This window comes from Neomonachus schauinslandi, chromosome 3 (genome assembly GCF_002201575.2).
Source record: "Neomonachus schauinslandi chromosome 3, ASM220157v2, whole genome shotgun sequence".
NCBI classification, from domain to species: Eukaryota; Metazoa; Chordata; class Mammalia; order Carnivora; family Phocidae; genus Neomonachus; species Neomonachus schauinslandi.
Window position 1 is genome coordinate 160504897 of NC_058405.1, and position 105492 is coordinate 160610388.

Consider the following 105492-nt stretch of genomic DNA (forward strand, 5'->3'; position numbering starts at 1 on the left):
TTTCTTTCTTTCTTTCTTTCTTTCTTTCTTTCTTTCTTTCTTTCTTTTCTTTTCTTTTCTTTCTTTTTGCATGTAGCTGTCCAGTTTTCCCAACACCATTTGTTGAAGAGGTTGTCTTTTTCCCATTTTATATTCTTGTCTCCTTTGTCACAGATTAATTGATCATATAACTGTGGGTTTTTTTCTGGGTTTTTTATTCTGTTCCATTGATCTGTGTGTTTTTGAGTCAGTACCATACTGTTTTGATCACTATAGCTTTGTAATATAACTTGAAGTCTGGAACTGTGATGTCTCCAGCTTTGCTTTTCTTCTTTAAGATTGCTTTGGCTATTCAGTCTTTGTGGTTCCATACAAATTTTAGGATTGTTTGTTCTAAGTTTTGTGGAAAATGCTGTTGATATTTTGATAGGGATTCCATTAAATAAGTTGCTTTGGGTAGTATAGACATTTAACAATAATTGTTCTCCCAATCCATGAGCATGGAATATCTTTCCATTTGTTTGTGTCATTTTCAATTTCTTTCATCAGTGTTTTATAGTTTTCAGAATACAGGTCTTTCACTTCTTTGGTTAAGTTTATTCCTAGGTATTTTATTATTTTTTGTGCAATTGTAAATGGGATTGTTTTCTTAATTTCTCTTTCTGCTATTTCATTATTAGTCCATAGAAATGCAACAGATTTCTGTATATCAATGTTATATCCTGCAACTTTACTGAATTCATTTATCAGTTCTAGTAGGTTTTTGGTGGAGTCTTTAGGGTTTTCTATATATAGTATCACATCATCTGCAAATAGCGGAAGTTTGACCTCTCCTTTACTAATTAGGGCACTTTTTATTTCTTTTTGTTGTCTGATTGCTCTGGCTAGGGCTTCCAGTGCTATGTTGAATAAAAGTGGTGAGAGTGGGCGTACTTGTCTTGTTCCTGACCTTAGGGGAAGAGCTCTTAGTTTTCACCATTGAGTATGACGTTAGCTGTGGAATTTTCATTTGTGGCCTTTATTATGTTGAGGTATGTTCTCTCTAGACCTACTTTGTTGAGGGTTTTTATCATCAATGGATATTGTACTTTGTCAAACACTTTTTCTACATCTATTGAAATGATCATATGGTTTATCCTTTCTCTTATTGATGTGATATATTTCATTGATTGATTTGCAAACATTGAACCACTTTTGCATCCCAGAAATAAATCCCACTTGATCATGGTGAATGATTTTTTAAATGTATTTATGGATTTGGTTTGCTAATATTTTGTTGAGGATTTTTGCATGTATGTTTATCAGAGATATTGGCCTGTAGTTCTCTTTTTTGTGGTATCTTTATCTGGTTTTGGTATCAGGATGATGCTGTCCTCATAGAATGAATTTGGAAGTTTTCTTCCCTCTTCCATTGTTTTGAATAGTTTTAGAAGAATAGGAATTAACTCTTCTTTAAATGTTTGGTAGAATGCACCTGTGAAGCCATCTTTTCCTGGACTTCTGTTTGTTGGGAGTTTTTAAATTACTGATTCAATTTTATTGCTGGTAATCAGTCTGTTCAAATTTTCTATTTCTTCCTGATTCAGTTTTGGGAGTTTATATGTTGCTAGGAATTTATCCATTTCTTTTAGGTTGTCCAATTTTTTTGGCATGTAATTTTTCATAATATCCTCTTATAATCTTTTGTATTTCTGTGGTATTGGTTATTGTTTTCCCTCTTTCGTTTCTGATTTTATTTATTTGAGTCCCCTCTCTCTCTCTCTTTTTTTATGAGTCTGGCTAAAGGTTTATCAATCTTGTTGATCTTTTCAAAGAACCAGCTCCTGGGTTGATTGATCTGTTCTATTGGGTTTTTTTGTTTGGTTGTTTTTAGTTTCTATGTCATTTATTTCTGCTAGTCTTTATTATTTCCTACCTTCCACTTGTTTTGGGTTCTGTTTGTTCTTTCTCTGGCTCTTTTAGGTTTAAAGTTAAATTATTTATTTGAGATTTTTCTTGCTTCTTGAGGTAGGCCTAAATTGCTATAAACTTCCCTCATAGAACAAGTTTTGCTGCATCCCAAAGATTTTGGACCATTGTGTTTTCATTTTCATTTATTTCCATGTATTTTTTCCTTTCCTCTTTGATTTCTTGTTTGAGCCACTCATGGTTTAGTAGTAGGTTATTTAACCTTTATGTATTTGTGTTCTTTCCAGATTTTTCCTTGTGTTTTTTTTTCTAGTTTCATAATGTTGTGATCAGGAAAGATGCATGGTATGACCTCAGTCTTGTTGAATTTGTTAAGACTTGTTTTGTGGCCTAACATGTAATCTATTATGGAGAATGTTCCATGTATACTTGAAAAGGATGTATATTCTGTTGTTTTAGGATGGAATATTCTGAATAGAGAATCTGGTAGATCCATCTAGTCCAGTGTGTTATTCAAAGCCACTGTTTCCTTGTTGATTTTCTGTTTGGATGATCTGTCCATTGATGTAAGTGGAGTGTTAACGTCCCCTACTATTAGCTGTATTACTATTGTTTACTTCTTTTTATGTTTGTTATAAGTTCCTTTATGTATTTGGGTGCTCTCATTTTGAGTACATGAATATTTACAATTGTTATATCTTCTTGTTGGATTGTTCCCCTTGATGACTATTTAGTATCCTTCTTTGTCTCCTTTTACAGTCTTGCTTTAAAGTCTACTTTGTCTGGGGTGCCTGGGTGGCTCAGTTGGTTAAGTGTCTGCCTTCAGCTCAGGTCATGATCCCAGGGTCCTGGGATCGAGTCCTGCATCCGGCTCCCTGCTCAGTGGGGAGTCTGCTTCTCCCTCTGCCCTTCCCACTGCTCATGCTCTCTCTCTCACAAAAATAAGTAAATAAAATCTTAAAGTCTATTTTGTCTGAATAAGTATTGCTACTCTAGCTTTCTTTTGACATCCATTTGCTTGATAAATGTTTTTCCATTCCATTACTTTCAATCTGTATGTGTCTTTAAGTCTGAAATGAGTCTCTTGTAGGCAGCAGATAGATGGGTCTTGCTTTTTTATTCATTCAGTCACTGTATGTCTTTTGGCTGGGGGGTTTAGTCCATTTACATTCGAAGTAATTATTGATACAAATGTACTTATTGCCATTGTGTTACTTGTTTTCTGGTTGGTTGTTTTTATGGTTTTGTAGTTTTTCTGTTTCTTTCTTCTCTTGCTCTCTCAGTTTGCTGGCTCTCTTTAGTGATATACTTCAATTTCTTTTTATTTTTTTGCATGTCTATTGCCAGTTTTTGATTTGTGGTCACCATTATGTTTATATATAATATCTTATGCATATGCAGTCTATATTAAGTTGATGATTGCTTAAGTTGAATCCATTCTTTACCCCTCTCTCTCCCATGATTTAGGTATATGGTGTCATACTTTACATCCTTTTATTTTGTGAATCCCTTAACTGATTTTTATAGATATATTTAATTTTACTGCTTGTGTGCTTCTTACTTTTTTTACTCCTACTTATGGTCGTTCCTTTCCACTCAGTGTCCTTTTGAACATTTCTTGTAGGGTTGGTTTAGTGGTGATGAATTCTTTTAACTTTTGTTTTTCTGGGAAACTCTTTATCCCTCCTTCTCTTCTGAAGGATAGCATTGCTGGATAGAATATTCTTGGTTGCAGGTTTTTTTTTTCTTTCAGCACTTTGAATATACTAGGTCATTCTGTTCTAGCCTTCAAAGTTTCTTCTTTTTTTTTTTAAGATTTTATTTATTTATTTGAGAGCAAGAGTGAGCAAGCGAGAGAGAACACTAGCAGGGTGAGGAGCAGAGGAAGAAGCAACTCCCTGCTGAGCAGGGAGTCCAGTGTGGGGCTTGATCCTGGGACTCTGGGATCATGACCTGACCCAAAGGCAGACACTTAACCGACTGAGCCACCCAGGCACCCACTATTTGCCATTTTAATTACTATGTGTCTTGGTGTGGACCTCTTTGGGTTGATTTTGTTGGGGGCTCTCTGTGTCTCCTGGATCTAGATTTTTGTTTCCTTCCACAGATTTAGGAAGTTTTCAGCTGTTACTGGTTTAAATAAATTTTCTGCCCCCTTTTCTCTTTCTTCTCCTTCTGGGATCCCTATAATGAGAATATTATTATGCTTGATGGTGCTGCTGAGTTCCCTTAGTCTATTTTCATTTTTTATTCTTTCTCGCTCCTATTCAGCTTGATTTCTTTCCATTACTTTGTCTTCCAGATCGCTGATCCCTTCTTCTTCTTCCTCTAGTCTATTATGTATTCCTGTCTAGTATATATTTAATTTCAGCTATTGAGTTCTTCATCTCTGATTGGTTCTTTTTATGTTTTCTGTCTCTTTGTTGAAGATCTCACTGAAATCCAACACTCTTTCCTCAAGTCCAGTGAGTATGTTTATGACGATTACTTTAAATTCTCTATCAGGCATATTGTTTATCTCTGTTTTGTTTAGCTCTCTTGCTGTGATTTTGCCCTTTTCTTTCATTTGGGACATATTCCTCTGTCTCATTTTGTCTAACTCTCTGTAACTGTGTCTACATGCTAGGAAAATCAGCAACGTCTCCTGCTCTTGAAAGTAGTGGCCTTCTGAAGAAGTTCTGTAGTGCCCTGCAGTGCAGTATCCCATGTTCAATAGAACCTGGGCTTTAGGGGTGTCTGCTACGTGTGTTGCATGTGCCCTACTGTTATGGCTGAGCTGCATTTGCCTTCAGTCCAGTCATCTCCATTGGCTCCCTCTGCCTGTTGTGGACAGGGTTTGGTCCCTGTGTTGCAGTCTGGGTCTGCCTTTGGCTTGAGTTCCATCAGACCAGGCATTTTCCAGAGATGCAATAGCACTGAACTGCAGGGTGCTTTCCCTCTATCTTCCCCTGAGAAGCTTTTGTTGGTGGGTAGGACCTGCAGTCAGACCCAATGTCTGCCCCCAGCCCACTGCTAGGGCCACAGCTGGACTGGTGTGTGTGGTTATTTTCCTTTCTCTCCAGGACAGGAATCACTTTGGAGTGGTTCTGTCCCTGTTGGGGCTACTTGCATACCCCCAGGCTTGTGGCACTGCATTGGATGAGCTCTGGCCAAGGGCCTATTGGAGTGGGGAGATCTACAGGAGAATGTGGGGGTGGGATGTGAGGTGCCAGAGAAATCCATGTTGGTCCACTGCAGGGGGGGACCTGCAGCCTCTTAGGAAAATTCCTGTCAAGGCCAGCCAGGTTGGAGGTGGCAGATCTGCAGAAGGGTGGGGCTGAGTACTGTTAGCAAGGTAGGTGGAGAGTACGCTGCTGTGCTGGTTCCAGCAGTTATCTGCATATCTAGGTAGGGGGCAGGGCAGGGAAATGGCACTTGCCAGCTCTTTTTTCTTGGAGAAGTTTCCCAATGATACCTGCCCCTCCAGCTCTGAGATTAGTCAATGAGTCTACCCATAGACCCCAGGCATTTTTCAAACTGCTGGGCCTATGCTGTATCTCAGTGGGGCTGTTTGTTGTGCTCTTTTTTTTTTTTTTAAGATTTTATTTATTTATTTGACAGAGAGAGACACAGTGAGAGAGGGAACACAAGCAGGGGGGCATGGGAGTGGAGAAGCAGGCTCCCCGCTGAGCCGGGAGCCCGATGCAGGGCTTGATCCCAGGGTCCTGGGATCATGACCTGAGCCGAAGGCAGACGCCCAATGACTGAGCCACCCAGGTGCCCCTGTTGTGCTGTCTCTTTAAGGGCAGGGACTCAGTTTCCTATTGCCATCTGGCTCTCTCAGGTGTTAAGCCCCACTGATTGTAAGAACCCCAAGGGTTAAGCCCCTCTGATTTTCAAAGCCCAATATTATGGGGATTTGTCTTTCTAGTGCAGGTCCCCCATGCCTAGGGTGCCTGGGTGGGGGGCTCATCTCCTCTCCCCACTCCACACCCATCATGTCCCTCCCTCCTGTGGACAGTCCAATGGGCCGTTTTGGCTCCTGATTGGGTGTCCACCCTTACAATGCTCTTCAGTGTGGCCTCTTCTCTACATTTAGTTCTGGAGAGTCAGTTCTGCCAGTCTTCAGGTCATTTTCTGTGTTATTTATACAGATTTGGGTGTTATCTAGTTTCATCTGTGGAAGGAGGTGAGCTTAGTGTCTTCCTACTCTACTATGTTCCCCAGAAGTCCCTTAGGTAACAGTTCTTTATCAGATATGTCATTTGCAAATATTTCTTCCCTGTCTGGCCTGTCTTCTCATGCTCTTGATTAATTTTCAGTTGTATTTCTTCAAACCACTGTTTCTTGCTTCATTTTAATTCAATCAAATGTGGAAATCTTTTATATTGTATAAGGCTTTCTTTTCTCTTTTTAAAAATGAATATATATGAGTGCCTGGGTGGCTCAATTGATTAAATGTCTGCCTTTGGCTCAGGTCATGATCCCAGGGTCCTGGGATCGAGTTCCGCATCGGGCTTCCTGCTGAGCAGGGAGTCTGCTTCTCCCTCTCCCTCTGCCCCTGCCCCCGACTTGTGCTTTGTCTCTCTCATGCTCGCTCTCTCTCAAGTAAAAAAAAAATTCTTAAAAAATGAATATATATATATAAAGATATTTATTTATTTATTTATTTGAGAGAGAGCACAAGCAGGGGGAAGGGGCAGAAGGAGAGGAAGAAGCAGACTCCCCACTGAGCAGGGAGCCTAATGCAGGACTCGATCCCAGAACCAAGGACCCCAAGATCATGACCTGATCTGAAGCAGATGTTCAACTGACTGAGCCACCCAGGCACCTCAAAAATGAATATATTTTATTATTACAAAAGGAATATGTATTCCTAATGGAAAATTTGAAAAACACATAATTAGGAAAGAGAGGAAAATCCTGTGAAAAACTCTGGCACCTAGAAGACTAGTGGCTTTGGGAGTATCTGGAAACCACACCCTTGACCTGGGCAATTTGACAATACATGTCAGAAGCTAAAAAAGATACCCAGCCTTTGACCCAACAATCCTTGTTTAGAAATGTATTCCAAGAAAATAACTGGATGTGTGCCCAGAGAGTTAAATACAAGGATGTTCCTAATCGGAAAAAATTAGAAACCACCTATATTAGTTTGCTAGGGCTGCCATACAAAGCACCACAGACTGGGTGGCTTACACAACAGAAATTTATTTCTTACAATTCTGGGGACTAGACTCCAAGATCAATGTAGCAGCAAGGTTGGTTTCCTCTGAGGCTTCTCTCCTTGGCTTCTAGATGGCCATCTTGTCCCTGTGTCTTCATATAGTCTTCCCTCTGCATGTGTCTGTGTCCAAACTTCCTTCTCTTATATGGGGGCTAATCCTAGTGGATTAGGGCCCACCCTAATGACCTCATTCTAACTTACTTACCTCTTTAAAATCCAATCTCTAAATAAAATCACATTCTGAGATACGGGGCGTTAGGACTTCAACATATAAATTTTAGGGGGACATGATTCATCCTATAACACAACCTATTCCAAGAATTCGGAATTAGTTAAATTATGATGTAGTCACACATCCATACATTTTAGTTCATGTATGAATTTTTAATATTGCCATTAAAAATAGCCCTAGAAATTTATATGGCACAGAAAAGAATTTCATGATATATGCTGCTCAGTGAAAAGAATGGGCTACAAAATAATATGGATAGTTCCTTTCTTCCTTCCTTTCTTTCTTTCTTTGTGGGCTCCATATCCAGCATGGAGCCCAATGTAGGACTTGAACTCACAACCCTGAGATCATTGACCTGAGCAGAGACCAAGAGTCTCAACCAACTGAATCACCCAGGCCCCTGATTCTTGTTCTTTCTGTGTATGAAATAAATACACAAGTGCATGGAAAAATAGCTGAAAAAGCTTAATAGCAATTACATTTGGGAGATGATATGGATGATTTTAGTTTGTTTTATTTCTATTTACTTATTCGTTGCTTAACTGTGCATTTACATTTTTTTCCACAATAAGTTAGTGCACTATTTTAAAAGAAACTTCTCAGACACAAACTCCTCCCCCCAAAAAAGAGGGGAAAATCTACCCTATGCCTAAGTATTTTTTAAAAAAGATTTTATTTATTTATTTGAGAGAGGGAGCTGGGGAGAGAGGCAGAGGGAGAGGGAAAAGCAGACTCCTTACTGAGCAGGGAGCTCGATGTGGGGTTCGATCCCAGGACCCTGGGATCATGACCCGAGCCGAAGGCAGCTGCCCAACTGACTGAGCCACCCAGGCACCCTAGTATTATAGAGAATTGTTATTCTCTGCCATGTTATTTTCCTTTAGCCATCCTCCTTTCCTCCTCCTAAGCTGAGTTCTAGTGGAATATTAAAGCTCACTGTTTCTTTTTGTCCCTATATAGTAATAGCTTGCTCATTTAATATGCAGTGAAGTGCTCAATGTACTTAATTCTTTTTTGGAGATTATTTGGAAAGGTTTTTGTTTAATCATAAGGCATTGCTGAAGCCAGTGACATTATGACAAAATGATTCATCTTGGTGTAGGGCTTATGATGAGAGAGGCTCTGAACTCTATTTTTAAATTTATAGAGAAATTTTTAAAAAATAGAGTGGGTTCCCTAAAAGAGAGGAGGGTGAATACGTTCAGAGTCCTGATTCTATGATTTCTAGCTTAGGAGGCAGAGGGTGCCTATTCACACCTCATTCATGGGAGAGTAAACTGTAGTCATTTTTCTTCTGAAGTCTGTTATTTCTTCAGAGACTGAGAAATTACTCTCTTCTAGGCCTGCTCCTCATTCCCCCACCCCCACCCCGCTTCTGTAGCTTGGGTAATTTATGCACAAAATAAGTAATGTTTGAATAAAAAGACAACACCTAAGTTAAGACATGATGAAGTAATTTAAGGTTACTTGTATACAGGATTCCACGTGTTAGGTTTTCACTTTGCATTATATACTTACCTGGCCACTGAAATTTTTAGTGAACTGAAATGTAGCTGCTCCCCAGGTTGTTACACGGAGTAGTGATGGATTTAGTATCACTGAACCTGTGTGAGTAGTGGTCTACAACAAGAGCAGAACTTGGAAATTCAGTCTTGTAATAAAGAGGGTATCTTGTCTTGAGCACCTTGTTTACACCTCTGGCAAGTCTTAACAACACCTCTAAAATTAAGAAGCCTCTCAAGAGGCACATATTTCATAGACCACTTCTTGCCCTCAACTTATCAAACAAATAGAGCTGCTTATGCTGATTTGTCCATTTGCAGAGTAATTATCATGCACTCCAGATTCCTAGCATTTTGCTTTAATCCAGAATAAAATTTAATTAAATAACTATTTACATCTATTATTTACACTACTCTCAGTGAGCAGCTTTGATTTCAGTGTCTGACCTCCATGCTCCTGGCCAGTAAGTATGAATTAGGGATGCTCTTCAGGTCGGTTCTTGCAGTGACCAGTCAGCCCTTACTACCTTGTAATACTTGGGAGGTGGTGAAAATGTTAAGAGGGGAAATAAACCAGAAAATTGCCTACCAAAGTGTCTCTGGCAAAACTCTCCTGAATAGTTGTTTGATCTTTGGTCAGACCTGGATAGTACTTAGATAAGAGATTATCTGTGAATATAGAGTCTTATAGGTCTTGCCTCTAGGCTGACAGCTCTTCAAGAGCATGGGCCATGTCTTTGTCTTGAGAATTGTAGGCCTGGCATAGAACGGGCACATAATATATATCTGTTTGATTTAATTTGCAATCAACCACCTACTTCCTTATCACCCTCATTTTATATATATTTTTCTGTTACTAACCTGGGATATGATAAAATTCTATTAGGGTCATGAGACTTGAATATTATTCTAATATTACTTGAAAGTTTGGAGATGAATGACACACCTGAAACTAACATAATATTATGTGTCAACTATACTTCAATTAAAAAAATAAACAAACACATACTTTTTTTTTAAAGTAGGCTCTCTGCCCAACGTGGGGCTTGAATTCATGACTCCAAGAACAAGAGTCACACGCTCTACTGACTGAGCCAGCCAGGTGCCCCAAATAAGTAAATATTTTTAAAAAACATTAGAGATGAAAGAGACCTTAGAGATAACTACTACAGAATGCCTTCATTTCACAAATGGGAAACTGAAGTCCAGAGAGATTAAATGACTTTTCAAAGCTGGTTAGTGACAGAGATAAAGCCAGGAAAATTCAGGTCCTCCTGGCTCCCAGTTTGTTACTAAATACTCCTAAGCCACTAAGAAGACTGCTTCTGCTTTAGGTTATACTGTTTTGTTTTGTTTCTTTCCTTTTTTCCTACCTCTCTTCACTTTGTGAGTGTGTATGTGTGTGTGTGTGTGTGTTTTGTTTTGTTTTGTTTTCCCGCCTCCCACTTGGACATGAGATCAGTATGCAAATCAGAGAACTTGGAAGTTTTTAGAAAAACTGGGCTCTATTGTGTTGTGGACCAGCATGGTGGAGGTGGAGCTTTATCTTCCTGGAAAGGTATTATATTTACTCATGTTCTCTGGGCCATGGTTGAATGTGAGAACTTACCCAAGTGCAGATATCTTTACTGCTCAGTGGATGTACCTTGCCCTGGAATGTCAGGAGACCGATCTCTCATCTTGGCTCTGTCACCATTCCTGTGGCCTTCGGAAACTTAATTTTCCTCCCTGGGCCTCAGTTCCTCATTGGTAAAATATAGAACTTGGACCAAATGAGCTCTAAAATCTTATGATTCTACCTGTTTCCACTTCTGATTTATAAACATTTAAAAAACTTTTTTTCTACCTTTAAAGTAAGAGCCACACCCAAGCCCAGTGGAATTTGGTCACCCTTCCATTTTTATGTGAATGTTGACAGGCCTTCCCTGCTCTCTTTGGTATAACTGGAATGATTTAATTTTTTAATTTCAATGGCTTCAATTACTATCTTCCATTTATCATTCTACCAAAGAAGTAATTGGCACAAGTGTTAAAGTTGACCTATGACTCAGTACCTTTGAGTCTTAGTTCCAGCGTTATTTTGAAAATCTCTAAATCTTCTCTTCTAGTTATCACTCATCTGGAGTTACATGGCCTCTATGGATCCTGTCTTCTCTCACTTCTTGTGGAATTGGGAGACAGGGCATAGTGTCTCCTCAGGACCAGGAGACCCACGAGGTGCCCGGAAGGGGGAACATTAAGTAGAGGAAGGGAGAGCTGCCAGGTTGCTGACTCTGCTAGAGGAGGTGACAAGGAGTTAGTTGCAACCTGACTCCTCTCCCCACTGTGGGATTATGGGCTTTGTGTTGTCTCAGCAAAGCCCCCTAGACATGTCATGGCAGCCTATCCCTTGCCTTCTTCTGCTTACATGCCTCCACGCCCTGGAATGGAGAATCAAGAGATCAGCTTTTCTGGCTGCAGTTGAAAGGATGCCCTGTTTGTCAGAGGCGAGTGGCCTGACTTACCCTGAAAATTACCCTGATGTGCAAAGCTGCAGAATGCACAGCTCTTTGTTACCTGTACCTAAAGGAACATAAGGCCCAATGTTGCATTACTTGGTTTGCCTCTAACAGACCTTTCTCTTTTGCATCAACTCTTTCACACCATCAATCACTCAACAGCATTTATGAAGCCCTTGCCTTAAGCATAAAGGAAGGTTGAGAAGGAAGAGAAACAATGATTTCTGGCCTCGAGGACTAAAAAATTGCTGAGAGAAGACTTGAGAATGCATAAAAACACTAAGTACTACATAAACAAGTATAAATGAACATAATGGAGAGTATTTCCCGACATGGTTAGGAGTTAACTAGCATGATCAAGCTAGAGTGAAGTTAGTCAGAGAAGACTTCTAGCTTCTTAGAACAGTCACAGCAAATTTAATTGAATATATTAACATACTCACCTAGAGAACCCAGGGACAATTTTACGAAGGACTTAAATGATTACAGAAAGCCCCACCTAGTCATATTCTAGAGAACACCAAAGACACAAATCAAAAAAGTCACATGGCAAATACGTGAGAAGGGCTTGAGTAGAGAGTGACTGAGGAAGCTAAACAGGTGATTTGTATAAATATACCTGAATGCCAAGCTGAGGAATTGGATCTGATCAAATTTGCAACAGGGAGCCACTGGAGGTTCGTAAAAATGGAAATGGCGTATGAAATCTTCTAAGGAAGATTAATTTTCCTGCTGTGTATAAACTAATACAGAAATGTTAGTGGCAGGACCCGGGTCAGGGCTGTGGCTGTGGCTGTGGAAATACAGTGAAGATAAGCTGGTGGGATGAGATGGAACCAATCAGCAGGGCTTGACCTAGGTTTGGACAATAATAGCCAACATTCACTGGTTGCGTTGTGTGTGCTGGTCACAGGGCTGAGGGCTTGTCACATGACTTAGACCTGTATGAGAAGAAATTAAATAACTTGCTCCAGATCATACTACATGAGTGAGGAACTGGAATCTGAACTGACACTCTGGCTCTAAAGCAACTTAACTACTATGCTAGACTGCATCTCTGAAGTCAAACAGGAAGGGAGAAAATTACCCTAGTGCAGTGGTTGAGTGGTTTGCCCTTCAGATTCAGACTCTCTGGGATTTCATCCTGTCTTATGACACTAGCTATCCACTCCTGGATAGTCCACTGAAAATTCTACCCCTCCTTTTCCTTGTCTATAAAAATGGAGATAAATAGGGGCGCCTGGATGGCTCAGTCGGTTAAGCGTCTGCCTTCAGGTAGGTCATGATCTCAGGGTCCTGGGATCGAGCCCCGCATCGGGCTCCCTGCTCAGCGGGGAGCCTGCTTCTCCCTCTGCCTCTGCTCCTCCCCCTGCTCGTGCTCCCTCCCTCTCTCCCTCTCTCTTGCTCAGTCTCTTAAATAAATAAAATCTTTTAAAAATTGGGGATAAATAGTACCCGTGTATAGGACTGCTATAAAGCATAAACGTGTTGCAGTATGTACTCTACTCATCCCAGTGCCTGACACATAGTGTGTGTTCAATAAATGTTAACCACCAATAAAATTGTTGTTATCATCCTATGTCTGGGATCCTGGCAAAATAGAGCTGTAATTGCCAGAAGAAGAAAAAGGGGAAATTTGGTTTAAGGTTATTTTCCTCTCACAAGTCCTTTGCTCTTGAGTTATAGAAGATTTAGGGATCAGTAGAATCACACTGAGGGAAGTGATGAGAAATGTGGTGATGTTCCTAAGAGAAGAAATGCCAGTCTTACAGATCATTGAAGAAAAATCATGCTAGAAGTGAGGGAAAAGGAGGGAGGCTAAGACGTTGGTTAGTGTAGAGTCTCTTGGGTTGGAGGCAGGGAGGAATGGGATTGCCATTTTATTAACTTATAGATGAGCATGAATTTAACTTCCCTTTTGGTTTCCTCTTTTTCATCGTCACTATTAATAGTCTTTGCATTTATTGAGAAGTAATCTATGCTGCCATTCCTCCTCAGAACTGTATGTACTGAAAATGCAGTTAGTAAGGGAGATTTTAAAAGGACATTGCTTAAAGAAAAATACAAAAAGCAATAACATGATAGGTGACTGTCGTTCATAGATCAGAGTGCTGCCAGCCCTCTGAAGTCCTTTTCTTCTTAGAGAGATCTCCAAGAAGTCTTTGTGCCCCACACATAATGACTACTTAGGAGCTGAGTCAAACAAGGAGTCTTATTTTAGTTTTCTACACTTGATCTTAGCCAACTTTTCTAAATACCAAGTCTGGGGGCGCCTGGGTGGCTCAGTCGTTAAGCGTCTGCCTTCAGCTCAGGTCATGATCCCAGGGTCCTGGGATCGAGCCCCGCATCGGGCTCCCTGTTCCGTGGGAAGCCTGCTTCTCCCTCTTCCACTCCCCCTGCTTGTGTTCCCTCTCTCGCTGTGTCTCTCTCTGTCAAATAAATAAAATCTTAAAAATAAATAAATAAATAAATAAATAAATACATACATACATACATACATACCAAGTCTGGGCAGGCCTGTGTTTTCACTGCATGGGTGGGGTACGTGGTTAAGCTAATTCACATGTTAGCTGCCTAAGTCACCTCACAGGGTACCATGGTTCAGTTTATTCTCTCAACTGAGCAGAGACAGCATAAATGGAGGGCTAAGCTACTTCCCACTGAGCGTAACAGGAAGTAGTGATTTGACACTCTACCCTTTGAATTCATTCTGTATTATGGCGTGGCTAAGTGATATTGAGAAAATATAGAGTAATCATTGGTGATATTAGTGCTCTCAAAGTCATTCATTTGTAAATATTTATTGACAATGATGAGTATTTGTATAGAATACAATATCTGGTACATAGTAGGTTATATGGTGTTGACTATGAGCTGGTGCTTGGACTGCACATTTGCCAATATACAGCATTTAATTGCATTTCTTTTTTTTTTTTTTAAGATTTTATTTTTAAGCAATCTTGGGCTCGAACTCACAACCCTGAGATCAAGAATTGCATGCTCTATCGACTGAGCCAGTCAGGCGCCCCTTAATGCATTTCTTTAAGCAAAATTCAACTCTATCTACAGGTAGGAAAGATTAGGTACAATGTAGATTGGATATATTTTCTCACTTTTGTTTCCCTCTGTGAAGAAATCCCAGCTCCAGTCCAGCCGTGGTAAAGTGATGGCGATTACACAGCCGTGATTGGTGTCTGTGAGCTCCTGTTGAGTGGTTGTTACAGAATTTGAAAGGGCAAGGCATATTTCATGTACTAGTCCTCAACTATCTCCATCAAGCTGTCACCATAGAGACAGAAAACTTAAAGACTTCTTTACAATCATTTTGGAAGGGAAATGTCTATTTCTGGCTGAGATTTGGCCTCTCTAAAGTAGAGTTTATGAAGAGTTTCTTATTGTCTACTATGTAGTGAGAAATTGAGCACAAAATAAGGAGGAACCTTGTGGGGGAAATGATTAGCAATTATAAAAAGGAAAAAACCCACTTTGATGAGCATAGAGCTAGGTCCTACAGGTCAGTTATGACCTGAATACAATTTAGGTACTAGAAGTAACTTATCTTCATGTTTTGTGACGTGCCTCTCTCTACTAGAGTGTAGTTGAATAGTTTCTTGCCCCAATTATTCTCATAACCTACAGAGCAATCACCACCCTGAGATTAGATCTCCTTTAAACACTCAAGTCATAAACTCAATACGAGTTGCCAAAGATCATCTGGTTTAAGCAATTTTTTTTTTACCTGCTACATCCTTATACATAAATAAGACCTAGCACCTCTTGATAGGTTTCCATTTTTGTCTCTACAGCTATGCCAATTAAATGGCTTTTTTTGAGAATCTAATTTTATTTTCAAGAAAGATGAAGAATTTACTTTTTCAAACAGCCTATGTTAATACTAATTCTGAAGCAAAATAGAACCCATGGAAAAGAAGAATTTATTTCAGTCTATTTTACCACTTGGAACATTAATTCCATAAGGAAAACACTTTATTAAATTCTGCTGGCATTTAAAGCTTATAAAATGCATTTGCTTGGTTCTTTTAAACCACATTGAACTTTTTTCTTTGGATGTTTCCAAAATCGCATTGGAATTTATCAAATTTTAAAATGCATATCCTTGGATACTACAATTTCCCTTCAAGGAATTTCTTCCAGAAAAATATTCCCATTAAATGAAAGTCCATTCTGAACTTGAAGCTGCTCAGCCTAATTTCTGCCCTTGGCTCAAAGAATGCCAGACAAGTTTGGCAGATTCTCTTCTGAAAAAATTTAACAGCACAAGAGAAATGATTTTTGGAGGCCCTACAATAAAGTGGGTGGATTCCTGCTTGATGACCCCAAAGTAAAACCCACCAAGGACAAGCCCCATTTGAGCACACAGAACTAACAATCACCTATTATGTGAAAGTCACTTGACATTTGAGGAATGTCTCTATCATGAAACGCAGACACCAAAACAAAGGAATTTTTGGAAAGCAGAGACAATGCAGGAAGATAAATAAATTATATCCATGAAACATGAATAAACAACAATGGAATGCTATATTAAAAAGGAGTGATCAGAGAATAAACGGAGCTCTTGGAAATGAAAAATATGATTGCTGAAATAAGAAATTCATACAAGCGTTGGAAGATGAAGACAAGGAAATTTCCCAGAAGGTAGATCTAAGAGATGACAGAAATGGAAAATAAAAGAGAAAGTAACAGGGTTAGTCCAGGAAGCTCAAGATTTCTTGGAAAATGGAGAGACAGAGATACAGAGAAAGAGACAGACTATATCAAAGTCCCCATAGCAAACCCACTTTACCCCATATGGTGCAGATAAAGAGATTTTTACCAAGTGACTACTTAAAGAAACGGTGAGCAGGAAGGATTAGGGAACACACAAGGGTGGTAGAGTGTCCAGAGACTAGCCTCAGTGAGAAACTTAGAGACCCAGGGCAGAAGGGACTGGGTCAGAGCAGGTGGTATAAATGGATCACCGTGACGACCTGAGCCCAGCAGGAAGGGCCTCCGGGGGGAGATACAGCTACTGCCCAAGAGGTGTGGTTCTACATAAAAGATACAGCAGAGAAGAAATTCTCTCTCTTCCTGTGATCTGATCTCACGTTGGCCAAACCTAACCAGAAACCAGCTGATAGAATTATAATGCACAGGAATCATTCTCTCAGGGCAGGGCAGGGCTAGTGAGCGAAGAGAAATACATTATTAAAGAATAATACAACAACATTTTCCCATCTGAAAAACATCTGGTGTCTATCCCAGGGTATTTAAAAAAACACAACACAACAAAACAAAACAAAACAGCGCCCTACATAAGGGACAGCACAATGAAATTTCAGAATACCATTAACAAAGAGGAGATCCTAAAAGCTTCCAGAGAGAAAAAAACAGATCATATATAAAGGCAATGGCATTGGATAAATGAACAGCAACACTGAATGCTATACGACAATGGAGCAATGTCTTCACATTTCTGAGGCAACATCCTTTCCAAGCCAAATCGTCAATCAAGTGCAAGGGTGGAGAAAAGGCATTTGTAAACATGCAACGTCTCAAAAAGTTTACCTTCTATACACGATTTCTTAGGAAGCTATTACAAAATAACGGAGTAAACAAACACAAATGGAAGACTCTGGGGTGAGGGAACATGATGTATGCATAGCCAAGAAGTGAATGTAAATCCTGGGCTGACAGCTGTGCAGAAATCCTAGAACATATCTAGTTAAAACAGAGCAGGAGAAAAGAAGCCTCCATTAAGATGTCTTCAAGGGAAAAAAGAAATCACTAATCATTTTCAGAGAGGTTTAACAATTCTTTGGAGGGTTTGGGAAGGCCAATGAAAATGAAGCAAATTACTGCTTAAGAAAATCAGCCTTCTAAAGCTATTTGATTTCTTAATTTGTGTATACATATTGCTTTCATACAACATTAACTTTAAACTACTCTCACAAGAATGCAAAGTGTAAGTGCAAAGATATCATTATATCACTGTATGTTGTATCACAAAATTGAAAATAACCTAAACGTCCATCAGCAGAATGATTGAATTATGCTATTGCCAAATGATAGAATACTATGTATCCTTTAAAAAGGAGAGGGGTGCCTGGGTGGTGCAGTTGGTTGAGCATCCAACTCTTGGTTTCAGCTCAGGTTGTGATCTCAGAGTTGTGAGATCGAGCCCCACATCCAGCTCTGCACTCAGCTCCGAGTCTGCTTGAGATTCTTTCTCTCCCTCTGCCCCTTCCCCCAGCCCTGCTCTCATGCTCTCTCTCTCCCTCTCTCTAAAATAAAATAAATCTTTAAAAAAAAAGGAGTACCTCTGAAACAAATAATACATTATATGTTAAGAAAAAAAAGAAGAAGAAGAAGATAGCAGGAGGGGAAGAATGAAGGGGGGGAAATCGGAGGGGGAGACGAACCATGAGAGACGATGGACTCTGAAAAACAAACTGAGGGTTCTAGAGGGGAGGGGGATGGAGGGATGGGTTAGCCTGGTGACGGGTATTGAGGAGGGCACGTTCTGCATGGAGCGCTGGGTGTTATGCACAAACAATGAATCATGGAACACTACATCAAAAACTAATGATGTAATGTATGGTGATTAACTTAACAATAAAAAAATTAAAAAATTAAATTAAATTAAAAAAGGAGATAGAATCTAGATGTATACTGAGTGAGTTTTAGATATATATTTAAGCGGAAACAAAACAGGTTTCAAAACTTGTACCCATAATGTTATCCTACTTTTTAAGGTAAAAAAATTCTTACAAGTATATATTACCTTATACATAGAAAAACAAAAGATTGGGCAAGTGTGGATTTTTACTTCCTAATTAAATTTTTTTTTGTATTGAATTGTTTTAATGAGGATGGACTTTGAGTACTCAAAAAAAAATCAACACAGAAGAATTTTTAATAAGACTATTTTGGGGCTTAGAAATCAATTTTTCCATACCTTCATTTAACAATATTCATTCATCAAACTATTGTGTTTGGTATTGCAGAGACAGAGATAAATAAAATACATCTTCTGCCTTCAATTTTATCACAGTCTGGTGGTTTTTAAACTGCCCTGTGCTTCAGGGGTAGAATAAATATTTGATCTGAGTTTCATTTTCAAAATATATTTTATTTTATTTTTTTTAAAGATTTTATTTATTTATTCATGAGACACAGAGAGACAGAGAGAGAGAGAAAGAGAGAGAGAGAGAGGCAGGCTCCCTACGGAGCAGGGAGCCCGATGTGGGACTCGATCCCAGGACCCTGGGATCATGACCTGAGCCGAAGGCAGATACTTAACTGACTGAGCCACCCAGGCACCCTCAAAATATATTTTAAATATTAAAACATCTGTAACAAAATAAATTCATATAGTAAATTTTAATACATTGAGACCACCACTTGTTTTTTTTTCTTAAAGATTTATTTGTTATTTTCTTTTAGAGAGAGAGAGAGAGGGTGTGTGCATGTGAGCTGGGCAGGGAAAGACAGAGAGAAACTCAAGCAGACTCCTTACTGAGTATCAGGAGCCCAACATGGGGCTCAATCCCATGACCCTGAGATGATGACCTGAGTTGAAATCAACAGTTGGATGCTTAACCCACTGAGCCACCCAGGTGCCCCAAGGGACCACCCCTTGTTAATGTCTACTGTCAGGTAAACTGTTGTTTTTGTCAGACATAAATTTTTCCTGTCATTTTAAAGCATATATTTGAATTTATTATAAACATGTCATTACATAGAAAGGTTGTAGCTTTACATTGGTCTTTTTTTTTGTTTTTAAAGATTATTTATTTATTTATTTGACAGAGAGAGAGACAGCGAAAGAGGGAACACAAGCAGGGGGAGTGGGAGAGGGAGAAGCAGGCTTCCTGCGGTGCAGGGAGCCCGATGCGGGGCTCGATCCCAGGACCCTGGGATCATGACCTGAGCCGAAGGCAGACGCTTAATGACTGAGCCACCCAGGCACCCCTTACCTTGGTCTTTTTAAAATCCAATGTGCATATGTCTGCTTCTAGAAAAATCTACAGGTGACTGCGACCATAGCATAAGTGCTGAGCACAATTAAATATACAGCAGAGTTCATCTGCCTGAAATACATTCTTTTTTTTTTAAAGTAAACTCTACATCCAATGTGGGATTTGAACTCACACCCCGAGATCAAGAATTGCATGCTTTCCCAACTGAGCCAGACAGGCGCCCCCTGATGTACATTCTTATGTGCAATAACAAATAAATGGATAACGTGTCAGGTAGCTTAGGTAGAGTTATGCAGATTCTTAAATTTAGAGCTTTATAAGTTTCCAGTATTTGACTTTTATAATAAAAGATATGAACAGTTGCTTATTCTTGTGAACTGAGTTTTAAAAGATTTTATTATGGACACTTTGAAATAGACACAAAGTAAACAACAGAATAATGAACAACTTTATACTTCTCACCCAGCTTCAACAATTATGAATATTCTTTTTTTTTAAAGATTTTATTTATTTATTTGAGAGAGAGAGAATGAGAGAGAGAGAGCACATGAGAGGGGGGAGGGTCAGAGGGAGAAGGAGACTCCCTGCCGAGCAGGGAGCCTGATGTGGGACTTGATCTCAGGACTCCAGGATCATGATCTGAGCCTAAGGCAGTCACTTAACCAACTGAGCCGCCCAGGCGCCCCAATTACGAATATTCTATCATTCTCATGTCATCCAAATCTCCATCTGTTTCCCCACTGGATTATTTTTTCCAATAAACATTTTCTATTACTCCCATTTCAGATTTCTGAGTCTGCCTAGTTGTTAAAAGAACTATTGCCATTTGCAATCACTTAGCTTTGTTGATCAGCTTTGTTTCTCAATATTATCCAATCTAAACAAAATACAGAAATATTTTGGAAACTGAAGCTTATACAAATCTGCAATTATCATTTACAAGTCCTAATTTCAAACTTTAGTGTTCACCAAAATAACCTGATTTTCTGAGATTTTTTTTTTACATTAAAATTTTTTTGGCTAAAACTAATAAATAAATATGCTTTAAAGACTTCAAAAATCAGGGGCACCTGGGTGACTCAGTCGGTTAAGCATCTGACTCTCAGGTCAGGATCTCAGGGTTGTGGGATCAGAGCCCCGTGTTGGGGTCCGCACACAGTGTGGAATCCGCTTGAGATTCTCTCTCTCCCTCTCCCTTTGCCCCTCTCTCTGCTCATGCTCTCTAAATAAATAAATAAATAAAACCTTAAAAAAAAAAACCCTTCAAAAATTGTACAAAGAATGTGCATTAAAAAAGAACATCTTCCTTTCCCTCCCCACCCAGTTCCTCTTTTCAGCGACCAATTTCTTGAGACAATTTCCAGAAATACTCTCTGCATGCACATACAAGCACGTACATAACTATAATCCTTAAAAGAAAAGCCCTGCTGGCAGTGCCCACTGTTTTCTACCCTGCCTTTGTTCATTACTGTATCTTTTAATACACAGATCAGATCGAAGAGTTTCTGAAAAGGCACAGAAACTGCTGGTATAGGGCAACTATATCTCTAACAGCACATCAGTGAGCACAGGGAAGAGGGAGCCAATATCTTGCTTTTGGGAAGTATAAAAGCCATGTGATATTTGAGCTGAATCTTCATGGAAACGCGTACATGGCAGAAAAGTAGAAGATTGTTTTAAGTGGTGACACTTACCAATTCCAGACCTAATTTATTTGGGTTTTCCTTTTTTCTTTCTTCATGGCAGTTGGCAGGTACAAAAATCTAGAGCAGCTGCTAGTCTGTTGAAAGTCATCTCTACTAGGGTGAAAGAATATTAGAGTATGAATCCAAGACCTGGGTTGTAGTTTTAGGCAAGTCATGTGACCTCTTTAGTTTCCTCATTTATATAATGGGGATACCATGTGCTTGTGTTTCTCACCAGGTTTTTGAGACTATCTGCTGAACTCAAGTACTGTCCTACGGTGAAAGCAAATTCTCTGGAGTCTAAGGGACATAGGTTTGAAATCACTGTTCAGCTGCTATGAATGGTGCAGTTGCTAAATCATTCAATCCATTCACAGGAAATTATTGAGTATCTGCAATATTGCAGACACTGTCCTAGGCATGAGGATATGAGGGTGAACGAGACAGATAGGAGCTTAAATTGTTTTTGAGCAGTGTGCGCTAGCACTGTGCTAAAACCAAGAAGTAGTGTTAAATCCTTAGGCAGTCTCATTTGCTCACATAGCTACAAATTACATCTATCTGCTGAAAATTCCCAAATTTATACCTCCTGGCCTGACCTCTCTGAACTTGAGTCTTACATATACAACTGCCTTTTCAATGACTCCTTTTAAATAATTCATAAGAAACTCAAACATAATACTTCCAAACCTAGACTGATTTTGATCCCAAGGCTATCCCTCCCTCCTCTCTTCCCCATCTTTATAAACAGACCACCAACCACCAAGATTTCAAGCCAGAGATCTGGAGGACATCCCTGACAGCTCCTCTCTCTTACCTCCCACCACCTGGAAGACAAATTAGTTCTACCCAGAAGGTAGATCTTGAATCCATCCACTGTTTTTTCTCTCTTAAATCCCCCTTGCTTCCTTCTTTCTTTTCTTTTTTTTTTTTAAAGATTTTACTTATTTATTTGAGAGAGAGGGAGAGAGAGAGAGCATGAGCGGGGGCAGGGGGAGCAGAGGGAGAGGGAGAAGCAGACTCCCAACTCAGCAGGGAGCCCCATGAGGGGCTCAATCCCAGGACCATGAGATCATGACCTGAGCGGAAGGTAGATACTTAGCCAAATGAGCCACCCAAGTGCCCCATCCCCCTTGCTTCTTTGCAATAGACTCCTCACCATTTTCCTTGCTACTTCCTGCTTCCCCAACAAGCCATTGGCCATGGTGGCCAGAGTAGGTTCTCAGCATGAAAGCAACAGCAATGGTAGTGATAACAGACACAAACAAAACAAATAAAACAAAACTGAAAATATAAGAATTCTTTCATTCCCACATCTTTCTGGGAAGAATTCTACCCTCCCAATCCCCCCCCCCCCACCCCACACTTTCCCTGCCCCAAGTCTGGGGCTTCAGTTGTGCTGATCAAGATAAATTGGTGAAGGTGCAGATTTAGATCAGAAAGGATTGATTGACTTACATTAACAAGGGCAGGGAATGGAATCTTGAAGATGAGAGAATGAAGCCAAACAAAGAAGAGCCAAGTCCAGATCTGGCCTACTTTTTGGGGTTAATATTTAGAGAGAAGAGAGATTGGAGAGTGTTGCTGTGCTGTGCTGAGTAGAACTTAGATAGATCAAGATTTTTTTATCATGCTTACTGAGACTTATACACAGAAATTTCCATTTTGTGCTTATTTCATACACTTCAGTAAATATTAGACTGCTTTTCATTTTTATATTCAGTATCTGTTGTTTCCTGTGAATGAGATCTTATGCTGATATGGGCAATGAGTGGGCTCAGCTTTATTCAAAATACACCATTGCACTTAGGATAAAATCTAAATCCCTTACCAGGGACTAAAAATCTCTAAATCATCTAGTCTCTATTTACCTCTCCAATCTTCTATCTGAACTCGTCTCCCCTTTGCTGACACTGGTCTTCCTTTGGTTCCTCAAGCACACAGAATCTTTTCCTTTCTTAGTCTCTACTTAGCTATTCCATTTGGAATGTTCTTTCCGTGGATGACCCATTCTTATCTTTTAGGTCTCATCTAAAATGTCACCTTTTCAGAAAGTGCTTTCCACTTAGCTTAGCTAGATCTCCATTGTTGTTGTTGTTCATGGCACTCCATGGTTTCCTTTATAGAACTTTGCAGGTGGTAATTTATTTACATGTGTGGTTATGTGTGCGTGCACACATGCCTGTTTTGCTCATTGTCTATCTCCTGCAGATGTAAATCCAAGAAGACAATGAGCTTGTGGGTTTGTTCAGGGCTACAGAGCCAATGCCTCAGTGCTCTGCACAGAGAAGGCTGCCAATGACTATTTGTTGAGTGAACAAACAAACTCTTGTAGAGCTTAACATTGACAAGAAAATACAGATACTGAAGATAATGTGTTATGATGACTACAACAGGGAAGTATGGTGTTACTGTAAACCTGAGGAAGCTAATTTAAGGGGCGCCTGGGTGGCTTAGTCGGTTAAGTGTCTGCCTTTGGCTCAGGTCAAGATGCTAGGGTCCTGGGATCAAGCCCCGCATCCGGGTCCCTGCTCAGTGGGGAGTCTCCTTCTCCCTCTGCCCCTCTCCCCTGCTCGTGCTCTCTCTCTCCCTCAAAAATAAATAAATTTTAAAAATCTTTTTTAAGGGCGCCTGGGTGGCTCAGTTGGTTAAGCGACTGCCTTCAGCTCAGGTCATGATCCTGGAGTCCTGGGATCGAGTCCCACATTGGGCTCCCTGCTCGGCAGGGAGTCTGCTTCTCCCTCTGACCCTCCTCCCTCTCATGCTCTCTCTCATTCTCTCTCTCGCAAATAAATAAAAAATCTTAAAAAAAAATCTTTTTTAAAAAAAGGAAACTAATTTAAGTGGGGAGCAAGACAACCCAGGCCTCCCTGATCTAAGAACGGATCAGGAATTGGCCTAGTGATGAGAGTGAGGAGTGTTCACGCAGAGGAAACAACAAGTGTAAAGGCCTCAGGATGAGAGTATGAAGTATTTGGGGGAAACCAAAGAAGATAGTATGTCTGGAGCGTAGAGAGGAAGAGGTGGGCCCATGGAATGTGTGATAAGCCTTAGGACTGGGAGCTTTATCCTAAGAGAAATGGAAAGCTTCAGACAGTAGAGCAAGGTGATTAAGTTTGTGGTTTTAAAAGACTACTCTAGGATGTGTGGGGAATGGATTACAGGTGAGGAATGGAGAGCTTGGAGAAGTAGGCTGGGGCAAAGATGATCTAGGGTGACTGCCTAGGTAAGTGTAAGAATACAGACCAGAGAAGATAGAGGCATGGCTGGAAGAGGTGGTGAATTTGGAGAAGAGCGGTAGATTCACAAAGTATTTAAAAGCTCAGGTAGTTAAGATATGGTGAGTCATTGGTCTTGCCCTAATGGAGTGTGAGAGCCACGATGACTTCCAGGGTTTTGTTTTAGACTGTTGAGTAGATAGTGGCACTGGTTATTTAGATGAGGGAAAACTGGAAGAGGAGCCAGTTGTTGTATGTGGGTGAGTGGAGGGAAGATGACGAATTCGGCTGTGGACAAGGTTTGAGGCCCCTGAGAGGTATACAAGGCGAGATGCCAAGCAGGCAGCTAAATAGATGGCAGTGTGTTGGTCAGTGGAATTCTGCATACAAATGGAGCCATCTGTCTGGGGAGTGAGTGGAGTCCAAGGCTTGGGAGAGAGTCCTGAGGTACTCTCACCATTTAAGGGTCAGACTGAGAAGAAGCCAGGAAATGACCAAGGAGTAGAGAGGTAAGAGTAACACCGGAACGTGTGATGCTATGGAAAGCCTTCATGAAATGATCCTAGATAGGGGCGCCTGGGTGGCTCAGTCGGTTAAGCGTCTGCCTTCGGCTCAGGTCATGTTCCCAGGGTCCTGGGATCGAGTCCTGCAAAGGGCTCCTTGCTCAGCGGGGAGCCTGTTTTCCCTCTGCCTGCCACTGCCCCTGCTGTGCTCTCTCTCTGACAAATAAATAAAATATATATATATTTTTTAAGATTTTATTTATTTATCTGAGAGAGAATGGGAGACAGAGAGCCTGAGAAGGGGAGGATCAGAGGGAGAAGCAGACTCCCCGCCGAGCAAGGAGCCCGATGTGGGACTCGATCCCGGGACTCCAGGATCATGACCTGAGCCGAAGGCAGTTGCTTAACCAACTGAGCCACCCAGGCGCCCTAAATAAATAAAATCTTAAAAAAAAAAAAAAGAAATGGTCTTAGACAAAAGTCTCAGTGAAGTAGCTGTCAGATTTTGAGTACAGAACATCACTCAGCAATTTAAGTTCTGATAATTCTCCTCCTTCATTAGGAAATTGTATACAGTAGTCTCCTCTTCTCCAAGGGGGATACACTCCAAGACCCCCAGTGGATGACTAAAACTGCAGATAGTATCAAACCTTATGTACACTATGTTTTTTCCCCATACATACATACTTATGATAAAGTTTAATTTATAAATTAGGCAAAGTAAGAGATTAACAACAGTAACTTGTAATAAAATAGAACAATATACTACAGTAAAAGTTATGTGAATGTGGTCTCTCAAAATAGACTGTACTCACACTTCTTGTGATGATGTGAAATGAAATGCCTACAAGATGAGATGAAGTGACATGGATGTCGTAGGCATTGTGACATAGAGTAAGGCTAATACTGACCTCTATTTGTCAGAAGTGGGATCATCTGCTTTCAGACTGAGGTTGACTGTTGGTAACTGAAACCATGGAAAGCAAAACCATAGATAAGCGGGGCTATTGTATCAGTATTTCTTAGGGAAAGAAACACCTCCTCAAATTCCACCTTAAAAATGACTATTTTATTTTCATATTAGTATTTTATCCTTCAATATTTGTTTATAATGCATAAACATTTTTGTATTGTTGCAGTTATAATGGATGCATTTTAGTTTTTCCATTTTAAAAGTGAAAGGAATTTATGACTTCATAATTACCATTTTAGTGGCTGTATTATGTTCCAATAGATGACATTGTAGAGATTTATAAAAGGATATGGCTGACTCTGTTAAAACTATAAGAAGAAAAAAAACTACAGGAAGATAAACTTTTTCTCAGAATCCACCCTCCTTTACTATAACAAGATCACTTATTTTTTATTTTTTTAAAGTAGGCCCCACACCCCGCATGGAGCCCAACATACATGGGGCCCAACAGGTCATGGGGCCTAATGTGGGGCTCAAACTCCTGACCCTGAGATCAGGAGTTGGGCACTTAGCCCACTGTGCTACACAGGCACCCCAATAAGATCACTTTAAGGGTTAAGAAAACACAGAAGCAAATGAGCCTATCAGTAATGTTGTCTTCTGGAGTTTAAATACAGATAAATCAATTTCAATATGATGCTTTTTCAACTTCATACCTAACTTGAATGACATCCTAAGAACATTTTCTGAAAAAGTAGAGTTTTTTCTATAAGAAACACGACTAGAAGCAGAAGGTGAACTCATGATTGAGCCAAGGACACTTTAACTCTTTGATCTAATGAAATTATGTGCTGAAATCAGCACAGTAGCTCAGAAAAGCTAAAAGTCTCTTGCCCCTACAAATAGCTCTCTAGTTTGGTGACATCAAAAGTAATTGATCAGGGGTGCCTGGGTGGCTCAGTTGGTTAAGCGACTGCCTTCGGCTCAGGTCATGATCCTGGAGTCCCGGGATCGAGTCCCGCATCTGGCTCCCTGCTCGGCAGGGAGTCTGCTTCTCCCTCTGACCCTCCTCCCTCTCACGCTCTCTGTCTCTCATTCTCTCTGTCTCAAATAAAAATAAATAAAAAATCTTTAAAAAAAAAAAGTAATTGATCAGGCACACCTGAAATAATATAACATTGTGTATTAACTATACTCAAATATTTCTTAATTAAAAAAAGAAAAATAAACACACTGAGGATGGAGGGATGAATTAAAAGGGTAGGCAAAAATATAATAATCTCGAACTCATCAGGAAAAGAAAATTGATCAGGAAGGCCCAAACGTGAGGGCTGCTGAACTCCCTCAGTTTAATTCACTTAAGTATGTACTGAGCTCCTGCTTTGTGCAGGACAGAAGTGTCATATACAGCGTCCATGACATCTTTATTTAAAGGTTTATTTTCTCTCTTACTCATTGTTTTAAGATGGGACTTCACTATCTGCGTGGATCTTGTTGGCAGTTTCCTGTGTGTCCTGTCTCATGAGCACTGTTTTTGTCTTACCACAGGTTGTTGGGATGGGTAGTGATGTCAGATCAATCCAGAGCACCAGCCAACTTAAGGCAGGTTCATGGGTCAAGGGCTTGGGGTCCTTTTAGTGGTGGGGGAGAGAGGAGGAATGGGTGATAAGGAGAGATGTGGGCCTCTGAATCTCATGGAGACTCTGGAATTACTGAGTATCTTCTACACACTGTATTCTCCTTTAACCCTTGGTTAACAATCATAATTGTATGAAGGAGATGGTTCTGCATTTTACAGATAAGGAAACTGGCTAGTGATCTATTTAAGGTTACAGAGTAAATGGTGGGTCTGGGGTCTTCGAAGGCTTTCCTCCACAGTGCACAGGGTCCCAGTAGAATTTCAGGTCCAAAGCAAATCATACTGTGCCCTCCACGCTCACATTTTTACAAGACGAAGTCTGTCTAGAATGTACATCTAATAACCTAGTAAAAAGAGGTCATGGACAGGCAATTTGTAGCCGGAGAAGTCAATATGTGGTCTATGGGTCTACCTTTCTTTTGGTCTTGATAAGGAGCTCCTAAGATTTTAGACTAGTGTTACTGCCTGTCTTCCTAAGTTCTTGCCCATACTACAAAGACCTGTTTCCTTCATTAGACAAAAATATGAATGGCTGGTCCAGTTCTGTCTCAAATAACGATGTATCAAATAAATCCCTTTGCAAACTATGGCACTTTACAAACTTGTAAGGTAGCACACATCTTTCCAAAGTATCAAGGAACTGTGAAGTAGCTGATTAAAATAAATTCTTGATGACTCGAAATACTGGAAGGTGGCGAAATCACTTGGTAACTGGACTTCATAGATACCATCTAAAACCACATTCTAAGAAGCAATTTTAATCTTTCTGAGATTTGGCTCTTTGTAGAGATTTAAACCCCCAAAAAAGGAGACGAGGAGTAAAATGCCAATAAGATTAATTAAATTTCTTCTTTGAGCTCTGTCCAAACGTTGACGGAATTAGGACAGAACAAAAAGAGATGAACTTACACATCCTCTGCGCGTTAAAACTGAGGTAAGGAAGTGAGTTATGGGGAAAAGACTTGAGACATCCTTGGGGACCGCTCTCGTTCAGGACATTTCCTTTCGCAACATTCCAGAGTCTGAGTCCCCAGGGCTCCCCACAGTGGGAAGGGAAAGACGCACGTACGCGTACATTCACGTGTACACACACAGACACACGCGCGCGCGCACACATTACACATACACACGGCCTGTTTCCTCCGCTCCCCCTTCCCCGGGGGGCGGGGTCTCTTTCTCTTTAAAGAGCAGACGGTCTCCGCGCAAACCCAGGCTCTCTAAGGCCCCGGGGGCCCGGGACCCGAGCTGCTAGCAGCCAATGGACGCGGTGGAGCGGCTCGAGCGCGGCTGACGCTACACCAATGGGCGTTCGCGGGGGGGCGGGGGCAGCGGAGGAGACACTATTGTTGATGAGGAGGAGCGGCGGCGGCGGCGGCGGCGGCGGCTGCACCACCTCGTTGCTGCCGGCCGCGGCCCGGGCGCCCCTTGCTCCCCGGATTCCGGCTTCGTCACCCCGTCGCAGGGACCTTCCCTTCGGCCTCGAGAATCCAACCCCTGCAACCCAACAACAACAACCCCCCCCCGTCTCGCCCAGTCACCGGGGAGGGGGGGACCATGTCCCAGCGGGTGAGGCGCAATGGGTCCCCCACGCCGGCCGGCTCCCTCGGGGGCGGTGCGGTCGCCACGGCCGGGGGAGCCGGGAGCCGCCTGCAACCCATGAGGGCGACGGTTCCGTTCCAGCTGAAGCAGCAGCAGCAACATGGCAGCCCCACGCGGAGCAACGGCGGCGGCGGCGGCAACAACGGCGGCTGCTGTGGTGGCGCCTCAGGCCCCTCAGGCGGCGGCGGCGGCGGCGGCGGCGGCGGGGGCCCGCGCACCGCCTCGCGCAGCACGAGCCCCACGCGCGGCGGCGGGAGTGCGGCCGCGCGCACCAGCCCCACTGTGGCCACGCAGACGGGCGCGTCCGCGACGTCCACGCGAGGCACCAGCCCCACGCGCGGCGCCGCGCCCGGGGCTCGCGGGAGCCCCCCGCGGCCACAGCCCCCGCCGCCGCTGCTGGGCACCGTGTCGTCGCCTTGCTCGTCGCCCACCCACCTGTGGACTGGCGAGGTGAGCGCGGCCCCACCCCCAGCCCGCGTCCGGCACCGGAGAAGGTCCCCGGAGCAGAGCCGTAGTTCCCCGGAGAGGAGGAGCCCAAGCGCCCCGGTTTGCAAAGCAGGTACGTGCTGGGGACTGCGCAGCGAGGGGAAGGCGGCGGGAAGGGGTCCCGGGCGCGCGCTGCTTTCGCGCGGGGACTGCGGCGCTACCGCGGAGCGGGGCGGCCGGGGGCGGGGCTGGGGCGGGGCCGGGGCGGGGCTCGGGTGGTGCGGAGCCGCCTTCCCGGGGCGAGCCCCGCGCCTTCTCCACCGCTCCGTTTGTCTCGTTCATTGCTCTGCCGACCTTGCGCGGGTCCCGTGTAGTGCAGGTGCAGCCGCTAACCTTGTAGTTGGGCTGAGACTTGTTAATGATAAACCTGGGATTCTGGCCGCCGACCGGTTACTGCTTACCCTCCCTTGGGGGTGAGGCTAGGCGTGGTTTGTCACTTTAAGTGACATGGTTAATGTTAATATAGCACATGTCTGCTGCTAAGTATTTCTCTTTCGCAAAACAGTTTCACATTGTAAAGATCGAATTCATTAGCATACAGATTTGGATCCCTGAAGAGACGTGAGGCTGGGAGCGTGTTAGCATTTCCTAAGACTTGATAAGTGGGTAGCAAGAAAGAAGTTAAGGAAGATGCCTTTGGAAGGTTTATGGGCTTTATCTTAGAGTCTGGGTGTCTCTCTGAAATACTGATAGTGAGGGCGCCTGGGTGGCTCAGTCATTAAGCGTCTGCCTTCCGCTCAGGTTGGGATAGAGCCCCGCATCGGGCTCCCTGATCGACGGGAGACCTGCTTCTCCCTCTCCCAATTCCCCCTACTTGTGTTCCCTCTCTCGCTGTGTCGCTTTCTGTCAAAAAAATAAATAAAATCTTTTTAAAAAATGAAATACTGATATTGTATAGATGTAAAACGATTTGTTTTATTAAAAAAACAAATCCACCGATTGTCTCCTTGTTATTATTTTAGGGACCAAAAAAACCCTGTTGTTTTTCTATGTACTTGGGAGCTTTCTTGGTTCTGAATGGAGCTGTTGGGTTCCACTGGAGTCATTCATAAAGTAACTCAAAAAGACATTCAAATTGTGAAAGTGGAGAGAGAAGATTTGTCATCTGATTGCCTTCGTTTTAGAATCTACTGAAAAAAAAAAAAAAGAAATGGGTGGTTTTTAGTTTATGCAGTAATACTACAGACATATACCTTTGTTTTTCCCTTGTCTAGAGAATTTCTTTAGAGTCTTTCAGTCAGAATTACTGGAAATTTCAGGAAACTTAGTACAGTACTTCTCAACCAAATAAAAGAGATTGTTAAGTGATTTCAAGGGTCCCTTCAGAAACGCAGGGAGCAGGATGAATCTTTCTTACTATTTATTTTATCAAAGATTTTAGACAATGGATACGTTTTTTACAGAGATTGCCCTGGAAAATGATCAATAGTGTTTTCTAATCAGAAAAAGAATACTGTTTTAAACCCTTTGAAAATGCAATGTTTTTTTAACTTCTATTGTTAAAAGTACTAGAATCCTCCTCCCCCTCAAATAATAGTTATCACTTTACTGAGTTCCTGCTGTATGTTTGGTGATTTACCTACAAGATCTCATTTTAACTCTCATGGTAGGTTTTAGAGAGGTTAAGTAACAAGTGGTAAAATTGATATTTGAATTCTCCTGGGTGGTACTCCAAAACCATGTCTTTTATATTAAGAAGGTAGCTTCATGGTATGTAAGATAGAACCTGGATATATATAACATAGCAAAATTACACGTGCTTAGGTTTTGAAGCGACTCTTAGATGTATGTGGTGAACATAATTACTTCAACTTGCCTTCAGCCTTCGGGAGCCCGCATAGTGTGGAAGGGGGAGGAGGAGGTGGTGACCCCAGTCTGATAACAGAATGTGGCTACCCTCTCAACTGTGTGCCCCTTAAAGCAGAGCAGCAACCTGAGGAGAGCATGGTTAAATTAAGTATTGGCAAAGAGTGGAGGAAGGTGTTGTTTTCTTCTGCTCTTTAGGACTCTATTTTCTGGGATCTCCGTCTCCTCATGTGCCCACTCTTCATGTTTCCCAAAGCTCCCCTCTCTCAGATCTGTCATTCCATTCATGCTGTAAAATTAACCCTTCTTAAAAGCTTCCCCCGTGTCTCCCCACCAAAAACAAAAAACAAAAACCCAGAAAATAAAAACTTTCCTCTAGTGCAGCACGCTCAACTAGATGTGAAAGGAATAGTGCCCGTCATTAAGTTACACTGAAGTGGATGTCTGATAGCTTCCTTCCTAAGAATGTCTTGTTTCACTCTAGTAGCAGAGTAGGAGTTTCAGATTTCAGATTTCAAGTCTTCATAACACAAACAAGATAATTTGCTGTTTTCTTCAGACTAAATCTGGAAGGAGAGAAGAGGGGGAAAAGGAGAATCTTTTTAATCACTGGTACTCCCATTTTGATTAAAGGAAAATTATCACCAGTTTCCAGCCTCAGTGAAATGTAGAAATCTTTACTGGTAGAGAGGAAGGGTCTGTAGTTCTGTAAACCTCATATGACTCAAATTCCAGGGACTATCTAGATAAGGCTGCCAACTTCAGGGTGTCTGTTAATTGAACTGGATGCCCTAACCTTTGTTAGGCCTGAATGCCTCTGAGTTTGAGGTCTCAGAATCTTTAGAGGGGCATCCCTATTCTGCCGCATCCCTATCCAGTTGCTTTATTCCCCCAGGGTTAAAGATAACCATTTGTTAATCCAGAACTTCCTTCTCTTGACTACTATAAAGTCATCCAAGCACCTATCCCTGACATATTTTAAACTTCTCACCTTCAGTGCCTGCCATCTCCATGGCAAACTGGTTTGCCATTAGGAACTGCGAAATGCTTAGAGAAGGTAACTAGGCAACAGTGTTAACTGTAGATAAAATGGGGAAGAAGGTGAAGTTTGTTTTGTGCTTTCCCTCCTTTTGTCTTAATAAAATGTCAAATAGGCATATTACAAATGGAGAGGTGGCATATTAGCATATAGGCTTTGGATAGACAGTCTGGGTTTAATATCTGTTTTCCACCACCTAGGAGCCATGTGCTTTGGGAATGTGAATAACTTTCTAACCCTTAACTTTCTTATCTGTAAAATAGGTGATGATGATGATGATGATATCTGCTTCATATGGTGGTAAGGATTAAATGAAAGGAAATTTAAAAATACTCAGCACAGTACCTCAGTATAAAAGTTACATATTGTGTATCATATTAGTTTTGCTTCTAGTTTTAGTGGATGTAACATAAATTGCCAGTGTAGGCTTAGTTTTCATGGTTGTATGAAATTTCAAGTTGGAGAGAACATTGTTTTTGAGCATCCAGAACTGTAGCTCAAGTGTGGTCTGTGGTTCATCAGAATTACTTAGGGTCCTTGCTAAAAATGTAGACTTTGAAAGTCCCCCACCACACCCCCCTGTGATTTTGCTGTGCTCCAGTTTGAAAAGCAGGCACTAGAAACACCAAAGAAAAATAGTTTGAAAACTCATTACGGGGGCGCCTGGGTGGCTCATTTGGTTAAGCGTCCCACTCTTGGTTTCAGCTCAGGTCATGATCTCAGGGTTGTGAGATTGAGCCCCATGTTGGGCTCTGCACTGGGCGTGGAGCTTGCTTAAGATTCTCTCTCTCCCTTTCCCTCTGCTCTTCTCCCCCCACTCTAAAAAAAAGGGAGAGGATACTAGTAGTGTTTACAGTAGAGGATTATTAGAAGGATAAAATCCTTTTAATCTCTGTGTAGCTATAGAAATCTCCCAGTATTAGCTATTTTCATATCTTTATCATCCTCATCATCCAAGGGTTTAGACATTTGGGGTAATTTGTAGTGGTAGTAGTACTTACATTCTTAAGATGTGTAGCATTTATAGTTACTTAGGAGGAGTAGAACATGAATTTGAGATGGGAGAGACTAAGGCATCGAGCATGTGAGTTTAGGTGCTATGGAAGTGGAAATGGCAAGGATAAAAGAGAGTGAGGAGAGTGTGGTAACCTTTTGGACATAGGGATTGAGAAAGAGGCAGTTCAGGATAATTGGTTGGTTGGTGGTACTAATTTTGAAAAGTAACACACGAGGGAATGCAAGCTTGTGAAAAGAAAGTGAATGAAGTTTTAGACATGTTTAGTTTGTGCTCTCAGGAAATCCAGGCAATTTCTTAGACTGTGGCAAATACAGTTTTTAGAACTCAGGGGTGCAGTTTGAATTATGGGGAAAAAAATTGGGACTCATTGATTTCAGTTCAGTAAACATTCACTTAACATGTACTTCATGCTAGGCATTTGCATGTGGACAATGCTTGAAATGATCAGAATGGATAAGATGATGGGGAGAATCCTGAGGATAGAACTCCGGGAGAAAACAAGCATTTTAAGGGTTGAAAGTTAAAAGCCAGTGAAGGAGCCTGACAAAGGAAGGAGAAATGGTAGAATAGTGTTGAGAAAGCCAGAAGAAAGGTTAGATTTCAAGGAGGGGATGATAAAGATTTTCAAATTCTGTGAAGAGAATAAGTAGGGTGACCCTGGAAAATAGGCTTTTGAATTTGGCATTTCCGCCAGTTGATGATTGTTGAGAGAGAGTAGTTTGTGGGGGACAGAAATTGGATTAAAGTGGTAGGTGAGGGTTATTAAGTAAGGGTAATGATTAGAAATTACTCTCAAGGAGTACAAATTACTCTTATGTCACTGAAAGGAAGGAAAGTGATGAAACAGGATGAAAAGTTGAGCTAAGGTTCATTTGTTTGTGTATAGGATAGGGAAAACTTAAGCATGTTTTTAAGGTCTGGGGAAAGGATTCAGAGGAGAATGAGACTGCAAGTGTAAGAGAAGATGAAAATAGTAGATGGAGCAAGGTCATGGAAAATGTGAGCGGCAGTGGGATCCAGCACGTGGAGAGTCTGGAAATCTCAGAAATGACTAAGGACACTTCTTTCTCTGAGGATGAGAAGGTGGTAAGGGTGGGTTAAAATGTCAGATAACTTAGCCAGAGAAGGGAAGGAAGTTGAGAAAGTCAGCTACTCCCATGTCCAAATTCCTTGAAGAAAAAAAGAGCATATTTGTCCTAATACTATATTTTTAAATTTAAATTTTATTTTTATCAAAATACATTTATGTAATTAAAAATACCAAATAGCACGGGGGCGCCTGGCTGGCTCAGTCGGTAGAGCATGTGACTTTTGATCTTGGGGTTATAAGTTCAAGCCCCGTGTAGGGTGTAGAGATTACTTAAAAAATATATATAAAAAAAATCAAATAACACTGAACTTATAATCAAATAAAATGTTTTCCCGAAACATCTCTCTCTACTCCTACTTCCTGCCCCTAGACACGGTCCCTTTCAACTCTTAGTACTCTTTGTTTCTGGGGAAATTTTTTCTGTCATTTCTCCTTTCTGTTGTCATGTCTTTTTGGAACCCCTGCTATGTGGGACCTCTTGAATTGAACTAATACTTTTCTTATTTCTGTCCTAGTTTATCTTTTTGTTCTTCTTTCTAGCGGCTTTATTTTATCTTCTGTCCTTTCAGTTGATTTTTAAATCTTGGTCATATTTTCGTTTTTCAAGAGAACTTACGTTGCTGTCTGATTGTCAGGGTCTTCTGAAAATATTTATAAAAGGTGTAAATACCCTCAAAGTTGTTTTTTTGCCCTTTGCATTATCTTCAGAGCTCTTTTTGTCTTGAGCTTTGTCATGTTGAAAAGTGTCATTAGTTTTCTATTACTATTCAAATAAGACCTGGAAATGCTGACTAGATGTTCTGTCTGGCTAGGTCAGGATGGTGGACTGGAGGATCTTAGAATGATGACGAAAGGACTCTCTAATGTAGGGTTTTTTTTTTCCTGCCAGGTTTCCCAGGGAAGAGTTCTACAGTATCATGCCGGAGGATATGTCTGGTGTCTTTAAGTCCAGAGCCTGCCAAGTTAATCTCTCCAAAGCAGTTTTTCCCAGTCTTTTTGCTCTGGAGATAATTTTTGTTTCTCAAGGAACTCCTGCTTTCATGATCACTAAGCTGAGATATAAATGGTAAATGCTCTTCTGAGTACAGACTGATTTCTCTGTGGATCTATTTGACCCATGTATTATAATTTTATTCATTCTGTGTAATTTTCCCTCTTCCTCTTCTTGGGGAAAAACAGTTTCGTTCACATTTCTTGAAATCAATCTTCCTTCCTCTTTCTTTTTCTCTTTCTTCATTCCTTCCTTTCTTTACTCCCCTCTCCCCTCCTCTTTCCTCCCCTTCCTCTCTTTTTTTTTTTTAAGATTTTTATTTATTTATTTATTTATTTATTTATTTATTTATTTATTTATTTTTAAGATTTTATTTATTTATTCATGAGAGACAGAGAGAGAGGCAGAGGGAGAAGTAGGCTCCAAGGAGCAGGGAGCCCGATGCGGGACTCGATCCCAGGACCCTGAGATCATGACCTGAGCAGAAGGCAGACGCTTAACCATCTGAGCCACCCAGGCGCCCTTATTTATTTATTTGACAGAGACACAGCGAGAGAGGGAACACAAGCAGGGGGAGTGGGAGAGGGGAGAAGCAGGCTCCCCACAGAGCAGGGAGCCCGATCCGGGGCTCGATCCCAGGACCCTGGGATCATGACCCTGAGCCGAAGGCAGACGCTTAATGACTATGCCACCCAGGCGCACCTCCCCCCCCCTTTCCACTTCATGGCCAACATGGGGCTCAAACTCATGACCCAAAAATCAAGAGTTGCATGATTCACTGACTGAGCCAGCCAAGCGCCCCAATCTCTTTCCCTTTCATAGATTTTTAAAATTCCTAAGACAACCACAGTACATTTTGCTTAGATAATGCCTAAGACAACCACAGTACATTTTGCTTAGATAATTGGCCTAAACCAAATGAGATTTAATTTTTCTAAAGGTAGACTCAGTAGATTTAATTTAAATAAAGTTAGTAAAGTTAGTTTTTACAATATGAAAATTTATTGACAAAATTGTATAATAAAGCTATGGAAACCATAAGCTAAGATAATATGAAAAAAATTTAGCCTGAGACACAATTTGTATAAGAGTTTGAAAGAATTCTTTCTGAGTAACATGATCTGTCTCAAATATAAGTTATGCAGAATCGTACACATCTGTTGGTTCCTTGATCTCTTTTATAGACTTACACATAAAAAGTGATGTTTCAAAAATAAAAAAATTTATCTCCTTAAGGCAATACATGTACAGTTTTGCTATCCAAATACTCAATTCTGGGTTGAACTTGAAATGAGCACACCCACATTTCATTTTCAAATGAAATGAAACATTTCTTTCCCTGCTCTTGATGCTTGTTAAACAAGAAAAAGTTTGTTTATTCATATAAGAAGTTGAAAATGCAGCAAATTATTCATTGCTTTCCTGTGAATGGCAAGACACTTCTTTGCACAGAAATCTAGAACTTCTATTGGACAGTACAGAAAATCTTGGGTTGAGTTTATAATCAGATTGCAGCTAATTTATCACTTAATATATTTGCTTTCAAAACTTGGTTGAAACATCTTTTCTGCTGTTGTCTTTTTTCCTGTCTGTTGTCCTTGTGGGTTATACCTTTCTATTTCTTCAGTCTTATAGTAATAGAACAGCTTTCTGTTAAAGGCTTGCATACAGTGGAGGTGAAATTACCTATAGTTTATTCCAGAAAGACTACATGAAATTTTTAGTTGACCATTCTTCTTTATGAGTTAGTGTTAAATTCTTTTGGAAGTAAACTTAAATCTTTTTTTGGAGTTCTTGCTCTTAAAGGGCTGATTTTGTAGTTGTATGTTCTAGTCTACCTACCAGCATGTATTCCTCCCCTCTCCTTTCCTTTCTTTCTCTGTAGATAATATATACACGTGATAAAAAAAAAATTATAAATGGTAAAAGAAAATACAGTAAGTCTTCTCCATACTTGTCTTTAAGTTCATTATTCTCAGAGAAAATTCATTTAGCTGTTTCCCTTCTATTATTCCAGAGTTATTCTATGGCATATACAAATATGTATATATGTGACTATGCTTACAAGTTTATTTACCACTCATTTCATCAGGCTTTTTTTGAACATTTTGATCATTTCCAATCTTTTGCTGTTCAGTGGTATATTATGTTGAATATTCTTGTTTATACTTCTTTGTGTACTTATGAGTTTATCTGTAGGATGAGTTCTTAGAAATGAAATTTCTTGGACAGAGATACACATTTTTCTTTCTGTTGTCAAATATATTTCAGGACTTGGTATCAGTTCATACTTGAGTTCCAGGAGCCTATGTTTTTTTCCGCTATCTTCCTTTGGATTGCTATTTTTTATAATGATTCCATTTTATCTCCACCATTAGTTATTAGTTATATCTCGTTTTAATATGCTTAGTGGTTGCTTGAGCAGCGCTGTCCAAGAGAACTTCCTGCAGTGATGGCTATGTTCTGTATCTGTGTTGTCTAATAATTCATGTTATAATCTTCTATTAATATACTTCCATTTCCTGCCTCCCATCCTTTGTGCTTTCATTGTCAAATATTTTGCTTCTCTGTTATAAATCCTACAATACATTGTTACTGTTTTTACTTTAGATGATTATCTTTGTAAGAAATTAAAAATAAGAAAAAATCTTTTTACTCAATTTTTACTGTCTTCAGCACTCTCAAGTTGTGTGAAATAGAGTGGTTGTAGTGTGAATGAAAAAGGACTTATTTGAGAAGCAAATAATTGATAGGACTTGTTAACTGATTACATTTGAGGGATGAAGGAAATGAGAGAGCATAGTGATGGCTGAATATTTTTGACCTAGTCGGGTGATTAAGTTAACAATGTTGTTAATGACAACTGGTTTCATAAATGCTACTATATTCTGTATGCATACAGAGTAGACCATACACTTTTGGAGCATGGTGCACTAACATTTTTAATAATAACATGGACATTTTGGAAGATAAAGAAAAAAAAGTTTTTTTACACTTACCCTTCTAATTTAGCATTCCTAAAAATTGTTATTTTACTTGGTGTTATACTGGGATTTACTGAGCTCTAGTAGTTTCTGGAAAACCATTTCACATCATTTATGTTTTCCTATTGTGCATGTACTGATATTTCTAAAGATAAGGATGAGTGATGTCTCTTTATATTATTTTAGAACTTAAGTTCACCTTGCAGAGCAGCTTATAAGGTATTAAGATGACATCCCTGGCCTTAATGGACTTTAGAATTAAAGAGAGAGGCAATATTGAATGTTGCAATATTCAAGGGTTAATAATAAAAACAAGAAAATATATAACGTTACTAAGAAGAGTAGTATTTAATGGCAAAAGTCTGATAATGGCCATATGGGACTCTCTCGTGAGTCAGTGCTTTATGTGTAGACATGGATTGCTAGGTGATTTCTAGGTAGACATTCTTCACTTCTCTAGAAAGCAGTTGCATTAATGATATCCCTAAGAATTCTTGGAATGTCTGCTTCTGGAAATTGATTTAGTGTCAGAATGCACCTGATCTACTTCAGAAATGTTATGTTTCTTGTATAGGAAAGGCTTAGAACCCATATCTTTGGACAGTCTCCCTGCCAATTAATTTTTTTTTAAATATCGTGTGGCCTACCCATTGCTTCTGTTACAATTAATCTGTTCCTTTCTCGAAACCTTCAACTGGGGGGAATTGGGGTAGGGAGAACTTGCCAGATTTAAATGAGACCCAGTAAAAAGTTTGTTCAAATGAGTGAATGGATGGATTCCTATCTTTAAAAAATATTTGTAAAGACCCATGCCCCATCCTCTATTTGTTTTTTGTCTATTTTTTCCTATTTGGAAGCCTTGGTACACCAGATTTTGCCTGGGTTGAGTACTATTTTTTTGTCTTATAAATGAACTTCTTGTATGAAGATTACATTGCTAGCTCACTATTGAGTATAGTATCTTCAAAAATCCTTGGAGTCCTCCTGTTGGAAATTCCTTTAATACTGGAAAGTTGCATATTTCTAGTAACAGATCATTAGATTATTCTGGTCCATCTACACTTAACTGATATTTTTTAAATTGATAGTATACTTTTAATTGCTAACTGGATTTAAAGCTAAGTATAGTAAGAGATTGTGGAACAGTTTCCCCCTTTGTAAAGCTTTTAAAAATGTAATTTTTTTATTATGTTAATCACCATACATTACATCATTAGTTTTTGAGGTAGCGTTCCATGATTCATTGTTTGCGCATAACACCCAGTGCTCCATGCAGAACATGCCCTCTTTAATACCCATCACCAGGCTAACCCATCCTCCCACCCCCCTCCCCTCCAGAACCCTCAGTTTGTTTTTCAGAGTCCATCGTCTCTCATGGTTCATCTCCCCCTCCGATTCCCCCCCTTCATTCTTCTCCTCCTGCTATTTTCTTCTTCTTCTTCTTTTTTTTTAACATATAATGTATTATTTGTTTCAGAGGTACAGATCTGTGATTCAACAGTCTTGCACACTTCACAGCGCTCACCATAGCACATACCCTCCCCACTGTCTATCATCCAGCCACCCCTTCTCTCCCACCCCCCACCACTCTAGCAACCCTCAGTTTGTTTCCTGAGATTGAGAATTCCTCCTATCAGTGAGGACATAAAAAATATGGAATGCTTCACATAAGAATGTAATGTTAAGCTTTTTCTTTTCTTTCTTTCTTTTTTTTTTTAAGAGAGAGTGCGTGGGGTGTGAAGGGCGGAGGGAGAGGGAAAGAGAATCCTAAGTAGGCTCCATGTCCAGCACAGAGCCTGATGCAGGGCTTGATCTCACAACACTGAGTTCATGACCTGACCCGAAGTCAGGAGTTGTACACTTAACTGACTGAGCCACCCAGGCACCCCATGTAATGTTAAGCTTTTATTTATTTTATTTTTTTAAAGATTTTATTTATTTATCTGACAGAGAGAGACACAGCGAGAGAGGGAACACAAGCAGGGGGAGTGGGAGAGGGAGAAGCAGGCTTTCCGCTGAGCAGAGAGCCCGATGTGGGGCTCGATCCCAGGACCCAGGGATCATGACCTGAGCCGAAGGCAGACGCTTAATGACTGAGCCACCCAGGAGCCCCCAGTGTTAAGCTTTTAAAGTAAAGCTAAAAACCTCTAAAGATGTCAGACTTGTACCATTTAAAAAAATATGTGTGAGGCGACATTTATTTTAATGAGTCTGAACCTTCAAATAAGAGGTAAGAAAGTATAATATGATATGCTATTTGTATATAAGGTATTGTATATAAGATTGAAATCTCTACCAAGTTTATAAATTTTGGCTTTGTAGTGGACATTTGTTTCTGTTTTCCTCCTTATAAATTACTTTAATAAAAATCTTTGTAAATTTATGTATTTGGGGGCTAGTATGAGTATACATTTATATGTATCCTCTTTAGAAGAAAGTCCCAGGATTGAGATTATTGAGTGAAGTTTTAAATAATGTGATGTTTTTTAGCATTGTTTTCCAAAAAAGGATTGAATCACTTTACCCTGTCAACAGAAAGGACTGTATCTTCCTGTTGCTGTGAAGCCTTGTCAGAATTAGACTTCATGCCTTTTCTTTAGTTTACCAATTCATTGTGTAAAATAGCATACATCATAGTTTTCATTTGTATTTCCTTACATATTTCCTGTGGTCATAGTGAGTATTTGAATATTTTAATCATCCTCATATAGTAGCTACTTAATACCATTTAATAAGAAATAATACTGTTACTAATAACAGGGTTGAATATTCTTTTAAAATGCTTATTCAGTGTTTGTGTGGAGTCTTTTAACTCTATTGACTGACCCTTTATTCATTGAAGATGTAACTAACATTTTTAGCTACTCCTGTTTTTATTTTAATTTTTTTAAAAAGGTTTTATTTGCAAGAGCAAGAGAGAGAGAGAGATTGAGAGAATGAGTGGGGGCAGAGGCAGAGGGAGAAGCAGACTCCCCATGGAGCAGGGAGCCTGACAGGGACTTGATCCCAGGACTCTGGGATCGTGACGTGAGCCGAAGGCAGACGCTTAACCGACTGAGCCACCCAGGTGCCTGCTATTCCTGTTTTTAAAAGGCTTGCCTCATTGGCAGGTGTGTGGGTTATCAGGTTTATTGAGGTATAATTTACATACACTAAAATTCATCTTTTTAAATATACTGCTGTGTGAATTTTGATAAATAACACAGTTGTGTAACCACAACTGTGATCAATGTATAGAATATGTTTTTTTAAATTTTTTATTGTTATGTTAATCACCAAACATTACATCATTAGTTTTTGATGTAGTGTTCCATGATTCATTGTTTGTGCACAATACCCAGTGCTCCATGCAGAATGTGCCCTCCTCAATACCCATCACCAAGCTAACCCATCCTCCCACCCCCCTCCCTTCTAGAACCCTCAGTTTGTTTTTCAGAGTCCATCGTCTCTCATGGTTCGTGTCCCCCTCTGATTTCCCCCCCCTTCATTCTTCCCCTCCTGCTATCTTTTTTTTTTTCTTAACATATATTGCATTATTTGTTTCAGAGGTACAGATCTGTGATTCAACAGTCTTACACAATTCACAGCACTCACCATAGCACATACCGTCCCCAATGTCTGTCACTCAGCCACCCCATCGCATGTATAGAATATTTCTTTTTTTTTTTTTTTTAAAGATTTTATTTATTTATTTGACAGAGAGAGACACAGCGAGAGCAGGAACACAAGCAGGGGGAGTGGGAGAGGGAGAAGCAGGCTCTCCGCTGAGCAGGGAGCCCGATGCGGGGCTCGACCCCAGGACCCCGAGATCATGACCTGAGCTGAAGGCAGACGCTTAACGACTGAGCCACCCAGGTGCCCCTAAAATATTTCTATTGCCCATAAATGTTTCTCATGCCTGTTTAAGCCAAAAGCCCCTCCTTTTACCTCTAGGCCACAGCAACCACTGATTTGTTTTTGGTTGCTGTAGTGTTACGTTTTTCAGAACATCATATAAATGAGTTACACACTTTGTTTCTTGAGTCTGGCTTCATTTACTTAGCATAATGCATTTGAGATTCATTAATGTGGGGCGCCTGAGTGGCTCAGTTGGTTGAGGGTCTGACTCTTGATTTCGGCTCAGGTCATGATCCTCAGGGTTGTGAGATCAGGCCCTGCATTGGGCCCCGCTTTGGGCTCTGCACTTAGCAGAGTCTGCTTCTCTCCCTCTCCCTCTGTCCCTCCCTGCGCTGTCTCTCTCTCTCTCTCAAATAAATCTTAAAAAAAAAAAAATTCATTTATGTTACTGCATGTATCAGTAGTTCATTCCTTTTTATATCTGAGTAGTATTCCATTATATAAATGTACCCCAGTTTGTTTATTCGTTCACCAGTTGAAGGATATTTGGGGGTTTTCATTCCTGATATTAGAAATTTGTGCCTTCTCGCTCTTTTTTTTTTTTTTTTTTATAGTCAGTCTTAGGTTTATCATTTTTGTAGATCTTGTCAAAGAACCAGGTTTTGGGGGGTGCCTGGGTGGCTCAGTTGGTTGAGCGACTGCCTTCGGCTCAGGTCATGATCCTGGAGTCCCGGGATCGAGTCCTGCATCGGGCTCCCTGCTTCTCCCTCTGACCCTCCTCCCTCTCATGCTCTCTGTCTCTCATTCTCTCTGTCTCAAATAAATAAATAAAATCTTTAAAAAAAAAAAAAACACCAGGTTTTGGTTTCATTTACATTGTTATTATTTCTGTTCATTGATTTCTGTTCCTGTCTTTATTATTTTCTTTGTTCTACTTGCTTTGGGTTGAATTTGCTCTTTTTCTAGTTGCTTCTCTGATGGAAGCTTAAATTACTGATATTTGACCTTCTTTTCTAATAGGAGCATTTAATGCTGTACATTTTTCTCTGAGCAGTTTAGCTGCATCCCACAAAATTTGATTTTAAAAAAATTTATTTTTATTTTTTTTTAGTACTTTGTGAAACAACACTGTTGTAGAAAGCATCTATCAACTAACATCGTCTTTCATGAAGATAGAAGTGTTATCAAATGTATGTGTGGAAGCATAAGGAAAGTGCTATATTCTTAACTCTGCACCAACACTGTGTAGAAAGCATCTTTTTAAAAAAATTTTTAATTTTATTTAATTTTTAAATTAAATTTTAAAGTATAACATACTGTGAAAGTTTGATGTTTTGTATTTTCATTTTAATTAAGTTCAAAACATTTTCTAGTTTCCCTGAGACTTCTTTTTTGGCTCATGAGTTTATTTATAAAAATTTTGTTTGAGGGTTTTCTAGATTGCTTTCTTTTGTTGATTTTTAGTTTGATTCTATGTCAGAGAACATACTTTCTATAATTTCATTTCTTCTGAATATTTTAAGGTTTGTATTTATGTCCCTGGATATGATCTGCCTTGACAAATGTTTCATCTACCTTGACAGATGTGCCCATGTGTATTGTGCTCTTGTTGAGTGGAATGTCCTATAAATTTAAATTAGGTAAAATTGATTGATAGTTTTCAGCTCTTCTATATTCTTTGCAGATTTTCGGGCTACTTGTTTTATCATTTCCTGAGAAGTTGAATTCTCCAAATATAATAGTAGATTTTTCTTCCATTTCTGTTTGCTTTGGCTTTGTGTATTTTGACATTTATTTTTTAATCTGCAGAAACATTTAGAATCCTTATGCCTTTTGGGATTGACTTTTTTCTTTATCTCTGGTAATTTTCTTTGTTCTGAAATCTACTTTGATTAATGTTTGTGTGTGGTCTATTTTTTCCATCCTTTCTATATTATTCTATATTTCCATCTTATCTGCATTGTATTTGGTGGGTTTGTCTTATAGACAGCATATAGTTGGGTCTTGGTTTTTTTGTTTGTTTGTTTAAGTAGCCTTTATGCCCAGTGTGGAACTTTAACTCATGACCCTAAGATCAAGGGTCACATGCTTTACTGACTGAGCCAGCCAGGGGCCCCAGGGTCTGGTGTTTTTTGTTTTTTGTTTTGTTTTGTTTTAATTTAGTCTGATGATCCCTGTTTTTTTAATGTGTTTAGATCATTTACATATAGTACAATTATTATGTTTGGTTATAGGTCTGTTTTATTATTTGCTCTCTGTTTTCCCTTCTGTTTTTGTGTCACCCTCTTACCTATCTTCCGTTGGATTAGTTGACTATTTTTTAGTAATCCATTTTAAGTTAAATATTGGCTTTTTGGCTATCTCTTTGTATAGATTTTTTGGGGATTACAATATAGATAACTAACTTTTTATATACTTTAAGTAAAAGTAGAAATTCTTTAATCAGTTGTGTCTCTTTAGACTCTTCCTTTTATGTTACAGTCATATATATTACATCTTCATATGTTGAAAGCCCTATACAGATCATATATATGATTGTGTGTATGTATCTGCACAATTTGCCCTTATAAAATTTGATATGATAGTAATGATTGTTTCAGAAGAAAACTCTTGATGATAAAGGTTCTAATTGATTAAAATTTGATATAGTCAAAGGCAGATTGGGTCTTTATTGTAAGCTCTATTGAAAACAGTTGAAATGGAAGAAAATTATTTTAGCAAAATATACATGAAGATTGGAAAAATAATTTTTGGTCTTCAATAAATTAATCAAAAACTAAGTTGACTCAATAGAGTTTGTGCTGGAAAATACTTTGTAAAAAACTTGTTACAAACACAAATATACATACATTCATAGCTTTGGGTGAGGATGTAGGGACAAAAGATTGAAGAGTTAGAGAAGCTCTAACTGGCACATCTTTTTTTTTTTTTTTTTTAATTGTATCTGAGTGTGTATGTATGTGCATTTAAATTCTGAAAAATGTCAGGCATTTTTACCTGCTAACCTGGTTTCCACTGATGGGATGGGGGAATACAGTACAGATAACTTTCACTTTCTACTTAAACAGTTCTGTTTTTTTAATACTTTGAAATAGAATGTTTCATTTCTGTAATAAAAGGTCTAATAAAATATCTATTTGGGGGCACCTGGGTCGCTCAGTTGGTTAAGCATCCGACTCTTGATTTCTGCTCAGGTCATGATCTCAGGCTCATGAGATCAAGCCCTGCGTGGGGCTCCGCACTGGGTGTGGAACCTGCTTAAGATTCTCTTTCCCTCTCCCCCCAACCTCCGTGCACAAATCTGCTCACTTCCTTTGTTTTTTAAAAAAATCTATTTGTATTTGTAGCAGTGATTTACAATGGAGTTAAATGTTAAAAAAAAAAAAAAAGATTAAAAATACAGCATTAGGGTCGCCTGGGTGGCTCGGTCGTTAATCTGCCTTCGGCTCAGGTCATGGTCCCAGGGTCCTGGGATTGAGCCCTGCATCAGGCTCCCTGCTCAGCGGGAAGCCTGCTCCTCACTCTCCCTCTCCCCCTCCCCCTGCTCGTGTTCCCTCTCTCACTGTGTCTCTCTCTGTCAAATAAATAAAATCTTTATTAAAAAAAAAAATACAGCATTAATGTTATTTCCACTTGCTCCAGGCCTCTATTTTGACTGTTTTGGTAAATTTTTCTCTTCGAGCTGGCTTAGAGAAAGCTTCTTCTATGTATGTGTTCTCTATTTTCGTAGAAGTGATGTTCTGTTCTTAAATCCACTGAAGAAAGTAATTACATTTAGAGGAACAGCTTTGTCATGGTGCCCTTGGTTGGTACTTCTTGAGACCAGTCTCAAGATGAACCTTAGCCATTGTCCCCACTATGACATTTAGGGGTCTAAGTTAAAGTAAATAACTTACATTGGATTATTCTAGTTGAAGAGGCATGCTGGCTGTGTTTATTTCTGCTAGATTTCCATCTTTAGAGGCCCTTGGGATAGTGGTGGGTGAGGATAGGTAGGGCAGTGGAATCTGGCATGTCTGAACCACAGAAAAGAGTAGTGGATGAGGTGATGGAATAATACAGAGGATGGTGGTAGAGTTAGAAGTAAAATCACTATCAAATCAGCATACATATGACTGGTCAAAATAACTAGGTTATAAAGATTTTATTGAGAGACACCTGTCACATCAATGGGCAGAACTACCCTACATGCATAAACTTAGTTTATCTAGAATATCTAAACATTTAGGAAATACAATTTTTAAAATATTCTGTTTTATATTTTTAAAGAGGGATTAGTAACTTCTCATTCGACATAAGGATTTATTTAAAAGAGGCATTATTTAGAGTGTAGTACAGGGCATTGGATTTGGGGTGCAGTTTTCTGTATAATAAAAGAGGAAAGGAAGTATGTTTGAATGTATGCCTCTTGGTTTTTTTTTTTTTTTTTTTTTAAGATTTTTTTTATTTATTTGACAGAGAGACACAGTGAGAGAGGGAACACAAGCAGGGGGAGTGGGAGAGGGAGAAGCAGGCTTCCCGCTGAGCAGGGAGCTGGATGCGGAGCTTGATCCCAGGACCCTGGGATCATGACCTGAGCCGAAGGCAGATGCTTAACGACTGAGCCACCCAGGCGCCCCGAATGTGTATGCCTCTTGTATTGGATGCTTGCCTCCAGAGTGGGCTGTATTTATTCCCATTTCATAAATGAGAATTCTTGGGCGCAAAGAGTTAAGTAATTTTGTATTTCAGAGAGTAACTAGATGTGGGATTTCGACTCCTATTTCATTTCGAGAACTGTTTTTTTTTCCCCAAAGATTTTATTTATTTGAGAGAGCAAGAGAGCGAGCATGAGCGGGGGAAGGGGGAAGGACAAGGGGAAAGGGAGAAGTGGGGCTCAGTTCCAGGACCCTGGGATCATGACCTGAGTTGAAAGCAGATACTTTCTGAGTATCTTAACGACTGAGCCACCCAGGCACCCCAAGGCCTGTGTTTTTAAATGTTGTCAATATTATGTAACGTAATTTAGCCGACATGGGATAATTATTACAAATAGATATCATAGTAGGCTGGATGGTTTGAAAGGACACAAAAATAAGGCATAGTGTATACCAGAAGTTCCTCCCTTCTTGCTTCTAGTTGGAGGAGTATCTAGTAGTGAGTGCCTCTAAGATTGTCTAATATAGGAGTAGTTTTAGGGGAAACAGAGAGAATAAATACACTGATAAATCAATGGATAGAGTGATCTGGAAAAATGGGTTGAACAGGTTGGAAAACAGGGCATTTCAAGTAGAATTATTTTTCAGTGTTTTAAAATCACATCAATATTTGGTAAACACATACTATAATAGAAATTTCAAAACAGACATGATTTCAAAAATAAAGCAGTGGTGATTCAAGGAGAAAAAATTGTAATTGAAAAAGAAAAGTATGTATTTTTTAACAGTTACGATGTCATATCTGTGTTTACTAGCCAACAGGTTTGTCAGTCCCACATAGTGTGGAAATCAGTGAGTTTTTTTACTTATGGAAATCTTTGTTTTTATTGCCAAAAGTGCAATAAAAAATACCAGCTTTGCAAAATAATCAGGAGAGGATGAAGTTTGCTTATTTTGGAAAGCAGGGGGAGGGGAGATGAACCAGAAGATACTTTCTGCCGAAATTATTCAGATTGTTTTTTTGAAAGTTGGTCTGTTAACTGAATCAAGCTTAAATTATAAAAACTATTCTTGGAGATATTTTGGCCAAGAGGGAACCATAACTAAGAGAAATGTTCCTCACATTGTTTCAAATGGAATTTTCAGGCATGTCATTGTGAAAGTATTTTCTTAAATCATCCTTCAGAAAAAACAGTAGATGACTGTTGCTTTTTTTCCTTTGGAATCCTTATCTTTCAGTGTTTTATTAGGTCAAAGATGAAGAAATGTTAAAAGTACCAATTTGCTTTATCCATTTTTTTTTTTTTTACTTTGTTTGCTTGAAATAGTATTTTTCTAGACTCTTGGTTGCAAATAACAACCCAACTTCTAAGTAGAATGGCATTAGCATTGATAAAATTCTGAATAACCAAGAACTTGGATAGATCTGTCCAAAAGGATGAAATGTTTTCAGGATACTTTGTAATAATTCCTTAATCTTTCATCTGTGTCTGTTAGCTTCACTCTGTTCTGTCTCAAATTAACAATTATTTATTGAGTATCTACCATATGCTAGACACAATTTTAGTTGCTGGAGAAACAACTAAATATGAAATAAATGAAATAAAACAGTAAGTTTGTATCCTCAAGGATCATACTTTCTAGTGTAGGAACTTTCTCTCCAGAGCTGGGAACAAGGCCACAGACCATTCCAGACTTGTATTTTCATCTGTAAGACCCATGAGACAATGTAGGCTTCTTCCCTACCAACTCCAGCTAAAAAAATTCCAGGGAAGCACTTAGGTTTTGTGCCCATTCCAGAACCAGTTACTGTACCCAAAAGGATGAGGTATTATTTGTAACCAAGTCTGGGTCATTTATACATGCTGTTCAGAGACAAGAGTCTGTTACCAAAAGGAGGAGAGGGGTGGGGAGAGAGTATATACTAGGCAGGCAGATGGTAGCTCTTCCCTGATGTTTACATTTTGAAGTTTGAGTCCTTGTATTCAGTGTTTCAAATAAACTTAACAAATATGCCAGTACTTTACTAGTTTTGAAAGCTTGAAAGTGTTGGTTTTCTCCTAGTTTCTAAATCAAGGGTAATTGCAGTCTTCAGTTTGATGCCCAAAGAGCCAGACAAATAATTTAATGATTCAGTGTATTGTTTCCCACATTAGTTGCCATATTTGACAGGAAGGTTGTAGTCTTGTAGAGTACAAAGACATAATTTTAGAAGTTAATGTTACATGGTGTTCTAGTTTGGGTTCCCAGGCGCCTCAAGATTTCATTAATTTTAATGGTGGTCTCTAAGACCTGTAAATTGCATTTTTCTCCCTTAATTGTATGTTGAGCGTGTATAACTAATTAGTGTTTCCTTTATTGATGGATATATCACAAACAGTAAAAATAAGGGCAGTTTTCACAAAATTGAAGATTCTTACCTAAGTCATTAGTTTATCTTCTAGCAAAGAAATGCAGTGGAATTTCTTAATTTTCTTTTTAAATAAAGTTTTGGCACTACTTAGTGTAAAGTTTTCAAAAAGGTTTTTCCAGGGGCACCTGGGTGGCTCAGTTGGTTAAGCCTCCGACTGTTGATTTTGGCTCAGGTCATGATCTCAGGGTCATCCAGCCCCACTTAGGGCTCCCCCCCTCAGCTGAGGAAACCTGTTTCTCTCCCTCAGCCCCTCCCCCTGCTTCTGCTTGTTCTCCCTCTCTCTAAAAAAATAAATAAAATCTTCAAAAAAAAAAAGTTTTTTCCAGTGGCTAATTTATTCTACATGATTAAAAGTACAGTTTCATATAAAACTTTAATGCATTTCATGGATTCCAGTATGTTCTCTAGTCCAATCTAAAAAAATTTTTAATAAAGTTGTGTTAGTTTTATCATAGGGGGGTTAGATAAAAGGCCTCTGTGCTTAACATTTTCAAACACACAATGCTGAGGAAGTGAACACCTTACCTTTGCCCAATATACATGAAAATCCTCCTCGGTTTAAGTTAAAAAATGACTGCAGGAAAACAGCCAATAGAGGAGAGCATATTGAATAAGAGGCCTCAGCTCAGGCTACATTTTTGTGTTTCTTTTAGATGACTTCAACATTAAATCTTATTTTTAAATGAAACCTGTTCTCTTCAAAATAGAAAATATCTATGATTATGTTAAGGAAGTATAAACTGTTGGGGTGCTTAGGTGGCTCAGTTGGTTAAGCACCAACTCTTGATATCAGCTCAGGACTTGATCTCAGGGTTGTGAGTTCAAGCCCAGCTTTGGGCTCCATGCTGGGTGTGGAGCCTACTTAAAAAAAAAAAAAAGGTAAATATAAATTGTCGAGATTTTAATAGAATTTTGGTTTCTGTAGGAGACTGTAGTTAAGAAGACAATAGGTGTTTACTTTATGTTCCAAATAAGAAATTATAATATTAACTGTACATTACTGCCCTGGAATTTCTGATATTCCCTAGCCTATGCAACTTTCAAATAGGAAGACTATAAAGAAAGCTCAGGGACTTTATGCCAGATATTAGGCTTACCAGGAGAGGGTGAACCTTTTCTGGAAAGGGCCAGACAGTAAATATTTTGAACTTATATGCCATATAGTTTCTGTCAAAACAATCATCTCTGACATTGTAGCGAGAAAGCAGCCATAGGTGACATGTAAATAAATGAGTATGACTTTGTCCTAATAAAATTTTATTTACACTGATACTTGAATTTCATATAATCTTCACATTTCACAAAATACTCTTGGTGTTTTTTCCAACCTTCTAGAAATGTAAGTACCCATTCTTAGCTAGGTAGCCCGTGGTCATAGTTTGCTGACTGCTGCTGTATTCTGTCATTGACAAAGGAGATGTGGAATCCCTTCAAGGTTCTTATAGGCTAGTGTGAGAGACAAACAGTTGAGTTCAGTAGACTGTGTGGCAAGTGCTCAAGTGTATACTCAGTGCTGATAGGAACACAGAAGAAATATATTTGGCCCAGAAAGTTGGGGAAGGTTTCTTGGATATGATACTTGAACTGGGTCTTAAGAGTGGGTGGGCTTTCCTCAGGATAAGAAAGGAACTTAGCCATACTCTATCTCTGTGGCCTTCCCATATTGACTGTATTTTGATTTCTTGAGCAAAAATACTCTTTACGGCCTCATGTCCTTTGCACATTCTTTCTTCTTCGCTTGAAGAACTCTCCCTACCTAGCTAACTCATGCTAATTTTTCAGGTCTCAGCTTGATGACACTTCCTGTTGCACAAGCTTTCAGAGCAATCTGTTCTTCTCCCTTCTTAAGACTCATTAGGTTTCTGATTGTTTGTTTAGAACCTGCCTATCCCAACAGATTGTAAATGAGCATAGCGCCTGGCAATATGTTGGTTTCAAATATTTTTAAATTTTAAAAATAATATGTGTACATGATTAAAAGAAGCTCATGCTTCATGGAAGGATTTAAAATGGAAAGTATACATTCTTCTCCATGGCCCCTTATATACAGTTTTTTGGATATTCTTGCAGAATTTTTATATAGTGATACATTCCTGTACACATACCCCACATTCATACATATATTTTATTTATTTTTTATTCATTTATTTTTAAGATTTTATTTATTCATTTGTCAGAGAGGGAGGGAGAGAGAGAGAGAGAGAGCACAAGTAGGGGAGCGGCAGCAGGCAGAGGTAGAAGCAGACTCGCTGCTGAGCAAGGAGCCCGACCCTGGACTTGATCCCAGGACCCCGGGATCATGACCTGAGCCAAAGGCAGAAGCTTAACTGACTGACTCACCCAGGCGTTCCTTCATACATGCATATTTTATAAATTTTTGGCAAATTTAGCAGAATGGTATGCTGTATACAAAATTACACATTTTCGTTAAACTTGGAGTGTTTTCTATACGTAGGGCTATTTCTCTTTTGGAAAGACTATATGTATTTTTAACTTTTTTTTTTAGGTATAGATAATTTATATAGAACAGACCTCACTTGTTTTATTGAAATTGTATTTTATATGTAGATGTGTCATGATTTCATAAATTTTATTGAATACATAAACTAGGAGGTTGTAGGAGAGGTATATCTAGATTAATACTTGAAATTATTTTTTTTATAAAATATGTATGATGTACCAGGGGTGGTTCTAGATGCTCTGCATTGATTTTTTTTTTTTAATAGTCTTCACAACAAATCTTAAACAGAGTATCATAACTACCCCATTTTACAGATGGGGAAACTGAAAGTACAGAGATGTAAATAACATGCAAAATCATACATCTGGTAAATGATAGATCAAGGTTTTTAATCCATACAGTCTGGTGGGCAGAACCTCTTTTTTAACCACTATATTCTACTGGCTCTTTCTAGGAGCAATAGGAAAAAATAGGAAATACAGGCTGGGGCAAATTTGGAGGAGTGTTTAAATGCTGGGTTAAGATTATAGATTTTATTAAATGTGTATTGTGGAATCATTGAAAACTTTTGAGGGAATTAGTAACATAAACAAATGATAGCAGAGTGTAGGAGGGAGGGAGGGAGAAGCTGAAGGCAGACTAATTTGGTGCAATAGTTCAAGAAGTGATGGAAAGCTGAAATTAGGACCGTAATAATGGGTATGGAAAGGAAGGAATGGCTAGGAAGGTATTGTCTTCGTGAATCTTTATAGTTTTGGTTGGAGGGTTAAGAGGAGAGGAGAGGGTTAAGTGATTTGGGGAGGCCAAGAGTGCTTTTACCTCAGGGCTTTTTCATCTTGTTCTCTCCAGCAGGATCACCCTCAGATGCCCTTGTCTGTCTTCTGTGTTTGTTCTAAGGTCTCTGTTCACATGTCACCTTACCAGAAAGGCTTTCCCTAACTTCTGTATAAAATGGTAACCCCTCAGGGGTGCCTGGGTGGTACAGTCTGTTAAGCATTTGACTCTTGGTTTCAGTTCAGGTCATGATCTCAGGATCGTGAGATAGCCCCACATCGGGCTCCCGGTGGAGTCTGCTGACGACTCTTTCTCCCTCTCCCCCTGCCCCTCCACACTGTACTCTTTTCTTTCACTAAAATAAATAAGTCTTTTAAAAAAAATAATGGCAACCCCCTACAGCATGCTCCCTAACTCCTTCACTCCACTTTGTTTTTCTCTATTGTTGGTATCTAATGTATTTGTTGGTTTTATGGTCCACTTTCCCTATTAGAATATGTTTTCCAATAGCAGGGACCTTTCTCTTTTCTTCATTCCTGTATCTATAATAGATACTTAGTACATGTGTATTGAATGAATGCTGTTGAAGGTAGGCAACATAGTTTGCATAGAGAAGGCAATAGAAATGATAGGTTCAGAATTGCTTGTGGTTTACCTCTCTAAACATATATGGTAGGCAGTTTTAAATTTATGTCTCATGCAAAGGAGAGAGAGAGCGCTAATGGTATGGATGTTATTAAGTACAACATATATGTACTGATTGATATTAAAATTTTAAAGTACCTTTTGAAATATGAAACTTAAGTTCTTTTTACTTATTGTATTTTGTTCCTTTATTGTCTCTCTTTGAAGACTGTTATTAGCAAGTGTTTATTAGTTGCAGATGGATCTGTTTATTTTAGTTTGGGTTGGGGTTTGTTTGTTTGTTTTCAAGAGAAGTGAAAGACTACAGTGGGAGCCCAGAAAAGAGCTATGGCATATTTATGAACTGAAGTAGCATATATTTTGTTTACAGCTGGCTGATGTTGTATATGCTAGAGGGCTAAGTCCTTGTTTCACCACAAAGCATTTCCTCTTACTGCTTGTTTTGAACCTGATTTTAGTCATGTCTAACTTTTTGCTTCCTATTCATGCCTCAGAGTATCCAGTGTGACTTCTGCCTGCTGGCTTTATTGAAATGGCTTTTGACTTTTGAAGGGAGTACAGTATCCTCTACATGCTAGGAGTTTTATGTATTTTTTCCTTTTTAATCCTCACAATGATCCAGTGTCTTTCTCAAACTTCTCTTTCTTTGGAGGTCCCTGGAATATTCTTGTTTCTAGGGTTTTAGTCAATACTCACTTCTCTTACGTGTCATCAACTGTTTGTGTACCAGTATCTTTTTACACAGATTACTTCCAAATTTGTCCTGCTGGCATAGAACTTCAGACACACTCTGTAGACACACTAATGTGTAAAACATTCTATACCTATATGAAACTTAGTGGGTCTGAAACTGAACTAATTATAGTCTAGTTGCCCAAGCCTGAAACTTTTGAAAGTCATAATAATGCTAGATGTTGTTCACTGTGTCCTGGTCTTGTGCATAAGCGTTGTCATTTAGTTCTCACAACAACCCTGTTTATTTTACAGATGCATTAAGAGAGGTTCAGAACAGTTAAGTAACTTAACGTGGTGGCAATATAGCTGATGGAGTTGGATTTGAACAAGGTCTAGATAGTTTCAAATTCCATATTCTTTCCAATCTGCTGCACTTCTGTCCCCCTCCTTTCATCACAAAGACAGTGTGTATACACCCTTAAGAGGACTCAGTACTATCAATCTCTTGAATTGCTCAGAAATATTTCATGTCTTGATTCTAGTTGCCTTGCTCACTTGGATTATTGCAATAGCCACTTGACATATTTTCCTGACTTAATTTATTCTCCATCCATACTGCTGCCTAAAAAATTGCTTCTAAAATGCTGATTATATCATTTCCCTTAAGAAATCCAAAATTGGGGGTGCTTGGGTGGCTCAGTCGGTTAAGTTTCCGACTCTTGATTTTGGCTCAGGTCATGATCTCTCAGGGTTGTGAGCCCAGGCCCTGCTTTGGGCTCCATACTGGGTGTGGAGCCTGCTTAAGATTCTCTCTCTCCCTTTCCCTGTCCCTTTGCTGCCCTCCCCCCACTCTGTGTGCATGCACAGGCATGCATGCTCTCTCTCTGTCTCTTAAAAAAAAAAAGAAAGAAATAAAAAAATCCAAAATCTTTGGCATAGCATTCAAGACCTTTTTTGGCCAGTTCGTGGTCATATTGCATTGTCCCTTTGTTTCAGCTATTATAAAGTACATGTAGGTCCTATAGCTATATTTCACCATTTTTTTTCTTTTGGCATATCCATTAGAATCCCATTTTTAAGAGTTGACTCAAGTGCTACCTCTATCACAAAACCTCTGCTCTTTTAGACCTTGTTCAAATCCAACTCCATCAGCTATACTGCCACCACCAAGAGAGGTTCTGAACCTCTCTTAATGCATCTGTAAAATAAACAGGGTTGTTGTGAGAACTAAATGACAACGCTTATGCACAAGACCAGGATACAGTGAACAACATCTAGCATTATTATGACTTTCAAAAGTTTCAGGCTTGGGCAACTAGAATATAATTAGTTCAGTTTCAGACCCACTAGGTTCCATATAGGTAAAGAATGTTTTACACATTAGTGTGTCTACAGAGTGTGTCTGAAGTTCTATGCCAGCAGGACAAATTTGGAAGTAATCTGTGTAAAAAGATATTGGTACACAAACAGTTGATGACACATAAGAGAAGTGAGTATTGACTAAAACCCTAGAAGAGCAGAGGTTTTGTCTTCTCTTGGGTATCCCTCATTTGTGATTACTACTACCTTGGTTATACTTCTGAGATGCCTCTCAATTGGTCCCACTTTCGGGTATTCATGTCCTTGTGTAATAGCCTCCCCTTGATTGTGAGCTGGACCTAGTGACTCAATTCTGACAAAAGAATACAGCAAAAATGGGCTGCCATTACTAAGATTAGGTTACCAAAAGATTGTCATTTGCATCTTGCCTTCCCTCACTCATTTGTTCTCTGTGAGTCCTCATTCTGTTGGAGTTGCAACTTGTTATATTTAAGTAGTGCTAGGGAGAGGCCCAAGTGGAAAGAAACTGATGTCTCTGGCCAACAAAAGTCAGCAAGGACCTGAGGTCTGCCGTTAGCCCTATGAAAGAACCTGGAAGCAGATCCTTCTCCACTTGAGCCTTGGTAACTGCAGCCAACACCTTGACTGCATCTGTGTGAGAGACCAAATCAGAGACTCTCAGATAAATCACACCTAGATTTCTGACCCATAGGATCCATGAGATAATGAATATTTGATGTGTTAAGCCAAAAGTTTTAGAGTAACTTGTTTTGCAGCAATAGTGAACTAATACAGATTTTGGTAACTACAAGTGGGGAGTTGCTATAACAAATATATATAAATGTGAGAGTGATTTTGGATCCAGGCAGTGAATGGAGGTTGTAAGAATTTTGTTGATCCTGATAGAGAAGTTTCTTTGAACAGACTATAAGTTTGGGCTTTGAGGAAGCTGCAAGTGAGGGCTCAAAAGGAAATGCGAAATGTATTGTTGAAAACTGAAGGAAGGGGGTTTCTTGTTATACTGAGGCAGAAATCTTAGCAACACTTGCCTTCAGTAGCATGGAAAGTAGGAAATGTGCCTAATGAACAGGGTGATCTAGCTGTGGAGATTTCTAAGCGAAGTGTGGAACAGATTTCTTCTTGTTGCTTCTAGTAAAATGTGAGGTACCTGTGAGTTCTCTTAACACTGGACATAACCACTCTTCTAGTATTTGTCATATTATGTTGTATGTACTTAATTACCTGTATTTATTAGTAGGCTGTGAGTCCTGTGACAGGCCTTCTAATATAGTAGTTTAGATCTTGCTCAAAGTCCAGTTTTAAAGAGATTGACACTCAAACCTTAGCTCTGCCTCTTACTTTGTAATGGTAACAAATTATTTAACTTTTCTAAACCTCAGTTTCCTCATCTGGAGGATGGGATTAATGATGATAAACTCCTACTAAAGTTTATGCATTTTGACTTTCACACTCACCACCATGTCACCAGTACCTAGAAGAGTCTAGTAATAGGTGTTTAATAAAGATTTATTGAATTAATGAATTGAATAGTCTCTGCCTTAAAGTGTTAAAATGAGGTAATCCATGGAAAGCAATTAGCACAATGCCTGATATGTATTAATTGTTCAGTCAATGTTAGTTGTATTTAGGTTTTTATTTTTTTTCTCATTTTCATCTTTATCTTCATTATTTGTATAGGTCTTTGTGCATCCAAACTACTCTGTGAATAAAACAACTCACTAAGCAAAAGACTTGTTTATAGTTCTGGATAAATAGCTCAGGAATAACTTGAGTTTAGAGTATGGTTATTTGCACATGGAAAGACTTCTGCTTCTGGCCATGAGGAGAAATAGTCTCTGAACTTAACTTCCTGTGGTAAACAGTGAGAAAATTGGACAAAAGACATCATACAGCTGTTTATAGATATTGGACAACAATCAGTATGGGAATGTGATTCCTGAGAAAAGGGGAAAAAGTAAGATGAGTGCTGTAATTGCCCTGGATTTCTGCTAGAAGACACATTTCAGAGTATGAAGCAGGCAGGGGGAGTCTTGTCAGTCCATGATGTCTGGTTGAATTGATGAGATAGAGATTGTAGTTCAGAGAGTTTGAAGTGGCTAAAATTGCTAGACAGAATTTCAGAGAAGAGGGAGCCATGTAGAAAAAGAGTTCTAGAGATCTGCATAGGGGTTTCCTTTAGCGATTGTTAAAGGAGTGTGTAGAATGTGTGTATGTACAGTAAAACTCCATGAGGCTGGACAAGGATTGACTGGGGAGCTGTAAGTTGAGTAAGTCCCAGAGCTGAGGAATTGCTCATGCACCAAGCAGACAGAATGGTGAGACCCCCCCCCCCTTTTTTTTTTTAAATCACCCAGGATGTTCCATAGAGATCCCAAAAGGGCCACGTCTTAGTAGTAAGGCTAACCTAGCCAAGAGTAAAATCTACCACCAGTCCACAGGTTAATTAACTGACTTTCAGAACAAAGCCTAACAGTCTTTAAAGGAAGATAACAAAATCCAGACACTTAAAAATATATCACTGTGTATAGTATCCAAAAAAAATTACTAGAATCAGGAAAACATGAACATCAGGAGAAAACTAAGATAACAAAGATGATAGAGACTAAAGTGAGCCTTATAAACATGCTCAAAGATTTAAAGGAAAACAGTGTAATGAGAAGAAAAAGTAAATTTAAAAAAGAACGAATAGAATTTGTACAGATGAGAAATACTAAGTGAAATGAAAAAAATCACTGGGATTAACAGCAGTTTTTTATCTGATGAAGGAAAGATCAGTGAACTTGAAGACAGCAGTAGAAACTATCCAAAAATTAAACACAGAGAAAAGAAAGACATAAATAAATAAGTGAACAGTTTTTGTGATCTCTGGTATAATGTGGGTGTAATTTTACTCCAGAAGTAAGGGGGAGGGGGGAAAAAGGTTTAAAGAAATAGTGACTGAAAATTTCCCAACTTTATAGACATTGTAAACCTACGGATCAGGGGGTTCAATATCCCAAGCAGAATAAACACAAAGACCATACTAAGGTACATCTTAATCAAATGGTTGAAAACCAGTGATAGAGAAAAAAAAAGTTTAAAGCAGCTAGAGAAAAATGACATTTTGTGTACAGAGGGACAAAAAATGATGACAAATTTATTCCTAGAAATACACGACAACATAATTAATGACATTTTTTTTTTAAACTTGAACTTTAATTGACATACCATGTTGTGTTAGTTTCAGGTCTACAACATAGTGATTCAAGAATTTTATACATCACAAAGTGCTCACCACGTGTGGTAAGTGTATACTTACCATCTGTCACCAAATAATGTTACAATACTAATGACTATATTCCCTATGTTGTACTTTTCACCCCTGTGACTTAATTATTTTATAAGAGGAAGTTTATACCTCTTAATCCCATGGAATGACCTCTTTAGAGTGGTGAAAGATAAAACTGTAAACCCAGGTAGAATTTTTATACCCAGCAAAAGTATCCTTCAAAATGAAGGCTAAATGCTTTTTCATATGTACAGATCTGACAGAATTCTTTGCCAGCAAACTTGCACTGCAAGAAATGTTAAAGGCAGTTCTTCAGGTGGAAGGAAAATGATATCAGATAGAAAATTGGATCTAGGAGCACCTGGGTGGCTCAGTTGCTTCAGTGTCTGCCTTGGGCTCAGGTCATGATCTCTGGGTACTGGGATTGAGCCCTGCATTGGGCTCCCTGCTCAATGGGAAGCCTGCTTCTCCCTCTCCCTCTGACTACCACTCCCCTTGGTTGTGCTCTCTCTCTCTCTCTCTGTCAAATAAATAAATAAAAATATTTTAAAAAAGAAAAGAAAATTGGATCTATACAAAGGAATAAAGAGCACTGGAAATAGAAGGATAAGACTTTTGTCATCATTTGATTTCTTCAGAGAATAATTGTTTAAAGCTAAGTAGTAACATCATATGTGGGTATATAATGTATACATAAAATATATGACAATAGTAGCACAAAGGACAGTAGGCAGCAATGGAAACATACAATCCTAAAAGTCTCTTGTTATATGTAAAGTGATATAATTTGAAGGCAGAATGTGATGTTAGGGTGCATGTTGTAAAACCCTAGAGCAACCAAGCAAAAAGTAAAAGAGGTATAGCTAATGTATCAGTGGAGTATATGAACAACTAAAAATACTCAAGCCAAATTATTTAGGAAAAGAGGGAAGAAGATGAAAACAGATGAGACAAATAGAAAATAAATTGTATAACCATATCAATATTAAATGGTCTAAGCATTTTAATTAAAACACAGATTATCAGACTGAACTAACAAAAAACAAGATTCAATTATATGCAACCTAAAGACTTTAAAGAAATGGGTAGGTTAAAAGTAGAGAGTGGGAAAATAGGCACTGTACAGAACTGAGCATAAGCTAGAGTATTGATTACTATTTAAAGTAGACTTAAGAATAAGGAAAAGAGAGATTTCATAATGACAAGGGATCAATTTAAGAATGTATTTTTTAAGTGTGTTTCCATTAGTAAAGCTTCAAAATTCAGGAAGCCGAGATCAATATTCTTTTCCTAGTAATGATAATAGAAGTAGAGAGAAAATCAGTAAGCAGTTAGAAGACTTAAGCAACATTATCAACAAACATAATCTAATTTGCATTTATAGAGCATTCAACAGAGCACAGTACACATTGTTTTCAACTGCACATGGAACATTCAGGAAGATAAACCATAGGCTGAACCATAGGATAAGTCTCATTTACTTTAAAAGGAGTGAAATCATAATAGAAATGTTCTCTGAACACAACAGAGTTAAATTAGAAATCAGTAATAGAAAGCTGTATGGAAAATATTTGGAAATTGAAAAAACTTTCTAAATAATCCATGGGTCAAAGAAGAAACCACAAGGGAAATTGGAAAATATTTTGAATTGAATGGTGATGAAGCAACATAAATTATTTGGGATTCAGCTAAGACATGCTTAGAGAGAAATGTATAGTTTTGAAAGATGCTTGTATTGGAAAGGAAGAAAAATCCAAAATCAATAATTTTCTAAGCATCTATCTTAAGTTAGAAAAAGGAGGGCAGGGGCGCCTGGGTGGCTCAGTCGTTAAGCGTCTGCCTTCAGCTCAGGTCATGATCCTGGAGTCCCGGGATCGAGCCCTGCATCAGGCTCCCTGCTCCGCAGGAAGCCTGCTTCTCCCTCTCCCACTCCCCCTGCTTGTGTTCCCTCTCTTGCTGTGTCTCTCTCTGTCAAATAAGTAAATAAAATCTTAAAAAAAAAAAAAAAGAGCAAATTAAACTCAAAGAAAGTAGAAGGAAGGAAATAAAACAAATTGGTGACTTAGAACATTGATAAAATAATAGAGAAAAATCCATGAAATAAAAAGCTGGTTCTTTGAAAGGATAAAAATGACAAACCTTTAGATTGATGAAGGGAAAAAAGATTCAAAATTACCAATGTCAGGAATGAAAGAGAGGGTATTACTACACATTCTACATAAAAGTATAATAAAGGATCATTGTGGACTTTATGCCAGTAAATTCAGCAATTTAGATAAATTCCTTATAAGCAACAAACTACCAAAACTGATACAAGAAGAGATAGAAAATCTGAATATTCCTTTATCCCTATTATCAACTAAAGAAATTGAGTTCATAATTAAACCTCATAAAGAAAACTGTCCAGATATCTTCAAAGGTGAATTCTATAGAACTTTTAAGAAATAAATTATACGAATTGTCCCTAAGTACTTTGAGAAAATAGAAAATATTTCACTATCTCAGTTTATGAGGTAGTGTAACTCCAATATCAAAGCCATTTTAAGAAAACTACATAACAATATCCTTCATAAATACACAAAACTCCTTAACAAATCATTATTAAGTTAAATCCAACAATATAAATATGATGATATATTGGGACTACTAAGTGGAATTTATGCCAAGTATGCAAGTTTGGTTTAATAGTTAAAAAAAAAAAAAATCAATATACAGTGAATCCTTACTACTCAGAGGTTCCATATTTGAAAATTTGCCCACTAGCTAAAATTTATTTGTAACTCCAAAATCAATACTTGTGATACTTTGGACTATAAGTGAAAAATTTGAGTCACCTGATGCACATATTCCCAGCTAAGGTAGAACAAAGCCCTCTGCCTTCTTTCAGTTCTCATATTGTAAACAAGTATTCTTTTCACAGTCTATTTAGTTTTATATTTTTCTCATTTTTTGCTTTTTTGTTGATTTTTTTCTTTGAAATGGTCTCCAAGTAAGTGCTGATGTGCTGTCTAGTGTTTCTAAACACAAGAAGGTTGTTATGTGCTTTATGGAGAAAATATGTGTGTTAGGTAAACTTTGTTAAGCATGAGTTATAGTGGTGTTGGCCATGATTTCAATGTTTATGAATCAGTCCTATGTATTAAATAAGGTGTCTTTAAACAGAAATCCATAAAACAAAGCTGTTTATTAATTGGTTGATGAAAATGTTGTGATCAGAGGCTCATAGGGGTCTATCCTTGGATTTCCCCTAGGAACGGTGTGGTTCAGTGTTCACTATTTCAGTGTTCATTGGATACTGTACAGAATGTAAATACTACAAATAATGAGAATCGACTGTATTTCACCCTGTTTTCTAAGAGCAAAGAAGGAAAATCATGATTATCTCAGCTTATGCAGAAAATTGTATTTGACAAAATTAAACATCCCTTCTTGTTAAAAACTCTCAGGAAACTAGGACTAGAGGAGAACTTTATTACTGAAAGACTGCTTTATTATATATATATATATGTGTGTGTGTGTGTGTGTGTGGTTGGAACTTTGGGGGGAGGGGGCGTTGGATATAAAAATGCCAAAACTTACCTATAAATTAAGAAAAGAGTTTTTATTACAGATTTTCACCGCTGCTCCTGTTTCTCCTTTGTCCTCTTTTTCATCCTTTTCCTCTTCTGTCCATCAGTGCATGACGTCTAATACTACATATAGTCCTAGCTGATGCCAATAATAAAAGAAACCAAGAAAAACAAAAACAAAAACAAACAAAAAACACACACACATAAGTCTACAGCTAACATTTTTTCCCCCATAAGATCAGGAATAAATCAAGGATTTTAGCCCCCGTGACTCCTATTCTCATCTTAAAATTTACAGTAACAGTACATAAAATAAAAGCTAAGGTATACACCTTAATTGAAAAATGCTAACCATCACATGAGCTTTCAGTGAGTCATCTTTTGCTGGTGGAGGATCTTGCCCTGATGTTAATGGCTGCTGACTGATCAGGGTGGTGGTTGCTAAAGGTTGGGGTGGCTATGGAAATTTCTTAAAATAAGACAGTAGTGAAGTTTGCCACATTGATTGACTTTTTCTTTCATGAATGACTTCTCTGTAGCGTGTGATGCTTTTTGATATTTTTCATCTCTTTTAAAAGATTTTATTTATTTGACAGAGAGAGACACAGTGAGAGAGGGAAAACAAGCAGGGGGAGTGGGAGGGAGAAGCAGGCTTCCCGCCAAGCAGGGAGCAGGATGCTGGGCTCGATCCCAGGACCCTGGGACCATGACCTGAGCTGAAGGCAGACACAATGACTGAGCCACCCAGGCGCCCCTCATCTTTTTTTAGATTGACAGAAATTGATAAAGTACACTGCAGAATGTGGGCAAATGAGTATTCTTGTGAGGGCAAAATGCTTTCTGGTGGGAAGCAATGTGGCAGTGCTTAAAATTTTAACCTATGTATGTCCTTGGATATGTAATTTTTGATGTCTAGACATTTTTTCACTAAGATAATTAAATGTAAAAAGATATATATCTGCCTCTGGAAATGTCCATCGTTTATGGGATTAAGTCAAGGTATATCCATTCAATAGGATCCTCTACAGGTATTAAAAATGGTAATGTACTGTAGATTTATATTTATTGCAATGGAAATAGGTCCTCAACAAGTCCGTTTCATTTCTCACCAATAAGTAATAGCACGCCTAATGGGGCCTCATTTATATAAAATTGTGTGTGTGAGTGGTAGACAAATTTCTGAAATAAATACTCATTAAAATGGTTATCTCTTGAGTGGTCGTCTGTTGGGGTTGCTTTTATTTGTACTGTTAGGTTTCTTTATGAGGAGTATTTATCATTTTTATACTTGAAAAAGGAGAGTTTTTTTTCCCCTTTCTGAACAAATATGAATACAGCCTTTTAAGGTGGTACCTGATTCAGTTCTGCAAATACCTAAATCTAACAAGGTCTGTAGAACCTGTTAATGTAATACCCAGGGGCTGTGGTTTGGGATGCTCTCCTATTGTCATTGAAGTCACTCAGGAACCAGTAGAACGGGTCACAGATAGCTGGGGCGTTCTGAACTCCAGAGCCCAAGGCGCTGACTGCCGGGTTATTTTAGTGCCACACCCTGCTGTGGTTAACTTCTTTAAAGACTTGATTGTTAAAAAACTAAGTCAAGTTTAAACCTTCGTTTTGTTGTTTTGATTGACTTTTTTTTTGTTCAGCTTTATTGACATATAATTGACAAAGTAGTAAGATATTTAAAGTGTACACCACGGTGATTTGATAAACGCATACATTGTGAAAGGGTTCCTCCAGTCTGTTTAATTCACACATCCATCACCTTACATATTTATCTTCAAGTTCTGCACTCAGCAGATTTTAATTGTGCGATGCAGTGTTAATCAGCCCTGCCACGATGTTACATGTTAGAGCTTCAGACCTTGTTTATTTATTGTATAGCTGGAAGTTTGTACCCTTTCATCAACCTCTCCCTATTTTCTCATGACCTGGAAGTTGGTTTTCTATGAGTTTCACTTTTTTTAAGATTCCACATGTAATTAATACCAGGCAATATTTGACTTTGTTGCTTTACTTTGGATTAATAAGAGTATCACAATTTATTGTGCACACTTGCCCTTGTTGATGAAGAATAGTAACATTAGAAGTCATTCTCTTCTCTGCGTGTATATCAGGTACTGTCTTAATCATTGGGATGGAGGGGAAGTAGAATTCCTGCCCTCCAAAGTTTTATTCTCTAGTGGAGCATTCAAGGGACTATTTCTGTGAACCATGCTATAGCAGCACACAGTAGGACTTTTGACTTAGAAGTTGATGTGTTTCTTGGGCTTGGGTAGCTGTTCAAGGAAGATTTTCCAGAGGAAATATCTGAACTGAATTTTGAATTTCAGTTTAGACAGCTGAAGTTTTGAAAGGTTAAACATGAATTAGCCAAACCAAAGAAAGGGATATCTAGGGAAATCTAAGTGGAGACAAAGGCGTGGAGGCATGCAAGGGCATGGCATTTGTTGGGAACTGCAGGTCATTCAGCAGGTAGGGATTGAGGTGGTGCAGGCAATGGAGTGAGGCTGGGGAAGCCCGATCAAGAAGGGTCTTGTCAGCTGTCAAAGAGGTTCTTTCTCTGGACTTCCTTATAAATACAGCCTTTGTTCAGGTAGGATGGGAATCTTTGAGTCATCTTTGACTCTTGAGGCTCCCTCCCATCCCTTAAACTCCCTCATAATTAGGCACCAAATCCTGTCAATTTTGGGAACTTGGATTGAAATGGAAATGTAGACTGTGCTCTTTACAGGAGACTCTAACTTAGTCTTTTTAATTTCTAGGGCTTTGCACTGGCTCACAGACCTTTAATAAATGTTCAAAATGAATGGGTTACAGGAAGGGAGTTCTAAAGAGAAAATGTTTCGTATTTTTACATGTGACCATGTGTAATTTTCTATTCTCCCATTTCATTATAGAAAATTTAATAATCTTAGGAGGCCTAGTCGAAAAGTCAACTCTTGGATAATTAAAAGTCTTCAAAATGGAATCAGACCCATTAGTAAGGACTGTTTGATTAGTGTGCTGGTGGGTGACTAAAGCAGCATCACAGTAGGGAAAAAAGTACCAGACAGCTTCTGGCAGTTTCGTTTTGATGAATATACCCCAGTTTACCGAGTATATGTGTCTTTTTTTTTTTCCCTAGCTGAGAACAGTCTTCTTATGACTGTCCCAGTAGAGATTAATTTTTTAGTTAAAGGAAAATTGTGAACATGTACATTTATTGCTTTTCACTTGTCATAATGTGAGAACATGCTTTCTTGATCTTGTGGATATGTACTCTATTTCTGCTTATGATAAAAGGAAGACTACACAGAGATGGTTAGCATTTGCAACAATCAGGCATTGTTTTAGTGAAATAATTGTGCCGTTTTGAAAGCACATTATGTATCTGAGGCATATCTGAAGCAGCTTTATGATTATCAGCAACACAGCTGCTGTAACTATTATGTTAGTGGAATTGAATCTTTTGTTATATGGGTCACATAACCAGCAACTGAACTTTTATACTTGTAACTATGCAAGACTCTTATTAAGACATAATGTAATACAAATGGGGGGGTATCTCAAAGTGTTTTCATATGTGAGCTTAAGAAGAGCAAAGTATTTGTTATACAGAACTAGAATGATACCATTATAATACAGTCCTACTTACACATATATTTATATTTAATATTTCTCAAGTCTTTTCTTTCTATGTTTATTATTTTTAAAACTTTTCTTTTCCTTCCTTGCCTGCTTGCTTCCTTGCTTACTTTCTATCTTTTTCTTTTTCTTTCGCTTTCTTTCCTTTTAAAGCATGAATTAGCTAAGCCTATTTCCTTCCCCCATTAAAAAAAAAAAAAAAAAGATATAAAGGTGTTTTTCCTATGTCACCTCTCACTTCCCATTACCTCTAATTTTTTTAGTTTTTATGTTTTGCTTACATCTAAATACATAACCTGTAGCTTGCAGTGGAAAAGACTTTTGCATTATGTGGCTTCAACAATAGCTCCTGTAGCCTGGTTTACTGTAACAAAATCTCCCTGAGATATGTGTCATATAGAGCTGATTAAAATGGAATTTTCCTGTAACTTTGTCTTAACTGCCTTATATCATTTTGAGTATAGGTGGTGTAATGATGAGTATTTTGTGTGTTATACCTATTTAATCTTAAAACCAAGATGAACATTTTTAAAATGGGTAGATATACATTTGTCTTATTTTCTGTTTTTCTGTAGAGATGATTACAGTTGTAACAAATAATATAAGTCTTGTATACTTTGCCCCCGTCTCCCTCAATAACGTTTTGTAGAACTGTAGTACAGTATTACAACCAGGATATGGATGTTGTATGATTTGCTCTTAATTCAGATTTTTCCAGTTCTACTTGAACTCATTTGTGCATGTATATAATTCTGTACTGTTTAATCTCCTTTTTATGTTTGTATATCCATCACTGCAGTCAAGCTGAATAGCTCCTTATCACAAGGGTCTCTCTTGTTGCCCTGTTATAATGCCTGCTTCTCTTCTGCCACTTCATTTTCCCTCTCCTAGCTCTAACTTCTGGCAGCTACTAATCTTTCCTCCATTTCTAAAATTTTTTTTCATTTCAGTAATGTTATATAAAGGAAATCCTACAGTATGTAGCCATTTGAGATTAACTTTTTCACTCAGTATAATTCCTTGGAGATTCATCCAAGTTTGTGTGAATCAGTAGCTTATTCACTTGTTTTTTCTATTTATTTCCACATCGTTTACAACTTAGTTTCTACTTTGTTTCCTTCCTAATCTGTTTTAAAAATACATATATTTGTTTTAAATCTAGGTGACAAAACACGACCACCATCTTCGAGCCCCTCTAGTATTATCCGCCGGACTTCCTCTCTGGATACACTTGCTGCCCCATACCTTGCAGGACACTGGCCTCGTGATAGTCATGGGCAAGCTGCTCCTTGCATGAGGGACAAGGCTACACAGGTAGGTGTATTAAAATTCTTATCCTGAAGTGTTTTACTCTGAAACCGTTTCTCATAACATTATTTGTTTTATGCTGTGCTCAAATTCTTAAAACATTAGTGTGTATTAGAATTACCTGAGAAGCTTATCAAAAGTGCAGATTCCCAGGCCTGACCTCCAGATACTCTGTAGTAGGCTTTGGTTGAGGCTTGGGAATGTACATTTTAAACAGTTCCCAAAGTAATTTCAATACATAAGGATAATTTATGGATACACTTTTTCCCCCCACTTCCTCTTTATTGTTAGTTTAGAACATCAGAATAGATTTAATATATTGAATTTGTAACAGTAGGATTACTTTACTTTCCATCTAACCTTATATTTTTGTGCCAAAAATCGTCACATGTTGGGAGATAGGGATTATATTATGTTGCAGATAGATTCTGTAAATGTAAATATCCTGACAAAGAGACCCTGGAAGCAAAATTTTATACTTTTAGATTTCTGAAATTTTTTCATTAAAAGGATCTTAAGAGGGGCACCTGGCTGGCTTAGCTGGAAGAGCATGCAACTCTTGATCTTTAGGGTTGTGAGTTAAAGCCCCATGCTGGGTATAGAGATTACTAAAAATAAATGAAGAAAAGGTTCTTAGGAGATCATTTAGATCTACTTCCTGATTTCACAAATGAGGAAGCTGAGGTCCAAGATCATGAAGCCAGGTGATGACTTTCATAGCACTTATAGTTTAGTTTCTTTCATTACGCTTACTATAATTAAAGTTAATTAAATATTTGTCTAATCATTTATTTAATATTTCTCATACTTACTAGATGTTGAGCCCATGGCCTAGCTCATCCATTTCTGTATTTTCATCTCCAGGATTTAGTACTGTACCTGAGAGAGTAATCACTCAAGGATTGTTTGCAAAGGGATGAATGAGCAGAATAGTTAAAGCTTTATTGCTAGTGAAGAATGAAAATCAGTTAAAGAGTTAAAAGATTCTTTATACTGACTATTGAAAATCAGTTAAGGTATATCTCGATTTAGACTTCAAATTTACGTCACTGATGGTAGTTTGATCCCAGCACTTTATGAAGAGAATGTCCTTTTATAGAACCAAGTAAACACACTTTGTAGTGGTTTTTGGATTTGTATTTGGGTTTCCAAAATTCCACGTATTCTTGTTGGGCTTAGTTTGTTTTGTGGTCTGATATTCTTGAAACTGAGTCCCACTGTTAGGGTAGATGCTTGGGATATGAGATTACCTTGAGGTTTATATTCCAGTGGCAAATACAGAAATGAAAACAGAGCCTGTGCTCCTCAAATTTACAAATATTTTGAGAAACTGACTTTAACCAAAGAGTTATAGAAGATTGTCCATTTATTCAAAATCTGTAAGTTTGCTGAAATTAGGGCATATAGTATGGAAAATGAGTAGTTCCTACTTGCTTTCTGCTTAATCCACATGCCATGTTTAAATTACTCTGGGTATATTTCCTTGAACATTTCTGCAACCCTTGTTATCTCCTCTGCAGTTTCAGGTTCAGTGGGCTCAGATACTGTGTCTTAACAGTAAGAATAAACAATCTTAGAAGCCACTGGGAGCCCACCTAACTCTGACTACATTGAATTAAAGTATAAACCCCATAGTCTCTTCACCTTTTTCTAAATGGCCCCCAAATTGGGAATGTTAAGGGTACAAATATAAAGAAAACTTATATTTATCTCTATATCATACTGTTAATCTTGCTTGTAAAGTTCACATTAGAATCTCCTAAGGTATAATGCAGCAATAGCTGGGCACTCTAATCTTTCATTTACATAAGTTCTCAAATTCTCTATTGGTAGATGTTGGATTCCCTAGTATATGTATGCTAGTTAATTAAGTCAGCTTTTTAAAGATTTTTTTTTTTTTTTTTAAGAAAGAGGTAGAGAGCATGAGCAGGGGGGAGGGGCAGAAGGAGAGGAAGAGAGAGAGTCCCAAGCAGATTCCATGCTGAGCATGGAGCCTGATGGGGGGCTTGATCTCAGTCTCATGACCCGGAGACCATGATCTGAGCCGAAACCAAGAGTTGGACGCTTAACTGACTGAGCCATTCCAGGTGCCCCTTAAATCAGCTTTTTAAAATTTGGTAAAATGAATTTAACATAAAATTTGCAATTTTTAAGTATACAATTAAGTAGCATTAATTACATTCACAACATTGTGCAGCCATTGCTGTTATGTTTCCAAAACTTCTCATCACCCCAAACAAGAACTCTGTAACTCCTCTTTCTCCAGCATCTGTAACCACTATTCAACTTTCTGTTTCTGTGAATTTGCCTGTTCTAGATATTTCATGTAAGTAGAAGCATATAATATTTGTAATTTTATATCTGACTCATTTTGCTTAGCATTATGTTTTCAAGATTTATCCATGTTGAACCATTTCTTTTTCATGGCTGAATAATATTCCATTGTATGGGTTCTCCATTTATCCGTTTATCCATTTATCTATTTGTGGACATTTGGGTTTTTTACAAATTTTGGCTATTGTGAACAATGCTGAAATGAACCTTGCTTTATAGGTGTCTGTTTGAATCTCTGCTTTCAATTCCTTTTGGTACATATGTAGGAGTGAAATTGCTGAGTCATATATTTAGCCTTTAGGGGAACTGCCAAACTGTTTTCCACAGCAGCTACACCAGTTTATATTCCCTCCAGCAATGTGAAGGGGCTCCAGTTTCTCCATATCCTCACCAAAACCTATTTTCCTGTTTTTTTCTTCAGTATAGCTATCCTAATAGGTATGAAATTGTATCTTATGGGTTTTATTTATATTTTCCTAATGACTAATGATCTTGAGCATCTTTTCATGTGCTTTTTGTGTATCTTCTTTGGAGTTCAGTCACTTTTGTGCCTTTGTTTCCTCTTTGTAAAATGGGAAAAGAATAGTACCTATCTTTTAAAATTATTATGAGGATTAAACAAGGAAATACGTGTAAAACACTTAGAACAGTGTCTGGCACATAGTAAGGATTTAGTAAATGCTTGCCATTAAAATTACTACCTTTGATTATTGTCAGAACAAGGATGGCATGTCGGTTTTCTGTCTCAGGCAGTTTGTCAATTGCTGTTAGCTTCCTGGAGCATTATGTTGAAAAAGGTTCGGGCTAACGATTCCTGATTGGCTATTTTGCCCTAGTTGAGAGGCCCTGGGCTCTTTTATCAGCCGGTCCATATAGTGCTAGAGCAGTAAGTATGATGGAAGTAATTTATTTTATATTATAGATGGGTGCTTCCAGGAAGTTCCTCCTAGACTTTTGACAAAACATATCATGTCACCACTCTGAGCCCTGGTTCTTCATTAAAAAAAAAAAAAAATTCGGGCGCCTAGGTGGCTCAGTTGGTTAAGCGACTGCCTTCGGCTCAGGTCATGATCCTGGAGTCCCCGGATCGAGTCCCGCATCGGGCTCCCTGCTCGGTGGGGAGTCTGCTTCTCCCTCTGACCCTCCCCCCTCTCATGTGCTTGCTCTCTCTCATTCTCTCTCTCTCAAATAAATAAATAAAATCTTTTAAAAAAAAAATTATGTTTGAGTCTAAGGTCTAAGTATCTCAGGGATGAGTGGGAATGGAAAGAAGAGGTTCTGGAAAATACAGAGAAAGGCAGCATCAAAAAAGTTTAGGAATATGGCAGCAGGTTTTTTAAAGATGTTAATCTCCCCTCCTCCCCTCCCCCCACGCCATTATTTGCTTTGGTCATGAGGATGAGTGGATGATTAAAATTTTATTGTACATGATTATTTGTCATCCTAATTACTTGACACAAAGATAGCAAAAATATGGCATCATTTCTTTTTTTCTGTATCTTTGGCAGACATTGCTCATTCCCTGTGAACTCAGATGGCCTGAGAGTCTCTAGCGCAGTGCTTTAGCTTGCCATTGCCAGTGGAGCAGGGCTGGTCTACCATTTCTGCTTTAGAGTTTGGTACACTTCTTAATACTACATTGTCCCCAACCTCTGCCTCCTGTCCCCCCACCTCCCATGTTCTTTTAAAGATTCCTTTAAAAACTGACCATTTATCAGTTTGCCCTCCCAATTTAGACTAACTTATATTCCCAGCATTATCTATGTTGCAGTTCTATTAATTTAATTCACTTAATTAGTAAGGGATGCCTTTTGAATTTTCTGACTGTACCAATTTGTGTGAGGGATAAAATGAAATGTGTATGTGTGATTGGATTATTGACATTCTTTTGACTCAAAACTTATTCTCTTCCCAACTTTCCTAACCACCTAGGCTTCTTTACCTTACTGGTGGCATGTATGAGTATGTGAATTTATGACTCATGTGATTGGGGTCTGGTTTTCTTTATTATTTCTTTTGTTTTTTTTAATTACATAAACCAGTCATCTTTTGCTTTTAAAAATCTTACGTTATTTTCTCTTGGAACTCCTACATTTCAGAGACTATTTTCCCTCTTCAGGGGTTGATTTTGATTAAGAGCTTACTATTTTATGCACTGGCTTGAAATTGTAATCCAAGTTCAGAAACTATAAGATGGTCTGTTACTAAAACCTAATAAAATTAGGGGCTTCTGGGTGGCTCCATCGGTTAAACGTCTGCCTTCAGCTCAGGTCATGATCCCAGGGTCCTGGGATCAAGCCCCATATCCGGCTCCCTGCTTAACGGGGAGCCTGCTTCTCCCTCTCCCTCTGCCTGCCCTTCTCCTTGCCTATGCTCTCTCTCTCTGTCAAATGCATAAATAAAATCTATTTTTAAAAAACCTAATAAAATTAAATACTTAGTAAATTAGAGACTAAAATAATGTTGAATTACTGAAGATAGCTGTTTATGAGTCTATAACCTTGTTTAGAGGTGGTTTTTTTTTTTTGAAAGAATGATCTGGAATTTATAGCAAAAAAATAACTTTTATATATTTGATATAAGCAACACTACAATGTGTCTTAGTGTTATGAAATGAAAGTACTGAAGAGGTGGATCAGCTTTTTAAAAAAAATTACTTTTTGAGGGGTGCCTGGGTGGCTCAGTCGTTAAGCGTCTGCCTTCGGCTCAGGTCATGATCCCAGGGTGCCCTGGAATCAAGTCCTGTATCGGGCTCCCTGCTCAGTGGAGAGCCTGCTTCTCCCTCTCCCTCTGCTGCTCTCCCTGCTTGTGCCCTCTTGCTCTGTCAGATAAATAAAATTTTTAAAAAAAATTTTAAAAAATTACTCTTTGAGTAACTCTTGCTATTTTGTATAAAACCTTGGTTCACTGGTTAAAATTGGTAATATTAAGAGGGAAGGAAAGTGTTAAAATCTTTTTTTTTTTTCAGACCTAAATCTAATGACCTCTGTATACGCTCTTTGGTTGGCTTCTCAGTAGCTTTGCCTTTCTTGGTTAAGCCTAGGATTCTGAAATAATCTAGATTTCTAGATATTTTACCACTTGACTGGTGTTCCTGTCCTTTTTTCACATTTTAGATCAGATTTCTTTAGGCCAGCGACTCTATATGTTTTTTAAACAGGCTGGGCTATAACATAAGGTTATATCATGGAATCCTTTAAAACAAATACAGTTTCTTGACTGTGTAAATCATATATATATTTTTTTACCTACTAAAAATAATTTAGAAAAAACACCCCTACTCTCAATAATGAACTTGCAGTGCCCTGTACTCTCTTCACTGATGCTTCTCACGTTTTCTATTTTATTTGGAATGCCTTCCCACCATTTGCTTGGATAACTTACACTCTAATGCTCATAGCAGCCTCCCCCCATCCCATAAAATCTTGCCTACCTCCTTCCCTGTCTTTCTGGTTCTGGGTTAGATGCCTTTCTTGGGGGACCTCTTCCATCACATGGTACCATAATTGGCTATTTGTCCTTTCTCTCCTAGAAAAAACCTTTTGAGAATAAGAAGTGTGTTTCTTCCTTAACCCTAGTACCTAGTCCAGTGCCTGACGCATTGGCAGTAGAGGCTTAATAGTTTTCTGGTATACAGTGCAAGACTGAACAAAGTTGAAATGTACTTAATTAAAACTCAATTTTACTTTTTATTAACATCTAAGTGGAACAAAGAAAGCAGTTGTCTTTTGAGTTAGGAGTTTAAGTAAAATTAGTGACTTTTGGTAAGTATTTTTTCCTGTTTGAATATCTTACAATTGAAATTAGCAAAGCTGTCTGTTGCTCTTCATGCTTACTTTTATTTTTCTTAATCAATACTCTTGTTCTCATTATCTTTAATTTGTTCTTAACAAATCTATAGGAAACTTTTGTATTCCTTTGCTTTTCCTTGAGTTAAATTTTATACTTAATATATTTAGATTTCCCTAATTTAAAAAATCTTTTTATTTGGAAAAAGTCTTACTTAGAGAAAAATTGTAAGAACAGATTAAACACCAGTAGACTCTTCACCTATATTCACCAATAAACATTTTTATGTTTTTTCTGTATTTTTTGGTGCAGATATAATTGCTATTGTTACTATTTACTAATCATTAGTAAGTTGCAGACATTCTCACTCTTTTCAAATACTTAAACGTGTATATGAACAAGGACTTAAATCAAAATTACCAAAGTGATTACCAAATCCAGGAGATTTAACATTGATACAGTGCTTTTAAGTTTCCTCAATAATGTTCTCTTAGTAATTTCTCCTGTAAGCCAGGATCTAGTCAAGAAGCAGACATGGCGTTTAGATGTTATTTTTTTTTTTTTTAGTATCCTTTAATCTGAAACAGTTCCTTAGCTTTTCTTTGTCTTTCCTGACCTTGAAATTTTTTAAGAGTATAAGCCAGTATTTTTGTTGAGTATTGTCAACTTGACTCTGTTTTTTCACAATTAGATTCAAGTTATTACATTTTTGGCAGGAATATTATATATGTGATGTGTATATATTCTACAATCTTGTTTTTTACTTATGGACATTACTCCATCCATATAGAAAGATTTTCCCTTAGAAGTCCCCCCCCCCCCCCCCCCGTCCATATATAGAGAGGTATTTTTTTGAATAGGCTGTACATTCATTCTTATAGTACAAAATTTAAGAGGTACAGAAGTATATACAGTGAAGGAAGGATCTTCCTCCCATGAGGCAGCCACTGTTATGTTTCTTTTGTTACCATGTATATTCTTCCAGAGATACTTTACATATGTGTATATTCTTTCTAGTGGCACTGGTTAAAGGAAGTTGCTATACATACTGTAGTGAACCTTGAGTTTTTCACTTAATCTCACAGAGATTATTGTGAATTTCCTTACTCATTTTTTATAGCAGAATAAGTATTCTGTTGTAAAGACACACCATTATTTAACAAATCCTTTGTTTACATTGTTCTAATCTTTTACTTGTAAAAATAGTGCTACCGGGAATAATATGCTGTATTGTGCATAAAGATATATATTTTGTACATCTGCATGATAAATTACAAAAGGTGAGTGAAACAGTATGTGCATTTGTAACTTTGACAGCAATTGCTTAGTCCCCTTCCATAAAGGCTGTACTAATTTAATTTACACTTCACCAGCAATATAGGAAGGAGTATGATATCAAATTGCCCAGTCTCAGTGAAGTTTTAACTTAGATTTCTCTAACGGGTGAGATTGGGCATATTTTCACATACTAAGAACTCATTTGTACTTTTTTTTTCCTAATACAGTGTCTTTAAATTCCGGATTTTGTATGACCACTAAGAATTTGCCATTTTTGAGGCTATGTTTTGCAGATATCTAAATCAAGACTAGACATAGTATAGAGGTTAAGATTATGAACTTCAGAGTCTTAGGTTTTTATCTTGGCTTTGCCACTTCTTAGCTGTGAGACATTAGGCAACTTATCAAGCTTCCTTATCTGCAGAACTTGTAGAGCTTCTCGTATGTATTCAATCAGATAATACAGTGAAGACCTTTCACTGTACTTCCATAAAGCAAAGTGCCTAGGACATAATAAGATCACAGGAATGTTAGTTTGTTTGTTTTTTTTTAAAGATTTTATTTATTTATTTGACAGAGAGAGAGACAGAGAGAGAAGGAACACAAGCAGCAGGGGTGGGAGAGGGAGAAGCCAGCTTCCCGCCAAGCAGGGAGCCCAATGCGGGGCTCGATTCCAGGACCTGGGATCGTGACCTGAGCCGAAGGCAGACACTTAACGACTGAGCCACCCAGGCGCCCCAGGAATGTTAGTTATTATTAGTATACATTTGTTCAATAAATGCTATACTTATAATTATGTAAAAATAATAACTAAGAATTTATCAATAGAAATGAAGGAAATACGCTAAAATATTATAATTAAAGTAACGTGCTGGAAGAATTTTGGGTCATTGTGTTTTTTTAAATATTCTAGTACTAAATTTTCTTTAATGGGAATGTATTGTATAATAGAAAAGTGTATACTTTTTTTAGAAATGAAACTTTTTCAGATTTATTGAGATAAAATTGACATATACAGCACTGTATAAGATTTTGTACAGCGTGACTTGGAATACATATATTATGAAATGATTATCACAGTGAGTTTAGTTAACATCCATTACCTTATACAGTTAAAAATTTTTTTTCTTGGTGATGAGAACTTTTAGGATCTACTCTTTAACAGTTTTCAAATATACTATACCAACAGTATTAAGTATAGTCATCATATTATACATTACATCCCCAGTACTTATTTATCTATAACTGGAAGTTTGTACCTTTAGACCACCTTCATCCAGCTCTACCTCTGGTGCCTCTGATAAGCACAAATCTGATTTCTTTTTCTCTGAGTTTGTTTTTTAGATTCCACATGTGAGATCATATGGTATTTGTCTTTCTCTGCCTGACTTATTTGAGCATAATGCCCTCAAGGTCTATCCATCTTGTTGCAATTAACCTACCCCTTCCCTCTTTTTCCCATTATAGACAGAGAGTGCATGGGCCGAAGAATACTCTGAAAAGAAGAAAGGGTCTCACAAGCGTTCAGCATCGTGGGGCAGTACAGATCAACTTAAGGAGGTCAGGAAAATGATTCCAAAGAACTGGTGTGGAAGTTTGATCCCTTCCTTGCCTAGTTCCTTGAAATTGTAGGCAACAAGAATTTGTCAGTTTCCATTGTTTTGTTCTGTGTTGTTTTTATTTTTTTGGTTGTTTTGTTTACCTGAAAAATAACAGAAAAATAGTTACTACATTGATTGGATAAAGATTTGAATGGGGGAAATGTACACATTACTTACCAGATTATTTGGTTTCCTTTGTCCTTTTGTTTTATTAAACAAGAGTCCATACCTGTTAACATAACCTATGCATCAGATGTATAAAATTGTAATGATACAACAAACTCACATTTATTATTTCTATATATAATGGTAGTGTTTCTGAAATTCAGTAACCCAATACAACCAAGTTGATTATGCCCCATATTGATTACCATTTTCTGTGCTTATGGTATTTGCACTTTACATATAATATAGAAATAAAACAAAGATTTGCTCAAGGAATAATACGGGATATAGATTGAAATTGTATTTGTTATGTAAAGATTGTGTCTGTGAATGCATTTCATGGCTTGAATTGATGTTTTTTCTCTTTATTTTTTTTTTCAATTGCGGGCTAGTCAACCTTTTTTTTTTTTAATTAACATATAATGTATTATTTGTTTCAGGGGTACAGATCTGTGATTCATCAGTCTTAACACAATTCATAGCACTCACCATTGCACATACCCTCCCCAGTGTTCATCACCGAGCCACCCCGTCCCTCTCACCCCCCTCCACTCTAGCAACCCTCAGTTTGTTTCCTGAGATTAAGAGTCTCTTATGGTTTGTCTCCCTCTTTGGTTTCGTCTTGTTTCATTTTCCCCTCCCTTCCCCTATGATCCTCTGTCTTGTTTCTCAAATTCCTATCAGTGAGATCATATGATACTTGTCTTTCTCTGATTGACTTATTTCACTTAGCATAATACCCTCTAGTTCCATCCACGTTGTTGCAAATGGCAAGATTTCATTTTTTGATGGCTGCATAATATTCCTTTGTGTGTACACACACACACACACACACACACACACCCCTCACCCACCCCCGCATCTTCTTTATCCATTCATCTGTTGATGGACATTTAGGCTCTTTCCATAGTTTGGCTATTGAGGACATTGCTGCTCTAAACATTGGGGTGCACATGCCCCTTTGGATCACTACATTTGTATCTTTGGGGTAAACACCCAGTAGTGCAATTGCTGGGTCGTAGGGTAACTCTATTTTCAACTTTTTGAGGAACCTCCATACTGTTTTCCAGAGTGGCTGCACCAGCTTGCATTCCCACCAACAGTGTAGGAGGGTTCCCCTTCCTCCACATCCCTGCCAACATCTGTTGTTTCCTGACTTGTTAATTTTAGCCATTCTGACTGGTGTGAAGTGATATCTCATTGAGGTTTTGATTTGGATTTCCCTGATGCCGAGTGATATTGAGCACTTTTTCCTGTGTCTGTTGGCCATTTGGGTGCCTTCTTTGCAGAAATGTCTGTTCATGTCTTCTGCCCATTTCTTGATTGGATTATTTGTTCTTTGGGTGTCAAGTTTGATAAGTTCTCTATAGGTTTTGGATACTAACCCTTTATCTGATATGTCATTTGCAAATATCTTCTCCCATTCTGTCTGTTGTCTTTTGGTTTTGTTGACTGTGTCCTTTGCTGTGCAGAAGCTTTTTATCTTGATGAAGTCCCAATTTTCATTTTTGCCTTTGTTTCCCTTGCCTTTGGAGACCTGTCTAGCAAGAAGTTGCTGCGGCCAAGGTCACAGAGGTTGCTGCCTGTGTTCTCCTCTAGGATTCTGATGGATTCCTGTCTCACATTTAGGTCTTTCAACCATTTTGAGTCTATTTTTGTGTGTGGTGTAAGGAAATGGTCCAGTTTCATTCTTCTGCATGTGGCTGTCCAATTTTCCCAACACCATTTGTTGAAGATACTTTTTTCCATTGGATTTACTTTCCTGCTTTGTCGAAGATGAGTTGACCATTGAGTTGAGGGTCCATTTCTGGGCTCTCTATTCTGTTCCATTGATCTCTCTCTGTTTTTGTGCCCGTAACATACTGTCTTGATGATGACAGCTTTGTAATAGAACTTGAAGTCAGGAATTGTGATGCCACTAGCTTTGCTTTTCTTTTTCAACATTCCTCTGGCTATTTGGGGTCTTTTCTGGTTCCATGCAAATTTTAGGATTATTTGTTCCATTTCTTTGAAAAAGTTGATGGTATTTTGATAAGGATTTCATTAAATGTGTAGATTGCTCTAGGTAGCATAGACATTTTCACAATATTTGTTCTTCCAATCCATGAGCATGGAACGTTTTTACACTTCTTTGGTTTTCCTCAATTTCTTTCATGGGTATTCTATAGTTTTCTGAGTACAGATCCTTTGCCTCTTTGGTTTGGTTTATTCCTAGGTATCTTACGGTTTTGGGTGCAGTTGTAAATGGGGTTGACTCCTTAATTTCTCTTTCTTCTGTCTCATTGTTAGTGCATAGAAATCCAATTTATTTCTGTGCATTGATTTTATATCCTGCCACTTCGCTGAATTCCTGTATGAGTTCTAGCAATTTTGGGGTGGAATCTTTTGGGTTTTCCACGTAGAGTGGAAGAGTGAGAGTTTGTCATCTGCGAAGAGTGAGAGTTTGACTTCTTTCTCGATTTGGATTTTTTTTCTTTCTTTTTGTTGTCTGATTGCTGAGGCTAGGACTTTTAGTACTATGTTGAATAGCAGTGGTGATAGTGGACATCCCTGTCGTGTTCCTGACCTTAGGGGGAAAGCTCTCAGTTTTTCCCCATTGAGAATGATATTCTCTGTGGTTTTTTCATAGATGGCTTTTATGATATTGAGGTGTGTACCCTCTATCCCTACACTTTGAAGAGTTTTAAGCAAGAAATGATGTTGTACTCTGTCAAATACTTTTTCTGCATCTATTGAGAGGATCATATGGTTCTTATCCTTTCTTTTATTAATGTATTACAATCAAATCACATTGATTGATTTGCGGATGTTGAACCAACCTTGCAGCCCAGGGATAAATCCCACTTGGTCGTGGTGAATAATCCTTTTAATGTACTGTTGGATCCTTTTGGCTAGTATTTTGGTGAGAATTTTTGCATCCATGTTCATCAGGGATATTGGTCTGTAGTTCTCCTTTTTGATGGGGTCTTTGTCTGGTTTTGGGATCAAGGTAATGCTAGCCTCATAAAATGAGTTTGGAAGTTTTCCTTCCATTTCTACTTTTTGGAACAGTTTCAGAAGAATAGGTATTAATTCTTTAAATGTTTGGTAGAATTCCCCTGGGAAGCCATCTGGCCCTGGGCTCTTGTTTGTTGGGGGGATTTTTGATTAAGGCTTCAATTTCCTTACTGGTTATGGGTCTGTTCAGGTTTTCTGTTTCTTCCTGGTTCAGTTTTGGTAGTTTAAACTTGAATTGATTTTTAAATATTGTTTAATTTTTGGAGCTATTGAAGGTTAGGTGTTTAAAGAAATCTAAATAAAATGACTCATTTTTAGGACCATGGGAATAATTTTCATTATTTTTAAATTCTTTCTGACAGCTATAACGTAATTTATTCTAAGTGCTGAAAACTTCATTGGTTTAGTACTTGGGAAGCTTGAAGGCTGTGAACAGTGTTGGAACATAATTTTTGTTTGTCTCCAAAAGAAAGATACACATATGTGCACACATAATGTATGTGTATATATATAAATTTTGTACAATAAATCAGATTTTGTGACAGGGTTTTAAAAGTCAAAAGATGTATTAAGGGTGAATTTTACTGGTTCTTACTAAGCAAGGATATGTTTTATGTAGCTTGGAAAACTCTGATGCACTTTTTATTTTTCCCCTTTTCAGATTGCAAAATTACGCCAGCAATTGCAGAGAAGTAAACACAGCAGTCGACATCATCGAGATAAAGAAAGACAGTCTCCATTCCATGGCAACCATGCAGCTATTAACCAGTGTCAGGTAGGAGCACAAATACCACAAAATCCAAACAAGGGATTTGTTGTTTTCCTGGTGATATGTTATTTTATAGGTAACTCTTCAGAACAAAAATGTCCAAAAGCATATTTGAAGCAGTGATTAAATGCTGAATCAGCCTTAATAAAAAAAACAATTCAGAATACTAAGTTGATAAATGATACTTTGCTTTAGTGATCTGTGATTTGACTTTTAGAAGGCATAGCTAATTACATATTTTGATTTATCATATTTTTGTCTTTATCAATTCAGTATATTGAGGCAGAATAATAAGAGATATGCATTGGCTATAGAATCAGACCCTGGATGAACAACCTGTTCTAAGTCTCAATTTCCTCATCTGAAGATTGAGGATAATAATGATACACATCACAAAATCTTTTAGTAGGGGAAAACCTTTAACTGCTTTGATTCCTTTATAGAACCCTATGAACTGCTCTTGATGGCATCCTTGGCAAAAAGAGTAAGAAAAAGTTTGCCAACCCCTTTTATAGGTTGATAGCTTCTGATAGCCAAGTATATATGGATTTTTTTCAAGAGAAAATGTAAGTAGAGGTATATATTTTTTCAAATTAATTTTGCCCTTAAATGTTGATACATGGGTCAAATTTGATTTCATAAATTTATAGTTTGGTTGTAGTTTCTAACAGCTTTTTTTCCATTTATAAGGTATTTTAATTATGAAATGTGAGTACACGCTAATACGTTTAAAAACCTAAACCAATTGGATTTGTGTTTGGAGAAATAGAAAATGTAAAATTGACAAAATAAATGAATAATTTGAATAGACTAATAACTGCCAAATTGGAATACTAATTAAAAACCAAATTTCTTCACTTTCAAAAGGCTAAAGACTCAGGTGGCTTTATAGGTGATTTGCCAACCTTCTACTCTAATTTATCCATTAATAATTTGTATGCATTTCTTTTTTTTTTTTTTTTTAAAGATTTATTTATTTATTTGAGAGAGCAAGAATGAGAGAGAGAGAGAGTACATGAGAGGGGGGAGGGTTAGAGGGAGAAGCAGGCTCCTCACCGAGCAGGGAGCCCGATGCGGAACTCGATCCAGGGACTCCAGGATCATGACCTGAGCCGAAGGCAGTCGCTCAACCAACTGAGCCACCCAGGCGCCCAATAATTTGTATGCATTTCTAAGAGATAAGGCCACTTTTTATCTCCACTCATATTTTTACCCTCAAGTAGAATAGGGGTAAAGATTGAACTTCATTGAATTAAGTGATACGTTTTAGGAGTTAGTAAGTTTCTGAAGCGATTTTTTTTATAGTTGCGTTAAAATTAGCAATTAAAGTAGTAAAATTAACCAAAATTTCTTTTTCCCCCCTCTTGTAAGTTGAATTTGTTTAATAACATTATTGGTGTTTGCACAAAAGTTCATGTTTAACTCTAAAACATCTCAGAGAAAGTAAGGACTAGAAAATAGAGTAACTTGAAAAATAAATTTATGTAACTTAAGTTTTGTACACCTGACACAGCAAACATCTTGAGTTTTTTGAGTGCTCATAGCCAACCAGAGATGAAACACATGTGCATCATGATAGCTATGACAGTAGTCTTCATGTTTAATTGAAACTTTCAGACTCTGGAACGTGAAAATATTATGAAGTTACGGATTTTGTTTTGTTTTAGTTGGTTCTCTCTCTAGTGGAGAAAAGTGCCACTTTGAGATTGTGTACTTTTGAGGTCATTCCTCCATCCATGCAACATTTATTAAATATCTACTGTATGGCTCATACTGTAGTACTCATTAGGGGGATGCAGTGATACATATTGGGGCTTGCCCCCCACCAAGTCTCAGATAGATATAAGTAAAAAAATTATTACACAGTGTAATGAATGTGTTGGTAGTGTTTGGGAGAGTTTACACTGATATAGAAGGGGTATTATCCTTGGACTGGCTCTGGAGCCATCTATAAAGGCTTGTCAGAGAAAGTGGTGTCTAAGCGGATCCCTGAAAGCTGATTTAGCCAGTCTTCTAGAGGTGGAAGAAATCATGCCTCCAGGTAGGAATAATAGTAAGAGATTAGGCTAGAGTTAAATAGCAGCCAAACCTAAAAGTCTTCATGTCTCAGTTGTTAAGAAGTTTGGACTTTGTCCTAGCACCAGAGAACTGTTTTTTTTTTAATGCAGGGGATTGATTTTAATAGTGGTTATTATGAGTTCAGAGTAGAGAATGAATTTGGAAGAGGACAAGATTAGAGGGAGGAAAACCATTTAAGAATAGGGTTTATAGGGACACCTGGGTGGCTCAGTCGGTTAAGTGTCTGCCTTCGGCTCAGGTCATGATCCCAGGGTCCTGGGATGGAGTCCCGCATCGGGCTCCCTTATCAGTAGAGAGCCTGCTTCTCCCTCTCCCTCTGCTGCTCCCCCTGCTTGTACTCTCGCTCACTCTCTCGGATGGATGGATGGATGAATAGATAGATAAATAAAATATTAAAAAAAAGAAGAATAGGGTTTATAATCCAAGTAAGAAATGACGGTGACCTAAACTAAGGTAGAAGCTATGGTGCTAGAGAGAATAGCCAAACCTGAGTGATATTTAGAAAGCAGTAATTAATAGTTGAAGTCTATTAAGTGCTTACGATATGGCAAACACTCTACTCAGCATTTGTATGTATTATTAGCACTTAATCCTCATTTTTGAGGTTGGGTTTGTTACTGTCTTTGTTTTACAGACAAGGAAATTAAGGCCCAGAGAATTTAGGAATCTTGTTCTAGGTCGTATGAGACAGAGCTAGTACTCTAACCCAGGCATTTTTACTTCAGATTCTGAGTTTTTAAAATCTGTGTTAGCTGATGATTGATGAGAGGGGAATGTGGAGAGATAGGAGTAAATGGGTAATGCCAATTCTAGCCTTTAAAACATGAGTTAAAAAAATACATCCACCTACCTCACACCATGTACAAAAGTAACTTAAAATGGATCAAAGACCTAAATGTAAGAGCTAATACTAAAAGCTCGTAGATGAAAACACAGGCTTAAATGTGGGGTTGGATTAGGCTGTGGTTGGTTAGGCATGACGCCAAAAGTACAAAGAAAAAATAGATAAATTGGATTTTGTCAAAATTAAAAACTTTTGTGCTTCAAAGGACACTACCAAAAAAGTGAAAATATAACCAACAAAATAGAAGATATTTGCAAATCATGTTATTTGATAAAGCACTTGTATCTAGAATATATACAGAATTCTTGTGGCTCAGTAATAAAAAGATAACTCAATTTTAAAAATGAGCAAAGGATCTAAATAGAGAGTTCTCCAAAGAAGATATACAACTAGCCACTAAGCACCTGAAAAAGATGCCCATCATTATTCCCTGTTCAATAGGGAAATGCAAATTAAGAATTCCAGTGAGATACTACTTTATATGTACTAGGATGACTTAAATTAAAAAAGACTGCTAAGTGTTGGAGAGGATGTGGAGACATTGGAATCCTTAACATATTGCTGATAGGAATGTAAAGTGGTGCAGCCACTTAGGTCTGGCAGTTTCTCAGAAAGGCTGAACATAGGGTTACCATATGACTCCGCACTTCCTCTCCAAGGTATGTACCCAAGAGAACTGAAAACATGTTCTTATAAAAACCTGTACACACGGGCACATGGGTGGCTCAGTTGGTTGAGTGTCTGACTCTTGGTTTCAGCTCAGGTCATGATCTCATGGGTCGGGATTGAGCCCAGTATTGGGCTCCGGCGCTTGAGATTCTCTCCCTCACTCTCTCTCTCCCTCTTCCCTAACCCCTGCTCGTGCATGCTGTCTCTGTCTCTGAAATAAATGTAGGGGCGCCTGGGTGGCTCAGTCAGTTAAGCGTCTGCCTTCAGCTCAGGTCATAGTCTGAGAGTCCTGGGATTGAGCTCCCTGCTCAGTGGGGAGCCTGCTTCTGCCTCTTTCCCTCCTCCCTGCTGTGCTCTTTCTCACACTCTCTCTCTCAAATAAGTAAATAAAATCTTTAAAATAAATAAATCTTAAAAAAAAAAACAAAACTTGTACACAAATGTTCATAGCAGCATGGTTCATAAAATTTGGAAACAACCTAGAAGTTTATCAACCGGTGAATGGATAAATAAAATGTAGTGTATCCTACAGTGGAATATTATCCAGCCATAAAAAGGGAGTACTGATACATGCCACAGCATGGGGGAACCTTGAGAACATTACGCTAAGTGAAAGAACTCAGATGCAAAAGAATGCATATGATTCCCCCGTAAATGTCCAGAATAGGCAAACCTGAAGAGACACTTTATAGATTGGTGGTGACCTGTTGTTGGGAGGCTCGGGTGGAAATGGAGTGACTGCTAATAGGTGAGGGATTTTTTTTAGTGTGCTTCTAAAATTAATTGTAATGGGGTGCCTGGGTGGCTTAGATGGTTAAGCGTCTGCCTTCAGCTTGGGTCATGATCCCAGGGTCCTCGGATTGAGCCCCATGTCTGGCTCCTGGCTCAGCGGGGAACCTGCTTCTCCCTCTCCCTCTGCCTCTCCGCCTGCTCATGCACTCTCTCTCTCTGTATCTCTGTGTCTCAAATGAATAAATTAAAAAAAAAATTCTTTAGGGGCGCCTGGGTGGCTCAGTTGGTTAAGCGACTGCCTTCGGCTCAGGTCATGATCCCAGAGTCCCTGGATCGAGTCCCGCATCGGGCTCCCTGCTCGGCGGGGAGTCTGCTTCTCCCTCTGACCCTTCCCCTCTCATGCTCTCTCTCTCTCTCATTCTCACTCTCAAAATAAATAAATAAAATCTTTAAAAAAAAAAAAATTCTTTAAAATTGTAATGGTTGTACAACTCTTCAATAATCATTTAAAAAGCAAAAGTTTTACACTTTAAATGGGTGAATGGTATGGTATTGTGAATTATATTTCATGAGCTCTTATAAAAAATACCTACCAACCAACATTAAAAACAAATACATAAAATACAAATATGTTTGTCTAGAAATAATAGGTGATATGGTAGAAACCAAAAAGTAAACTGGGAGGTCATATAACAGTATAGAGAGTGAGTGCAGGTGCTCTGAGGTCAGACTGTTTAGCTTAGATCCGGGTCCTGCCACTTGCTGACTGTATGAAGTTCCTTAGGTTCTTTGCATTATAATATCTGTTTGTTGTGTTGTCCTAAGGATTAAATGGGATAGAATATTATAAAACACTTAACGCAATTCTTGGTGCATAATAATTGCTCAGTAAATCTGAGGCTGTTTGAGGTAGGACTTAATATAAAAGAAGTAATGAACCAGTTGGGTTTTCACCAGGTTTTTCTGCCAATTTCATATTGAACTTATTTTTTAAAGCTTTTATTTTTTTAAATTTTGGGCTATATTTTATTTTGTTTTTATTTGTTTAAAGTAATCTCTACACCCAGCATGGGGCTCAAACTCATAACTGCAAGATCAAGAGTTGTGCTCTACTGACGGAGCCAGCCAGGTGCCCCAAGCTTTTATTATTAAAAGTATTTAGGGGCACTTGGGTGGCTCAGTCGTTAAGCGTCTGCCTTCGGCTCAGGTGATGATCCCAGGGTCCTGGGATCGAGCCCCGCATCGGGCTCCCTGCTCGGTGGGAAGCCTGCTTCTCCCTCTCCCACTCGCCCTGCTTGTGTTCCCTTTCTTGCTGTGTGTCTCCCTCTGTCAAATAAATAAATAAAATCTTTAAAAAAAAATAAAAGTATTTATATGCTTATCACAGAAATTTTAGAAACAAAAAATACCAAATAGAAAAATTATATCTTAATAAAGGTGTTATTTTTTTAAAAAATCAAATAGAAAAAAATCATCCAGAGTCTCATCCTGTAAAGACATTTTCTTCTGTCTTTTTTTCTTTGCATTTCTTGTTGAGATCATACCATATTTTCTTCTTTATATTTCTTTTGGTATTTAACATGGAAAAATGTTATTACAAATGCTTCAGGAATATTTTTAATATTTAACTTTCTGTAGAGCATCTCCCAAATTTCAGCCATACTTAGTTGGGTCAAGTATTTGTGTGCTTAAAGCTTTTTCTATATTTTTACTTTTCTGGGGAATGATTTTCCATTATTTGGTTAAGAACTTTGATATTTGGGGGAGGAGTCTTTGACTTTTCTCTTGGGCTTTCCAAGTTATTAAAGTTTTTTGTTTGTATTTCATGATAATGTAGGTTACTTTTACTGGGGAAATTCCTTTAGTATTCCTTAACAATCAAAGAACAGTATTGCTCTTCTGATAGTACTATAGTCTACAACCACTAGTTAACAAAAGGTCTTTTTCTTGGGCTTGCGATGGATTTATTACAGTTGGAAAAGAATTCTCACATACTTTTTTGAGTGGTTCTTTCCCTGGAAATTCAGGGGGGAATTATTTGTTATGACGAATAAATGCTGCCAAGTTTCTTAGAAGAGAATCTTTCACATCTCATTGGTTTCCAAAATTGACAAAGCCCTCAGATGCTTAAAATGTCATATTTTTAAGGATTATTTCAAGAAATACTCTCATTAGAAAATACAGCCAACACATTTCAGAATTGTTTAGGGATTAGAATCAGATGTTAGAAACAGAGGAGTGGGAGATGCCGGCATCTTCACAGCCACATAAAATAATTTAGAGGTGAGAATTAAAATATCATGCAGGTGTTTTCTGGCTGTTTGTTAACAGCCTCAAGCAAGAAAGGCTTCCCCTAGGATTTCCTTACTTTATACGGGCTGGGGACACTATAGTTTTGTAGCAGCCTAGGTGGGTTTGAGAGCAAAGGGATAGTGAGGTAGAAAAGGAAAAAACTTATTTTCATCTGAGGAATCAGGGGCATTGCACCTTAAAAATGAAATTGCTGCTCTGCACTGGAATCTTCATATGCCAGTCCAGAAAGTGATTGCTATTCTAAAATTTTTAAAGATCTTACCACTTAGAAATCAAAAGAGTAAGTACTTCTGCTATGTCCTTGATTAAAGAGTACTGCTGCAGCTTAGAAGAACTAAGAGGTGGATACCAGATGAGAACAGTGATTGCTGGAGGACAGAACGAAAGTAATGGGGACAGGGTAGGAGGGATCAGGGCCACGCGGAAGCCCTGATGCGTTCTAAATTTTTTATCTTCTTCTCTTACCATTGCAGACATCAGTTTTCCCCTCCCTTTTGTTATGTTGGGCTCATATTTGTTATATTCTGGCACATATTTCTCTCCTAGATCTATGTTGAATTGCTGACCAGATCTTTTTCTATCCTACTTGCCTCTCAAGGCACATTTTTCTTCCTTTGAAAATTTAACTCTGTATTTCTTTTCCCTATTCAGCTACTGCTTGAGTGGGTATTCTTCCCATCTTTCCTATCTCTCTATTGTACACAGTCTTATCTCCACACTTGGAAACAGGTATTTAAGTTGTAATATAGATTGATCTTAGAAGATTCAGTAGTGGCCAAACCTTTTGGTGATCTTTTCTTTCTTTATTGGCTAACTCTCAGTTTTTAGACAGAATTTGATCTTGTTCTATTTTTCAAGATTTTATTTATTTATTAGAGCGAGAGAGAGAGAGAGAAAATGAGTTGAGGGGAACAGAGGGAGAGGGACAAGCTGAATTCCTACTGATCAGGGAGCCCAACGCGGGGCTCCATCCCAGGATCCTGGGATCATGACCCAAGCCAAAGGCAGACGCTTAACCAACTGAGCCACACAGGTGCCCCAGGCAGAATTTGATCTTTAAACTGTAAGGTATATAGACATACAGAGAATGTAAATGGAAAAATAAATCTTTATAATGGAGATTAATCTAATTAAAACCCTTAATTGACTGGAAAATATTCTGATTTGAAGAGAAAGAAACAAAAGTTGAGAAAATAGGAGGTCCTTGTTCTTGATGTTTCCAAAGGATAGATCTTAGAGATTTACCTTAGTACAGTGAAGAACTTTTAATCTTTCAGTGCTGTCTAAAGATGATCTCTCAGTTACTATGATAACTCACTTATATTTGCATATACTGATTTATATTTAGAAATACAAATTTTATTACAGAAACATATATAGATATGGGAAAAATAAATTATACACACATGCACATAAAATTCCCTAAGAGTCCTTGAAATGAAGCATGAAAGTTTAATCATTTTTTTAAAATTTTTAGATTTTTTATTTTTTTATTTTTTTATTTTTTTTATTTTATTTTTTTAAGATTTATTTATTTATTTGAGAGAGAATGAGAGAGAGAGAGAGAGCACGTGAGAGGGGAGAGGGCCAGAGGGAGAAGCAGACTCTCCGCCGAGCAGGGAGCCCGATGCGGGACTCGATCCCGGGACTCCAGGATCATGACCTGAGCCGAAGGCAGTCGCTTAACCAACTGAGCCACCCAGGCGCCCCCAAAATTTTTAGATATTTTAGAGTATGGTTTATGTGAGGAATGAAATCAGAGGCCTGTTACCTTCTACTTCTGGAACAGTAATAGTGTGTTTAATAAAGAAAATCTTTCCTAGGCAGCTTGAGTGGATTACTTTTCTTCTAATTATATAACTAGTTAAATTAATTATCGTTGAACCTTTGCTTCATTTACCTATTAAATTGCTTTGTTGACCTTAGGGAAGTGGCAGTTTTCTTTCTTTTCCTTCTTTTCTTTTCTTTTTTTTTTTTTTTTAAGATTTTATTTATTTATTCATGAGAGACAGAGAGAGAGAGAGAGAGAAGCAGAAGGAGAAGCAGGCTCCCAAGGAGCAGGGAGCCCGATGCAGGACTCGATCCCAGGACCCTGGGATCATGACCTGAGCCGAAGGCAGACGCTTAACCGTCTGAGCCACCCAGGCGCCCTTTTTCCTTCTTTTCTTTCCTTTGCTTTAAATTGACTATTGATAAATACTTGCTGCTCTTTAGATGATATTTGAGAAAAGCCTACCAGCTGTGTAGGGCATGACTTCTTAGCTACCTTGACAAGCAGTAACTAGATGTACAGTTGGTTATGATATTGGCAGGTTTCTGTGTATGTGCGTTTCCCAACATAACAGCCAGAAAACTTAAGCTTTCTGTTCTGAAGATATTCATGGTTCTAAAGTCCAAGAAGGTCAACATTTTGCAAAAACCTTGTCAGAGCATCCTTCCCTTCTGGTCTCCCTCTTCATTTCTATAACTTAACAGTTAGAAACCAAATGCCATATCTGAAAATGGCATCCAGTGCAAGCTATTACTTGTTTTGTGACATTCAGAAAAGAAAATTAAGCTTAGAGTTGAGTATCTTTCAGTTAAAAAAAAACAAAACAAAAAACCTGTTTGTTAAATATGTACTAAGTCCTGAGATCTTTCTTGGTCTGCCATTATTTCCTGACACGGGAAGAGTTCAGGCATAGGTAGGATGAGTGCATGACAGAAATGTTCTAATATGCTCTCCGCTCCAGGCTCGTGAGCTGTAGATTTCTTTTAACCTCTAACTGCTTTAGTCTGAATCCGTTTCCTGTCACCTCACGATTTCCTTTCTTATATGGGATCAAGTCCCCATTCTTATGTAACCTTAATTACTTCCTTACAGCCTCCAGCTCCAAATAATAGCCACGTTGGGGTTAGAGCATTTTAAAAGGGGACACAGACATTCAGTTCATAGCACCAGCCTTGTTGAATAAGCCTCATGTCTTAGGCAGTGGCAATAAGGAGATGCCTAAGAGGCAACATTGCTTCATTATTCTTGGGCCCCTGAGTCTCACTTTCTCTGCATGTAACCTGGGGAACACTGCAACCACCTCAAGAGTGGTTCTGAAAATGACATGAGAGGACCTGTGGTGTTTGGCCCATGGTGGATGGATGCTCTGTAAATGGTAGCTACAACTTTTATTTTGTGTTTTCCCTATTAGGTATTTTATTCTTAAAATAATTTCTTGTCTTTTCACAATCTTTTTCGGGTATCATTTTCTTCTAGTAGTATCTTTTCATTTTTCCCTCTGTTTTTTTACAGTCCCTCTGTTCCCCAATATTCTCTCCATACCCTCAAGCTTCTCATGTTACTATTCCCTTTGTACTTCCATCTCTTCTTTCTGTCCACTCCAGATTGAAGCTTCCTCTTGGCTTTTTTCTCACAGATTTTCCAAGGATGGAAATTTGCCTTTTCTAAAGATTATTGTTGTGTTATGCTTATTTTTAAACGTTTTTATTTATAAATTTATATTTTATTTATAAATTTTATTCATAAAAATTTTATAAATTTTAATTTATAAAATTTTAATTTATAAATTTTTATTTATTTTTATTTATTTTATTATATTACAATAAATAAATATTTTTATTTACAAAAGAGGAGAAATACAGGTTTAACACGAAGTTCTATATCATACAACAGGGTAGTATCCACTGAATGGAAACAGTGATGCTTGGCAGCCCTGTTACCTTTGTCTCCTTGCCCACCTTCCCCTGAAAGAGGTTTTTCAAAGAAACCCCCCTAAATGAAGAATCACATTTCTTTACTAGATAGCAGGACAGTAGGTGGGATGATCTTCTGGCACGCTGTTGCTATTAACTTTAGCAGATACCTCTGTCATTCTTGTTTCATATTTTACTTTGAGTATCTTGTCAGGAAACCATGTAATATCCTTTAATTATGTAATCAATTATTTCTTTTCAAAAGTAATGCTGTGCCAGTGGAAAAAGAAGAAAATGAATTATATCTTTTTTTTCCTTAACATATTAAAATCATCACAGGGAAGTTATGCTCATTTCTACAATCTTGCTGCTATATGTGGACTTTGAGACTGATTTTGTTTTTTCCAACCAAAATATTTTTCTTTTTTTTTTTTTAAGACTTTTTATTTATTCATTTGACAGAGAGCGAGAGCAGGAACACAAGCAGGGGGGAGTGGGAGAGGGAGAAGCAGGCTTCTTGGTGAGCAGGGGGCCCGATGCGGGGCTCGATCCCAGGACCCTGAGATCACGAACTGAGCCCAAGGCAGACGCTTAATGACTAAGCCACCCAGGCGCCCCCAAAATATTTTTTTCTGATAAATCACCTTTTAAAAAACTTTTTCCCAGGGGTGCCTGGGTGGCTCAGTCATTAAGCGTCTGCCTTCGGCTCAGGTCATGATCCCGGGGTCCTGGGATCGAGCCCCACATCGGGCTCCCTGCTCGGCAGGAGGCCTACTTCTCCCTCTCCCACTCCCCCTGCTTGTGTTCCCTCTCTCGCTATGTCTCCCTCTGTCAAATAAATAAATAAAACCTTTAAAAAAAAACCAAAAGAACTTTTTCCTTGGACTATAGATAATTGTGACACTAGAGGACTTTTAAGTTGTGCTCTAAAATCTGAACTCTGTTACAGTCATAAAAGAATTTTTGATATTGACATTCTTTTACTATTTCCCTTTATCCATACTCTCTTTACAGTCCTCATAGATGTGAATAAACTTCTGAATTCTACCTTGATTGTCTGGAGTTTTGGCTTTAAATTGTATTTTGTGTGTACCAAGGAGCATGTTTGATGGTTACTCACGCTTTTTGTGAGGCCTGTAAGCTTAATTTTGATTTATTCTAGAGTTATGCGTGTCAATGGGAAGTATGCTTCCAACTAGAGAATTCGAAGGAAACCTATTAAAGCTCTCTTCTCCACTGCTTTTTCTTCAGGCTCCTGTTCCAAAGAGTGCACTTATTCCAGTAATTCCCATCACCAAATCAACGGGCTCCCGGTTCCGGAATAGTGTGGAAGGATTGAATCAGGAGATTGAAATAATCATTAAAGAGACTGGGGAAAAGGAAGAACAACTTATAGTAAGTAATCCTGTATCTTAAACTTGTCCTTCCGCATTAACTGTTCTAATTATTTAAAAAGTTACAGTTTCAGTTTCCATATTTTCTTATGTTCCTTCCTCCCTGTTGAGAGAGAGACAATGAAAATATGTCTCCCTTGGAAAACTTTATCTTAGCAAGTGAATGAAAAGTTGTCGTTTCTTTGCATCTCCTAGAGACAACTGATAACGGCTTAAATTTAGGTCCCTGAACAGAAACTACTTTTTGTTTACCATATTTAAAAATCACTAGACAGGTGATACACTTCTCATTTGCTATAACTCCATGTAACAAAAGTTTAGATTCCAAATTTGTTGGAGAGGGAAGGATATGACTTCAAATACTTTCTAAGCATGAATCTACCTCTTCCTTATTGTTTGATTGTGAGTTACTATTTGGTTGACTTTATGATCATGAAGTGCAGTTCTGCTTACCTATAATACACATAAGACACCAGGCATCTGGGAAGCTCAGTCAAGTGTCTGCCTTCGGCTCAGGTCATGATCCCAGGTCCTGGGATTGAGCCCTGCATCCAGCTTCCTTCTCGGTGGGAAGCCTGCTTCTCCCTCTCCCTCTGCCCCTCTCTCTCTCTCAAATAAATACAATCTTAAAAAAAATATATATATATATATAAGAATGATTCCTATGTAAGACACAGAAAATTCCTGTTTATATTTAAAATATTTTGTCACAGAGTATATTTAAGCTTTCATTCTTCAGTGAAAGAGGAATTGGGGAGTTTGAAGTAGTATTTTATTCATGCTTAAGATATCCTCTCCATGAAGATTAAAGGTTTGTTTAGCTTAGAAAAACACAGCTCCCACACCCTCTTGTCCATCCTGCAGGATGGGAGTAACCCCCCGATGTCATAAAGGTAAATGAAGCAAAGGTGTACAGGGAACTGGTTTTCCTGCCAAGTGAGCCACACAAGATATCCTCTGAATGTTCTTCTTGATTTCCCCCTATAATTACCATTGCTACCATTAACCTTTCCCTTATTAAGGAAGGTTTCTTTGGAAAAACTTTCAGGGGGATGTATGTGGGCAGAGGGAGAAAGTAACAGGACCTGTCATCAAGTATCTCTAGTTCACACAATGGATAACCTTCTCTTCCGATATGGAACCTAGGGTTATACCTAGATTTCTCCTCTTTTCTCTTTTACCACGGCATCTGGCACAATAGGGGAAGGTTGATTTTGGGTGCGTTTCTGGTGAATTTTGAAATCGATGATAAATACACATATGTTTTTAAAATTTCATCACAGCCACAAGATATTCCAGATGGCCATCGTGCACCGCCCCCGCTCGTCCAGAGAAGTAGCAGCACACGCAGCATCGACACGCAGACCCCCGGGGGGGCGGACAGGGGAAGCAACAGTAGCAGCCGCTCTCAGTCTGTGTCCCCCACATCATTCCTCACCACCTCAAATGAAGGTAGCGAAGAGAGCCCTTGTTCGGCTGATGACCTGCTTGTTGATCCCAGGGATAAAGGTACAACGCAGGGGGAGTTTGTTACCAGATCAATGAGCACCACCTATTGTATTGTTCATTCTGTTCATTTTGTGGTAGAACACACACACTTAAGGCTACTAAGGTAATTACTTTGACATACATTCTTAACATAGATTTTAAAAAATTGAAGTACAAAACAGTAAGTTTTACTATAGCGCTCAAGTGATGGTCTAGTTGTGTGGGTTTATGGACTTCTGTTTGTACCTTTTTTTTTTCTTTTTCTTCACTTGTTAATGCAAATTCCTTATTAATGAGAAACATTCTTTTTGGTATAAATGAACATTTGTCTTGAAAAGCACTTTGTTCTCTTTCACCTTAGTTGTATTGTTTTTACTACCTTAGTATTTTTAATTGAACTTGAAACCTTCAAATTAATGTTTTTTAGAATCACTTCTTGTGAAATTTCTAACAAGAATTAAGCTGATTTATGTCAATGCAAAATGAGTATTGAAGGCAAGCCTATAGTAAAAGGTTGGAAGGCTTACTTACAGTACTAAACTACCTATGCAACTTAAAAGATAATTTGGAGACTTAAGCTGTTTGAATATTAATTACTAATGTTCTTGACTTTTAAAACAAACATGACCTGTCATTTGTCTGTATCAGGACAATATTTTGTTAGTCTAATCCAAGTTACTCTGTGTACTTGAGAGCAATAATATATTTGTAAATTCTGCAGCTCAGTTTAGTAGTCATTTATTGAGAACCTACTACTCACAAGTGTGTTGAATGTCCTAAAAAGTTACAATTGGCCATTACCATCAACTACCTAAATTACTGAGACTGTAACAACTGAAAAGAACATAAGGTTTCCTGAAGAAGTCAGTTAAAGGTATGGGCAGTTGTAAATGTTATTATTTGAACCCTTTTTTACCAGCTTCTAGGTTAAGTAAAATATGGCTATTCCAACACCCTCCACCAATTAAATCACAACCCCTGGGGGGTTGGATACAGGTACCAATAGTTTTTAATGCTCTCAGGTGATTCCAGTGTGCACGAGGTCTGACACTCACAGAATTAAACCCTTTGTTTGGGCTGTGTGTTCCTTATCAGGAATCTGCATAATTAACTACTACTTATTGTTAGGATTAAAAGGAATGGTAAATGCAAACCTTTTAGCACAGCTTCTGGTACTTAGTGCTCAATTAAATGTAACACTGCCCCCCCCCTTTAAAAAAACATGGCTATTAAAATCTGCCCCTTGTTGCCCATACTTTCTGCTTTTACTTCAGTAACAAGTTGGAACTCCGTGAATTTTGTGTAATGCTTTATTTCACTTTAGGAGACTGGTGACTGGTTAGCTTCTCTGAATTTCTTTTATAAGAAAACAGGGCCACAGTGCTACTGCCCGCAAAGAAAATTTATAGCTTAGTTGACACAGTCAGACTGAAAATTTAGAACACTTAGGTAACATATCAGGAATTTTAAGTTAATGTAGTAGAAACTGAGGATATCAACACTGAACAAGAATGCCAGAGTATTTGCTTTGATAGGGTAAATTTGGAAAGATTTCAAAACTTCGAGCTAGACTTTGAAGGAAGTTTTGGCAAATGAATAGAGATGGACCTCTGAAGTAAGGAGAAGCCTTTGGCGTACAGTGCAAGATGTCTCCTGACTGCTGGAACAGAGATTGTAACTTAGAGGAGCAGAGAAATCAAATTGAGAAATTCTGAAGGGCGGGCTGGGAGTGAATGATAAGCAACCAGCGAAGAGCCATCTCAGTTACATGTACTGGGAAGAAAGGGACTGGCATTTGAGTCTGATTGCTGCGTATATATCAGAAATAAGGGAGCAAGATATCAGTGTTAAGTGCCGTGAATTAAGTGAGATAGGCCTAAGCTGTAGTAATTGTAAGTGGAAAAGAAATAAAATTTTTTTGTTTATGCATTTATTTAGCAAACATTAATTATCTCCTCTTTAGCAAGTATTGTGTCAGATCTTGGGTGGTGGTGTTGATGAGTAAAACACTGTTCTTACCCTCAAGTAGTTCGTGGTATCGGGGGAGGCCATATACAATTAAAATTTAGTATGACTGCATTTATGTGGCAGTATTTCTTAGTAATCCAGCATGCCATTTTTTTGCAGAGAATGGGAACAACTCTCCTTTGCCCAAATATGCAACCTCACCAAAACCTAACAACAGTTATATGTTCAAAAGGGAACCTCCTGAGGGCTGTGAAAGGGTCAAAGTCTTTGAGGAATGCTCGTAAGTATCCCCCCAAATAACTTTTATTATGAGAATTTTCAAGTAAGTTGAATAGTACAGTGATCACTCCTGTATATCCACAACCTGGATTCTGTAGTTAACATTCTGTTAATATGTGCTTTGCCTGTGCATGGTGGTGGTAGTTTTTGAAGTGTGTAGAAATAAGTTGCAGACATCATGACACTTAACCGTAACTACAATTCAATACTTGTTTCCTAAAAGTAACCATAGCACTCCTACATAACCACAAAACCGTTATCACACCAAACAAAATTAACAGCAATGCTTAATACCAACTAATATCCAATTGTTTTTCACGTTTCCTCACTTGTCCCCAGTGTATCCTCTGTGGCTGTTCTTTTTGAATCTGTATACAGTCAACTTCACACATTGAATTTAGCAGTATTTTTATTCAAGGTAGACTGTGGATCTCACCTAGTGTGGTTTCCTTCTTTTATGGATTGAATTCCCTTCAGATTTTATGTACTTTTGGTCTCTAGTTCTTTAAACAGTATTAGAAGTATTTTGTCTGTATTGGAAATAGAATTCTACAACTTTGTAGAATCAGGTTACTGTGATGAAGATAATGTAAGAAGCAGGATTTTAAATAGTGTCTAGTACTGTTGCTATGTGATCTCCTATGCTCATATTTCTGCTGACTGGCACTCTAGGGAAGTACTATAATTTTAGACTCAAAATTTGCTCAGAATTAGCCTTAGTATTTTCAGTAGCCATGGCTCCTGGCTTTGTAAGTGATGGATTGTAGGTATGTGTGAGATAGCAGATGAGGTAATGAACATTATTTGGGGGTGTGATGGTAGTACCGAGCCCTTCCCTTCCAGTCTCACTACGGTTGCACGTCTAAGAGTCACCCTTCTGGCTTTTTCTCGTTTGCAAAACCTGAAACACAATGTGAAGATTGTCCAGCCTTGTCTGACTCACATCATTGATCTTTCTGCTCCTTTATGAACATCTTGGAATCATTTTGAAATATGGCATCCTTTTGTTCTCCTGTGTGCTCCTACTGTCAGAGCTTCCTTTAACCTAAATTCTGAATAATTTTGCCACACAAAGAGCATTGTTTTTGAATTCCCTCAATTTCTATACTAGGAAATCCCAGATGTCAGTCTCCTATCTGCTTTTGTGACAGTAATTGAAAACTCCGTTTTAGCAACTGCTTCCCCCCCCACCCCGCCATGCCTACTATGTGCCTACTATGTTAGTCTAAAAGCTTGACTGGTGCAAGCGGAATTTCTCCGGATCTGTTCCATGGACTCCCTGAATCATCATCGTCTGGGGTATGAGTTGGAACTGCAGATTCCCAGGCCCCATCCCAGGCCTAATGCATAAATATGGAGGTAGGACCTGGACTGCGCATCTCTAACAAATACCTCATATTTTTTATGCCCAATTTGCAGATGCTGGCTTGGACTTTTCCATGAGAATTCTTAAGACGTGGAATCATTTTACTAAGTAAAAATCAAATGGTCTAAATGGACCTTTTGGAGTTGAGCTCATTGATTTACTCATTGGTAGTTAAAATTGCCCAATGCGGGGATGCCTGGGTAGTTCAGTCAGTTAAGCACCCGACTCTTGATTTCAGCTGAGGTCGTGATCTCTGGGTCTTGGGGTCGAGCCCCGTGTGGGGCTCATACTCAGCACGGAGTCTGCTTGGGATTCTCTCCCCCTCTGCCCCCCCGCCCCCTACTCGTGCTCGTGTGCTCACTCTCTCTCTCTGAATAAATAAATAAAATCTTTAAAAAAAAAGATTGCCCAAATGCAGAGAAATCGTTGATTTGCTCAAAAGCAGTTTGAATTCCTTTTATAAATGACTTCAAGTGAATATTTGTTGTGTAGGTTGGTGTCCTGTGGTACCTGCCTTAAACTCTTGCATTTGGAAAATTTCTCAGGACTTAATATCTGAACTATGTATATAGTGCTACATTATTTGTATCCAAAGGGAGGGAAAAATGGATAGGGGTGTGTGTGTATATGGCTGGATAGCTAGATCAAAGAAATAGAAGGTAAACCCTAACATCTACATGGTTTATGGCATATCCATCTGTTATTAGAAGAGTACTCTTTTTAAAATGTACACAGTTTGGGGCGCCTGGGTGGCTCAGTCGTTAAGTGTCTGCCTTTGGCTCAGGTCATGATCCCAGGGTCCTGGGATCGAGCCCCGCATCCGGCTCCCTGCTCGGCAGGAAGCCTGCTTCTCCCTCTCCCACTCCCCCTGCTTGTGTTCCCTCTCTGGCTGTGTCTCTCTGTCAAATAAATAAATAAAATCTTTAAAACAAAAATAAAATATACAGTTTGTTATACATTATACTGATATAAAGGATGTGTAGCATACAAAAACTTACTCTTTTTTAAAGCATTTTCATTACGTTTCAAAACAAATGAACAGCAGTAACCCAACAGTGGATTCCTTAGACGTAATTTTAACTTTCTATCAACAAAACAAATTACTCAAGGTCTAAAAAAATTAGTCTCTTTTGCCCTACCTCTGTCAAAATGAGAGCAAAACCCACTGGGCACACTAGCAACAAACACACATAGATTATTGGTCCTAATTAAAAATTTTAGGCTTATTTAATCATTCTTCTAGAATATTTTTAACTCTTCTGGTCTAAAAGCAGTAACTCTGACCTGACCTGGAGATTGGAGTGGGGTGAGAGTTGATCTCTGGTTTCTAGAAATGCACATTTATTTACCTGAAAGAAAATAGGTGGTTGAATTTAGACCTAGAATTTAAACCACATTTTGTACTTTCAGTCTCTATATTCTTTGTGATACAGTACATACCATAGCCCTATCGTTTCTACTTAGTCCTTTTTAAAAGAAAGTCAAATATGCTATTTCTTCCTCCAAACTAATAAATTCCTTGGCCTCAGTTACCTTAGAGTCCTAGATATTATGGCCTCTTTGCAGTATAGGGGTATTAGTAAAAATATAACATGACCCTCCTTGTCTCTCTCCCTCCTTTCGAATATAAGTAACTTGGACCCACCATTTTCTTTGCTGATAATTTATGCCTGCATTAAACAAAATACACAAGCCTTTAAAAAAAAGACAGGAAAGAATTCTTTGCATCAGTATCAGAGTACCTAGAATTACTATGCAGCCCATCCATCAGTTTTTCAGAAAGTTAGCTTGCAAACAGTTATATCCGCTTTGAGACACAATCCTTTTGGAATAATTTCTTAAGGAAAAATGAAAATTTTAAATTAGTTCTGAGATTTTTTTTTTCTATTTATGGTTATTAAGTTGAAGAAAGCTTTAAAGTAGTATTAGTACTTGCAGCTTCGATTACCATAGGTATATACCGGTTTTCCACTCCAGTGGTGGTTAATATGTTTCTTGGGTAGTATGTGTCTAGAAAAATGTTAGGGATCAGGAGTGATTCCTCTTGCTAGGTTGGGGTGGCCACTGGAAGAGGGGACATTAGGAAGGTTTTTTGTTTTTTGGGGGGAGGTTGGTGCTTTTTACTGTTACTGTTTTGTTTGATCTTGGTGCTAGTTACTTATTACTGTTTATATTATTTTGTGTGAGATCTATTTTAATGAAAGCAGTAAGGAAATTAAGTAATTTTTAACAAGATAACCCCCCAAAATTAATTAAGGAGGATTGGCCTTTTTTCCCTAAAAATGAAAGTTATTTCTAATAATTGCACCTTCAGAAGAAAATTCAAGCATTTTTTAATTATAGAAGCCTAACCTCGACCTCCTGTCTTCTTTAAGGAATTGAAAACCATACTCTCATACAGTAAAAATAGAGGAGTGTGTGCCCTTCTTATCACTAATCTATCCAAATACACTTGTGGTCCTAAAAGTACTTGATGTTGGAACAGAGCACAAGTAAAACATCAGTTAAATGACTTCTTTGTTCTTAAATTATTGTATTTGTCAAAGCTGTCCTTGGGTAGTATTCACTATTAATAAAATCTGCCCACCAAAAACATTGTCTACTTGGAGCTTTTTGGGGGGGGGGGCACCATTCCCATTCCCCAGGTCTGTTGTTTATTCATTTCTTTTTTATTTTAAGATTTTATTTATTCATTTGTTAGCACAAGCAGGGGGATTGGCAGGCAGAGGGAGAAGCAGACTCTCCAATGAGCAAGGAGCTCCATGTGGGACTCACTCCCAGGACCCTGGGATCACCACCTGGGCCAAAGGCAGATGCTTAACTGACTGAGCCACCCAGGTGCCCCTGTTTATTAATTTTTTTACAACCCAGCTCAGATGTTACTTCCCTTGTAAGCCTTCTTGCTACCAAATTCTCCCTCTTCCTCTGTGCCACAGATTATCCACTCCCCTGTGCTATTTTTAAACCTTTTACAAGACATTTTTATCACATCTGTCAGACCCTTTATAGGCGTTCTTGACCTTTTTTTGTGCTGTGGGCACCTTTGGCAGTGTGACAAAGATTAGAGATGCTTGAAGTAATTCATAACTTCTCTGAATAATGTTTTAAATGCAGAAAACATGTAAGATTACAAATGGGATTAATTATATTGAAATACAGTTCTATTCTCAGTATCTCCCTCCCCCCAAGAACTACATATTTAATCTGTCTCCTTGTAAATTGTTTCATTTTTGGGTCCCCAGAATCTATCTAGTGCAGACTTGGCACACTTGAATTTTAATTTTTTTAATTTCATTAGGAGACATGAGAACCATGCTTTTATCATATGATCAAATTACCTTTTCCTACCTGAATCTTGATTTACTTAGGTTCTCCCACCTTAATTTCTTTTTAATTTTGTGGCACTTCCATGTTACTTTAACAATTTAATTTTTTAATATCTTTATTTTCATAGAATACCATTAATACTAGTATCCATTTCCAAACATTTGGGTTAGTTTTCAGGAGTACCTGGGGACAGGAAGGGACAGTGATTAGTTTTATTTTGATTTTACGTTTCCATTATGTTTCTCAGAAAACCATCATGGTTAACTCAAAAAATTTCTTTCAGTCAGAGATTTTTAAGCACACTTGAAGAAAAAACTCATGCCTGCCAAAGTTTAGTCATGCACTGGTGGAATTTAGCAAAGATGGATATTGTATGTCATTCCTTTCAAGATAGTACAGGCTTTGGAAAAATTGTAGTAGTGGAACATATTTTTGTCTTTAAACAGCTAGAATTTCTTTTGCTTTAGGAAATTCTTTATTTAATGGTTGTCTTAGATCTTCATTGAGATGCAGTGGTCATCAGCCTGAGTCCCCTGTGTGGTGTACCGGGTTCTCCAGGGAATTGAAAGCAGCAAAGATGAGTGATGTCCTTTCGGCATTCTAAGATACATATTTTGAATTATGTGTCTCCTTCCACTTTGGCCCATAGCATTTGAAGCTTTTGATATAATTTGAGTTTTGTATTCATGTATCTATAACTTATCTGTTTAGAAAAAAAATAATAAAAGAACTTATTTCAGTGATCTGTGACTTAAAACTACTGGGTTGTCTGTTCTGTGCCTAGGCCAAAACAACTCCATGAAATCCCAGCCTTTTACTGTCCTGACAAAAACAAAGTGAATTTCATTCCTAAAAGCGGCTCTGCCTTCTGCCTCGTCAGCATCCTCAAGCCACTCCTTCCCACACCAGATCTCACCCTCAAGGGCTCTGGTCACAGTCTGACAGTTACCACTGGTATGACCACCACTCTGCTGCAGCCTATTGCTGTGGCCTCCCTGTCTACAAACACAGAGCAAGACCGAGTCTCTCGAGGAACGAGTACAGTCATGCCATCAGCCTCTCTACTCCCACCACCAGAACCCATTGAGGAAGCTGAAGGATAGGTGTGACCGTTTTTCTGGGCAACTGAGAACCTCCTCAGATCATTTCATTGTGGAGGCATCGCACGCTCCCAGTTGGCTGTGAAGTGCTCCGGCTTTCTGCGGCGACGAGTCACAGTGTGACTTCTGGAAGAAGGCAACGCCCTCTGACGGCTTTGCTCACTCATGAAGGCCAGCCCTCATTGCTTAGCCTGCTTTTTCTGAAAGCACCGGTTGAAACAAGAAAGGTCTCATTATTTACTTTTGGAGGGCCGATATCATACCGTTTTTTGTTTTCAAATTAAACTTCTTAAAAAAAAAAAAAAAACAACTGATCCCTGCAAACATAATTCCTGAAGGGAGACATGAATGATGCTGCAAGAACCATCTTTTATATGAAAATGACTATTTTATAATACCAATGTTACATTTTCTGAAACGGAGCAAACAGGATGTTCAAAGATTCTTTGGTGGCCTCTTGTTTCTTGTTTCCCTTTCTAGGTGTGTGCTTTTCTCAGCTGTTTTCAGCTTTGGGACCAAAGGGATTGTTGACATTTTCCCAGCAATCTTAATCTCATGACTATGTTCTTCTCCCAAACAAGAATTGATAGGTAAATGCATTGAACAAATACATAACAAGAGATAAAAAGCAATATTAAATATTAGTACATTATGTGGTTTATGTTTTTTGATGTCAGAAGTTTGTGCTTTGGGTGAAATACTTGTAAAACTGCTGTTTTCTTCACTATACTTGTACACATTTCACCATGTGGTCAGAAAAATTATAGTCTGGAGACAAGTGCTTTAATATGTTCTCACCCATCATTGGAACTTGGTTGAAAAGTCAGTGAGCCAAAAGGAAACTACCTAGTGTTGATTGCTAGCTAGGAGTAAGGAGCCCCTTTGGTTTTCTACAAAATACTTACCACATGATCTCCCTTTATCATCACTGTATCATAGTTCTAAGAGGTCCTAAAATGACTGTGCATGGATTTCCTCCTTTGCTTTTGTGATGTTGTTGTCTTGTGGAATTGGTCAGGGTTAGTAGTTTGCCAGGAGTGTAATCCATTGAATAGCAATCCGGAGTCACAGAATCTTGCGACTGACATTTTCTTTATGGTGGTTGGCACTGAGATATGTTGCTTACAGATTTTGCTAGTTTTCCTCCAGCATTCCACACAGTGGGGAAGACAGGCCAGGAGAGCTTTGGAGCATATAAACAACAGGGATCTTTGAAAAATCCATACAGTTTTGGATTTAGGCTCATCTTAATACAATCACTGCCAGTATCAGCTGACAACAGTATTTCATGTTTGTGTGTGTGGTAGTGAAATTAAGGAGCAGCTCTTTTTAAAAATGAGTTTCTGCAAACAGTATTGATAAAAAGCATCCTTCTAAGATCTTCATATACTACCTATGATGCGATAATTTAATGTTCCTATACGTATTATAGGGAGAAAGAAATTTAAATACTTGTAAAGGGGATACAGTTTAGAAGGTTTAATATGTCAGTTCGGACATATACCATCAGGGGAAACCTAGTGGTAGCAATAAATCTTCTGAAAGGACTTCTTATACTCATGCACCTTTAAAACATCCAAGTAATTAAAATTATGCCCTGTGAAGTTTAAAATGGAGATGTATTTAGGCAAATTAGATAAACTCAAACATTTGAATAAGTCTGTCAGGTTTCAGTTGGTAGCACTGATGAATTTTGGTACCTTCTCCCTCCAAAACTAATTTACTTGGAATTAGTACATTGTGGCTTCTCAATCAGTAAAACTCAGTTATTCAGGACCCAAATTTTCTGGTTGGTTGGTTTCTTGACAACCTTGATTCTTTGCCTTATTTGTTATGTGTCTTGACTTTACCATTTCACCACTGAGAACTGCTCTATCAAAAGTACAGAAGAAAAGGTAAAACTCATCAGGGGAGTTGGTATGAATGGGAGGAGGAGGAAGTTAAAAACAAGTTTTAAAAAATTCTCAGTTTTTTGATTACTTGAATTCCATTAAATCTGTTCTTTTCTTTACCTTACACTTATTTTCTTCTGTCCATTCCTGTAAATCGCAAGGGTATTTTATAACTAAAATGCCACTTTATAAACAGTTTTTCCCTTTACTCTTTTGTGTATATTTGTGTAATTCACATCTTTCTGTAGAGTTTCATATATCCTTAATCTAAAGTAATTTAAAACCGGAATGGGAGAACAACTTTAAGAGTTATTATTTACATAGTCTTATAAGTGGAACTTTTAATGTTTGGTTGTAAGGAGAATGTGAATTTGCAGGTAAATTAATTGTATGGCAACCAAGCATATCCCTTGGGTTTGGGAGAAATAGAGCCTGAGATTTGAAAGAAAGCAAAAAGGTACAAGGTACAAACAACTCTAACTGCCAGTGCCAAAGGGCTAATTTTTAAGCATATGAGCTTTATTGCAGTCTTGAAAAAATATTAACCATAGGTCCATTCAGCTCTTTTGCTTACCCTTAGTTCACAGATGGCTGATTTTTTAAAAAATGGATCTACTTTCAAAAGAATATTTTCTAAAATTACATTCCATAATTATCTTGTTATTCTGTAGAAAACTGTACAGAAGATAAATTAGAATAGCTTTAATGGGAATATAATTTAAATTTTTAAAAGTTTTAAATAAATTTACTTCTATTGCAGTAAAAGAAATAGGTGACATGTATATTTTGGCAAAAGGAGCTATTCTCTGGTTATTTACTTGGTCTTAAGTTTCTTAAGTTATTTTTTACTCTTGATTTCTTCCTTGTGATGATGAAAACATAAAACATTATTGTTTCTGATCATGACTAAGTCTATTACTTGTCATGGCTTTTGTTAGCAGTTACATTTTTAAAATACCTGTTCTGCCTCTTTGGTTAATACGATGAACATGGATGCCAAAATTATTTTTGAACTAGAGTCTTCATTTTGTTTAAAATATTTCTTACTACTTAAGCCAAATCAGCCTTTTAGAAGGTGCTACTGCTAACTGTGGAGTAATTGGCAACAAGAAAGGCTCCCCCCCCCCTTTTTTTCTTTTTAATGGTTGGCTTTTACTGGAAAAGAGATATTTTAAAAAAGGGCAGAATTTATAGCCTTCTGTATGTCCAAGATTAGGACTGGGTTGTCAAGATATTCTTTTGTTAAAGGAAATAAAAGAAAAATTGCCATTACTGAATTCAGTTTACTATTCTAAACTTAAGATTCATTCCTTAATGCTTGGAATTTTGATGTCTCAAAACTGGACCAGTGGAAGTGCTGAATTTGCATTAAAAAAAGCTAAGAATACTTCGCACTTTAAGGTTTAAGTTTTGCTCTGCTTAAATTAATGATAAGCAGAGCAGCCCTGAACAATATTTTGTTTATACAATCCTGTTGAATATAATTTGTTTTTTTTTTTGAAGTCTGTATCTTTCATCTCTGTTTAAGCTGTGTAAATCTTTTTAAGATGCAATTTTTAAAAATTTTGTTTTTCTAACAAAAGTCTCCCCCAAAACAGCATTTCTGATGGTGATAAATATTGTTATTATGTACTTATGTATTCCCTGTATCTGACACTGACACTTAATTGCTGCCTCACAAGAAAATAGAACTTTTATGTTAAAAATAAAGTCTGTTCCTCTTGCGAGTTTTTTTTTTCCCGTGTACTTTTATGAATGCTGTTGCCTCTATTCAGATTTTCTTTTCAGACACTCCTAGCCTGAAATAACTTATAAATAGTATATTCCTTTTCACAAATGTATAGAAAAATGAGTGTGTCTAAGTAGCAGGATATATAATATTGTGAGTTGTTACTTCCTTGCTTCTCTTTACTTGTTCTGGAACTTAAAGTACCTGATCTTTGTGGTAAGTGATAAACACACTGAAAGATAATACATGTTTATAAGTAATTCATTACTTCATAGCTAGACATTTAGCTGGTACAGTCATTTAATTTTATCCTGAAGTACACATAGAGGATTTTTTCCTTTTGTTTGGTAATTCACTTTTTCTAAATCAGCCATTTTCTTCCATATCTACAGTGGTTTATATATGCAAGGTAGTTGTTTAGGCTCAGGGCTTTAGTCAGTATGCACAGAACTAGTTAGATATGCCCCAATGAAGGTTGCATACGGTGTATATATAACACAAAGAAAGTAAAAGTCACCACAGCAGTCAGTCATAAAAAGTGGTCATCAAATTACATTGTAAAAAGTTCTAAAAACTATTTGTGGGGGAAAAAGTTAACTAGAATTTGGGGATAGCTAATGAATATATATTTACATTACAATGTAACATAGCATCAAATGCAAAGAAAATCTCAAATTGGTTCCAAATCTTCCATTTTTTTTTTCTCTTAGTCTTTCCCCTCCAACTTTAAAGAGTTTGAGAGGAGAAAATTTATTTTTTTAAAGATTTATTTATTTTAGAGCAAGAGAGAGCAAGCAAGCGTGGAGAGGAGGCAGAGGGAGAGGGAGAGATCTCATGACCCTGAGATCACTATCTGAAA

General features: G+C 38.2%; 1 protein-coding gene across 1 annotated transcript; it reads left to right on the plus strand.

Annotated features, from left to right (window-relative positions):
• The first annotated feature begins 28819 nt into the window (after nucleotides 1–28819).
• FAM117B (family with sequence similarity 117 member B) lies at nucleotides 28820–101065 on the plus strand. The gene is made up of 8 exons (XM_021703119.1): nucleotides 28820–29423; nucleotides 66691–66842; nucleotides 75705–75797; nucleotides 79662–79775; nucleotides 91342–91485; nucleotides 92768–92993; nucleotides 95100–95220; nucleotides 100697–101065. Exons 1-8 carry the CDS (start codon nucleotides 28820–28822, stop codon nucleotides 101013–101015), a joined length of 1773 nt encoding a protein of 590 aa, XP_021558794.1. The 3' UTR covers nucleotides 101016–101065.
• Nucleotides 101066–105492: the final 4427 nt, after the last annotated feature.

What these genes read in the sequence shown, in the direction of transcription:
- FAM117B (XM_021703119.1), top strand. Translation starts at nt 28,820, where the DNA reads ATGTCCCAGCGGGTGAGGCGCAATGGGTCCCCCACGCCGGCCGGCTCC. An exon ending in CGCCCCGGTTTGCAAAGCAG is followed by an intron (nt 29,424 to 66,690) that starts GTACGTGCTGGG and finishes TTTTAAATCTAG; the next exon opens with GTGACAAAACACGACCACCA. An exon ending in TGTTGATCCCAGGGATAAAG is followed by an intron (nt 92,994 to 95,099) that starts GTACAACGCAGG and finishes ATTTTTTTGCAG; the next exon opens with AGAATGGGAACAACTCTCCT.